Source organism: Lontra canadensis, unplaced genomic scaffold (genome assembly GCF_010015895.1).
Source record: "Lontra canadensis isolate GAN:19392208 unplaced genomic scaffold, GSC_riverotter_1.0 scaffold26, whole genome shotgun sequence".
Lineage (NCBI taxonomy): Eukaryota > Metazoa > Chordata > Mammalia > Carnivora > Mustelidae > Lontra > Lontra canadensis.
The window spans coordinates 18459917-18604095 of record NW_022631020.1 but is presented as its reverse complement, the minus strand read 5'-3'; the positions used below and the strand labels follow the sequence as shown (position 1 = coordinate 18604095).

Below are 144179 nucleotides of genomic sequence, written 5' to 3'. Positions count from 1 at the left end.
CATGAAATGATTACCACAGAAAATTTAATTAATATCTCTCATCTTATGTAGATACAAAAAAGAAAAAAAAAATTTTCCGGTGATGAGAACTTTTAGGATCTTCTTTCTTAACTTTTGTATATATCATACAACAAAGTTAACTGTGGTCAACATGTGGTACATTACATCTCTAGTACTTATTTCTCTTATAACTAGAAGTTTGTACATTTTGACCACCTTCCTCCAATCCCTGTTCTCCCCACTCTTTGCTTCTGGGAACCACAAATCTGATCTCTTGGAAAAAATCATGATTCTTAGCATGTTCTACCATTATGCTGTACTAAACTGTGCTACTGTGGTGTTTATATTCTAGTTCTTTGAGTGATGATAAGTTCAGGGAATACAGCAGGTTTAATAAGGAAACCAAAAGGGTGGTGTTCTAGAATCTTTGCATAATTATTACTCCACCTAAACCCCAATTTTAATCTCCAAAATCTCTCTCTAAGCCTGTTGTGATTGCTGTGATTTCTGGTACAACTGGCTATTACCATACCTGTTTCAAGCTGGTGGAACCTGAAAAGGTCTTGCTTCATTTGACAAGGCAGAGAGATGCAGGCCTCACTTCATATTTCAAATAAATATCGGGTAAGAAGCTTCCCCACTTACTGAGCTGTCTGTGGATCAGTAGATGGGCATCATTCAGGAACCTGTTAGAGATGCAGAATCTTGAACCCCACCTCAAATCAGCTGAACAGAATCTGCTCTATGACAATGTGCCCAGAGAAGCATTGAGGTGAAGAATATTTGACAGCATGTATTTCATTTACTATTTAGACATAGTTACACTGGGATGATGGATCTTACTCTGTTTCAATCAATTTGTTAAAAATTCCATGTTCCCTAATTCTGTCTTTTCTTCTATCCATTAGTCATGACCTTTGGTCTTGGCATAAGAAAGTAATGTAGGCAATCACAATTTAAATGTCTATACCCCATGTTTTGTTCCTCACTTTGGTGTAAATGTTCTTGAGCTAGAATAGTGGTGAAGCCCACAAACTCTGAGTTCAGAGAGACAGAGATTATTTCGTATCTGCCAGTTACCTCTATGAAAACTAGAGTAAATCATTTTTCTCATCTATAAAATGGGCATAAGAGTGATGGTTCTTTTCCCACTTAATTTCGTAGTGGTTCCCATAGCTTATAGGGTCAGAGAAGAGGCTTTGTATCCATGTCCATTTTCTTGGACATGTATGGAAAATGTATCCATGTATCTATGTATCTGTGTCCATTTTCTTGGGAACTTTGATTGGTTAGCTCAGATTAGCCAGTACATGAGTCAGAATACTTAGAATTTTTGCAATTTAAACTTTTCTTTTGATTTTATTTAGTTATTAGTGGTGATTTTGGTCTCAAGGTGAGGACACAGTTTTCATCCCCATTCCCCAAGACTAACTTACGTGCATCCAGGTAAGACTGAACTTCCTCCCTGTGTTCAGCACTATCCAGTGATGGGGATATCACACTGAGCAAGGCAAAGAAAGCTGCTTCTCTCGTCAGGCTTACATTCTAGTAATAACTGTACAAACTTTAAATGTGTTTACAATATCTTATTGCAGCATTTACTTTCCCTTTCTGTTTCAGACAAAATTTTTTTAGGGCACGACCTACTGCATTGCTAGAACTATTATTTGAGTATTGCAAATACAAAACCTAAAGATTATGAAAGTCAAAAAATGCTGCCATTATAATCATCATCTTCATTATCATCATTATTTTAATTCTAATAACCTATAGGATTTATGAGAGTTAAGTTTTGGAACCTAGGAATAAGTGAAAGACAGGTGTAATGTCACTTTTTCAGACTCATTATTATATGAAAAATTTAGAGGCACCAGGCAGCACTGAACTTATAAACCCTCAGATTTTAAGGACCGAGAAGATAGTAAGGACTAAATTTATACTCATTCTTCCTTGCAAATAAAGACCAAATATACACCAGCACTCAAAATACATATATTTTGATTTTACAAAGATAATTCAAATAAGTAAATTAGCATTTGTCACTTTGCTAGTCTAACAAAGGCTGGTTCTTGATAAACTGTAACACACACATAGACACATTACATGTATATATTTTAAAATCAGATATTACCTCACCAAATACTTTGAGTAAGTGTACTAGGACACATGATTTTTTTTTTTTTCTCCTCTCAGTAAGAATAACCCCTAAGTTTGAAGTATGGTTGTTGAGGCCAGTTACAAGTTCAAGCTGAAACATCATCATCTCAATATCAAGCTAATCCATATGTAAAATATGATTAAAAACAATTTTGGGGTAGCCCTTGGAAGATGAGGTTTCCCTCACTTGAAATTTTGCTCCATTTGAAAGTGGAAGTGAACAGCAGATAAAGGGTTAAAGACTAGGAACTCCAGAACGGTTTAGTGACACTTATTACCAATAACAAAAATCCCCAACATATTTTCTTTATGGAAGGATGGTGATGAAATGTGTGCACTCAGTTGCAATATTTCTCCTTCTTTGTTTTGTTTCTGAAAGCCATGACTTTCCTACTGGTGTCCTTAAAAAGGAAGCAGAAGTCAGAAACGGGTTGTAGTTTTCCTGTTAAAAATGACAGTGAAAAATGTCCTCCGTGTAACTGGGAAAGTAATTTCCTAAAATGAATTTAAATGGGCTTTGAATAATAGGCAAGTGTAGCCCAAAAACTCACTGCTTCACCATTGTTTTCTGCCTCCATGCGAGATGATAATTCTCTGAGTTTTCAGCTATAGATTTGGTCCTCAAAAGTGGGATTGAAGTATTGTGAAAAAAAAATCCAAACTGGAATATTTTGAAACCAGCTACTATTTGAAAGCCTTTCCCCCGTAAAGTTATAACAAAATACGATAATGAAATGAAAAGAATAGTGTTCATCATTTTATTTATTTATTTACTTTCTTGCTTTGTTTCCCTTAAATGCCCCAAAGTGAAATATGCCTGGGTATTTTATATGGAGACATGTCCAACTCAAAGGACTTTGTTCATTAAAAACAAAAACACAAACAAAAACAAAAAAAAACTTGGGATTTCACTATTATAGTCTCTTTTAGAACCTGGACACTATTGCCCCTTTTATTTTATTTTATTTTATTTTATTTTTTAAGATTTTATTTATTTATTTGACAGAGAGCACAAGTGGGCAGAGCAGCAGGCACAGGGAGAGAGAACTGAGTAGGGTGCCCAACATGGGGCTTGATCCTAGGACCCTGGGATCATGACCTGAACCAAATGAAGCCACTTTAACTGACTGAGTCACCCAGGTTCCCCTATTATTTGCCCCTTTTGAAGCCATGTGTGGCCCATAAATCTGATTTCCCTCTTCCTCATGAACCCACCACCTCCACTGAACACCTCTCTTTTGGAAAATACTCAGATTTCAAGGAGTCAAGCACATGTTTATGTTTGTTTCTGTCTTCTGCTGGACCTGAGATTTCCCTAAATTTAATAATTCTACAAATGTGGTGATATGCAGGTTTTAGCCTTAAGCTGGAACCATTTTTAGCTGGTAGGTTAATACAATCAAATCAGCTTATAGGCTTAATACAACCAAATTTTGACTTTATTATAACAGTAACTTTTTACAAGGAGGAATTGAATTAATATTTGGATTTCAGGTGTCAAGTGCTCCGTTTGAACTGGAGACATCATCATGATCATATTTGTGGTCATTCTTGAGCATCTGAGGCAGTAAGTGTCTTAAATAAAAGAGAACAATAATCAAAGCTGGCTACCATAGTAAGAGTTATTACTTTAAAAGAGAATTCATGTTGATACTCTAAACGAGGAAGAAAAGGCTCTGTGGTCATTCTGGGCCAGTGCTTTGGAAGTGATTCAGAGCCACTTAAAATTCCTTTTGGCGGGAGGCAGAGTATATATATAGTCAGATGATATTTTTAAGGCTTTTCTAGGATTTGATGATCTCACAGTTCAGGCTGGACAATTTCCCACAATGACAGGTTTATTAATCAGAGAATCTAGGTGTGACAACCAGTCAGAGATGCCTTTGTGCTTTTCTCAAAAAAGAAGGTACTGGACAGACCAGCAGGGAGGCACATGGATGCCCCATGAGCTTGTCCAACCCTGCCCTTTTGTGATCTCAAATATGTGGCCAGACACCTCAACTTCATACTCCTTGCCTGTTCTCCCTCAGATGATGATCAGGTGACACAGTAAAAGCATTACTTGGATTTCAGTCTGTTCCCTGATGTGTTTTTAAAGCTCGAGATAGAACTGTTGAGTTGTAAGCAATATCCTGGGTACTTCAAATTAGAAAAGGGAAGGTGGAGATAAAGTAAACCTGGATGAGAACTTTTCTTTGGCATGATTTTAAAGATACTTGGCAGTAGTCTTCAAAGGAGGGTATGTGTTTATCTTTTTTGGCATGGCTTTTGTTTTACTCATTCTGGAGCTCCACCTTTTATTTAGGGTAATATTTTATCTGATATCTTTGGCAGCTGTGCTGAGGCTGCTCACAGTTTCAAATTATCTGGTCAATTTAGGGAAAAACTCCAGTAATTTACATTTATGGCACCAATTAGAAAAATATTATCCAAACTATGGCTTTGCAGTTTGGAATGTTGGTTGTTGTGTGAAGACAGCCATAAATCAATCTGAACAATGCAAAATTTTGGCAACTCATTTATACAGAACGTGAGACTATCAAAATAAAATATCAATGAACATTTTACTTCACTCAAAAAAAAAATTATTTTAGTTCTCTTACCCATTATCAGCAGCTTCATTTTTTAATGAAATAAGTAATAAAGGCAACATTTTAGGATCTTCAACTATCACTTGACTGTAGACCCAAAATTTAAGATAGATGTTTTCAAGAAGAGTTCTTTTCTTTCTTTCTTTTCTTTTCTTTTTTTAGTTTTTGGGCTTTTAAATTTATTTGAGAGATGAGGGAGAGAGAGAGAGAGAGAGCAAAAGAGCATGAACAGAGGTGGGGGTTGGGCAGAGGGAGAGGGAGAAGCAGACTCCCCATTGAGCAAGGAGCCTGACTCTTTGATCCCAGGATACTGGGATCCTGAGTCAAAGGCAGACGCTTAACCCTCTGAGCCACCCAGGTGCCCCAAGAAGATTTAATTCTTACTGTGAAAATATAGGGGCCAAATGTGAGGATTTTGGAAACAAAACAAAACAAAACAAAACCTTGAGGTTGAAAACGGATTCTACCACTTACTAGCTGGGAGAACTCTGAGGTGAAAGACTCCATAAAATTAAGAAATTTTTCTTTCTTTTATGCCATTCTAAACATTTCATGTGTAGCTAATTGCCTGACATATAGTGAAAACTCAAATATATTTGGTGACTCCATGAGTGATAAGGGCTTTTTGTTTTTCTATGCATGATAATTCTTTTTCAGTAACTGTTTTTATATAAACATACTCCTCTTTTGCTCTTTCCTAAGATCATTTGGGTTCTGCAGGATCTTATATGCTTGAGAAGATGAAACATCATTCAGCAATTCTGACATTTCTTGCTTCCTGTTTCTATTCTGTTGCTCATTGTTGAGCATGCTAACAAAATTGTTTCTAAACCTACTTCCTTATTGATTGGTTAAATGAGATCAGAAACATATCCAATAATAAATGTTTCGTAACATTTATGTTTTAAAGTATTTAATAAATGAAGGACTACCCAGTCTTTGGGGCTAATAAAGGCACAAGTCATCAAAACTAAGGAAAAAGGATTACACTTTACTATTAAAACGTTCAGATGATTACCATCTTCTGTATTCTATGGCCAGAAATCACCAGCAAATTTTATCCGCACTTAAGTCTTATAACCATATAACACTTAAAGAACTGGGTCCTTAAATTCTCTCCACAATGGCAGGGTAATCCTGTGGAATATCAAATATGTGTATCTTCAGTATCTCAGATGGCTGCCTATCAACTCATTTAATTTCATGAACCTTACATGAGCAATGACTGTGGGACCCTCTGAGCCGGGCTGTGGTACATTTAAAAGCCAACATAGGTATTTCCTATCCAAAAATGATATGCTATAGTTTAGGATAGTGACATAAATACAAACAAAATATGGTCTGATAAAAGTAATAATAGAACATGGACAAAATAATGGCAGATTTCACAATAAGATGTATTCAGAGACTGATAATTACTTACCCAATATTAATTTGCCCCCTATTTCTTATAAAACCACTCCAATTTTATTCCATGTGGCAAGAGGTCCAGCTAAAGACTCTATTTTCTATCCTCCCTTGCAGGAGATTTAACCATAGGACTAAATTTCTGTTAATGTTATGCAAGTAGAAGTTTGGGATTGAACTTCTGAGTTCTTCTTAGAGGGGGGACAAATGGCTGGGGCTTGGGAGCTGGATTGTGGTTGTGATGGCTGGAGCTCCAGGAACAATACTGGAGGGTAATGTGACCTTAACGATGGAAGCAATTTAAAGGATGACAAGTGGGGCATCTGGGTGGCTCAGTCAATTAACTGTCTGACTTGATTTCAGGTCAGTTCATGATCTCAGGGGGTGGAGAGATTGAGCCCCATATTAGGCTCTGTGCTCAACATGGAGTCAACTTGGGATTCTCTCTTTATCCCTCTCTTTCTACCCACCCCCCGCCAACTCTCTCTATCTCTTAAAAAAAAAAAAAAAGGATGACAAGGAAGGAAGAGAGAAAGAGTCTAATCACTAATGACACAGCAGAGTGAAACGCGGATTGCCTCTCCTTCAGTTTTGGGGTGGAAATGCATTTCTGTCTTATTTACGCTACTTCTGTTTTCACTGTGTTACTAGAATCTGAATGCAATTTGGGCTGATATGGAATGTGTAGTGTTTTGTTGTGTTTCATTTTGAGACAAAGGTATTGGGGAAGGTAACATAGAGAAAGAAAATGCCATGGCAGGCTATTTTAAAGGATGGATAGGAGTTTACAGGTGATAGCTGATGAGGATTTCAGTAGAAGAATATTCATTGTCACTATTTATTTCATTAGATACCATTTTCCTAACATTGTGGTTGTTGGATTTGAAAATAATTTCAAGCTTACAAAAAAGTTGCAAGAACAAGAATAATACAAAGAATACCTGTATACTCTTTACTCAGATTTATCTGTGGTTAACATTTTACTTCATTTTCTTTCATTTGCTGCCTCCCTCTTTTTTGCATTGTATTATCAGTATTAAATTGTATACAACACGACCCTTTAACCCAGTACCACTTTTCTAAGTATTTCACTGTATATTTCCTCAGAATATTCTCTTTCATAAGCATAGTTCAGTCATCAACTTTAATAAATTTAACATTAGTGCAATAGTTTTATCTAAACAATTATCCTTTTTTAATTGCCCCAATAATGTTCTTTACAGCATTTTCCCCTCCACTTTAGAATCCAATCCAGGGTCAGATACTGCATTTAGTTGTCTTGCATCTTCAGCCTGGAACACATTAATAAAAGTTGTCTTGTGTCCTTAATCTTGAACAGTTCCACAACTGTTTCTTATGTTTTATGCCAATAATATTTTTGAAGACTATAATCTTACCTTCTTTTTAATAAAATATTCCTCATTGGCTTGATGTTTCCTCATAATTAGAGTCAGGTTACACATTCTCACCCACATACTTCATAGGTGATGTGTGTCTTTATCAAGGTGTCCCATCTGGAGGCACACAATGGCTGTCTGCTCCTCACTGGTGACATTAATATTAATCACCAGTGAAGGTGATACCCAGTTTCTCCCTGTACAATTAACTTTTTTTTTTTTCACTTGAAATTAATTGACAGTTTGTGATAAGGCACTTTAAGTCCAGTGCAAGTTTCTGGTTTCAGCAAAATTTTCTCTGGATTTAGTTATCATTCATTGATGATTCTTGCCTGATCTAGTCTTTATTCTAATGCTGCAAATGATTCAACTCTAGCACCCCCTCCACATTAACCAGCATCATTCAGCATTCTGCCTTAAAAGTACGAGACCTCCTCCCTGTCTCATTTATTTATTTACTTACATCAGTAGCATACATATTAGCTCATATTTTTCAGTGGTTTGTAAGTCATTCCTGTCCTTAATATTTTGGAGCTCATATTATCCCTAGTTTGACTTGACAATTGAAGGCCCTTTTCAAGTGGGTTCCTTGTTCTTGTTTTAAACCCCCATTGTTTTTTTGTTTGTTTATTTTTTTCTAAAGCACTTCTTCACTTTCTGGCATAACAATACATTCCTGGTTCATCTTGTACTATAAAGAATCTAACTTGTGGGTGATTAGTGAAGAGCACTTATATCTTTGAACCCTCAGCCCAATTGATATGGTAAGCATCTGTGCAGATAAATTTGGCTCAGGTATTTTGTTTTCAGTATTTAGCTCAACATATCTCCCTAAAGTACTGCCTTTTCCCCTTTCCTTTAGTTGGAATAGTATTAAAGGCCAAACTTTGGGATTAGGTTTGCTGCTTATGGTTACTTTGGTATGGTCTTTGCTTCTTCACCCTTTCGGTATACAAAGTTAGGAAGTATGTATGTATATGTATGCATATATACACACAAACATATAGATGCATAGGCATATAAACTTGCACAAACACATGCATATACACATTCCCATGTATTTTAGAAATTAAGAGCCCACATCAATATTTCCAATTCCAGTCCATTCCTGTGAGGATCCTTCTTGTCATTTATCATTGTGTATTTCTATGTCCCTTCTTCCTTAGTGGGAACTCTGCCTCTCAATAGCATAAACATATTTACTCATTGCTTAATCCTATAAAATATCTCAATTGTTTCAGAATCACTTCCTTCATGCCACTATAACAAGTACATCTACAAAAAAGACTTCAGAACTTGTTTGCAAATTCTCTATCCCCACTTTCTGCCCCATAAATAGTATTTTAATAGGAGAACAAATTTTAATGTCACCAATGTGAGACTTCCATCTACTATTGACTATACCTGAGACTATACAGTGTATGTGGAAATAGTCTTTACTCTAAAGTTCTGTGGTTCCTTCCTTGGCACATTCATATGTATGTAATGTAAATGTAATGTAATGTAAATCTGAAATGAGTGGGGTGTGCGTGTGTGTGTGTGTGTGTGTGCCCTGTGCATACTAAATATTGGTAGAACACTATGAGTATTTCTTTTCAAATTGTTTCTGTTTGCTTTATCCTTTTCTATTTTCATCACTCCCTGTAGAAAAACAGCAAGTTGCACCTAAATTCATTCTACTAAATGAAAGAAACCTGTTTGGAAAAAACTATATATTATATTCCAACTATATGTCACTTGGAAGAGGCAAATCTATAGAGATAAGAAAAGGATTAGTGGTTGCCAGGGATTGGAGAGGAAATAGGTGAAGCACAGGGAATCTTACTGGGACTTTGATAATAAAGTTAATAATAATCTATCAGTGTTGGCTCATTACAGAGTAAAATATGTATATACTGCCTGGAGCTTTCAAAGGACACCTATGTATCATTGTCATGTGTTGTTAATGGCACCTATTCCAGGAACAGACCATTAGACCATACTAATGCAAGAGATATAATAATAGAGGAAACTAGAAAGGTGGGATGGTCAAGGGGTATTTGGTATCTCTATACTTTCACCGAATTTTTCTGGAAACCTAAAACCTCTCCAATAAATAGTATATTAATTTAAAAAATAACAAATTTCAAATCTAGAAAAACTTAACTAGAGAAACAGAGAGCTTATATGTTACTGTGAGCTTCTAGAACACACAGCACAGTCATTAATTATCATCTAAGAAGCTGACCTAAATATTGGCAAAGACTTTTTGTTATTGTTGGTTTTGATCAGGTTTTTTTTTGCTTTTTAGGATTTATAATACATTTGGAAAAATTTAAAGGTTGCAAATAATTGTATTTTATTTGGCTTTCAGTGATCTTCAAGCCATCAATAAAATAAACTCTCAGAGATCTACTATGGCAAATCCTATTGGAATTACTTAGTTTCCTTCTACATTGTGCACCCCACCCCCCCCACGACAATTACAATGCTATGAAGACTTTCTGGACTGTTCTCAGTGGCCAACCCCCTGAATCTGAGTTTAGATCAGCAAACTCCTAAATTTTTCTTTCATGGTGATGCCTACTCTTTCTTGAGCCTCCTGGTTCTCTTACTGTGGGGGAGCAGCCATGCTCCTGGGCCTGACTTCTGGGAAGATATGCAGTTTTATTATCTTTCTGCAGGCATGGGAAACACAACTCAGGGAGCACTGACAGATGGGTCATGCTTTGTATCAGGGCCTGTATTAGTCAGGGCAAAGGATTCTCTTTCTTTGCATCTTTAGGATAGTAACTTTTGATCACCTGCATTAAATCAAAGTCCATTTGCTCTAAGATCCTCAGCAAAATTTTTGTGCCAGTTACTTATTACTTGGAAAATGGCTTCTTTCATTCTAAGCACAGCTACTTGGGACTCTGTGTCCTTGTTGCTTAGTTGCCTTGATGTTCTGCTCCATTGGTTTCTGTTGGCTTTGATGGAAGAGAGAGGAGCAGTCTGGAGCAGGCTGGCTTTGATGGGACATGTGGTTTTCAGATGGATTCCAATGTCACTCCTAGTCTTGTGATTCATGTCATTTCCCTGGTATTCATTTTGAGGAACAACACCATAATGTTTTCATGCCAGCCATTGGATAAATTTCATGGACATAAAGGAATTTTATTTAGCTATTAATAACAATAAGTGTGTTGGCTGTTGTCAGTATAATAAATAATTATATGTGATAAGCACCAAAAAGAAGCAAAATGCAGCTTTGGTGCATACATTTGTAGCATCATGTGAAATTTGATTTTATAGTCATGAGGTCAAAAGAAAATCTGGTGAGTTTGGAATTTAAAAATGTTTATCAGTTTCCTTCTTCTGTACTGATGCCAGGGTAGCTACACAAAAGTGATTCTGCAGAAGGTGTTAGTGTGTTCTAGGCTTTGCTGTACTCTCTTGTAAACTTGGAAACAAGGAGGAGTGACTATTAGGAATTCTGGCTTAGAGACTGTGTTAGTTAACTAGGGTGGCCATAACAAAGTACCAAAGATTGGGTGGCTTAATACCCACAGCTCTGTTACCTATCAAAGTTAAATATTTGTGTGAAGTTCCTTCTGTGATATTTGTCCAATTAATTAATCAATGTATCTATCCCTATACACCACTATATTAATTACTACAGCTTGATAACAAGTTTTTTCTTCTGGTGATACTAGTCCTGCACCCTACCACTGCCTTCTAATTCAGAAAGTTCTTGGGTATTCTCTCTCATTGATATAAGTTTCAGAATCAATGCATCAATTTCCATGAAAAGTTCTATTGATGTTTTGATTGGAACCTCATTACATCTGTAGATTATTTGGGGGAAAATTATATTCTTTATAATATTAAACCTTTCTATCCAAGAACACAAGATCTGTTTCCATTTTATTTAGGTATTATTTAATGTCCTTCTAGTCTGGTCTAGTCCCAAAGGGTCTTGATAACATCCCACAGACATTTGTATGACTTCTCTCTTCCCAGCATCCTCTTGTCTTTCAGTTTTTTTCTTCCTGGCCTCCAGGAAACTGGCCTATTATTTCATCTAGCCCTACCCATGAACAAGTCAGAGAGTCTTCCTTAGTGCAAAAACCAAAATAACAACAACAAGTATCCTTCAGTGCCCCACCCACTCAATGCTGGCATTCATGAGGGTCATGCCTAGTTCACAGATGATTCACAGGGCCATGACAATGGACTCCCACTGAGAATCAACAAGAGACTCAGCCCTTATCCAGGGTGACAGCTCAGCTCACGGGGGCAGTGTCCCTGATTCTCTCACTCCCCTCCAGTGGAGTAGTTTTATGTGTTGCAGGCCAGCAGAGTAAAAGCACCTTTTTCACCTGATATTGTATTCTGCCCAAAGTAAGCCAGAACCACACATCCAAAATAGAGAGAGAGTGACGTCAGTTTGGGCCTCGTAGGAACTCTTGAGATAAAACCATAGGGGCAGGGGGGCACCTGGGTGGCTCAGTGGGTTAAAGCCTCTGCCTTGGGCTCAGGTCATGATCTCAGGGTCCTGGGATCGAGCCCCACATGGGGCTCTCTGCTCAGCGGGGAGCCTGCTTCCCCCCTCTCTCTCTCTGCCTGCCTCTCTGCCTGCTTGTGATCTCTGTCTGTCAAATAAATAAATAAAATCTTTAAAAAAAAAAAAGAAGAAAACCATAGGGGCAGGAACCAAATTGCTCTTAAGCCTTTGACTTTTCCCATGATTGATGTGGCCTGTGAAAACACAGTTATGGTTAAAAGACATTAATATTGATCTGCACACATAGGGTTCTTTAAGTTTCAAAAAGAGCCCTCTGGAGGGCCTGTTCTGGGTCAGAGGCCTCTTCCCTCCTGGGATGAAAGGGGTACGAGAGTCCTCCTCCTTCCTGGGCTGTCAGAATGCACCAAGAACTTCAGGAGCTGTTTCACCAGAGCTCCTGGAGGGAAGGAGGGAAGAAAAGAGAGAAGTAGAAATCATATTTATGCAAAATGTCCTGTATGAGTTCCACTCTTTCCTTGGTTCATTACAAGAAATATTAGCTAGGCAAAGTTTTGTTTGTTATGATTTCTATGTTAAAATGTTAAAGAGATCAATAGCAGAAGAAGTCTACAGGAATTTTAATGTGAATGCAAATTTTTAGATAAAACAATGTAATATTGATTTCCTCTAAAGAAGCTGTAAATAAGCTTCTGCCCCTGGCCGAGGAACTTGCTCTTTATGCCACACCTCACGAGGAAGGTGCAGCTGCCAAATTCCTTGCACAATCCCTAAAGAATGTCTCTGCTTTTGAGAGCGTGTTTGCTCGGGCCTTGTCAGATTGGGCTTGAAGGGCGGGTGAGCCCACAGGGCGGGCTGCATACCTCCCCTGGGAGACCCAGGAGGCTACCCAGCCACTCATAACATAGGGCAGTGGGATCCTCAGGTGCAGCAGTAGAAGGTTTTTCTGTGGTTAGGCATTTGCCCAGAGGTATCTGAAATACTTCAATGAGGTCCTCTTGATTATCTTTTTTTTTCTTGTTGTTTTTTAATGACTTTGTTTACCTTCAGTAAATGACTTCGATGACATAATTTTTAACATTTCTTGATATGCTGCTGCCGTTGGGGTAAATCACAGTTATGTGGGCTTGTTGGCGTTCCTTCCTTCTAATCTGTGCAGGCGACTCAGGAAGCCTTGAAAGGAGCCCCACTCCTTTTCTCTGCTGTGGACTCTGCTGAGTGAGCGAAAGAGAGAGGAAGGTGTTTAATGCTTCTGCTTTATGATGTAACCCATTGCTTTTCTCTCTCAGTCTCGTCTTACTGTCTTACCGCCTTATCCAATTTGATCCAGATTCTTTTTTCTTACTGTTGGAGAAATAAAGATCTGGTGAAAAAGTAAAGGACCATAGACCTTATCAAGTAGCTTCATTAGAAACCCACTAGGAATTATTCTTGCTGTAAGACAGAGTTTGCTCTCTTTTAATTTTTTCATTTCAACCTATCTCTTTTTACAGAGGTAAAATGGGACTTGGTTAGGAAAGGAGAGCCAGAGAGGGAATATGTGTATACAAGTGTCAGGAATCTGAGGATAGTACTGTGTGTGTGTGTGTGTATGTGTGTGTGTGTGAATATATATATATATATATATATACACATACATATATATATGTATGTATGTGTATATATATATATACAGTTTATATAAGACCACAAAACTTCTTAAATGATTTTTTTTAAAAGATTTTTATTTATTTATTTGACAGAGATCACAAGTAGGCAGAGAGGCAGGCAGAGAGAGAGAGGAGGAAGCAGGCTCCCCGCTGAGCAGAGAGCCCGATGCGGGGCTCGATCCCAGGACCCGGAATCATGACCTGAGCCGAAGGCAGCGGCTTAACCCACTGAGCCACCCAGGTGCCCCAAGACCACAAAACTTCTTAAGTAAAGACAAGTAACAGTGGCTTACATCCATGCACTGGCTGTGTGAAGAATATTTGATTCTGTGACATGAGCACATCAACTTAGAAAACTTTTCTCTTCTGCTCATAGCTTGTCATTTAGCCTGCGATGGCTTTATCTTTTAACAGTGGAGGCTTTAGGTATGGCACACCAAACCTTTATAAGGAAATACATTTATTCAGAAAAGAAGTGGGCACTGAACATGTCTTTCCCCCTTCCTACATTTTCCACACCTACTTGTTTTACAGGGTTTAGGAGAAACAAAGCAGGGGAAGTGGGCAGATGCTAATGTGGGCAGTGTTAGGTGCTGGGAAGGCCCAACTTTCTAAAAGAGTCACACACTTAAGCTGTGAAATGAAAGTGAACTCCAGTCCAGTTTTCCTGGGGCCCTTCTCTGGACTCCCAGTGGCTATGGACACTGGAACTGCTCCAGGAGTCTAAGAGAGGGAGGGAGTCTGAAGTTGACTTCCTCATCAAGTCTCCTTGGGTTGGTTGTTGTGCAAGCAAAGATCAAACACTTCACATTTCCCAGCCTTTCTATATGGGGTTGGCCATGGGTGTGTGAAGTCAGGGTCCACTCCCCGTTTCTGTGTTGCAGAATTACAGTTAGACTGGATCAGCGAGTCAGGTTACAGGAGTGCTTTTGAGGGGGAGAAAACCCTAACCATGGCATCTTGGATCCGATGTGACAATGGGAAGTCTAGTGTTGGCTTTCCAGTGGACACAGAATAGTACACAGTAGAAAGTGGAGGGGTGGATGTATTGCAGCAGCAGCAGGGGCAGCTGCAGCAAGTAGTGGAGGGTGAAAAGCTCTGGCTCTTCTCTGGAGCATTTCCCTGCTGTGAAACCCTAGGTATATTGCTTAACCTCTCTGAATCTGTTTTTTCATTTGTGAAATGAAGATGGTACTTTAGAAAGAGGTTGTAAGGATGAACTCAGAGAAGGTTTAAGTGCTTTGAAGCTTACCTGAGAGAGTAAGTGGTCAAGGAATATTCCGTAATTTTGAATGGGCTCTGGTCTTACTTGCACACAAATGGAGTTGTTGAAGGTTTGGCAAGTCACCCAACCATTCAGAACTTCGGTATTCTTGTCTGGAAAATGAGGTTTGTAGTAGATGTTTATGATCTTTTTCTCACTAGTGTTCCCCCACCATGGGGAGGAGGAAAAGAAGGAGGCATGTTTTTCTCAGTAGGATTCAGTTAGCATGGACCAGAGAGAGGTTGGCCCAGCACTGTGAGCTCTTATTCCTGCAGACCCTTCTGCCCATGCTCAGTCCTTGATCAGATTGTGTCCAGCTGCTTTCTGGTAAAACAGCAGAGTTGAGTTTTAAGATATGACCCACAAGGCCTGAAATGAAGTATTTACTACCTGGCCCTTTAAGAAAAAGATTGCCAACCTCTGGCCATAGAACAAAGAACAAAAAAGAGGATTGATTCTAAGTTGCATCAATTATGTTAATAGTGAAAGCTATTACAACATTTGTATTCTGCTTGATACTTTCATAATGACCTTTGCCTCTATCTGTACTCAGAGCCAAGGTGTGTCACATTTTATTTGCTAATGAAAAATTCGTGAAAATTGATTCCGATGGTTTCTTGGAAATTTTCCATGATAGGGAAGGAATATTCTGAAAGATGCACTTTTGTAACTGTTGTGTTTTAAACATTGACTTTGGAATTGTGGGTCAGTATCATATGAATTTAATCAAGTCTTTAGGTTACTTTTTAGCTGCCTTGGGAATTTGATAGGTAGCGTTAAATTTCCTTACCTCTTTACTCTTCTTCTTTAGGTATTAATAGTAGAAATGGCAAAAGTCAAGATTTATTTTCATAGAAGACATTTGAATGTATAAACATGTACAGTTTTTTCTTCCTGAAAGAACTGAATATTCAGTAGAGAGAATGGAAAATAAAAAGCAAACCAATAGCAGAAAAAAAAAGAAAAATGAAAAACATCAAAAATGTAGAAAGAGCATGAGATGCATGACATAAAAAGCAAATTACCTCATAGTGTTCTCAATGATCTCAAGGCTTTTCTTTCTCTCCACACCACTTCTATCTCACACACCCCACTCCTAAATTATTGAGACCAACTACTTTTTAATAATTTTAAATGACTTGATGAGGAGAGGAACAGTTGTAAAATCAAAGCAAATAATAAGACATACCAATTCCAAAATACTTGCAGTTCCCTCTTTTCTAGAGACATTATTAAAATTTTTATAGATTTTTGTCTCAGCAAAGGATTATCCATTAATGTATGATAATGTTTGGAAATTAAAAAATTTCTAGAATTCTCTGTTCTTTTCTGAGAATTTATCCTTTGATTTTTTGAAGTAAAGGACATAGGAGGCAATCCAAAGATGAGTTGTGAGGAGAAACACAAGTGGGTGGAGGGAATAAAGTCCCAGGTGGAGAAGGTGAGTGGGAGGGGCTGAAGGTATAGGAAGTGGGGGCTTTTCAGATATTATGTGGGGGGGGCGGGAGCAAGGACACAATTTGGGAAAACCAAGTGGGCTTGAGAGATTCACTCAGAATGTGTAGGAGGTAGCAGCAAAAGATAGCGTGCGAAAATAGCAGTAAAAAACCAAGCATGAAGGTGAGGGACTGCTTGAACCCAGTTCTTTGGTCTAATCTTTTGAAGGCTGAGATATTGAGAAGGAAGACACAGAAGGAAGGGTCTGATGATTTCATTTTCTTGTCAGGTGACTTCTATTCGGTTTTCCCCTGTGCCACATGGTAATGCAAATGTATTCAAATAAATAATCACTGAGAACTGGCTAAGTCAGGCCTATTGTAGACATTATAGATTTGAGGGAATGTAAGCTTGAGCTATGCCCTGGAGATGCTTACTTCCTGATAGGGAAGACAAACACAGGTAGAGCTATTGACGTGTGTGTGTGTGTGTGTGTGTGTGTGTGTGTAGATGTTTAAATCTAATATATATGTGCTATATATGTATAAATCTAATATATAAGATATGTGTATAAATATAATATATGCAGGGGCTCTTGGATGGTTCAGTCAGTTAAGTGTCTGCCTTTGGCTCAGGTCATGATCCTGGGGTCCTGGGATGAGCCCCACGCCCCCACTCTCTGCTCAGCGGGGAGCCTGCTTCTCCCTCTCTCTTGCTGCTCCCCACCGCCTGTGCTCTCTCTTTCTCAAATAAATAAATAACATTAAAAATATATATGCATTATATAAGTGTAAATATGAACATACAGAGATATATATGGAGGTATATACATGTGTGTGCATGGCATAGATAGTATAGACAAGGTAGGTAAGTTTCTCCCCAAGTTCAGCTGGGAATAGATTTCACATGATCACTGCAAGCCATATTCGAACATCCAGTGACCATCTGGAAACATGCCTGTTAAGTTAATATTGTTTATATAACTCATGAGTGGAATGGAGAGAATGTTTTAAAAATTGCGTGTGTTTCTAACATTTGTTCACAAGATTTTTAAGTATAAAACTTTAGATACAACCCTAAGGATGTCAACTATTTTAAGAGTATAGATTTTTTCAATTTATTTACTAAATCAAAGAACTTCATGCATTTTGAACTTAATGAAATATTTAGATTTTTAAGTTGTAAAAATAGAGGAAACTAGAGAGAATGCCGAGAAATTGTAAACATGTGTTAGGTGCAGTAGACCAAATAATGTTTCCCCAAAGATGTCCACATCCTAATCCCCAGAACCTGGGGACATGTCACCTTGCTTGGCAAAAAGGACTTGGCAGATATGATCAAATTAAGGGTTTTGAGATAAGGAGATTATTCTGGATTATCTGGGTGGCTCCCATGTAATCACAAGTGTCCTTCTGACACAGAGACAGAGGATGGGTCAGAAGGAGGGAATATAATGACAGAGCAACAGGTTGGAATGAGGCAAGGATGGAGTCAGGAACCAAGGGAAGCAGGCAGCGTCGTCTATAATCTAAGAAAGGCAGAAATACATTTTTTTCCCTTTGAACCTTCAAACGGAGCCAACTTTGCCACCACATTGACTTTAGCCCAGTGAACTGACTCAGGCTGCTGATTTCCAGAACTGTAAGATAATGCGGTGTATTGCTTTAAGCCACCAAATTGGGGGTAATCTGTTACAGCAACAATAGGAAACTTATACAATAGTGAATTATTAGAGGAGAGAGAAAATAGATTTTGTTAAAAGATTTTATTTATTTATTTGACAGGCAGAGATCACAAGTAGGCAGAGAGGCAGGCAGAGAGAGAGGGGGAAGCAGGCTCCCCGCCAAGCAGAGAGCCTGATGCGGGGCTCGATCCCAGGACCCCGGGACCGCGACCCGAGCTGAAGGCAGAGGCCCCAACCCACTGAGCCACCCAGGTGCCCCGAGAAAATAGATTTTAAGAGAGAAATGAAACTCCACCATAGTGGTTGGATGTGGGAACACTGCAGCAGAAGAAAGAGATGGGGACTGAGAAGAAGAAGCGTCCAGCCAGTCATGAAGAGAGTGTGCATAATAACAAGCTGCAATTGAAGAGAAGGAATTGTGGGGCACGACGGTGAATACCGAACACACACGGGCACCTCTCATTCTGTTGTTCACAAATAATCGTTTCTGGCTCAAAAGACCAAAGTTTCCTGGATGACAAGCCCTTTATAAATCTATCAATAGTTTATCAATAAGCCCCAGGGACTGACTCTTGAAAAGATCATTATTCGCCTTCCAAAACCCATGTTTAGTGGTAGATAACTACTTAAACTTGCTCATTAGAGTTTGACCATTGGACACAGCCAATATGTCTAGATGAGTGGGGTCGTTAATTACACTTACACTCTTGTTCTTGTCTGATATATTTTATATGTAAATAAACAAAATGGATTAATATTTCACGAATAGCTTACTTTTAGGTAGCACCCTAAGTTCCAGGCCCCATGCTAAGGGCTTGTTGATAGGAACATAACTGATCACCATTATGATCCTATGTGGGAAGTATGATTTTATTATCCTCATTTCACAGATGTGGAAACTGAGACAAGAGTTTTGCAAGATTACACAATTCGTCACTGGCTGAGGCCACTGGGCCTCTTAAGTACTAGCTATATGGTCTCCACTATTAAAGTCCAGAATGTATGTGGTACACTGAGTACAGCTAGGTTACCAAATAACATAGCTAAGTGCTACAGTAGAGGCACATATAGAGTTTTCTTGGAGCAAAGAGAAAGGGGGGTTCCTGCCCATGTTTGGAGAGTGGAATGGTAGGAATATCTTCACAGAACAGGCTATGTGTTTGCCGGCATTTAAAGGTGAATAAGACATTGCCAAGTGCATAAGAGGCAAGGATATTTCAGGTCACAGGTGTTCCATAAGAACAAATAGTAAAGGCATAAACTGCACAGTAGTTTGGGCAACAGCAAGGATTTTGATGTTAATAGAGCTTAGGGTGCACAGGGTAAGTGGTGGGGGATGAGCCTGGAATAGCCAAAAGTGGCTTCAATAAGGCAGACCACCTTCCTGTTTATTTTATCTGCCCTGTCCAATATGGTATTCGAAAAGTGGCTAGTGTAGGGGCGCCTGGGTGGCTCAGTGGGTTAAAGCCTCTGCCTTCGGCTCAGGTCATGGTCCCAGTGTCCTGGGATCGAGCCCCGCATCTGGCTCTCTGTTCGGCGGGGAGCCTGCTTCCCCCTCTCTCTCTGCCTGCCTCTCTGCCTACTTGTGATCTCTCTCTGTCAAATAAATAAAAAAAAAATCTTAAAAAAAAAAAAGAAAGAAAAGTGGCTAGTGCAACTGAAGAGCTGAATTTTTTTAAAAGATTTTATTTATTTATTTGACACAGAGAGAGAGAGAGAGATAGCGAGAGAGGAAACACAAGCTGGGGGAGTGGGAGAGGGAGAAGCAGACTCCCTGGAGCAGGGAGCCCCATGCGGGACTCAATCCCAGGATCCCAGGATCATGACCTGAGCCGAAGACAGACGCTTAACGACTTAGTCACCCAGGTGCCCCGGAAGAGCTGAATTTTTAAATTTATCTAATTTTGGTTAATTTAAACTTGAATAGCCACAGATGGCTAGTAGCTGTCATATTGGGTAACATATTCCTATATGAATGTAAGGTGTTTGAATTTTATGGGACATGGGAATTTATGATATGTTTGAGGCTGGAGAATGATATGATTGCCTCTCTTTTGGAAAAAATAATATTAAAGGGGGATGTGTCTTTACTGGGGAGAAAGTAATAACTTGGTGTGTGCTATGCACTCGGCCCACTTCCGAGCAGTTGAGATGAACTGTGCTTTGAACCATGCAGCGCTGGTGTTGGTCACAGCTTAGTGAGATGGGGTAGGTGTCTGAGCAAAACCATCCTCTGTGGCTCACCAGAAGCCCAGGAGATGGACTGGTGCAGAGGCTGTCTCTGTAGAAACTCAGGCGACTACCAACCCCCCACCCCACCCAACTCAAAGCAGTTCTCTCTCAGAGGATTCAAACAGATACTTGCAGGAACTGTGATAAAATGGTAACATAGTAGAAAGAAGAAGGAAGAAGAGAATAAAAAGGCTGCTGACAATGTCTGTCAGCCTTTGGAATCTTCGTACTAAACCTCCTGTGCTATGAGGGTTAATTCCACCAAGCCTGGGATTCGCCTGAGTTACTCTACTACACTAAAAAAATAAGCATGCACAGCATTCATCTGAAATGTATTACTAGCATTACTTTGTAACCATGTGCCCTAAAAGTTTCAGCATGGTTTGTACCAGCTGGTCAGCATTGTTTCTTGTTAACAGTAAAACTGATGATTTGTGCCTGGTGAGACCCCAGAAGGCCTGGTCACATGGCAGGAATATGCCTTACATGACTAGGAAGGTATAAGAAATTCCAGCTGACACTCCATTTGGGTAATCCGCTCACAAGTCAGTGGTTCTCTGGGAGAAAGCAGATTTTGCAAAGACTCTTTCAGAGGGAGAACAACTGGAGCTTGCAAGAGGCTTCTCTGACCCTTTACTATGAAACAGGCTTTTCCTGTAATGCCTATCTTTATTTCAGTGCAGTTGCTACATTGAGTCTTTTTCCTGTATTAAGTTGTAGATTTCTGAGCATCATTATTTGAGGGTACTGTGGCTCTTCCCTGTTTAATTGCCACTGGTAGTGTGTTTCCGTTGACTGAGATTTCTGGAGTTTATCTCTGATCTTTACATCCTGAAAGAGCCTGAGTGACTCAGTAGGGGACAGGTCTGAACAGCAAAGAGGCCAGTTAGCAGGTGGTTGAAATGGTGTTCCCTCAGGATGTTGAAGTTCCCAACTCAAGCACAGGTGGTGGGAGTCAAGTAGAGGGGACAGGTTAGAGTGAAGCAGGTGATAGATTTGACAGTGATGGGTCAGGGACCATTTCATTAGCTGTGGATGTGGAGAGAGCAAGGGAGGAGACACAATGGTCGTGGAGGCTCCAACCTCAGGTAATAAGTTCAGTTATGATAATTACTGTTTGAGCAATCTCTATAAAATGCAGAGAAATCTTTTCCTGCTTTAAGAGAGCAGGGAGCATTACCGGTGAGTTGAAGAACTGAGGCTAGAATGTAGTTCTGCCTATTATAATTTATATAGTTCAGCCAGGGATAGAAAAATATCATAAGAAGATCAGACTTACAAGACAGATAAACCAGATTTTTGGTTTGGTGAATATCCCTTGTGTATGCCCACTTATTGCTTATGATCATTATTTCTTCATTCAGTCAACAATTAGTGAGTGCTATTATGAGTCAGGAACTGTGCTACACATTTAGAATAGAGACACATTTAAGCCCTGCTCCCTGATCTCAAGGGGCTTGTGATATAATACCATGAGGTAGTTGGCAATGGAGAGACTGATATAAAGTGGAAAGCACTGACTGTAAATTGAAAAAAACAGAGCTAAAAAAAAAAGAAAAAAGAAAAAAATCAGACCTGATGATCATGAAATTATGAAATAACAATCTAAAAGTAAAGACTTTAATTATAAAAGTTGATTTGCCAAAAAAAAATTTTTTTTTTAAAAAGCCGATTTGGCATTCTAGGTTTTTCAGTGGAAGGAAGAGCAACTCTTCCTTCTAATCCCTGCAGAATTGGTTATTTCATTCTGGAACAGGAGGCTTGCACTGTGTTTGTGGTGTAGCTTACATTTTCTATAGGAGATGATATGACTGGGAAAGTGTGGACAGACATATACCACTCTGAAGAACTGTTATTGTTGCTGCAGAAATGCTGCTTTGGATAGGTACAGGAATGAGCAGGAAAGCAGCAAAACTTCCAAGCAGGCTTTCTTGACTTTGGCACTATTGAGGAGAATCTGGCTGTAAGTCCTGTTTATCCAACTAGATCTCTGCTCCTACTTCCCTCATTAATTGGACCAGTCATGCCTCACATTGCCTCAGACTGCCAAATCCTGAACTACATTCATAAGCAGGAATCTGGAGACCTTAAGGAGCAAATCTAGGAAGGCAAAGTGGATGGATGGCTCTTCTCCCCTTCGACCATCTAATCAATGTTCATACAAACTTAGAAACTCAATATCAACATTAGCCCCCAGGCCCAGGTAGAATTCTTCAGTCTCTCTACCATGTAACTATGACCATAATATTTCTGTGTATTACTTTGTCCTGTGTATTACAGTTATTTAATTCAATGTCCATCTCTCCAACCATGGTGAATTCTTGGAGAGCAAGTACTGGGTCTCATTAATTTTCCTGTCCTTTGGATTGAAACAGTACTAGAAGCACTTACTTAATTAAGTGCTATTAAGCAGTACTTAATATTTGTTAAGTGAGCAAATGATTGAAGAAGACAAATGAGGGTAAGAGGGATAAATTGGTAAATCCATTACAGAGGATAATTTGCTAATATTTATCTACCAGTGTTAAAATGTATCAATTCTTGAATCTAGCACATCTATAAGCATTTATCCTACAGGTATATACACGCATATGCCAAATATTTATGTACAGTGTTACTGACTGCAGCATTGCTCATTAGCAGAATCTTCAAAATGACGGAAATGTCCATTAATAGTGGATTGATGAAGTAGATTATGGCATATCCATAGGATGAAAGGCCAAGCAGCCACAAAAAACACAGTGTAGAAAGATTGTCAGGATATGATGTTAAAGCAAAAAAAAAAAAAAAAAGGATTCAGAATAATGTAATATGCAAACATTTCAGAAAAAAATGGAGGAAATAACTGTATCTTACATTTGCTCATATATGTATAAATATCTATGGAAGAACCCAGAAGAAACTAAATAACTGCTCTTTTTTGGAGATCAAAGTTTGGGGGGAGTGGAAGACTGTTCATTGTACTCCTTTCTATACTTTTAATTTCTGAAAATGTAAGTAGATGGCTGGTTCAAAATATATTGTGTAAATATTTTTTTTAAATGAAAACTGCCTGTGGATGGTCATAGCAAGTTTGTTCATAAGTGCCAAAAGTTGGAAACAAATAAGATGTTTTTCATTGGGCAAATGGATAAATAAACTGTGGTATAGACAGTGGAATAGCTGAAAAGCCATGAGCTATCAAGCAGTGAAAAGACATGGAAGAACCTTAAATGCATATTACTGCGTGAAAGAGGCCAATCTGAAAAGTCTACATACTGTATGATTCCAACAGGATGACATTTGGCAAAGACAAAACTATGTAGACAGTAATAAGGTCAGTCATTGCCAGGAGTTGTGGGGAGGGTACGATGACTAGACAGAGCACAGAGGATCTTTAGGGCAGTGAGAAGATCTCTATGATACTATAATGGCAGATACATGTCATTATATATTCATCCGAATCCATAGAATGTACGGCACCAAGAGTGATGGTCTAATGTAAATTATGGACTTTTGAGTGACAATGACGTGTGAGTTTAGATTCATCCATTTTACAAATGTATGTGCCTGGTGGGGGTGGTTTATAATAGAGGAAGCTGTACATGTGGGGGAGGAGGTATATGGGATTTCACTGTACATGACTCTCTATTTTGCTATGAACCTAAAACTGCTCTAAAAATAGTCTTAAACAAGTAAATAAATATTCTTTAAATAAAGAGAAAAAGAAAACATTGATAAGTTAGATTTACACTGTCATTAAGGGACCCTGGATTATGAAGCCAGTCAAGGCCATTCTCTCGTCTAACATTGCAATCCAACACATGTGGGCTATGATGGTTTAAGATTTACATACATTTCCTGCTAAAAGCTGTTGTACTTTTCTGTCACTTACTAGTCAGGGCTCAGGCCTGCTATACATTTAGCTCATCATGTGGTCTAGCCACAGTCTCTTGGATCAAGTAGCACCCATGCTCCTTTTTGGCATTTTGGAGACATAGTGGAGCTTCATACCCAAGAATGTGGGATCTGCAGTCAGTGTACTTCAACTGGAATTCGGGATATTTCTCATTCCTAGCTGTGTTTGTCTTAGGCTTTTGTTTTCTTGTCTCTATCATGGATATAACAGCAGTTCCTATTGTGTAGGGTGTTTGTGAAGATCAAATGAAATAACACAGGTAAAGCACTTAGCGCTGATTGGCACATATTTAAATGGTTGATGTTGCTATTTTTGTTATTTTCATCATCATCATTATAATCACCATCAACCATGCCTAATCTCTGCTGTTTTCTTTGGGCAGGGGAATTCCTATTTGTAGCATGAAGAGTCAGAAAGGACTCAGAGCTGAGTCCTTCTGGTTCTTTCTCATGTTTTTTCTAGACCAAAGGTTTGGAGTCCTCGTTTAAAAAAACCTGACATCTTCATGGTGACCTTTCTGCAGTTGGTAAAGAGGTCTCATCAGTCTTGCTGCACCAAGAAAGACACGGGCATGAGGGTTAAGTGATTTGCCCATAGTGAAGAAAGGGGCTGCACAGAAAATGGCACTCGGGCTCCCGTGCGCCCTCCGCTGAGCTCTCCATTGACCCACATTACGCTGGCCCCATCAGAGTGTATGAAGCAATGCACCAGCTCTTGCAGCACTGGCAGTAATGCAGGAATTCTGACATCTGTCTACTCCCAGCCAAAGAGAAATTGGCTCTGTAATTATCATCCTAATGATATATCTTTGTATCTTTGTTTTAACGTGCACATAACATTTTTTCCATCTGGGAGGAAAAAGGGGGACTCTTTTTGAACCCCAGTGTGTCCTATATAATAGATTAGAGAAGTTTGAGATGCTTATTTATCCCATTTGCATTTTTTTTTTTTTTCATTTTCCACATCACTTTTGGAATCTCTCTGGGGTGAGGAGGTATCTTAGTCCCTTCAGGCTGCTACAACAAAATACCACAGACTAAGCAGTTTATAAACAACAGAAATTTAATTTTCACTGTTCTGGAGGCTGGGGGGCCTGAGATGAAGATGCCAGCATGGTTGGGGGCGGCTTCTCTCCCTGGTTCAAAGCCTGTGCCTTATCACTGTGGCCTCACCTGAAGGAAGAAGCTAGAAAATTCTGAGAGGTCTTTTTTGTAAGAATACAATCCCATTCAGGAGGGTTCCACCCTCATAACCTAGCACCTCCCAAAGGCCCCAACATCCCAACATTACCCTCTTTGGGGGTTAGGATTCCCATATATGAATTTCAGGGGGACACAAACATTCAGACCATTGCAGAAGGTGACAATCATTTAATAACAATTATTAAATTAATGTATGAAAAGTGCTTAGAACAATGCCTAACACATTAACAGTGCTATGTATTTTGTATTTTCATTATTATGTAGTAGTAAGGGCTCATTTTGGCTGATTGTTTCATTGGATATAATACATAGAAAAAGCACTGCTTCATTTAAAAAAAAAGGGAAAAACAGGAAAACCACTCTTCTATTTTAGGAGCTATATTCAGTATAAAATCCCCCCTCTGAGATGCATGGCAGATAATGTTAATTAAAATTATGGCACTCCTGAGTAAGTCAAAAGTTGCTTTACAAATCTCATCATATCCCTCCAGGCAGCCACTACCAAGCAATTGGCATTGGGCACCTGCAATAAAACATGCCAGCCTAGGAGCTCACATTCTAAAGAGACCTCAAGAACTCAGATACTCACAGTGAAATAAGCCGGTGGACCAAGTATTCCAAGCATGCTCAAGGCCTGAGTGAAACCAAGACCAAACCTATCTGGCCACTTCCACACCCAAACACATTGTTGACTGACCTCTTCAAACTTTGAGATTCTTAATTCTCAGCAGTCTTTTCACAGAATGTCTGCTCAGCCAGGAGGAGGTGTGAATTTTCCCCAAGTGTTTAGAATGAACCCCTTCTTGAGTCAAAGATTTGGTTCTAAATGAAAAGACACTGGTGTGGCTTAGTGGTATGGATTCCTGCTGGATGAGAGGAACCATCAATTACAGGAAGAAATAATTGCTTGGAAGCTCAAAAGCCTAAGATGTATCTTGGGCAGTATATTTTACTTCATTAAAATTTAAAAAACTTATTTTTCTGGTTCTATATTTTATGAGGACAAAAACATACATTTAAACATTCTGTAATGTAAGTTATTGCCTGTCCCTACAAGCTGGCTCTGAAACTGTTTTAGCCCTTCATTTGGCTAAATGAATGCTGAATCATGCTGAATATAACTTCTAATTTATTTTACTGAATGTTACTTCTTTATAATGCTGAATATAGCTTCTAATTTATTTTTTGAATTGAACAAACATGTTTTTTCAACTTTCTCATCTATAGTATTAATATCCAGCCTCAATCTAACCAACATTTACAGGCATCACAGAAGTTCAGTACATATTTCTAAAATTTTTTACATTTATAAAATTCTGTGGAAGGATGGATTATACATGTATATATATGTTACTTTTATTTTTTTAATTTTTAAAAGATTTTATTTGACAGACAGAGAGAAAGAGAGAGAGCACAGGCAGGGGGAGCAGCAGAGAAAGAGGGAATACGAGCAGGGGAAGTAGGAGAGGGAGAAGCAGGCTCTCTGTTGAGCAGAGAGCCCGATGTGGGGCTCGATTCCAGGACTCTGGGATCATGACCTGAGTCGAAGGTGGATGCTTAACCCACTAAGCCACCCAGGCACTCCTGTATGTTACTTTTTTTTTTTTTTTAAGATTTTATTTATTTATTTGACAGACCGAGATCACAAGTAGGCAGAGAGGCAGGCAGAGAACGAGAGAGAGAAGGAAGCAGAGGCTTAATCCACTGAGCCACCCGGGCGCCCCAGTATGTTACTTTTAAAGAAAATTTCCATTTTAGATTTTCAAATTCTTCAGCCCAGAAAAAGGGCCTATTAAGGAAGTGGTGTCCCAGAGTATAATGACTGCATACTACAATTGTCTGTGCCTTCCATTCTGAACATTTTTCTACTTGTTGTTATGGTCATTTCTGTGACTACAGCTCAGCTGGCCTGTAGTTTTCAGGAGCTGTCTTGAAATTGGGAGGATTTGGTTAATTGTTGGTATGACGAATGAATAAAGATGACCCAGGAAGTTCTAATGACTTGGCTTTGCTTGGCAACGTCCCAGGTTTGCTGAGCTTCTTGTAAAGTTTCCCTGGCTACGATGGAAGGTACATTTCAGACCCTATAATGGGAACCCCCACCAAGCATGGCTTTTCTATGTTGTTGCTTCCTCTGCGGAGCAGGGGTTGACACTAGAGTCTACTTCTGCCCTTAGATGTGAAAGACGTTCCAAGTGTCTCTTTCACGTTGTTATCTACGTTGGAATAATGAAAGGATCAGAATTCTTACATTTCATAATGCTTGTTTCCTCTGATGGTTTTATAAAAATATCCCATGTATAGAATTTGTGTCCTTTCTTAGTTTCTGATTTCAGAATTTCAAAGGCCTTCTCTCTCCTAAAGGATATGGTTCCCGTGAGCAGTGTGCCTCTTGTGTTGTGCCTCAGTGCCCCAGCCTTCCAGCCACTATGGGTAGATAGAGAAAACCTCTCCCTACCTTAAGTTTTTGTTTTGCTTTTTAAGATAATCCAAAATGGGGGGTGCCTGGGTGGCTCAGTGGGTTAACCTCTGCCTTCGGCTCAGGTCATGATCCCGGGGTCCTGGGATCGAGCCCCGCATCGGGCTTTCTGCTCCGCAGGGAGTCTGCTTCCCCCTCTCTCTCTGCCTGCCTCTCTGCCTACTTGTGATTTCTCTCTGTCAAATAAATAAATTAAAAAAAAAACTTAAAAAAAAAAAGAGAATCCAAAATGGATGGGGTACTATGCCTCCTTGTTCTGTGTATTGTTGATATCAATTAAAAGGGCGATAACAGGAGTACATTCTTTTTGGCATAACGAGGCCATAACTTAGAACAAGAATTCGCCAAACAGAGACAGTAGGTCCATGAGTGAGCCTGTTTTAATTGAATTGGTATTTATATAAGGTGACACCCTCTTTCACACCACCCACCTCCTCCCTGGGTGACTCAGCCACTGAGGGAGAAGCCGCAGAACTATTCATTAACACAGTCAAGTAGAGGTGGAAAGGACACTCATTTAACTCTGGGTACACATTAGTTTCAGCAGGATCCACCTGGGGAATCGCTGCAGACAGTTTAGACAAAAGGTCCTGGTTTTTGCCTGAAGAGAGGTAAGTTGAATGATATTTGCAAACATAAATTTATCTGCTTTCCTTGTATTACTTTCCCTGTGTTTTTTGCAAATGACTACAATGAAAACTTACTGTATTAACTTTGTCGTTTCTCCAGTTAAATTTCGACAGCTCCCAAGGGGCTGTTCTGCTTGTCAACAGCTCTGCTGCTTCTTGTGATTTGAGATGGCATTGCCTTTTAACTTCTCTGCAACTTAACACAATTATGGGTAGCAGAAAAATGAAAGCCTCTTTGAGTTTCCGTGTGGGAGCTGTCAGCTGGTGAATCCGATCACCCATAAGGGTAGTAACTTCTTCAAGGCAATTCTATTTCGCAAGTGACTATAAAAACATTTTTTAAGAGGACCTCCCTGTTTTCACAGATGATGCTTTTATAGTGTGCTCCATTATTTTACGGATTTGTTTTCCTTGACTGCTAAAAACATTGCAAGCACTGAGCTGTGAGGGGGAGATGACAAGCCCATACCCCCTCTACCTCTTCTTCTACCCCAAATAAGAAAAACCACATTTCTTGCACAGTGTACCAAGGAATAAAGCAGGGTGGTATGAGCTGGCAGCAGGTGGGGGGGGCACATAATGTCCTCCAGGCATTCATGTATATTTGGCCAACTTGTCTATGTTATATCCTGAGTTCTAACCCAAGAATTGGTTAATGTAGATGGGGGGCAATTTTCAACCTCTATTCATATTCTAGTCCTGAAAATTGGCTTTAGAAACTGATTCTTTGATAGGATTAGAAAAATTATTCTAACCAGGCTTTCCTTTATAATTGATAACAAAGCTGACTTGTCTGACTCATGTTTTTTTCTCCACTGTTTCCATTTATGACATAGAGCCTTGGGACTCAAACTCCTGGATACATGCAGTTTGCAAGTAGTAGCTCTGTGCCCACTAGAGGAGGGTCTCCTGCCCAAGAACCTTGAGGCTCTGCCTTAAGTTCTAGCCTTCTCATTGCTTCCCATTGCTGACCAGGTCATGTGTGTCTCAGAGGGGTTTAGAGCTCAATTCCCAAAGGTTTACTGAGGAATTTTATAACCTGGCTTTCAAACATTTATAGTAATCAGAAAGCTAAAGCACAGCATTTGTGTATTTTAAGTTTACTTTTCAGTAAAGGGGATCAAATTTAAAACCGGCTATCACTTCCACAGTTTATAAAGCAAATGTGGTCTTCCTGATATCTGTCGTACCCCAGGGCTTATTGGAACAATCAGTTTGACAAAACTGAGAAATGTTATCAATAAAAATTTTTAGAAAAGCATTGGGTTGATTTTAAATGTCAGGTTAGACAGAATGCAGATAAACAGGTCAGGGTTTTTATTTAAATTTTAGCTTCATGTAAATCTTTGATTCCGGCAACAGAAATTTCTGATAAGAATGGAGCAGAGCCTTTTTTTTAGATGCGTCTAATGTGTGAATTTTTTAGATGAGGAAGACGAAACATATCAGTGTCGAGAAACTTGCCAAGACATGGTTACCAGAATCAGAACGAGAAGCTTGATTTTTGTCTTACTGAACTTTTCAATGATTTTTCAAATTTCTTTCACATAAAATATGTAGGAGCAATAAATGAGCTTTCCTCTGGCTTTATAAAAAAGCTAAAATGATACGGAAACAAGAATTTCCTTATCTAGTAATACTTGTGCGTGTGGTATGGCTATTACATAATGAGATACATTTTTATTTGTGGTTTATGGGGTCCGTCCTGTTAAGCATTGTATTCCCAGGGTTTTAATCCAAGGAGCAGTCAGCCCCTCTGCAGGAAGGCAATGTGGTATGTGTTTGGAGGTTGTGGTGCTCCCCATCTGTGACATCCCTACCTCAGCTACCATTCTGTAGTTGCAATGTCTTTCCTAACCACTGGAGTTTTGACTGAAATACCTAAAAAACTAATTTTTCTGTCAACAAAACAGAAAGAATATGTTTTGAATGACTAAACTCAGACTGCGGTATCTAATTCACAGTATCTAAGCAGTCAACTTAAGTAAACATGATTTAACTGAGAGTATCCCTGTGATCCAGGCATTAACTTGAAGCATTCTTTATGAAAAAAGTGGTAAAATCCTTGGCCAAGAGGTCAAGGGAGATCTTTGTTGTCCCACACAGCGTATCTTGTGATATTATCTGCTTCCAGGCCATTGATTGATCAAATTTCCTTTTCTCTTGTTGAGCATTTTGGAATAGGATTTTATGTAAAATTTCTGTGTACTGTCATTAGTTTCTCAGGGTTTACTTTTTAATCACGAGTCTTCATCAGACATGTTTAAGTGTTTCTAGTTTATCGCTGTAAAAATCTGTGTGATTTTAGAATTTGGGAGAGGCCCTTCAAATGGACGCTTTCTCAAATGACAGCTGTATTTATTAGATTGCATTTTATGTCAGTTGCTAAACTTATTAAGGATACAAGTCATCCTTTTATTGTGATTATTAATTGGAAGAGCACCTTTTATGGCTCCCCATTAAATGACAACTAGCTTACTTCTAGACATGAGAACCAACAGTGCTGAATCCTCATCGTAATTGTATACTTGAGAACTCCAAGCATCTAAATAATTTATTCTGCATTTCTAGACCAAAGTTCCCCTGGCCTAAAATGTAATTCAGTCTCCTTTTATGGAACCTCCTGGGGGGGGAGGTAGTGAACTGTAGACCATACTTTTCAAACTGGAACATACACATCCCAGAGACTGGTGGTATTTGAGAAAATGCACAGATGCCACGTGGTACAAATGCACTAAGAGCTAATTTTACTTAAAAGGTTTTGCAGAAAAATGTCCTCCTAAACTCTGCCCGCTTTTGTCATTAGGTAAAAGTTTGAAAGGAATCCGTATAGAAAAAACTGTGAGGCTGGAATCCAGATAGACTTGGACTGAATTGTGATCCTACTTTGAACCAAGGGTAATTTGTATGATCATGCATGTCTCATAGCACCAGTAGATACAAAGAAAATTTAGAATTCATTTTAAAAATTTTTAAAAATCTTTTTTAAAAAATATTTTATTTGTTTGCAAGAGAGAGAGAGAGAGAGTAGTGTGCGTGCACAAGCAGGGGGAGCAGCAGGCAGAGGGAGAAGCAGATTTCCCTGCTGAGCAGGGAGCCCGATGTGGGGTTCGATCCCAGGACCCTGGAATCATGACCTGAGCTGAAGGCAGACCCTTAACTGACTGAGCCACCTAGGTGCCCCCCAAATTTAGAATTCTTATTGAAATATATATATATATAAAGAAATAAATATAAATAAATATATAAATATATTTTATATAAATATATAAAGAAGTAGTAAATATATATATTTACTATTTCTTTCACAATAGCACAAGATATGTGAAACATAAAGAAAAAATCTCCTTGAGAAAAATGTGGGACCCAATTTTAGAAAACCACAGAAATTTATTGTAAGACATGAAGAATTTCTTGAGTAAATGCTTCTTTGAGTACTGACCCTAGATGGACAGATTGAATATCATAAATGTCAACTCTTTTGAATTCATTTTATAGGATTCATGCAATTCTGATCAAAAGTTCCAATAAAATATTTATTTTGGAACTAGAGGAAATAATTTTAAAGTTTATATGAAAGAAATAAGTGGGTTAGAATAGTTGATAGAATTTACACAAAGGAAATTAATGAGGGGTGCTTGCATTGGTATTAAAATGCATTATAAAAAAGACAGTAATTAAAATGTTATTTCTGTTGCAAGAAACTAAAAACAACTTTCTGAAACAAGACAGTCATGAAGCATTCTAGAATATGTAAGAATTTTATATGTGACAAAGGAAAAATCACATATCAATAGGAAAGGGATTCACCATTACCAGACTAAATCCATATGTAATAGAGTTTCCATGTAACAATAAAATACTTTTTAAAAAATTTTAAGAAAGCACACATAAACATTTAATTAATCTCATTTGTCTAATAAATATCCCTCTAGAACTGATTATGTGCCAGATACTCTAATAAGTTTCTAGAAACACAACTGTAGAGAAAATGGTCTTGTTTATAGTTTTCAAGATTTAGTCTGTGTGTGTGTGTGTGTGTGTGTGTGTGTGAGCACACGTGCACATGTGTGCCCACGTGTACTCACTCTAGGGATAGAAGAATAGTCAGTCACACAAACAGACAGTCTGTTTGGTAAATGTTTTTACCAAGAGATACTCTTTGCTATTTGAACACTTAGTATGGCCCTTAACTCATCCTGGGGAGGTGGGGGCCAGGTTACAGTGCTGTCACTGAATGCTTCTGGGAGGTTATGTGACCTAAAGAATGAATAGAAGTCTTTTCTGAAAAGAGAGTTAAGGGGTGAGGAAAGGTTCAGAACAAAGACTGTTTGGGGCCTAGTGCATAGCATAAGCAACAGCCTAAGGGTGATAAAATGGATAAAGCCTTCAGGGAATTAGCGTGATTTAGTGTGGCTGAAACTAGAGCTTGAGTGAGGAATGGGGAGTGGGGAGAGATGAGACAGGAGGGTGTGTGGACTTGTAAGCCTTGTTGACAACTTGGCTTTTAGCCTGACGGAAATGGAGCACCACCGAAAAGTTTTAAGCAAGATGGTGACTCTCTGGCAGAGAATGGGTTAGAAGAGATTAAGTCTAGAGACCAGGAATATTTTGAGGAAGCTGTTAAAATAGTGAGCAGATTGCAGTAGCTTGAATTGGTAGCACGAATAGGGAAAGACATCCTGTAAGGGATATGTAGGAGCAGAGTTGTGGGTCTTGGTGATTGCTTGGATTTTGAAGTCAGAAACAAGTTTCATGCATGGTCTACAGGAATTTTTAAAGACTGAAAGAATTCATAAGGGGAAAGATAATTAGAAAAGTGAAAGCTGCTGATAAAAACAATCAGAATAAGCAGACAAATGAAAATTGGAAAAGTAAAAATTACTATTACTGATATATGATGAGAATAAGAGAGCAGTAAGAAACACGTAATATAAATCATTGGAGAATTCACAAAATAAATAAAACAATGGATACAATCATGAAAATATGCAATTGAGGTAAAGTGATTCCACTTTCATTTATTAAATTGTTAAAGGATTAATAAGTGACAATTATAAATGCTGGTGAATGTGTGGACATTTGTATACTGCTGGTGCATTATAAGCTGGTATAGGTTTTAAGGAAGGAGATTTGACAATAGGGATCAAAAAGGTTTTAGAAGTTATACCCCTTGGCAAGCAATTTCACTTCTAGGGATTCATCCAAAGAAAATAATCAGAGGTGTGGTCAAAGATTTTTGTATGGTTTTGTTGGAAACACCAGAGGAGTTATGTTATATTCATAGACACATAAGATGAAATATATTTTAGTTGCAGAAGAAATGATCATTTAATTATTTTTAATGACATTGAAAAAATGTCGATCGCTAGGAACTAATAGGCAAAGAAAACCCTGGAAGAAAATAATGATATAGATGAAAGGTGTCTCATTTTTTTTTCTTTGTGCTTTCTTTGACTTTTCACATCTTCTTTTGAGTATGTATTACTGGTATAATAAAAAAGATAGTACAGTGTAAGATTGTAATAAAGAATGACCTCATGACAGAGCCATTGTGAATATGAAACATGGTAAAGTACTTATGTTAACTAATGGGGTTTTGGCTCATAGTCCATGGTTAAGAATTTGGGTCTTCACTCATTTAACAAATGTTTTCAGCTAAAACTGAAAATAGCTTATGAAGGGCTCAGGTGACAGATAACTTTTATTCCATAGCATTTTTATTAATGAGTATTAAATCCATGTCTTTTTTTTTTTTTTTAAAGATTTCATGTATTTATTTGACAGAGACAGAGATAGCGAGAACAGGAGCACAAGCAGGGGGAGTGGGAGAGGGAGAAGCAGGCTTTCCACTGAGCAGGGGGCCGGATGTGGGGCTCAATCCCAGGACCTGGTATCGTGACCTGAGCCAAAGGCAGACACTCAATGACAATGACTGAGCCACCCAGGCAGCCCTAAATCAGTGTCTTCTATAGACTGAAACAGATCATTGTCCCAGAGAGTAGAACTCTTCATGCTAGAACTCGATGCTGTCATTCTGTGGAAAAGAGGTGGTGACGGGCTCACACTAAAAATAGAACAAACAGAAAATGTTATGGTGGGTACCAGAAAACCAGTGGCCTGTAGACCTCTGGCTGGCTGAAAGATTTCACTCGCATACGTTCAGAACTGTTTCACCACCAGTGAGCAAGTTTCTCAGTGCTAAGCTCAGATTGCGTGACTAAAGAAATAGCAAATTTCCAACCATTGCAGCAGGCTAAATGAGTCCTTACCAGCCTGGTAATTACTGGATTTGCTTCTACACTGCATGTGAAGGCTAAACACAATCCATTAATTTAAATGGACCTGTTAATGTTTGCACTTCACGAAGACCTGTTTGTTTTCTTCTTACATAATATTTCATGTTCTTTTGGGTGGTAATGGGTTGTTTGTTTTTATTTGTCTTCCAGAAGCTAAGGCTTGTGTTTATTGGTTTGTAATTACCAGCCTCCTCTTACTCTTCTACAGAAAACAATTCGATGGCATTTGTTCTTTGCCAGTTTCTATGGTTTTTTTTCCTGCTTACCAGTGATCTCTGGGAAACAGGGACTAGTGGGTATGGCACAATCATTGGGCTGTGAAACCACCCAGACTTTCATACACAAAGGTGAATGCCACCAGGGCGTGGACCTCTGCCAGTCTTTACCCATTTTTTGCTGTTTTTATTTCTTTTTTTTTTAAGATTTTTATTTATTTATTTGACAGACAGAGATCACAAGTAGGCAGAAAGGCAGGCAGAGAGAGAGGAGAAAGCAGGCTCCCTGCTGAGCAGAGAGCCTGATGCAGGGCTCGATCCCAGGACCCTGAGACCATAACCTGAGCCAAAGGCAGAGGCTTTAACCCACCGAGCCACCCAGGCGCCCCAGCTGTTTTTATTTCTTTATTTCACATTAGCTTTTAAATACTTTCCATCACTATAGTGATGTCCCCTAGGTGAGTGTTCACATTTGCTCTTTTTCGTAAAGACATCAGTTTGCCTAAGTATATTAGAAGCTTGGTAAATTGGAAGATTTTGGAGCAGTTAAAATAATCAATTATGGCTCAGTGCTGATCTTATTATACTTCAGTAAAATGATCCAAGAAAGCCTAGTCTGATCTCTTTCTCAGTTGAGGTCCATCAGGGATCCATGGTAGAGGAAATGTCATTCTTTTTTCCCTTTCTTTTAGCCTGTTACTTTCCACCTGCTAGCCTCTTTTTGTTTCCTGGGTTTCTAGGGACAGGAACTTTGTTGCCAGGTCAAATCCCAACTTGTGCACCGGCTATGCAGCCTTGGGCAAACTATTCATCCTAAAACCTCTTTCCAGAAACAAGTAATTTCACCCACTGCCCACATTTCCAACTCCTGCCCTACCTTCTGATTCCATTGAAATCATTCATCACACAGTTTCACTTAGGTGTAGAATGAAGATAATGATAGCATCAACCTTAAAGCCTTGAGTGTGTGGGTTTTAAATGAGATTATATATATATATATATATATATATATATATATATATATGTATTATATATAAATATAAAAACAGAGCTCCATGCTGCTGACGCTATCACATGACCCAAATACCAGCAGTCACATTGATTTTTCCTTTTTTTAACTCCTTTCTTCTCTTATCTATTTTATCAGCTTATTTTCCCCTTTTCTATCTCACTTTTCCTATTCCCTTTCCTCTATGCTATACCCCATTCCAGTTTCTCTGCTCACCCAGTCTTTCTGAAGAGAACATTAGCAGAGAGTAGTAAAGACCTTGTTACATAAGAGACATTTTGTCCTTGTGTAGGAAGGGAAGAGTGAGATACACAATATTTTGACAAGAAGACCCAGATGATGAAGGAAAAGACTGTAGCTCAGTTAGGAAGTGTCCAGGAAATTATTTTAGAGTTGGGACAGGAGGAGCTGGAACTGAGATTGGGCTTAACCTAATGGACCTAAAGGCTCTTGGGAAAGTGCTATTATTACAAATAGAAAACAGTGAAGGGAATTGAGAACAACCATAAGGAAATAAAGAGAAACTGAAAAGAGGATAATTTAGGAAATAGGAGATGTTTGATAGTTTCAGATACACCCAAAGAGAATGAAGAAACGTGATTGCTTTTGTGATTCAGAGCTTAAGAAGAGTGATCTCACCTAAAACCTAAAGACAGATGTCTTTGTGTGTAAACTGTAGGCATGGGGTAGAAACCAGCTCTTTCTGGGGTTTGGCCACAAAGAGGAAATGAAAGATGGGCCAGAGGTTGAGAAGTTTTTTCCTCTATCTTTATTGATTTGATGTCATGATTTCACATCAGAATTTTCAACTTATGCATTCGATGCTTTAAAGAGAAAGGCTTTTGTAGTGTCCAGTGTAATAGAGACAGACAGCTTTCCCAAATCTTTTCCCATAAAATTTCCACATTTAAAGTACAGTCATTGGTTATCTGCCATTGTTAGGCATATGCATTGGTAACAGATTTTTGAGAAGCTGACGTTAGAGTCTATCTTTCTCCTGAAAAGTTACAAACTTAATTGGAATGAAACTGAAGGGCAGCACTTAGAAATAAGTCAAATTGGCCAAACTGAGGCTACTAGGATGTCATTATTAGACACTTTATGGACATACAGACACAAAGGCGTCTGAGTAGGTTTGAAACTCAGGAAAACTTCAGTCCCTGAAATAAGTAATTTCTTTTAAAAATGCCGTAAAAATAAAATTTGGCTATAAGTATTCTTGACACTATCAGTTTAAGAGGTTTATTATCTCTGGTTCACTTGACAAAAGGATATTTAATTAATATTAATTATTAATAAGGGTTATTCACAAGGACATGTGTTGTTGATCCATTTTAATAACAGTACAAGAAATATTCATATATACAAAATACTGCTTTATATTCTGGGTAAGATGGAAAGAGTTCCACTGCAGTAAACTTTCCAAGGCATGAAAAATGGATGAAACAGGGTCTTACACCTTAGAGGTTTTAGATCGGAGCTTCTAGGAATGGTTCTGGGCCACCAAACAGGCTGATGTGGGGAAATGGTTAGGGCAACATGGCCGCTAAGTCCTAAGGAGGAAAAGGAGAAGGTGGGGCTGAGGGAGATATAAGAGAGGGAGGTATAAGAGAGACACATGCAGGGCACTGTGTGACTCAGTCAGTTGAGCAGCCAACTCTTGGTTTCTGCTCAGGTTGTGATTTTGGGGTCATGGCATCAAGCTGCACTCAGCATTGGGTCTGCTCGTCCCTCTCCCTCTGCTCCTTCCCCTGCTGTCAAGCACTCTTTCAAATAAATAAATAAATGAATAAATGAATAAATAAATAAATAAAATCTTACAAAAAGAGGAACACATGTAGATTTAATGAGAAAAATTTATTTTCTCATAATATTAGTCACTTTCATAAGGAAAAAAAAAAACTCTTGCATATTTATTAAACTACCATCACCTGAAAATGGAATATATTACATGTTCCTTTCTCATTTACTTTGTGTCAACGGACAGCCCGGGGCTAAAAAAGAGTATGAAGCACCATTAAGTCATCTAAAAGGGAGATAGATCCAGGCAAGGAGTCCGGTCAGGAATCCTGCCAGGCCACTCATGGCTTCAGTGTAGAGGCAAGAGTGAGGCTCGAGGCTGAGCTGTCCAGAGATGTTAGGGCAGCCCTTCATTGCTGCTGCTCCTCCCAGCTCCTCTTCCATTATCTTCCATTTTTCAGAACTCCAGGGCATTTCCTTGTGTCTGGTGTGGGTTATATCACATGGTACTTAGGGCGACAGGTAGTATCATGTACTCAAAAGAGCCTTGGTGTTGTGGTCATATGGACCTAATTATACTTCCTGGTTCTGCCACTTACTGTGTGACCTTGGGCAGGTTATTTAACCTCTCTGAGTTTGGGATTCCTATAATTAGAGCTAATAGTACTCATTTGGAAGGACTAAATAAAATAACATTCATAAGGCACGTGGCACAACCTGAAGCAATAGTAGGGACTCAACAAGTGATCCCTTCTGCTAGGAACACTGAACACATAGACATATTGCAAGAAAGAATGTTTTACTAATAAAAGAGTCACTGATCTCTTAAAAAAAAAAAGATTTTATTTATTTCTTTGAGAGAGAGCACAAGCAGTGGGCAGGGAGGAGGAAGAGAGAGAGGGAGAAGCAGACTCCTTACTGAACAGGGACCCTGAGATCATGACCTGAGCCAAAGGCAGATGCATAATGACTGAGCCACCCAGGTGCCCCAAGTGTTATGGATATCTTATATTTTGTAGACCACTGTGGGCTTTTTACATCTTACACCTTCTATTTGCTCCACAAGGACCTCATAACAGATAGGAAGAGCATTAATCTTATATAATAAAAATATGGAAAAGCAATCTTCTGAACAAACTAGGAGGTTTATTTTTTTCTTGCAAGGAGAAGTCAAGAGCTAGATCATCTAGGGCTACTGTGGCAGCTTTGTGATTCTATCAAGGCCCAGGCTCCTTCAGCTTCCTGCTCTGCTATGCTTAGTATGTAACTTTAGTATTCATGGTTGGTCCATGGTCCCATGATAGCTGCTTCTAACTTCTGCACACATTCTAGTTTGAGAGAAGAGAAGCATGAAGAACAAAAGGCTAACTTCTTCCTGGGGACTTTCATGGAAGAGGCAATGCGATAGAACCAGGTGTCCTAGAGGAAGCAAGTGGGTTTGTAGGAAACTTCCCTAGAAAGTATTACAGAGACTCTGGGGTGGAGTCAGAGAGGTGTTTACAGGACAGCTGAGGCCACTCATTGTCAGGGAGAATGAGGTAAAAGGCCATGAGCTTCATGCGTGCCTTATCTCACTTGATTCCACTTAACTAGGACTTCTGGAGAATGCTATGGGAGGCAAGAAAATGTCAGTCCCTCTAGCAGAATGTTGGATCTGATTAGAGCCATTCTCTAAATATAAGGTAAAGAGGAAATACCTGCTTTTCTCTGTACAACTTTGCAGGAAGTGCTGACGATGTGGGAGTCCCTGGTATAGAGGAAAAAATGATGAGCCTCCAGTTAGAAAGCCTCAGGTTGAGTCTCAGCTTTTCCACTCATTAGTTACTCGATCTGAGTCTTTGCTTCTGTCTCTGTGAGGTAGGAATTGTATCACTCTAATTTTTTTTTTTTTAACTGAGGTATAGTTGTCCTACAATGTGTTTCAGGTATAGAACGTAGTGATTTTGACAATTCTTTGTGTTAGTGCTCACCACTGTAAGTGCAGTCCCCATCTGTCGTCATACAGTGTTATTCTGTATTATGGGCTATATTCCCTATGCTCTACCTTTTACCTTAGTGACTTATTATTTATTTTACAGCTGGAAGTTTATAATTCTTAATCGCCTTCATCTATTTTGTCCACCCCACTATCCCCCTCCCTTCTGGCAATCACCAGTTTGTTCCCTGTATTTATTACTCTGTCTCTGTTTGTTTATTTGTCTGTTTGTATTAGATTCCACATATAAGTGAAATCATATCGTATTTGTCTTTCTTCTCTGACTTATTTCACTTAGCATAATGCCCTCTAAGTCCATCCGTGTTGTTGTGGAATTATATCACTCTTAAATGTTGTGGAAATCAAATGGGATAAATTATAAATTAATATAAAAGCATCTAAAGTATTATTCTTGTCTGAATGCTCCTCCTTAACCAGCAGAACTTAAAGGGACAGCAGAAGACTTGCTTGGGAGAGAATTGAGGTGAGATATGGTAGAACCTCAAAGAAAATCTAAAAAATAACATCCATTTAGAACCATACGCATGTGGTCTGTTATGTCTGGCTTCCCTCATGAGCATGTGTCAAGCTTCATTCATGTTATAGTATGTACCAAAACTTCATTTTTTGAAAAATTGCTGAGTAAAATGTATGAGTGTAGCACATTCCTGTTGTATACCACGTGCTCTTTGCCCATTCATCCATCCATGGGCGTTTATGCTGTTTCCACTTTTTGGCTGTTTTGCATGCTGTTATGATCATTCCTGTACATGTGTTTGCATAGACGTCTGTCCATAACCAAGAGACTATCAGAGAGCACCCAGAGAAGCCTGCTCTGTGAGGCCTTGTCTGCTGCAGACACTGTCCAGGTTCTCCTGCTGGGCACTGCGGGCAGAGCTCATAGCACTTCTGAAGCCTGAGATGTCAGGAGTCAGGTGGGGGCCGCTGGGGTCTCCCTTTCCTCTCACGCTGATGTCAGTGCACTGGTCCAGTCTTGCAGTCACTCCGTATGAGCCTTATTGCCAGTTTCTGTAGAAAGAGGTGGCTTTGGTTTAGAAGGCAGATTCTGCCTCTTCCCACCTTAGGTGTGTTACATCCTCTCCCTGAGCTTCAGATGTCCTGTCTGGGAGATGGAGATAATAGCTATCTCACAGAGTGTAGGATGAGGATGAGACAATGCCTGGGGAGTGCCCCATTCAGAACAGGTGCTATTATGGCCCCAGCAGTAGGACAGTTGATGACACAAAGGGCACAGGTCAGAGACAGTGTGACACAGAGCTCTTTGAATGACCTGTTTTAAGAATATTTAAATCACTTTTCCCGTAAGCACTCTATTTATTTGCTAGGTCTGCCATGACAAAAGCCCATAGACTATTGACTTAAACAACAGAAATGTATAGTTTCATAGTTCTAGAAGAGAACTAGAGGCTACAAGTCCAAGATCAGGGTGCTGTCAGGTTTGCTTTCTCTTGTGGTCTCTCTCCGTGGCTTGCAGATGGCCACTTTCCGTGTCCTCACATGGCCTTTTCTCTGTACACATACATCCCTGGCATCTCTCTGTGTGTGTCCAAAATTCCTCTCTTATACAGTCATGAGAAGGTTGGATGAGGACCTACTTAATGGCCTCATTATAACTTAATCATCTCTTTAAAGGCTCTGCCTCCAAACACAGTCATAACTTGAGGTACTGGGTACTGGGCTTCGACATATCAGCTTTGGGGGACACATATTCAGCCCATAACAAGCACCTGAGGAGCATCTACTCTGCCCCAGACCCAGGATATACAAAAGGGAAAGACTCACGTTTTACCCCTGGGACACTCAGTTTTTTGGTAGAGATAGGCCAATAGATAATTATGAAAATACCTCTTCTCCATTTACCTTGCCCTGTGACTTACACGTAATTTTCAGTCTTTGCAAATGTATCATCAAATATACATTCAGCATTTTGTCCACTGCAGAATCTCAGTTCAATCAGCTATGAGCTCTCTAGGTCTTTACAAGCTCAGAAAGAAAATTTATTGGAGTCCATTGAGAAGCAGAAGGTTAGCCAAGAGCCCAGATAAGCTGGGCCAGACTGAGGGGGAAATGAACAAATAGTTGAGATTGAAGTTTGTCCTCACATTGCCTCTTTCCCACCCTCTTCTGCCAAATTTTGGTGACCTTCAAACACAGCTAGCCAGAGGCTGCCCACACTCCCTGCATGCCCAGTGTCCCAAGTTTAAGGCTGTTCCTTCCCCTCTCTACACCCAAACACACCTGCCTTATGTCTTTGTTCTCTGCTTCCAAGATGATAGAGGCATGAGTTTAAAAACTGAGCATTTTGATGGGGTGCCTGGGCGGTTCAGTTGGTCAAGTGTCTGCCTTTGGCTCAGGTCATGATCCCGGAGGTCTGCGATCAAGTTCCATATTGGGAGGCTCCCTGCTCCGCAGGATGTCTGCTTCTCCCTCTCTGCCCAATCCCCTGCTCATGCTCTTTCTCAGATAAATAAATCTTTTAAAAAATTGAGTGCTTTCAGTGTGTTGGGCAATAATTAAACACTTTACAAATGTCATCCAATTTGATCTTCAAAACAGCTTTTTCACCTCGTTTGATAGATGAGGGAGCTGGACTATGACACACTCAAAGTAACAGTCAGCAAATAGCATCCTTTAAATGCAGATCTTTCTACCTTCTGGTAGTAGTGGTGGTGTTAGGTTGGGTTCCTAAAAGCAGTGCCTGAGAGGAATGTGGGTGCCTGTAACTTACTGAGGGTAATCTCTCAGGAGAGAGGAGAAAGGGAAGCAGGAAGTAGAGGCAGAGGAAGGGGCTGAGCAAGGATATGTTCTCTGTAAGTTTAGCTTCAGTCTGATCCCATAGTGAGCTCTGAAGCATAAATCACCTGCAGAAATTGGCTCTACCTTGGGGCACCAGATTCACATTTTACCCTAGGTCATTCAACCATTGGCTGTAAGTTGTAGTGTGTGGGGAGGGTGTGTAACCAGGTAACCCCACCAGCAATCATGAGTCCATAGTGCCAGACATGAGATAGGTAGACAGGACCTGGTCTGAGCACCAATACATTCCACTTCTCACCTACTCCAGGGTAGGGGTGTGGACATTCTAAGAGAAGGTCCCAAGAAAAATGATATGATCAGGTCCTATGGCAAGTTATTGTAGGAGATACTTTTGCATCAGAATGTGAGAGGGGCTTTTAGAACCCCTAAGTTATACCTATGAACAGCTTCCTGACAGTATGGTCTTAAATTGGACTAGCACTTAAAGTTTAATGATTGATGTTTGTGTACATTATTTTTAATCATCACAAACCTAAGATGGCAGGTTTCATTAACCCATTTTACAGGGAGATTATGTGGTTCAATTATAGAGCTTTTTAAAAAAGATTTTATTTATTTTTTTGAGACAGAGAGAAAGACTGCATGTGCACAAGCATGGGGAAGGGGTAGGAGGAGAGGGAGGAGGAGAGGGAGAGGAGGAGAGGGAGAAGCTGAGTAGGGAGGCCAACTCCAGGATCATGACTTGAGCTTTTGAGACAAAAGCAGGTGGTTAACCTACTGAGCCACCAGGCACCCCCCAATTACAGAACTTTGATGTGATAAAGCTCAGCCTATGACTTGCCTCGGACTTGAGATCTAATGTCCTTCTGTGATTTCATCCATTGTACAGTTGGACAGATTCTGCAAAAAACATACTACCCCACCTAGGGGACCAGCCATCCCCATTTGCTCAGGACTTTTTCAGTTTTAAAACTGAAAATCTCACATTCAGGGAAACCAGGACCAACTTAACCATTAAACAGAAAAAGCAGTGCCTAAGGCCTATGTTACTTTTGGGGGCCTACAAAAACGTTCTAATTTTAATTCCTTTTAACAAGAGAAGAAAAAAATGAATATTATAATAATGAAAGTCTGCTAAGTAAGCCAGCCTGAGTTATTTTTCATCTTTATACTAACAATCACAAAATATAATTTTTTAACTGTGTGGGCATGTGTGTGTGTATGTCTGTGTGTGTGCCTGTGTGTGTCTGTGTGTATCTGTGTTTGTGAAAGAAGAAGCCTATGAAAGCAAAAGTGCCTAGGACTCACAAAGTCGTAATGCAGCCCTGAGTTCACTTTGGCTTCCCCACAGGTACTCTGCATATTTTTCTGTGAATTCCATGTCTCTATCTCCCTATAGACTTGACCAGACATTTCTCGTATTCATCTTCTTGTCTCCAGCTCCTGGCTTAGGGTCAACCATACTCTAAGCACCCAATGCCTATTTATTGATTGAATAAATGAGTTAATTGATGGCCTCATTCAGCCGATTGCTTGTTATAATAACATAGGGGACATCAGCTGCTCTTGGCCTCAATTTCTACATCTGTAAAATAAATACATTGGAATAGAAGAACTCTCAGGTTCTTAGGGGACACTTGATGTCATGTATTCCTGATACCAGGTCATGGGACTTTCTTAATGTCCTTGGAAAATGTCATTACCAATGAAAAAATCACTTATAGATTCTTGAAGTCAGTGTATTTTTTCCCCTCCTTATTTTTTTTGTAGATCCTTACTGGAAGCCAGCATGTCCAGTTTTACCTCGCGAAAAATTTCTTCCACAGGAAATGGTAATGTAGATAATATTTTCCTTACTCAGAAAACTTAAAAATCTGAGAAAAACAACGTATAGCTCTTAATTCTTTTACATAGATATGGAATGCTTAAAAGCAACAGTCTAACTTAATTAGCATTGGTCAATGTAAGGCTTAGAGAAAAAGTAGGAGTGCTGTAACTTTTACTCATGTAATTGCAATGCAAAGATTTTTTTTTAATCAATAAAAATGTTCTTTTGTGTGTGGGACATTCTGTGCTTCTGACTACCCTGAGGTTAAAGAATTCAGTTACGGGGCGCCTGGGTGGCTCAGTGGGTTGAGCCTCTGCCTTTGGCTCAGGCCATGGTCTCGGGGTCCTGGGATTGAGCCCAGAATCGGGCTCTCATCTTGGCAGGGAGCCTTCTTCCCTCTCTTCCTCTGCCTGTGTCTCTGCCTACTTGTGATCTCTCTCATTCTGTCAAGTGAATAAATAAAATCTTAAAAAAAAAAAAAAAGAATTAAGTTACTTATAATCAAAAGCACCGGGACTTCTTGACTATCATTTACTAGGTACATTGTAAAAAAGCCTTGTGTGTACATTTTTTCCTTGTATATACTTCTGAAGCGCATATATATATATATATATATATATATATATATGTATATATATATATATTTTTTTTTTTTTTTGGAATGAAATCGCCAACCCACCAAACCGTGGCTTTGTTTATCCCACACCCATAGTTCTCTATTCCCGGGTGCAGCACAGGACATCATGAGCTGCCCTGGCAGTTTCACTTGGCACCTGAGCAATTTTATATGTTATCTCTGATGCTGGGGTGTGCTATTTGTCCTCTCCTACCAGAGCATCATATTTTGAAACAGTGCTGAACTTGTCAGCCTAGGAGATAGATGATGGCCAATCAGGCCTCTCAAGACACCCAGGTTAACAAACTCACACTTGACCCCATACAATTACATCTCTCTTTTTTTTTCATTTTTCTGTTGATAGATATGAAGAATACCTCTCAGGGGACAACATTGAGGCAACAGGGTTTTCATGACGTGAACAAAAGAAGGACTTTCTTACAGGACAACAGCTGGATAAAGAAACGTCCGGAAGAAGAGAAGTAAGAGAGTGTGGAGAGGAGGGGGTGGGTGGACAAGTAGAGCTGTTCTCCAGCTGGGAAGCTAGTGGCCATCTGGAAAGCAGGTTCTTTCCTTAAAACACTTTGTTGCATAGCCTAATGTTTGGTTTAATAGGCATACATTGGCTTTCAGATTTTCAGGAATATTTCTACCATTTTTATGATTTACATAACAAAGAGCATGTGAGTCATTAGGGAGAAAAAGCAGAGTTTCATTGTTACAACTAGCATGGGTGTTTGTGTCTATTTGACAATTGAAAAGAACATGACTTTCCAGTTTCCCAACAGGTACTATTTAATGCATGGCAGGGAGCCTCCTCATGTATATTCATCATGTCAGTTGAAATAAACAAATAATAGCATGATTCCTAATTTACAAATTTAATAATAATTTATCTAAAATTCCTATATGTGCAAGTGAAATCAATACATTTTAGTCCCAGGGGTCATATATCTCTAGATAGCGGTATTACTTTGCAAGGGAAAACATTTACCATCAAGAATGTTTTGTCTGTGTTGAGCATTGCTTCTACTAGCTCAGTGTTACAGATCTGAAAACAATTACAGGCGTATTGTCTCATTGTCAGCATAGATTTACAATAAACATTTGTCCAGCCCATATATATTTATTATAAATCACACATATACGTATGCATAGGTTTTAAGATGCCCTCTTACATATAGGTACATACTTTACATAAAAAGCATCTTTAAATCTCACAAATCACACAAGGTAGGTATTATTATGTCCTCTATTTTGTAGAAGAGGAATCTGAGGCTCAGAAGAGTTAAGTAACTTGTCCAATCCACACAGCTGTTAAGTGATGGAGTTGAGATTTTTATTTTTATTTTTTTAATTTTTTTTAAATTTATTTATTTGAAAGACAGAGATCAGAAGCAGGCAGAAAGGCAGGCAGAGAGAGAGGAAGGGAAGCAGGCTCCCCGCTGAGCAGAGAGCCTGATGCGGGGCACGATCCCTGGACCCTGGGATCATGACCTGAGCGGAAGGCAGAGGCTTTAACACACTGAGCGACCCAGGCGCCCCTGGAGTTGAGATTTTTAACATGACCCATTGTCTTTCTGTTACACCAGTGGTTCTCATCGAAGGACAGTTTTATCCCCAGGGGATGTTTGGTAAGAGCTGGAGACATTTCCAGTTATCAAAATTAGGGAGTACTCCTGACATCTAGTGGGTAGAGGCCATGGATACCACTAAACATCCCCCAATGCACAGGGCGCTCCCCACAACACAAAATTGTCACCCCATAGTGTCCTAGTGGTGAAGTTGAGAAGCTCAACATTACAGGATACTTACTCTAAACATTCTACTGAACTGCCCATATATGGTTATCTGAGGAACATACTTGTGACTGTTAAATGAAGATGTCTATTAATTCCTGTTACTAAATCTTATTATTTTAAGGGAATATAGAGGTATTTAGAGACTCACATTGACTTTCAGAGTTGACGTTCTTGGACAACAACCATTTCCTTTAGTAACACACATTTACTACTTCTGTCAAAGCCCAATACGGCACTTCTATTTTTCCATAGTGGCAGAGTGATGTCAAACGTGAATCATAAATTCTGTGTTGCAAATATTTGCACAGATGTGTGAGGATAGAAATGTCTAAGACAAATTATAATTGGTAGGAATGATGGTTTTATGCCAAGGATGCCTCATTTGTAAAGGGCCAGGGAAGCCAAGTTGGATGATATGGCAGCTGCTGAATGAAGGGAAAATGGGCTCTGATGCTTTCCCCACTCCTACTGGCCCAGGTCTGGGCTGTGTGTTATGATTCTTCTTCAGGTCAGAATGTGTCCCGTGTCTGCTACTCTCTCACAAGTTTAGGGAATGGATACCAAGAGAGATGGAAATGTTCTCTTGGGATTTTTGAGGGCGTAAATTTGCTGGAATTGTTTCAGTTTCACTGTTCATTTTTCTTTTTAATTATCTACCACAGTTTCTTGTATAGCTTTATTACAAATAGTTCCGGAGTGTTGAGTAACATTAGGGGAGCAGAACCAGGAGTAATGCGGTATTTCAGGTTTGGTTGGGTTAACATGAAAAAAGTTCAGGGCCAAAAGCTCTACTACATGTTTTGACATTTCCTAAAGTTGCCTGTACTTTCAGGTCTGCTGTACAAAGTAAGAAAGGGTTTGGGATTTTATGTATGAAGGTCTATGTATGTAGTAAGGGTTATATATAAAGGGTTAACTAGGAGAAAAAGCAAAGGTTTGAAATAGAAAGATCTGGGTCCTACATCGATGCCTTCACTTACGAACCTTTTGGTCTTAAGAAAACCACAAAATCTCTGAGCAGTTTTTTCTTCTGTGAATTGGGCATGACAGGGTCTTCTTTGCCTAATTCATAGGATTATTTTAAGGACCAAACAGTTCTCATGGTTCAAATGGGCCAAATCTGCTGTGAATGATTGGCCTCCTTAACCATAAATGTTGGTACTTATTTTCCTGCTTTTTGTCAAGGCAAACTATGAGGTCCATCAGATGAAAATATATAGGTATAAAGGACTTAATTAAATTTAAGACATGTTTGTGAAACCTTTTGCCTTCCTGCAGAAACTGACTCTTATAATGTACACAAAGTTGATGTCCACATACATGTTCCCACACTCCGATAGGAAAAAAAAAAACCCACTCATCCCATTGTTGAATCACATGGAAATCTCATGGGATATATAAGAATAATGATCATTTGCACTGACAAACTTGTTTCTTTTCACCATGCTCTTTCAAGGGGAGACTGGTAAAAACAAATGTATGGTTGTGTTCTTATGCCTGAAATAAAATGAATTAACCTTGCTCTAAATAGTGAGCTCTTTGCTGTCTCCCTTGTTTAGTGTGTACCAAATACTGTGGTAACTCTCCAGGTGACTTAGTTTTGTTCTTTCTTTACAGAGATGAAAATTATGGTAGGGTGGTGCTCAACCGACATAACTCCCATGATGCCTTGGACAGGTGGGTGTTTCAGACAAGTTACATCATTCGCAGAAACACAAAGACAATAGTTTTGAGAGAAGACTTGTTCAAGACAAGCTGAATATTTGTGGCTAGCCTCAGGCTTTCCCTGGCATTCTGGAAGTCTCTGTGATATCATTAGAGCAAAGTCGGTGCTTCTCCAACTCCATGCTTCCAGAACCACAGCTTGGGGGTATAGAATAACCAATCCATTGAGGTAGCCCTCTGGATGGGAAAAAGAAAGGGCTTCCACAGAAATGTGACCAGATAAGCGATCTCAGAATCTTAGGAAAAGGAACTTTAAAATACAGAAGTAACAGTCCCAGAGTTCACTTGCTTTATGAGCAGTATACTTCTTTTGAGAAACTCCCAGGTTCGTGGAAAACCATTAAATGATACTGAGTGGCAAAATTAGTGGAAAAATTTAGACAAAACTCATAATCATAATAATGCAAATAATCTAAGATTGATCAAATAAATAGATAATACTCTTGTTAAAACACATTTATGCTCACACACATGCAAGCAACCACACCCATCAGAAGAACCTGAGTATTTTTCAGACACAAGTTTTACTCTGTCTAGTAGCCTGTGTCTGTCACCAAACTGTATTTAGTAAAGGAGTATGATTGTCTTTCATGGCATAGACTTTATAAGTAGACACCTTGAGTATTTTAGAAACTTTTATTTATGTATTTTTTAAACCCTTTTAAACTTCTTCATAATTTTGACCTGTTCTAAGGGTACCAAGTTTAGAGCCCTCTACACAAAGTATCTGTTTGGTTTTCTGGTTCCCAGGCTTAGTTCATCTGACTCATTGTTCTGTGACTACCTTTGCCCTCTCCGTAGTCTTCATGATTTTGAAGATTACAGCCTTGTTCTCAGATAGTCTCATCTCATCTCAAAGGGAATCTGATCATTTCAGCCCAGCTCCTAGTGAAAATAGCTCCCTCCATTTTACTGGCCAACTCCCCTCCATATATACTGGCTAACACAGTATATTGAACTTTTATCTTTAGTAACAAAAGTATGTGAGCCCAGAATGTTCTCCCCATAACCCATAGATAGAGTCTCAAAACACACTTTCCTAGAAGGGTAGTGTGGGTGATTTTTCTCCTTGTACTTGGTCAAATGGGTGCCTGCTTAGCCCTTTTCTGCCCTTTCACATAGCCTGTACCCACTTTGGTGGACATGTCACCCCATTTTGGAGCATCTGTTATGTACTGCCATAGTACTAGGTACTGGGAATACAAAGATGCATAAAATACCACCCTTGACCTTAGGGAACCCTTACATGCTGGAAAAATATGGATCCATAGACTACAAGACTAAAATTTACCATGGAAGTGCTATTGTAGAAGTGTGTGACCGGGCCATGGGAGAAGAGATGAGAGAGCCTAACTCTGCCTGAATTAATCAGAGATGGCACCCAGAAAGCGGTCTTTGGTGTTGGCACTGCTGTTTGAAGGATGAGGAGGGGTTTCTGAGTCGGGAAGTAATGCTGGTGGGCGTGAAGCAAGAGAGAAATGCTTCTAGCAGAAGTAGCAATGTGTGCAAAAAGCTCCATGTGAGCAGAGACTGAAAAGACGAAAGGGAATGGAAGATAAACAATATATCGTCCTCACCTAGGTAACAGCTTTACAGTAGGCATGAACGAAGAACTTCCACTGTGTCCTTCTGCCAGATTGTTTAAATCTGTCAGACAAGCCTGGTAGCACAAATACTTGGAGAGAGGCCTCCTGTGAGCAGACACTGGCCTGAGGACTGGGAATAAAACAAAGTCCCTGCTTCCATAGAACCTGCATCCTAGCTGAAGGTGGAGGAGGGGAGAGACTGAAAATAAACAATATAATGTGCTGTGTGGCCATAAGTTCGAGAAAGATTAAAGTCAACTAATGAGACATAAAGTGATGTTGTCTGAGAAGGGGCTGTTTGACTGAAGGGAGTCAGATGGCCCTGCAGTGCCTGTTTGCATTCATGCCTTCAACACAATGATGGGCTAGACCAGGATTTCACTCTGAGGTTCCTTTAAAACTTAGGGAATCACATTAGGCAATTTTCTTTCCTTTTCTCTTGCATCAACAGACACTGTTCCCTCTGCTCCCATTTGAAAATGTTCACAGCTATTTATCCTCCAAGGCCCAGCTCAAACTGCACTTTACCCCTGAAGCTCTCTTTGATTCTCTTACCTAGAAATAAATGTTCTCGCCATAGAACTTCCTTGCACTTTTCCTGAACTACTTTTATGACACTGGCCACTGTCTGCCCTTGGGTGTACATATCTAATTTGTCTCTCTAGTTCTGTGTCAGTCAAGTCCATAATTTTTTACTCTTGGCTTCCTCGTAGTCATCAGCTACAGTAAATTGTATATTGTTTACCTTCAAGTATTTGCTTAATAAAAATACACTATATCAAGTTAAAAATTAAATTCTAACTGCATGTACTGTTTTAGTGCTTTTCTAGATTCTGTATCTTTGATCTATCAGCTTCAAATGATGCTTTGAAATGCAAACAGAGTAAATCATGGTATAATTCATCAAAGAGCTTGCTTTTCTTGTATCAGAGGGTTATATAAGGCATTAAACAAACTGTTTTTGTTGATTGATCAGTCTGATCAAGATATTCCCATTTGCTTTGATGATCTTGATTCCTGCTATTGAACCTCCTATCCTGTCTTCCCTTCTTTTCTTGTCTTCTTTCCTCTCCCCTTTGTTCTGCCTACCTGTCTTCCTCAACTTCTCCTTGTCTACTGTCTCTCTTCTCCCTACTTCTCCTCATCTCCCCTTTCTTCTCCTCTCCTCCCTCTACATCTCTCCTTTCTCTCTTCTCGTACTCTCTTGTCTTCATTTCTTCTAGCTTTTCCTGTTCCCTTCTTTTCCTTTCTTTCTCCCTCCAGTCAGCAAGGTTTTTTTCCCCTAGCCCTGTCCACGGTGCTGAACTTTAAATAAAGCTATTTGTATTCAACCTGTTGAGCTGGCTTATGGTACTACTAGAATTCTGCAAACAAAACATAGCTGATTTTTAAGGGATTGAGTTCTTATAATGTAAAAGCCAACAGTATTGCTAACAGTACGTATTAGTTATTAATCATTTTGCATGTTGTGTTCTTTGTTTTGCCTTTCCTTATCCCTAATTTGAATATGTTACATTGTAGTTAGAAATAATTGGACCTAAAGAAGAATTCCTTTATTAGCATGGGGAGTTGGGTTTGCCATAATTTATTCTATCCAGGTCAAAACCTTGGAAGATTTAGATACTCTGAATCTGTCTTTCCTTTGCAACATGTACATCTCTTACCCAATAGGCCAAAATTTTACCAAAAGCATGATAGATTTTATAATTTTTTTAATAATTTATTTGATCTTTCTGTAATTGCTTTTTGCTACAGGAAAGCAAATGAGAGAGATGAGCCAAAAGCTACAATTAGTCGGTACAAATCTGATGACACTTTAGACAGGTAAGGTGTTGTTGAACCATGTAAAGTAGAATGCAAAATGTCTATGAAATCCCATTTTTTATCACTCATGAGGTATTTAAATGTTTCCCAAAGTAAGTTTTGATCCATGATATCTTATCCCTAGGACAGAAGGGCTATTTGAATTGAATTATCATCTTCAAAATTCACAAAATCTTGACTCAACATGCTATTTTCTTAAAATCCTGCTGACAGTATATTGATAAAAACAATGCTGAAGAAACTGATTTGAGTATAAGCAGGGTGGACACTACATGGAATCCGTTCAGTTTAAAAGGAGAATTTAGTTATTTTCATGAATATGAGTCGTCAGTTCTTGTTCTAACTTTCCATCCCACTGGTAGAAAAACAGCTGTTTCTGTTTTTATAGAGCCTATACATTTCAATTATCAAGTAGCTTTGATCCACTGTAGTATAAAGGCTCTGTAGTGAGACTACCCTTGTGGGTGACACTAGAGTCACCAGATGGTATATAGAATGGGTCCATTATGTTGTGCCTATTGTTAGTTCCTTCCTACAAAGAGGAAAAAGGCTCATCTTTATGGAGAAAATTGAGAAACATCTATTTTTTTTTTAAGTAGGCTCCATACCCAGTGTGGAGCCCAATGCAGGGCTTGAACTCAACATTGAGATCAAGACCTGAGCCCAAATCTAGAGTTAGACACTTAATTGACTGAGCCACCCAGGTTCCCTGAGAAATATCTATTTAGACTGAAGGAGTGTAAATGCTACAAATCACATTTTTATCTTATATTTGGTAGAGATACTCAGTAAGCATATATAAAGTGCAAAGTTAACATTTTTAGTTGAAGTCTAGACAATGGTCACCTGAGGCTATTGACAGTTTAGGTCACTCCCTGTAGCTAAAGATATGCTGCTATTCTAGACAAAAATACCATCTTCTGCATTTTAAGCACACAAGCTGAAACTTATGGTGTCTAATATATTCTATATTCAGCATTTTTTGGCATTAATTCATGTAGGAAATGTACATACTTCTATACCATTCATAGGTTTTCAAGCCAGTCTCCCTTAATAGAGGATAATCCACACTGGTATTCCTAAGGAGTTAACTTCTCTCTTGTAATAGCCTCAAAACAAAAAACAAAACAAAACAAAACAAAACCCAAGTTTGTAGAAGTATCTGTACAAGATCTCATCTCTACAGAACTGAATGGAGAGAGGAGTCAAAATAACTGTCCATTCACATTGGCCTTGTGGGCTGTCCTGTTGAGCCATTAACTGAAGACAGAAACCCTTTTTTCTAGGAATGAATCTGAAAGATAATTATGCCTCAAGAAAGGTAAATATGTGGGAGACCTAAGCCTTTGTAGGCTGTGTATCTGAAGGTCTACATTGGGCCAGTCAAGACAGAACCCTGGAACGTTAACAATGAACTAGACCAGACCTCACAGGCTAACAAGATGAGTCATTCTCAGCCTCAGCTGCAAATTAGAATTACTAAGAGAGCTTTAAACTTTGCCGATAACTTGGTCCCACCACCTCTTGCCCTCAAAATTCTAATTTAATTAATCTGAGGTGGGACTTGGGCATTTTTAAAGCTTATGAAGTGATTCCATCGTGTAGCCGGAATTCAGAACCACCAATCTGGCCCAAATCCTTCATTTTGTACCCTAGAAAATGAGGCCAGAGATGACTTGCTTTATTTACACAGAGGTTTAGTGGTATGTTTGGTCAGTTCATTTCCATGGCAGTCCTGAGTCCCAGCAGTATGCTACATCTTTCTAAGGGTGGAAATAGATGTGAGGGAAGGAACTCAGGAAACAGTAAAGAAAGGCAAGTCCTATCAGTAGTCAGACTTTTCATAATGCTGGCCACTCCAGATGTGAGATAGGAAATAATTTTAGGAAGAAGATCACCAAATATATTCGGTGTACATGTGTGTATGTATTTCAATAATGCATTTATTTTATTTTTATATATTTTTTAAAATTTTATTTTTAAGTAATCTCTGCCCAATGTGGGGCTTGAACCCACAACCCCGAGATCAAGAGTGGAATGCTCCACCATGGTGGCCCATAATAATGCATTTATTTTTAAATGAATTTGAGGAAAGTACTGACTTTATATTTGGAATTCTCTTTTAAAAAATATATATGTAAGTAAAAGCATGAGATGTTCTAAAAGAATATGAGTAAATACTAATATATGTAGGGTGCAGTAAGGTCCAAATCCTCAAGGTGGTCTAATGACTATTCGGATAACCTAGGTTGTGGTGCCCTCTAGTGTTCCATCTTGGAAGTGTAACTTTTCCTTTGGTACTTCTGATCACACTGCTAAATGGCTATATTTGAGTATTTCCTGTCTCTAAGATTGACACTTATCAAAACAACCTATTTCATATCAAAAGTTGGCAGAAACTTAACTTTCAAGAGAAATACAAAGAATCTCCCTAAGTAATAAGAAATTGACGTATGTATTGGAATGGTGTGTTAGAGCTCTCTCCAATGTTACTCATAGACTGATCCCCCTAGTGTCATAGAAGAGATAGTGCTGGTGAAGAATAGCTCAGGAAGACATTTTGACCTAATAAAGGAGTGTTAAAACAATCACACTACAGGATCAGATGTATGACACTGGGCCCTCCTGGAAAGACTTTTATTCCAGAGATACCCTACTTCTTAGTTGGGTGGTGGAGAGAAAGTCATTCACCTTCTCTGAGACTCCATTTTTTCATCTATAAAATGAAAATAATTACACCTCCCTTGTAAGGATATTTTAAAGAGTAGAGGAAAATGTATACAAGAAACAGCAAAGAGTAGTGGCTGTTTTTATTATTATATCCAGTATTGCCCACATAGGCTTACACTGTAGAATTTTTATTAACTTTGTTTAATTTTAACATCAGAACTTACCTTGATATACATCTTGAGAATGTTTGATATTCAGGTTTTGTTTGTTTTAGACAGATTGTTGTTTTCAGTGAACCAGAGTAGCAATTTCCTAAGATTATTTTTAACTCATGTTAGGGCCTCATAGACAGCTATAAAGTATGAGTAGAGTTTCCAAGGAACATTTAAGATTTAAGATTTAGGGTCATCTGACCTCTTAAAGTACTCATGGTGGTTTACTGCAGAGCCCTTTAAATATAACCATCCCAGAGGCTCAGTAGCAGTTAGTGCCAGGGATACAGTTACAGTCCTTGGCCTGATGATCACTTTGGACATGAATTTTTTATACATGAATTCTAGGAGCATGTATAAGTTAATGCCTGGATTTTATTGAGAATATGGAGTTCTGGAAGATTTCAATCTCCCTTCCTTTTTGCATTTAAGAGTTCATCAGTTTGTGGCATTATGTACTATAAACAAAAATTTGTTTGGAGTTGATGCATAACATTTTAATGTATTAGAGTTATTTATCCAATATTTTAGTCACACATATCAAGATGACATTAGGAATTGAAACCATTTTAAACTTATGACAGTTAAGTCACATTTTTTCCCCACATTAATTTTTTTTGTTTGTTTGTTTGTTTGTTTGTTTGTTTTTTAGAGTGAGGAAAAGTTAGTTCCCATCTTTCCGGGAATAGTTTATGTAAAGCCATGTACTAAAGTCTATGGTAAAATTGACAGTTTAGAGAAAGTGATAGTAGACACATAGTATTGGAGCAACAGAAAAGTTTTGCTGACATTTTGTTTTCCTGAGCCTAATTTTGCTACATCCTAGTGTTGTGCATGTCTACAGAAGGCTCCAGGGAATAGTCCTATGACTTAGGAAGAACCTTCCTATCTGATATGAGGGAAGGAAGGGAAGGAGGCTCTGCAGTCATGAGAGCCCACCATTGGCATGGAGACCACAGGATTCCTAAGTTATCTTTTCTGACACAAGGGACAAATCACCTTTTCCAGATATGACCTCCTTGAGGAGACCTGAGATCTGAGGGATTAAAACCTCTGATGGCCATTAGAGGCTATTAACTAAATGTGTTAGTCAAAGTAAACTAATTCACCAGGGTAGAGTGACTCTTTTAACAAGTTCCTTCTCTTGTCCCCAAATCTATTGTGGTTTAGCACAATAGAAGATTACTGTTCACTCTCTTCAGGGTCCAGTGTGGTAGGCTGGGAGATAGGGGATGTCTCAGCTCCCTGAAGTGACTCAGGGACCTCAGTTCATGTTTTGATGCAGCCATCTTCAACCCACGTACAACAAAACCATAGTAGGAAGAGGAAGAAAGAACAAAGAGGATTACACAAGAGGTTTTAAGATGGGTCTGGAAGTAGCAAACAACATTTCTGCCCACATTCTTTAGTCTAGAATTCAACCACATGGTCCCAAGTTAATTGCAATGAAGAATGGGAAATGTGGTCTTCCTGTGTGCTCAGAAGGAAAAGAATATTAGTTTGGCAGACATATAGCATTGCCTATGCCACAAAATATCTTAAAAAAATATTTGTTTTCATTGATACCTTTTCCAGACTTGAGAAGTACTGTCACTGACTGGATATATCTGTTATCAACCCTGTTGATAACACAGGGTTCAGAGGTGCTGACCCCTATGCTGACCCCTTTCCAGACTTGAGAAGTATTGTCATTGACTGGATATACCTGTTATCAACCCTGTTGATAATACAGGATTTAGAGGTGCTGACCCCTATGCAATAAAAAACTGACATATAATTTTTGACTCCTCAAAATTAACTACTATAACCCACTATCGACTGGAAGCATTATCGATAAACAGAAGATTAACACATATTCTGTATGTTATACATAAATTAATTCTTATAATAAAGTAAATGTTATTAAGAAAATCATAAAGAAAAGAAAATACATTTACAATACCGTACTGTATTTGTCAAAAAAATCTGCATGTAAGTGAACACGTGCAGTTCAAATCCATTTGATTCAAGGGTCAACTGTATTATTAAATAGTAATGAAAATAAAATATTGGGTTAAATGCTCCATGAATCAGAGTCTAGTAGAAAGCATAAACCTTAAAAATTCCAAAATGTATCAAAATAGCCTCAAAAATAGATTTTGTCTTAAGTAGCTTTTTTTAAAATTGCAAAATATTTGAAAATATAATACCTGAAAACAAATCTCTTTACCAGCAAAAGATTTTATTGTGGAGTTATTCTTTCATGACAGAGGTATGAAAGGACTTTAATGATCTAAATGTTCACCCAAACTTGTGTCTTGTTTCTTTATAAAGGATCTCAGACAGAAATGATGCCACTAAAACATATAAGGCCAATACCTTGGATAACCGACTAACCAATAGGTACCGGTATCTATTGACTTTGGGAAAGACCCAAGTGCAATAATTTTCTAAGCATTACTTATCTACTTACAATTCTTCTGTCTTACTTGATTATCTTTCCATAAATTATTATCCTCTAGTTTTTAAACATAAAAATTCTGGAGTATATACCTTTATTCTTCTTCATGGTTAGAGAAATAGAAAATGTTTGTTGCCTTGCTTAATTTTTTTTTAAATTTTTTATTTTTTCAGCATAACAGTATTCATTATTTTTGCACCACACCCAGTGCTCCATGCAATCTGTGCTTGCTTAATTTTTTTTAAAGATTTTATTCACTTATTTGTCAGAGAGTGCCCAATCAGGGGGAGCAGCAGGTGGAAAGCAAGTTCCCTGCTGAGGAACTAGCCCAGTGCAGGACTCTATCCCAGGGCTCTGGGATCATGACCTGAGCTGAAGAAAGATGTTTAACCAACTGAGCCACCCAGGCGCCCCTGCTGCCTTGCTTAAATATTGAGAGTTCATTGCTTCAGGTCATCATTCTTACCGCATTCATGTATTTGTTTTAAATGAACCTGGTGGCAAGAGTATGAAATAATGTAAATGCCAATTTTACATTCTTTTTGCTAAAGAAAATTACTGAACTCAATAAATAAAAACATTGGGCTTAAATGATACTGAATTTTCTGAAATAAAATGATTTCCTTTAGAATCTAGTACAAGACAAAAAGATCATGAAATCACCTGATCAAATTTATTCAAATAGTGATGCTTTTCTTTCTCTTTCTCTCAAATAATGTATCCCTTTAAATAGAAACTCTAAGTTCATGGACAATTGCAAACTGGTGCAAGTATTCATTCTTCGTTGCTGCTCAAACTTTTGTCTTTCTTGTATTTTTCCCCAGAAACATGTCCACGTTTAGATCACCAGAAGCAGCAAAGACGTATGTATTTTTCTGATGGAAGTTACATTTTAAGAATAAACTGTATTTCTTTGTATGTGCTGAAGACAAACCAGGGTATATGCCCCTTGGGCCAAAGTTTCATTATAAGAAAGCCACATTCCTGTTGCTTAAGCAGAGTTTAGCAGAAATAAGAAAATGGTGCACGAACCTTTAAATATTTACCATCTGGATTTTTTAAAAAATATTTTATTTTTTTATTTGACAGGCAGAGATCACAAGTAGTCAGAGAGGCAGGCAGAGAGGAGGAAGAAGTCTCCCCACGGAGCAGAGATCCCGATGCGGGGCTCGATCCCAGGACCCCGGGACCATGACCCGAGCCAAAGGCAGAGGCTTTAACCCACTGAGCCACCCAGGTGCCCCATACCAACTGGATTTTAACAGAAAAAATTTACCAACCTCTGTTTTTTTTTTAAATATATATATAATTTTTATTTATTTATTTATTTATTTTTAATTTTTATTTTTTAATAAATTTTATTTTTTTAAACATATATTTTTATCCCCAGGGGTACAGTTCTGTGAATCGCCAGGTTTACACACTTCACAGCACTCACCATAGCACATACCCTCCCCAATGTCCATAACCCCACCACCCTCTCCCTGCCCGTCTCCCCCGTACCAACCTCTGTTTTAACCAAACATCTTAATCTAAGTCATTCTTTTCTTCTTTTCTTTTTTTGTCTTACTTTTTCCCCTTTCCTTTTTATTTATTTTTTCTTTCTTCAAATCTTTATTTAACTTCTAATTAGTTAGGATACAGTGTAATATTGATTTCAGGAGTAGAATTTAGTGATTTGTCACTTACATACAACACCCAGTGCTTATTGTAACAAATGCTCTCCTTAATGCCCATCACTCATTTGATCTTTAATATTTTTCTCCCACAGATCTTTATTTTTCTCTGTTCTTATGGCCACTAACTTTCTTCTCCTACGTTTCCCTTGTCTTTCAAAACACCCATCACATTACAATTCAACTGAGTCATGAAATCATATGTTTGTTAGTAATCGATTTAGGTGAAGTACATTTTCTCAGAAACGTACTACTAGTAATTATAAACAGCCAAATTAGGTGGGTTTTTGAAAACAGAATTGGCTTTTAAATTTTTATTTACAAATAAAGTAATTTTCACCTTGGACCATACCTCTCAGTCGTTGAAACAGGTCTGGGTTCCTTCTTTTTTTTTTTTTTTAAGGTCTATGTATATTAATAAATGCTAAATAGAGATTTAAAATGGTGTGATTTTCAGGGGCTCCTGGGTTGCTCAGAGGTTGAAGCCTCTGCCTTCGGCTCGGGTCGTGATCCCAGGGTCCTGGGATCGAGCCTCACATCGGGCTCTCTGCTCAGCAGGGAGCCTGCTTCTCTCTCTCTCTCTCTCTCTCTCTCTCTGCCTGCCTCTCTGCCTACTTGTGATCTTTGTCAAATAAATAAATAAAATCTTTAAAAAATAAAATAAAATAAAATGGTGTGATTTTTAAATGTTGTCTTAAACAATCTAATGTTATTAACTGCAAAAAAGATGCAGTGTAATTCTGCTAGTCACAGTATATACAGGATTTTATTTATATATAATATGAATCTGGAGCATATCAGAATTCATTGGTCCGGATTTCAGACACACAATGTCATATAATGAATGGTTTCATTCAGTTTCTTCAGTTCTGGTTACTTGGATGAAGGCCAGATGATTTATAAAATGGCTAAACTAAGGAAGAACTTGTTTTCTGTTCTTCTTTTGTCCTTTGAAACATTTTATGGTGGGTAAAGAGCAGGTGGGAATATGAGTAGAGGATAAGACCTTTCAAAGGTGGGATGGCATATAAAAGTTTCAAGAATGTGATTTGTGGTTGTGATTGAACAGGCAACCTAGAGTTTCGTTCAGTGCCAACACTGCCAGCACCCCGGCTCCCACCGCTGTGACAACTCCTGTAAAGAAAAAGAGGTACGACAGGCTGGTTGCATCTGCTTCTTGCTGATGTTCTGTACAGGATTGTCCTTTATTAATTTCTGAACCAAACCATCCATCAAGATGCCCTGAGGCATTCAGAAGTTGGTCTCTCGTCCCTGTTCCTTCCTCCCTTTCCAGGGATCCAGTTCCACTGGATTCTGCTGCCTTTAAACTTTGTTCCTTTTCCTCCTCTTTTCTGTTTCAAACATGCAGTTTTGGGGCACCTGGGTGGCTCAGTGGGTTAAGCGTCTGACGGTTAAGCGTCTGACTCTTGATTTTGGCTCAGGTCATGATCTCAGGGTTGTGAGATCCACCCCAGGTGGGACCTCTGTGCTCGCTCATTGTAGAGTCTGCTTATGGATTCTTGCTCCCTCTACCTCTGCCCCTCCCCCTGCTCACACTCTAAATAAAAGAATAAATATGATCTTAAACAAACAAACAAATATATAGTCTTTTCTTTAGGTCCCTTGGGGTCTTGAATATCTAGGTAATGCTTTTGATGACAGGGTTCAGCAAAGGATAAGCTACTTCAGGTAACACCTTTAGTAGAGTCCTACTGCCAGGAAAGACTTACCCTGAAATAATTATGACTGTGGGATGGCCAAATGTTGCCATGCTCCTGAAATCTGCCTGCATCGCTGGGATCTCCTCTGCTCTGTAGACTAGGTTGGTCCTACTTCCAAGTACAGAGTCAAAGGCCCCGTCTTGAGACTTCTATTTATGTAGTAGGCACAGAGGAGCAGCTAGACCTGTGGTGGCAGAGTACTCTTCATGAGAAAGAATGTGATGTTCAAAGCATTTTTTGCTTGTTGGAGAGAACACAATGCTAGTGAATCATCATCAGATGGAAAACAAGCATTCACAAACCGCAGTGTTTTAAAAATGTTTTTATTTTCTTTGCCTGCGCCTAGAACTGTGCTTAGTTTGGGTAGGTGCCAATGTTTGTGGAATGACTGGCTGATTGCCAAAACACTCCTGCAGTCAGAATTCTGGCTGTGTCTGCGGAGTCTCAGGAAACGTGATCACCTTTGTCACTTGGACCCAAATTTCACATCTCCTATCCACTGCAAGAATCTTTTCTCTGACAGATTAAGCATAATTCAGGATCACTGAAGCCAGCAATAAGACTCTACTTTTATGATATATATTGGACTAGTTCTTGTGAGTAGCATTGATGACTTACATTGAGTTGAAATCTACTTTGATTTATGCCCATCTCTTCTTAGGCACCTGTGGTGCCTCAGAGAACAGACCTGCTTCAAGAATTTAAAGCCAGTTCTCCCGTCCTCCTAATCCTTTCCCTCTCTGGGCTTTCCTCTGACATGTCACTCTCCTCTACATATCTTCATTTTTGGTCCATATCTAAATCTTTCTGACAGAGCCCTAAGCTATCTCTATCAATTAAAATTAAGTCCCAGTAATGTGAAGACATCTTTCTAATTGGATATATACGTGATTGTATATATGCATATATGTACATACGTATGTATACATAATTGAGGTTAGCATTAGTGGGGTGTTCACTTATGTTTTCAATACTCTTACTTTTAGATTTTTTTAAATCACACAACTTTTTAAAAATTGTAGAATAGAGCATATGACTGGTTTTGATTATAAAATGTTTCAGATATGCAGAAACTAGAAAAAGAGGTATATTGATGATAAACACCCATGAACCCACCAGCTACATTTAACAAATATTATTTCCCAGATTCTCCTCATATTTCTCTTTAAGGAAATCTCCACATTTTAGTGTCAAGAAAATGGGGGAAAGGAGCTTACTTGGGGAGCAGAGAACATAGATTGTGGTATAGTCATTTCCTTTTAAGTTTATGAAATAGTTTTCATTTTATTTCCAAGACCTGTAGAAAAGTCATCTCAGTACCTTTTAAGTGTCAAATTATTTTCAGCTTTTCCTGGAGGACATGTGGGTGGGATCAAGTCTTCAAGCACCACGTTTATAACTGATGTCATTTCCTAACAGACAGTCCTGGTTTCCGCCTCCTCCTCCAGGTTACAGTTCCACCCCGAGCACGGGAACAACCAGAAGGTAAGGGAAAGGTGTCAGATGTAATTGCTATGTAACTTAATGGAAGAATGCATTGGGTATTGACAGTGTATAATAGAAGGAGCTTTGGAATAAATTGGAAGAGATCTTGTAAATTCTGATCACTGAACAAGACAGTGCTGGGTGGGAGTGAGGTCAGGCTACCAGTGCCTCTGGTAGGAAATCTGACGAGGTGTGAGGAGTCAATGGTTGTATGAGTTTACTAAGGGCTGCCATAACAAAATCCTGTAAACTGGGGAGAGGTGGGGGAGAGTAACAAAAATGTTTCTCGCAGTTCCAAAGGCTAGAAGTCCAAGATCAATGTGTTGGCAGGGTTGGTTCCCTCTGAGGGCTGGTAGGGAGAATCTGTTTCACACTTTCTGCTGGTTTCTGGTTGTTTCCAAGAACCCTTTGGCATCCCTCAGTCTGTATAAGCATCATCCAGATCTCTCCCTTCATCTTGGCATGATGTTCTCCCTGAGTGCATGTCTGTTTCCACATTTGCTCTTCTTAAGAGGACACCAGTCATATTGGATATGCAGCCTATCCTCCTCTAACATATCTAATTACATCTGTAATGACCCTCTTTCCAGGTAGGGTCACATTCTGAGGCCCTGTGGGTTAGGGCTTCAACATATGAATTTTTGGGGTGCACAGTTCAACCCACAAGTGGCAGAAGAGAGAATGGAATGAACAGCAGACAGGACTCCACTGTGGGCTCCTGGTACACCAACCGCTTCCAGGCAGCCATGAACCCAGACAACTAGATGGGGATGTGAGTTGCAAGCTCTTTGTAAACTTTAAGAGATAAATGGGTGTTTTCTACTTTTATTTTTTTGTTGTTGAGATCAATAATTATAACTAAAATAATAGACTATGTGGAGGGTACTTTGTTCTACAAAATCCATGTTAGGAATGTCAACAAGCATTTGATTTCATACATGATTATTGAATGCCAGATATTTTTCTAATATCTTGGGATGTATCAGAGAGCAAAACATGGAGCCTACCCTCTGATCTTCAGAGAAGCAGACATTTGTGCAGAACTCCTATATTCTATGCCATCTCTAACACACAAAGAAAAATAAGTCTCTGATTTGGTTTTGCTTTAGGGTATCCAACATTGTTTTTATGTCTTCAACCCCCAGAGTATATTTAGTGAACATTTCCATGTTCCAGTGGGACTTATTTTCCCAATGCAACCATTGGAAAAAGAGTTATTAAACAGTATGCTTGTTTAGCATTAGATTGTTTTTTTCCCTAAAATTGTCATCTGTTGTGTAGGCTTTTGATGTCTCTTTTATTTCCAAATAATAGATATATTTGGAAACCAGTGTCCTTTATTACAATTTAGGTTGGTTCTACAAGGATGTCAATAAACTTTTTCACACATGTTGCACCTATATATATATTTATATATATTACATATTAGTTTTACATGTATAATTATTAAACTTGTTGAACAATCACAACTTAGAATTGTATCTCCCTTCTATTAAAATATTTTCTTTTTAAAGAAAAAGAAAGTCATCTATAGGTGACTTCCAATTATATGAACTGCCAAGGATGGATTATGTTTCTAGTTTAAAACCTTCTTTCCCCTCAGGCAGGTTTTAGGTATGTCTCTATGAGTGACACCTTTCATGGAGATACCTGAATGGGGAAAATAATAACTAGGAGTTTTGCTAGTTACTGTTGTTTCCTGAGTATTTTAAGATCCATCCAATTTTGTCTTAATAGATGATAACTGGTAGTTGGGAATATTTATTACTTATTTCTAAAATCTTATGTTCATCTTCTATTTATTTTTTTGATATTAATGTAAATTGTCACTATAATAAGCAACTGGTTGTATAGCTGTGTAAGAATACAGAAGGATTATTCGTGAGTTAGTATCTCATGCTTTCAATGCCCATTGAGCTTGTGGATCTCTGTTTTCACAGAACTGGTAGTGCTTGGCTATATGCCCTTACAATTTAAGCATTGCTGGATATAATTTACGTGGAAGATAAAACGAGTCACAGTGCTCCTATTTCTGGTTCCTGGATCAGATCCATAGTACCAAAACTAAAGGAAAGAGAAGATTTTTGGAGTAGGTTGATCAGTTTAGATATCCTTTCCTTTTTTAGAGGCACAGATTATTATTACAATGGCTAAACTGAAAGACTCCTCTTTGAGGATCCAAGCTAATGTCATGCCAGGCTTTCAGGGAAAGGAGGGAATAATAACAATATAGCAATGCCTTTGATTTCTAAAGTGCTTTTCTTTGGAAGAGCTCAGAGTACAGCTTCTGTTTCTCACCTTTAATGCCAGTCCATTCCTAGGGCTGAAAAAGAGCCTTTTTAGTTAAGAAAGCTGAAAAAATAGAAGCAATTATTAAATGATAAAAAAGAACCAAAGACTCGAAAAAGAGATCTTTGTCTCCAGAAGAACACAAAGAAAATGAAAATAGGTCAAAAAAATGAAAATGGAGGACTATGATTTTTAATATTAGCTAATAGCTTGATGCTAAACATATTTCCCTCATCTTTCACTTACACATTGGTCCCCTTCTCTCTTTTCCCATTCTCACGTCTCCTGCAAGAGAATCTCCCCTTACTACTGGCACTCTTGCTGTCCTTCCTATTCTTCATTTTGTGAACCTTCATTTCTCCCATCACCGGATGGTTCCCAGAGATTTCATTTTCTCTCACACACCCCTGTCTGTGCTGCACATTTGAAACGACCACCAGACTTGCCAGCCATTGTTGGAATGAGTCCTTTTCTTCAACTTTTCTCCCCCTTGACCTCTCCATGGCCTTCGACACCATGGATCACGTCATCCCTCACTTGTTCCTTTCTCATAGAATATGGAAAAGTCAAACTTAGTTGTTTTTGGGTTGAAAACCTGTGTGGATGTCATGTTTGGATTAAAATCTGTTACAGGCATGATGTAGGTGGACTTACAAAGTGTCTCAAGCTCTTTTACCAGCGGAGGAACCCATGCTATCATAGCTTTATCTCTATTTACATGTATATGTATACTTATACCTGTGACTACATAGGACTGTGTTTACATCTATGTGTCTTTCTGTATCTATACCTATAACTATATCTACATCTAAGTCTGGGTACAATTAACATAAGACTGGTGAGTTCAACTAGATATTAAATGAGAACTCTAAAATAACCATATATTATATCTAAATAAAAAAAGCAATTTCTTAAAACAGGTATCCTTTTATGTATGATATACATTAGTCTTATGATGAGAGGTTGAGATCTGGGTGATCAAACAGAATTTTGGAGTTAAGAGTTAAATATCTTTGAAAACCTCTTGACTTTTTTTTTTTAATAAAACAAGGTTAAGGAGAGAAGCTGTGATTCATGATAACAAGACATATAGCATTTAAAGTTTGAAACTTAAAAAAAACCTTTTCTTGGTTTCTAAGGCAGCTCCTTGGTCATTGGGATGGAAATATTTTCTGACCTCCTCTTCCTTTTCTTGCTGAGAAGGGAAAAATCTAGCATCATATTTGAATGACCCCCTACGTCAACAAGGTTATTTATTCTGAAATATTCTTATCAAATGCCCCAGAACTTATAATTTCTTTTCATTTTAATTAAGACTGAATCAAGATTTAACTTTTATAATTGCTGTTCCGTGTTACTGTCATCAGTCTTTCCTCCTACCTCTGTGATCAAATCCTTGCTTCACTGGTTTCCCTCCCTTCTATATTCAAACCCCTTTCATCTTAAAAAATAGCTTCTAAGAAATTGATATCCTAGGGGGGTCTGGGTGGTTCAGTTGACGGTGTCAGACTCTTGATTTTGGCTGGGGTCATGTTCTCAGAATTGTGAGATCCAGCCTTGGGTAGGTTCTGCACTGAGTTTGAAGCCTGCATAACATTCTCGCTCTTGCTCTCCCTCTGCCCCCCTCCTCCCCATGCACAAGTACTCTCTCTCTCTCTCAGAAAAAAAATAAATAAATAAAAATAAAAGAATAGCCTAAGGGCTCCTGGGTCGCTCAACTGTTTAAGCATCTGACTCCTGATTCTGAGTTCAAGCCCCACCTTGGGTTACCGACTGGTCATGGAGCCTACTTAAAAATAATAATAATAATAATAATAATAATAATAGCCGAATTACACAAATCAATTCGACTGGCACCTCTCTCCACTTCAACCAAGGTTTTCAGAAAAGTTGATGATACTTGCCAACTTTATTCTCTGGTTCCTACCACCATAAATTCATAGAAGCAGCTCTCCTCAACATCACAAATGACCTGGCTGATAAATTCTTGTTGACATTCAGTCCCTGTGATTACTTGACCCTTCAAAGGGCATTACTGGCTATTCGTGCCTTTAGGAAATCTCTCTCCTTCTCTTTTGAGAAACCCCCCTATTCCACACCCCAAACATACTCCTGGGTTTCCTTCCTCTAACCATTCTTTCTCAGTCTCCTTTGCCACCTCATTATCCTATGCCAGCCATTTGTTGTTCATGCTCCTGAAGCTTCAAAGTTCCTCCCTTCTTCTCGTTCTGTATTCTGCCCCTCCACAGGTTATCCATGCCCAGGACTCAATGACCACGTGTGTGCTCTTGACTCCACTTATAGCCACTCCACACCTCTTTTCTGAGTGACTTTGGACAGCTATTTGCTCAACATCTTCCCTTATATTTCTCAAAAGTCTTGTAAACCTCACATGTTCAGAATGAAATTCCTAATTTTCCACACTAACCTGGTGCTCTGTCTCAACTAAAAACACCATCTTTCAGCCCATTGACCCTTGAAAACTTAAAGTTATTTTTTACACTTTTTTCCCTTAATCACCAATATCCAATATCCAATCCATTTAGTAAATCCTATCAATTTATGTGCAAGATACCTCTTGAATCCATATGCCTCCATCCATTTCTATTATCATATCTTTTCTGGGCTACAGTAGTAGCTACCTAGGTGTTCTCCCCTCATCCATCCTGATACCCACTCCCCTAATCTCTTCTCTACACAGCTGCCTGAGCGATATTTATAAAAGGATAATTGGAACATATCACCCTCCTAAATAAAAATATGACTTTTCTTTTTTCCTAGAATAAAGACCCAAATCTTTAGCACTGACTACTGCCCTTACCTGGCTTCTATCCCTCATAACTCCCCTTTGCTATCTATTCTGGTCACATAATCTGTTTTAAATGCACCATATCCCACCTTCTATAGACTCTTAGCATATAAGTTCCTCTCTGCTTAGAATCCTGTCTTTTCCCCCATTTGGAGGCATTTACATTCTTGTTGCCATGTTTTCACCTGTCTTCTCTTCAAAATATCACTTCTGTCTGTTCTATCCTCTCTGCTTCATACTCACTCAGGTATAGAAGATGGCAGCTTTCCCCCCTTGATTTGCCCACATACCACCTGCATAAGATTTCAATAAAGACGTGGGATGGCAAAAGTGCCAGCAATACATTGTAGAAGCCCAGCCCAAACAAGGTCAAATGTAATGTTAGAAATTCCTGTTTGGTAGTTCTTTGGCCACACCTGTTATGGGTTATTTCTTCTTGGTTGAGATTTCTCTGCAGCCTGATCTTGTTGTATTTTGCTCAACAGCCCCTCACTCCTTCTTTCCTCCATCTTTCTTTTTCTCTCCCCGTACCCCCTCCTTCTCCTCTCCCCTCTTCCTTCCACCCCTCAAATTTCTATTAATTATTTATGCGTGCAGTTCAGTTCTCTCTTTGCTGTGCCGGGCTCTTCTCAGAGAATCTCATCCCCATAACCAAACATGATGATATATTCTCTCTTTGGGAAACATTCTATGCTACTTTTAAAAATAAAATGATTTTCTTGTGTCACAATAATATAAACATCCAGTCACCCACACTTAAAACATCAAAACTGTCATTGATCTATCTCCTTTTTCTTTGTCAATAGTCACTGTTGTGAAGGTGAGGGATTTGGGTGCCATTCAAGAAAAAGGATATGACCACGGCGGGAGGGGTGGGTAGTTGCATACTCTGAGCCTTATTTGAATGGCACTTTGATAGATTTGTCTGGGGAGGAAGTCACTCCCACATAAGACTTTCCTAAAGCTACTGCACAGGAGCCACCACCCAGAAGGGGAAGAGGGCAAGGGAACTTGTGAACAAAAGGAAGATTCATAGAGGGGGCTTTCATATCTAGATGATGCCACTCAGCAGAATGGAAGGCAGTCCTGGGTCAGAGAACTCTGAGAGGCAGCAGCAGTTCGAGGTCTTTTATGGCTCCCAGAGTTGCATAGCATGGACACAGAAGAAATCACAACACAAGATCAGCTGTGGGATCATGAGAAAAGCATCAACATTCTCTGGGAACTCTGATGTTGTAAAGAAAGTTACAGGATTCAGGGAAGAGGTCCTGAAAGAGGTGTGGCATTTGGGGGGAAGAGAGGAATTACATAATACACAGGGTGATTTTAAGCCCAGTGATGCCACCAGTCAGTATAGGAATAAACAGGAGTAGAATGGGGAATACACAGTTGGTTTTAAGAGGCTGAGCTTTGATTGGAACAGGTAGAGTCTATTTGTAGAGGTAAGTACCAAACAGTGGGAGATGGGGGAGGTGCTCAGACAAGACATTTGTGCCACAGACCCAGGTTTGGAAATGATACCAGAGATTTAAATAAGGTATCTTCAGAAATGGAGAAAATATTAAATGAGAAGAGAATGAAAGTTGAACCTTGATGTGTGTCTACACATCAGGTGGTGAAAGAGGAACCAGAAAACGAGGCTCTCTTACAATTGCATGGTAAAGGTGAAGTATAATATGAGATCAGTAGCAGGGAGGCAGAGTGAGTGGATGCTGTCTAAATCCCAAACCAGCCCAACTTTCAAAGTCTAGAATGAATCTCACTTCCACCACAGCTTTCTCAGTCCAAGGGGTTATTTTTGTCATCTGAACTCAAAAAGCTTATTTCTCTACAATCCTCACTTGGCAATTAATTGCCCATTACCTTAGAACATTACTTATTTTCATGGTATACTCATTAACCAGATGGCATCATCTTATAATTCTATGAGTCATCCATACAATTTTATCCATAGTAATTTGTTAATAAGCACATATTAATATCAATTTATCAATGAATTGTAGAGTGAGTCCTTAAGGGTATAATAAACACAAAGATTGCAATAGCCACAAAATATGTGGAGACATGGAGGGGGAGCCAGTGGAGGTTGTGTTTGAGGTACAGTAGGATAGGCAAGAGAAGCCAAGTACAGAGATAAGGGGGGGATGGAGCCGTTCCAAGAAGAAAGGATTGCAGGACAAAGGTTCTAATGCCAGAGAGTGTGGTATGTGTATGTGTGTGTGTGTGTGTGTATGCATGTGTGCACACATACCCATGTATCTGTTCACGTATGTGAAACTATGGGACTTCTATCCAAGAGGCATTATCTGCATTCATCCTCTATCAGTTATGTTTAGTGGTAGCAGGAAATCTAGTAATTGCAAATTCAATGTCATAGGAAAAAATGTCTAGATCCATGTGTAGATATTCTGTGATAAGTTTAAGTATCTTTTCAGAATATCATATTTCTTTTTTAAGAGTTAGTGGTTTGCTGTTATGTGATTTGAGCTCTGAGTGTATGCTAGAGATTATAAAATATATAATGGAAAGTGCAAATGTCATCACTATGGGTAATTGTTTGGTAAGAGCCAGTGAAGTCTGCCTTTCCCACTTCTTTTGCTTTAGGATGTGTCAGAAAGCTTGACACAAAACTAATTGTCACCAATCATTTGGATATGTCTTCAGTTTTCAAGTTCTTATACTTTTCCTCATTTTTGAGTCTTTCAAAAGAGTGATTGCATTGTGCTGGGACATGGATAATAGTCACCATTCGTGAGAAATATTCAATCACAGCACAATGAAATGTGGACACAGAATTTCTAGGAAGTTGATGTTAAAGTTGCTTCTGATTCCAGTACTGACCATTAAATGTATTCTCTTTATGATACATTTAAGGGCATCTATGTGTTAAAGTGACTTAGAGATTCAGTGGTTAAATGGCATGTGGAGCTCATTTAAGAACTCACTGAAGCTGACTTAAGGTAGTTGCTTAACAGACAATATGAATGTTTATGATGTTACCCATTATGGTGATTCAAGAGCAGCAATTAAGCCACTGCCAGCACTATCACTACCAAAACACCAATGTGTTTTTTTTCTGGAATCATTTGCAAAGATAGAGAATAAAACACATAGCTTCTGATAAAGTTAAAATAGTGGAAACTCACCTAACAAATTTGTCTAGGAAATTACCATATATTTAAAGGCTTGCTATGTACTTTTATAATTTCTCATCCATATTTGTTTCAATCTCTTCTTCTTCACTGGATTTCACTTTCAGTTAGCTGGTTGGTGGAGTTGAAGGAGGAAAGAAAATCCTGATTGAGATGTGAGTTGCCATGGCAACTTTGCACTAGTTATATTTTTCTGTCTGTAACTATAAATGGTAAAATGTAACCTTTCTAATTATACTGCTACATTTTTAACTCTATTGGTACCAAACATTCTGCAAAGTTTGTTGTCATGGTATTAAATCAATATATTTTATTTTTATCTCAACCAAATTCTTATATTAACTGGAATCTGTTTCATAAAAATTAAGATTCTAAGACCATTAGTAAAATGTCAAAGTACAGTGAGTTTAAAATATTATCTGAATGCCTAGAAATACCCATTGTAGGGACACCTAGATGGCTCTCAGTTAAGCGTCCTGATTCTTGATTTTGGTTTAGGTCATGATCTCAGGATTGTGAGATCCAGCCCCTCCTTGGCTCCAGGCTGGATGGGAAGACTTCTTAGGATTCTCTGTCTCCCTCTGCCCCTTCCCTTCCTGCTCACACGTATACTCAAGTACTCTCTCTGTCTGAAAGAAAGAAAGAAAGAAAGAAAGAAAGAAAGAAAGAAAGAAAAGAAATACCCATTCTAGACATTCAAAATAATTAAAACATTAACCTGAAATAAGGTTTTGAAAAGCTTTATTTTTGAATAGTATTATTTGAATAGAATGAGGAGAAAGCTAATTCAAAATGTGTCAGTGAAGGGCTTAACCTTTAGCATTGAGTTAGTTGCTTTTTTTCAGTCCTATGAGGTCAACATAATTTCTGGTTTCATAACACTGGCTTTAAGTAACTCATACATTCAAACAACAACTAACAAAGTCATCCTTGCTTTCCCCCAGTCCAGATTCCACCAGCCCTGATCCCTAAGAGCCCCTGTTGCTTCTCCTGCTGCTGGGGAAGCCCCTCGAAGTATGATGAAGTGGGGGATATTCAGGTTCCGAAGCAGGGCAAAGAAGAAGCTGTGAGAATCAGGATACCTAGGGACAAGCTCCCTGCCAAGTTACAGCTCCCTCTGCACCAACCATAAAAAGCAAACAGTTTGATTAAATATATATATATATATATATTTCACCCTTTAGTAGTATTGTTTGAAGATCTATCAACTAGAGATTATAAATCTCACCTCCAAGAAAAGCATGAAAATTCTAAGAGGTTAAAGGGGCTGTCTCTGGTCATCCAAACCTTAGTGTTAATGACCTAAATCATGTTTCTTTCCTGTTAGAACTGGGCAGAATTGGGACATGCTGAAGTATGGTGACCTGAATTTTATGAACAGGGCATGGCTTTGGAGCAAGAAGACAGGGCATCCTGGGTATGGCGCAGTGTGCATGACAGGAGCATACTGTGATGTAGGAACTGGGCTTCCAAGTGCCTAGGAGGAGGGCAGTGGGAAAAGTGGGTTGGAGGGGGTGCGAGGACCCCATTTTACTTAGGACTGTCTGCACATGTGGTGGCACTTCTTTGTCTTCTGATCTTTCTTCTTCCTCTGTCAGGAATATACAGAATATTAAATACATATGTATTTAATGTATATGTAGCCTTTTCTATCTTGTTTCTCTCACTTAGCGTAATGCATGTGGATTTCATCCATGCTGTTGTATGCATTGGCTGTTTATTCCTTTTCATTGCTGAGTATTATATGGAGCTACGCAGTTATTTATCCATTCACCTGGTAAAGGACATTTGGGTTGTTTTGGGGGGGGCTTCAAATGTTCTCATACAGGTTTTAGTGTATAGATGTTTCTTGGCATGATCATTTCTCTTGAATAAATGCCTACAAGTGGGATTGCTCAGTCATATGGTAAGCATATGTTTAACTTTATAGAAACTGCCAGCTTGAAAAGTGGCTGTACCATTTTGCACCCCACCAGCAATGCATGAGATTTCAAGTTGTCTCACTTCTTTAATATCACTTAGTATTGTCAGCTTTTTTAAAATTAAAATATAATGTATTATTTGCTTCAGGGGTACAGCCTGTGAACCGTCATTCTTACACAATTCACAGCACTCACCATAGCACATACCCTCCCCAATGTCCATAACACCCCTACCTCCTACCAGCAACCCTCAGTTTGTTTCCTGAGATTAAGTCTCTTATGGTTTGTCTCCCTCCTGATCCCATCTTGTTTCATTTTTTCCCTTCCTTCCTCCCATGACCCCCCCAACCCTGCCTCTCAAATTCTTCATATCAGAGAGATCATATAACTGTCTTTCTCAGATTGACTTATTTCTCTTAGCATAATACCCTCTAGTTCCATCCATGTAGTTGCAAATGGCAAAGTTTCAGGTTTTTTGATGGCTGCATAAGTATTGTCAGCTTTTAAAAGAATTATTTTAGCCATTCTAATAGGTGTGTAGTGTAGCTCATCCTAGTTTTAAATTGGATTTCCCTAGAGACTAACAATGTCAAGCATCTTCTCACATGCTACTTACCATTTGTACATCTTCTCTGGTGAAGTATCTATTCAAATCATTGGCCTATATTATTCACTTGGTAGTTTGTTTACTTACTGTTGACTTTTGAGTTTTAAAAGTTTTATATACTGCTTTCAAGTCCTTTGTCAGATATGTGATTTGCAAATATTTTTCTCCCAATGTGGCTTATATTTCCATTCTCTTAATAATGTATTTTCCAGGGCTGCCTGGGTGGCTCAGTGGGTTAAGCCTCTGCCTTTAGCTCAGGTCATAATCTCAGGGTCCTGGGATCGAGTCCCACATCAGGCTCTCTGCTAGGCAGGGAGCCTGCTTCCTCCTCTCTCTCTCTCTACTTGTGATCTCTCTCTGTCAAATAAATAAAATCTTTAAAAAAATTTTAAAAAAATTTTCCAGAGCAAAAGTTTTTAATTTAATGAGGTCTAACTTATCAAATTATTATTTTTTTAATGAATTGTACTGCTGGTGTCATATCTGAGAACGCTCTTCCTAACCCATGTTACAAAGATTTTTCTTCTAAAAGTTTTATACTTGTATGTTTTATATGTGTTTACGATTTTTTACTTCACCTGATAATAATTGCACTGTTCTTTTTTTTAATGTCTTTGAGAAAATATCTAAGGACCAAAAGCTTCTATGAATTCAGCAATACTTAAAATTTTGTGACACTTTATGTCTATTTACCGGAAAATATCGACATATTTTCTTATAAAGCTGAGATGAGTTATGCTAATTAAAATTGTGTTAACCACAATTGCATCTACGTACATTTGAAGGTGCTTAGTCTACAGCAAGTGCTCGGGGCTCTGTGAGCTGAAGATGCCTTGCAATGACCCTGCTTTCCCACAGTTACGTGGGACAGATCAGAACCTATCTTCTCCTTTAATAAAGAAGCAGAGGTTGAGAGAATCAGCTCTCTTACTAGGGTCAAACTGAGTTAGTGGCAAAGCTAGTCTACAAGCTAGGTCTCTGGAATTTAAGTCCAGTACATGCTCTATTGCTGGGTTATGGTTTATTGAAATGGCCCCTGGCCACCAGGAAATGAGACTTCATTGCAGTAATCATTCTTTTGAACATATGCCGCACATTCAATAAGCCCTTGGGAGCAGGGACTGTCCCTTTTCTAGTTTTTAAATTTTGTTCTGTGTTGCTATGTGTCCTAACATTATACCTGGGGCATCTGTGGTATAAACCCTCATTAACAATGCCATCCTTGGGCAAGGAAGCAATGCAGGACAATCTATCATTATTAGATTTTCCCTGGGAATATCGAAAAGAGTATTGGTTTAATGCAGTACATTACAGAGAAGCACATGAGATTCAACATTAGAAAAACTAAGTTGAAACCCTGGCTGAGTTACTTACTAGCACCATGATGCAAGGAAAATTACTCAACTTTTTTGACTCATTATAAAAAAACATTTTCCAGGGCATCGATGTATGATTGGACTAAAATAATGTTTGTGAGAGCTTGGAAAAGTTAGCATGGCACTAAAATTCAAAAAAATATAGGTTCCATCTCCTTTGTCCTTGTTAAAAATTCTGTGTGTGGGAAACAAAGACTAAGCATAATGGGAAGTAAAAACAAAACTCAGAGTTAAATATTACAGTCATTTATTCTTGTTTCAAACCTGGGTGTGTGCTGCAGTAATGAAATGCTCTTCACATAGGCAGACAAACAGAAGTCACAGAGCCAGGCATGTTGTGCAAAAAAGCCATAATGGAAAGAAGTGATCTTTGTAGCAGCATGTGAAAATGAAGTAACATAAACTGCTTCACAGGGTTATTTCTATTAGTTCTGGCCTTTGGGCTATTATCTACAAATTTTCCCATTTCTTGTGAAAGCTGCCTTTTTATTCCTGGAAGTTATTCTTAACAATAATAGCCACTAATGTGGTGGTGTCAACCCTGCAAAGGGTCTTGGGGGCCTGAGGGAAAGACAGAGCGTAGAGCCAAGGGTCAACTTATCCAAGCTTAAAACATTGCATCTCAAAGCAGTATTCAAACAGGATCATTCCACATCCATGTCTCTTGTTTGCTTCTCTTCAAAACATTCCGGGCCACAGCTTCCTGCCTGGCTCTTGCATTTTAATCCCCCTGCTTGGCATCCCATCAAGCTCCTGGCATGGCATGAATGACTTCTCTCATTGCCCCTAAGGGTTTGGGTTCTGTCATCTGTGGCTGTCATTGCAGAGACGCAAATGAAAGCTCCTTTGAGGTGAACGGAAGTCAATGTGGCATTGCCTAGCCCTGGCCCAGCGGGGGTCTGAATGCAGCACCCTCGGAAATAAATGTGCTCCTCTGCTTCCTTGGCCTTCACAACTGCTTGCCCACATTTTCTTTCTGGGTCATCCCCAAACCCTATCTGCACCATGTCCCCAGATCTACTTCTCTCCCCCTGTCTGTTTCCTGGATACACCCAGTCACTATTTACCCACCTCTCTGAGGACTTAGCCATTGTAACATGGAAGAAATGTAGCTTTTTATCAATGTGATTCTGGCATAAATGAAGTTTGGCACCATCCTTTTTCTCCTTTTTGCCATCCTCCTTTCCATCATTTTACCTCTCTCCTGCCTGTTCACAGATATCCAGTGTCCTGTGCAGATTTACTAGCCAGGACTGACCACGTTCTTACCCCTTTCCTCTGCCCCTGGAGGAAAAGCATATAATCAGCTAATCCACCCAGATACACAAAAGACACATTATCACTTGTGATATCCCATTATTCCCAACACAGGGATATTTTTTGAGAAGAGGAGATAATGGTAGTTCAAATAAAATAATATCTAATTGTAAAATCTAGCACTAAACCAGAACAGGGAACTGTTTTTTTATAAATTGTTTTTGCTAAATTTGAACAGATTTTAGAAGTTTCAAGTGCCTCTTCACTACTCATTTCCTTCCTTACCAAATAGAAATCCAGCCAATCACTCCCTCTTTCAACACCATCTTTAATTTTTATTATTTTTTTAAATTTCTTTTCAGTGTTCCAGAATTTATTGTTTGTGCACCACACCCAGTGCTCCATGCAATACGTGCCCTCCTTAATACCCACCACCAGGCTCACCCAACCCTTCCACCTCCCTCTCCTCCAAAACCCTCAGATTGTTTCTCAGAGTCCATAGTCTCTCCATGGTTCATCTCCCCCTCCAACACCATCTTTATTGGGGACCAAAATCATACACAGTCCTAGTACTTGGGATATAACTATCCTTCTAGGAACTTTCAGCCCAGTATAGAGACAGAAAATTATTTGTAATCAAAAACAGTGAGATATAGGCCATAAAGAGGATGTACTATGGGGAGACATAAGGATATATCCAGCACAGATTTGGTACCACCAGACTCAGTAATGTCTAAGCCAAGTCTGAAGGGCAGGAAGGAAGTATCCAGGGGAAAGGAAGAAGCATGTAGGCCAGAGAGCAGAGAGCACATGGTGGTGGGGTCGTTAGGAGTGCAAGCGTTTTGGCAGTTAAGTATTGGGTTCACATGGGGTAACAACAACCACAACACAACACATAGAGTGAGCACTTAGTGTGAGCCAGGAAGAGCTTAAATGCTCTTTCGGCCCTTCTCCAGGCTTCAGTGCCACTGTCCACACAAGAGCAAGGAGACCCACCGTGCTCTGCACTCTGCTGCTCCACTGCCCATCACCCAGACAATCATTCCCACGCTCTGCTGAGAAAGATTTAGAACTAATTGCATCATGTCCTCCATCCCTATGGCTACGGATTCCCCAGGAGAAGCCCAGTCTGATCATTGCTTGTCACCAGGACTAGCCCCACAGAGCTCTGTCCATCACGGAGCCTGACCTGACCTAACAGTAGCCTAACCACTCAAACCTTCCATAGTACCACCCTGGATGTGTCCGCTATTCTCATCACAACTGGTTGCTCTGCAGTCTCATCTTTGGCTCAATGGCACTCTGCTCTGTTGGGCTCTCCCAGAGGACTCTGCTTCCACAGGATCCAGAGGAAGAGGAGAGGTCTTGTTTGCTCCTCGTTGCTACTGCTTATCAATTTTAGCTTTCTCTTCCTTAGAACTGCTCCATCTTCTTGAAATTGTGGCACCAGGAGCTTCTCTTCCTCATTGCAGTCATCTGTAGGTCTCAGAGTCACTCACCCACACTCTTTGAAGATGCTGGCACCAGGTTCATTGTCTGTCTCACATGTGTCTCCTGTCATAATGCTTGGTGATTTCCAAATCCATGCGGAGGATCCTTCCCCACTTTGACCTCTCACTTTTTTGATCTTCTTTCCAATAATCTTGTCCTTTGCCCTACCTTAGCCACCCATAGATCTTGCCCTTCTGAATAACCATACAAATTTCAAAATCTTCCCATTCTGCTTCCACTTTCTATCTACTCCATTCAGCTCATTCTCACCAGTCCTCTGATTCCAGAAGTTTCTCAGCCTTGTCCCCACCAACCACCAATCCACTGACTTTTCACATTTCCTCTCCCCTCATATCCTCTGTTCCCTCCATGTCCATCTCAGATCCCATGGTCCTTCCTTATCATCACTTCCTCGCATCCCCCTTCCTTATCCTCCTTCACCATCATTCTCTTTGTTGCCCTCACTTGGCTGAATTATAAACTTAGTTAAATCCACCTCTCAGTTTCCTCTGTTTCTGCCACCTATGCTGCTGAATGTGTCAACAGAAAAACAATGGCAGCTAGCTTTAATTCCGTGACCATGAACCATGACCACAAACCAGCTGAGCTACTGATACTGCCTAAGGATTCCTGGCAAAATTTGGCGGGGTTGAGGGGAGGTGGTGCTTATGGAGCCAGATTATCCACTTTTTAGAGTACCTGTATGTAGAAAGCTGCCAATAAATGTTCGTTAAATAAGAGCATGGTCTAATTTAGTCCTGACAACATTCAGCAATCCTCTGAGAAAGGTTATTACAAATGAAGAGATGGAATCAGGTTGACCCATTATCACATAGCTCTGACAGTTCAGACAGCTGAACTCCAGATCATATGTGCTCACTTAGCATGTGGCAGAAGCCAGAGGGCTACCTGGAGTCGAGATCACAAATGTACTTTAACTAGGTATGGAATTTAATAGGGAGCCACTAGGGTGGTAGTGGTGGGGGTGGGGGGGTGACATGACCCGGGTAAGGTACTGACTCCATCCAAATGATGGACATAATTGCCTGTCTGCAGTTCCTAGGTTATCAAATCGCACTGGCTCAGAGTCTGTCTTGGCTCTTGGTTGGAAAGTTTAGGCTGACAGTATATACTTGCTTTGCTAGCAGCAAACTGGCCTGTGCTGCCAATATTTAAGTCAGATTTAGTTAAGAGCTCCAAATCAACTTTATCTTGTGGTCTGTAAAACTGAAAACCTTTCTTGCTGTTTCCATAGCAGCCTGATGGTTGACATAATTCTTAAAGAAGATTATATGTTAATGCCCAAGAACCATTTACTACACTCACGCGCTGCTGACCCAAAATGCCACAGCTTGAGCTAGATAGTCTAGCAAAATATTAAGCTTTTAAAAGGACACGTTATATTTCAAACTATAGTGAGAGGGGATGGGGTTTCCAAAAATCTGATTAAATGAACTTTGAAAATACCCATAATTTAAATATTTGACTCCTCTTAAGTTTAGTGCTGTATAGACTCTAGCCTTTTAGCTACCTTGTGCAAGGCGGGGGGCGGGGTGTGGAAGATGCATGAGTTATTTCCATATAGGCCATAAGTACATTTGGTTAATAGATGCTAAAATTTGCCATGTCTCCATGGAGAAATGAACTGCTGTTTTTTGTTTTAAAGGGAACCAACTGTTCACCCTCCAATACCTCCAAAGCCCAGTTCTCCTGTTTCATCTCCTAACCAGCTGAGACAGGAGAATAGGTGAGACCTGGCATTCCAGAATCTCTTGCTCAAACGAAGAAATTAAAGAAATGAAAGCAAATGAATTGTGACCTGTTTTGTGCAAAGCGTGGGTATGTTTTGTGCATACATTCACAGAAGAAGCACTTGTAAAGCTTTTCTAATTGCCAACACAAGTGCGTATTTATGTTTGCCTTTGAATACTTATAGCCACATCCTGTCTTATGGATACACCTTCAAGATAGAAGCTGAACAGTATTCATGTCCAGAAAATGTTTATCCTCTGGTTTCTTCTAATTTATGTATGAGGAAGCATTATATAAGGAATCTCTTTCTTTCTGTCCCTATGTATATACACACATAGATATATATGTATACATATGTAGTATTTGACATAGATAATCTAGATAGAAACTATGTGTGTGTGTGTGTGTGTGTGTGTGTGTAGACACTTAAGTTTCCCATTAAAAGCTATATTTTCTAAAAAAAAAGCTATATTTTCTGATGAAAGATGCTCTTAAAACTTTGTGTTACTGCTCAAACCCTCCTTATTTTAGAAATACTTCTAGGTAGGTTTTTAGTATTGTTTTAGCTAAGGAATTTGCAATTTATTTCAAAACTATTACAATTAAAAAATGTTCTCTGAATCAAGGGAAAAAAGACAGACTTGTTTTTTCATTTTGAATCTCTGACACTCTATAATTTAGAAACTTAGAAACAAATTCAAAGATCTGAAAAATGTCCCACGTGTTTCTGTTAAACTGTTTAGTAATCTTGAGCTGTTTTTCGAGACGTATGTTGCACATTTCCATTATCATTGTGAGATTTTAAAAATATCTCATTGAAGACTGAATACATTAGATCCGCTTGATTGCCTGCCTTTGATTCTTTTGTATTTTTACATTTTGATGGTGATTTTTGTTGACAACGTGAAGGAAAATTCCAGAACTATTCTTCGGGAAAAGGGTAACTTCAGCTAGGAAATGCTGACTGGGCAGCAGAACTCTGTAGCATTAGGTGTTAAGCCTATTGAGTTAAAAACCCAGGTCTGAATATCTATTCAGTGACACTTTGCAGAATCTTTGAAATTTTGTCCTTAGGGTGAGAAGATATTACTTTTCCTTTTAATGAGCCAAGAAAATACTTCTTCATTGAATTAATGAAAGATGTAGACCAAATTTATAACTTTTTATTTGTGCAATGATTATAATTATACTCTTAAAATAACTGGAGTTTTTTAATCTTATATTATTTTTCCTTTTGTAGTATTGAGCAATTAAATTTTAATTTGAATAGGAATTTTTAGGGGATCTTAAATACATTGGCTTTAGTACTATTGAAATTCTAGTCTAAAATCAGCAACTCCAGAGCAGTAAGCTTGTGTAAATTTTAAAAAAAGCTAAATTTCATGGGAATTGGTCTAATCCATTTTTATTACTTTAATTTCTTTCTTCTACCAGTGATCTTAAAAATAAAATTAGGACAACTTGCATGTTTTAAACTCTGTGATTACTTTAATCACAGCAAGATGATTTTAATGAAAGAATATGAAAGGGAAGGGTTTCCTATGTAATTAACAAATGTCCTCAGGAGGACAAAAAATAGTTGAATATAGGTTTTTGAGAACAAGTAAGAATATATAAGTAGGTCAATCAGATACTTAGGAAAATAACAGATAAAAACCTCATATCATAAATTGTGACAGAACCTAATATCATAAACTTGTTCTATTAACTTTGTGTATTAGAAACTTAAGATATTTCTCATCTTATCTAAGCAAATGTATTTTTGGATTGTATTCAAATAGATTAAGTCTTTAAGAAAAAAATCATTCATTTGATGCCCAATAACAAAAAAGAGCCTTAAGAGAGAAGTATGAAAATGCTTTATTGATGATTGGAGACTAAAATAAGATGAACATAAACACATATAAGACAGATATTTCTAGATATATCTAGTGGTTGAAAATATATTAAAAGAGATAAGCTAAATTACAAATTACAATAGAGTTCAGAAATTTCAACTAAGAAATGGCTGAGTTCTAGCCAACCAAAAGAGCTAAAGTGAGGTTTGTTATCTCAAGCAGTGCTATTGATCCAACACTCTGTGATCTTTTTGAACATGAATGTTTCCTTAAAAATTTATATTTAGCAGAGAAGTGTTTTTATTACCTAACAGATATTATCTTTAACTTTGAAAATATAGGCAAATATGTCCACCTAAACCAGATGTAAATACAGAAACCAACAGATCTGCTGAAAGAAATATAAGGTAAAATGATCTCTATTTATATCTATGTAATTGTTGAAATGATAATGTTTGTCTTATTAGAATACTTAAAAATACAAGACAATTAATAATAGACAAAATCAGTCCTCCAGCTGGCTTCAATATAGCGGGTAATTAATATTTTTATATGTACCTACAGAATTTTGTTCCTTTTATTTCTATTCTTAGCTTTACATTAAGAAAGCAACCAAAATTGTCTGAACATGATAACAGAATAAAATAAACCCCTTAAGAAGGGAAAATTCCCAGCATTTGGGAATCAGGTCCCAAGGTCTGTGATACTGTTGTGCTGATGTTTAAATGAATAGGTGTAAATATAGTCATTTTATTGAACTTGTTCTACAAAAGCTTTGCTAGAATTGGCTGTATAATAAGGCCATATCCAGCTCTACCCACATCATCAGAAAAAGGCTCGCAAATAGTATTGATCTTTGGGTAAGCTTTCCCCATAACAGTCCTGATTTATGCCCATTGTCTTACTCATCCCATCTGGTTCAGCATAGACTTTGGTTATATCCTGATTTTATTATTTTTTTATTTTTTAGAAAAAACCCCTATTTTTATGTTTTATTTTTTTAAAAAGATTGTATTTATTTATTTGACAGAGAGACAGTGAGAGAACACAAGTAGACAGAGCCACAGGCAGAGGTAAAGAAACAAGCAGGCTCTCTGCTGAGCAAGGAGCCCTATGTGGGGCTTGATCCCAGGACTCTGGGATCATGACCTGAGCCAAAGGCAGCCACTTAACCGACTGAACCACCCAGGTGCCCCCCAAAAAACCCTATTTTAAAAATTAGTTTTAAATAATGCTATTCTATAGGTTTATCAGTATGATAAACCAGTTTTTAATTATTATGGTAAAAATATAACATGAAATTTACCATCTTATCCATTTTAACCAATGATTTTTCAAAGTTCAAAACTTCTGTACTTTTGGGTTTTTTTTTTTTTTTTTTTTTTTGTTATCTCCCCTGATTCTCAGAAAAGTCTGAGTTTGAAACATACATCACATGGATACCTTACCTTTGGGGAGAATAATGTTTACCTTGTAACTTCAAGTACAACTACATCTCAGCATTTCCCAAGCTGTGTCGCATGTGCCCCAAGATGTCAATGCATGTTCTGTGAAAGAAGGATTTCATGGTCGACCCATTTAGGAGACACAACAAAGTAGAGTTCTCTACCACAGGACTTCTTCAGAACCTTCAATGTGCTTGTATACATTCTGAATCTCCAAAAGTTGGTTATATTTCCCAAATTTACTTGACTGCAAAATTCTTTCTTCATGGAACCCTATTAACCTTCTATGAGACATTGTTTGTGAAACAGTTCTTTTTTTAAATTTTTATTTGTTTTTTTAAATTTCTTTTCAGTGTTCCAGAATTCATTGTTTATGCACCACACCCAGTGCTCCATGCAATATGTGCCCTCCATAATACCCACCACCAGGCTCTCCCAACCTCCCACCCCTCTCCCCTCCAAAACCCTCAGTTTGTTTCTCAGAGTCCACAGTCTCTGATGGTAGGTCTCCTCCTCCGATTTCCCCCAACCGTCTTCTCCTCTCCACCTCCCCATGTCCTCCGTGTTATTCGTTATGCTCCACAAATAAGCAAAAATATATGATAATAGGCTCTCTCTCTGCTTGACTTATCTCATTCAGCATAATCTCTTCCAGCCCCATCCATGTTGATACAAAAGTTGGGTATTCATCCTTTCTGATGGAGGCATAATACTCCATAGTACATATGGACCACATCTTCCTTATCCATTCGTCCGTTGAAGGTCATTTTGGTTCTTTCCACAGTTTGGCAACTATGGCCATTGCTGTTATGAACATTGGGGTACAGATGGCCCTTCTTTTCACTACATCTGTATCTTTGGGGTAAATACCCAGTAGTGCAATTGCAGGGTCATAGGGAAGCTCTATTTTTAATTTCTTAAGGAACCTCCACACTGTTTTCCAAAGTGGCTGCACCAACTTGCATTCCCACCAACAATGTAAGACGGCTCCCCTTTCCAACATACGTTGTTTACTGTCTTATTGATTTTGGCCATTTTAACTGGTGTAAGCTGGTATCTCAGTGTGGTTTTGATTTGAATCTCCCTGATGGCTAGTGATGACGAACATTTTTTCATGTGTCTGTTAGCCATTTGTATGTCTTCATTGGAGAAGTGTCTGTTCATGTCTTCTGCCCATTTTTTGACATGATTATCTGTTTTGTGTGTGTTGAGTTTGAGGAGTTCTTTATAGATCCTAGATATCAGCCCTTTGTAGGGTCATTTGCGAGTATCTTCTCCCATTCTGTGGGTTGCCTCTTTGTTTTGTTGACTGTTTCCTTTGCTGTGAAACACAGTTCCTAATTACAGGAACATCAATGAGGATGTTCCCAATTATTCCTTTCCATGATCACTAGGGAAATTCATGTGGATTCAACCACTCTGTGTCAGGTGCTTCCAAATACCCTGTAGTTTAAAATGTACTTTCCCTTTGGAAGCTTAAGAAGACAGACACTTTCACCACATGTGAGGGATGAATTAATCATCTGGACATGTTGCTTAATGCTCTTTGGCTCTGGTCAAAAAAATCTCTGAACACACTTCTGTGTTTACTTGAGTAGTTAACTCTGCTTTCTTTTCCATATCCTCTAAGTATAGAACTAGAGAGAAGCCAATGTGTTCAGGAGAAACTGTAGTTATTTCAGTGAGCACTAGATGGCAGAGCCAATGCCCAGTTAAATGACTACTGTGGGGCGGGGTGTTGGGTGTAGGGGGGGGAGTGTGCACCTGCATGTGTGCACACCCACACCTGCAAACCCCATGAGCTGATATGATAGAACAATTTCATATGCACTTAAACTCAATAATTCCTGAACACATGGACTATTGTTTTCTTTACTGAAAACATAAATTTCAGACAACCTCAAAAATAGCTGTACCAACACTGACTTGTGTTTCCTTTTCATCCTTTGAAGGGGTCAGGATCTCGAGAATATCATCAAAGTGGCCACTTCACTTCAGAAAACTAACAAGGGGTAAGAGCTCAGGGCCTTTGAGCTTATGTTTTTCCTTTCTTTATGTTTCAAAAAAGCTTAACCAGTACCTTTAGAAGTTCCAGATATAAACAAGATCCCCATGCTGTTTACCAAATATAACTTAAAGGAAGAAAGAATCAGTCTCTTTAGATAAGTGTCCCTGAAAAGTGGGTCAGATGGACATTTACCAATACTCTTCTTCCTCTGCTTTGTCTTTTGGTGATTATACTCATCTCCTTCACCTCAGCTGTTTTTGGTTTTGACCTTGTTGCAAGTCCTTGTCCTGTATTTATGTTGCTGGCTCAGATTTCAACTTATCTGTCTTCCCAGAACCCTCACCAGAATGTCCTAGGCCGTATTTACCTTCCTTCCCAAGTGCGCTATTTCCTAACTTCTTTCTGTTCTCTCCTTCAGCCAAGCTCACCTTTCTGGAATCATTCTTGATTCTTCCATGTCTTTCCCCTCAATGTAGAATCAGGCATATATGCATAAAAAGCCCAAGATTCTCCTCCTGCCCACATGACCTCACCCCAGTTCAAATCTGCATCAACTCCATCATAGATTATTAGACTAGCTATCCAGATTTACTTACGTTCCCTCAGTCTTTCCTCTCCTAAACCATTTTTTTAAAAGATATGTATTTATTTATTTATTTGACAGAGAGAGAGAGAGAGATCACAAGTAGGCAGAGCCACAGGCAGAGAGAGAGGGGGAAGCAGGCTCCCCGCTGAGGAGAGAGCTAATGCAATGCCAGGCGAAAGCAGAGGCTTAGCCCACTGAGCCATCCAGGTGCTCCTCCTAAGCCATTTTAAATTAATCATTTCCTCCCCTAAGCCATCACTGCCAGAGTTTTCTTCCTAAAATTCTACTAGAACAACTGTTTCGCCGGCTCCCCATTGCCCATTTAATTACATTTAACCTTTGTTAACTTGGCTCCTTCCAACCTAACATTCCAGAGTTATTTCTGACTTCGCCTTTACATTTACCCCGCATGCAATGCCAAATTAAACCACTTTCTTCCTACGGTTTCCAGATACCTTGCCTTTGTTTATGCCATTCTGCCCATATGGCCGTTTTTCCTAGCCTCAAGGCCACTGTGTCAATCCATTCAAGCCCTACCTATTTTTCAAGATCTGGATCAGATATCACTTCCTCTGTTGAGTCTTCCCAGAATGATTCAGGGAGATGTGACTTCTGTTTCTCTAAGTTATTAGAGCCCCACTATTTATGTGTTAAAACAACTAATCATATTTGTTGTTATTTCATGGTATCTATGTAAATACTTCATCTTCTCTATCATCTCTTTAATCTCTTTGGGCAAATATTTTGTCCTATTGACCATAAGTCATTTGCGAAGTCTGACACAATGCTTTAGGCAAAGTAGGTGCTTATATAATAGATTACGGTAAAGAATGATGAACAGCAGGAAACCTGGAGTATAAACATTCCATAATTTAAATCACATTCCTACAAAAATCCGCCTCATTCAGTGGAATTCAGCAATGCTAAGTGTGATTAGGTAGTGCAGTCTCAGCCAAAAGACCTGAGAAAAGAAACAGAAGCAACAGGTAGTTCTTCTGTGTAAATGAAACTAATTGGAGCTCTGAATCCAGGAGGGGACTCCAGAAAGTATCCTGAATGTTTCATTTCCATTTTTCTTGTCTAAGAGCCTGGATCTCTTATTTTATCTATTTACACTAAGTGAGGTAATATTTTGTTTTTAAGAGGGATTGAACAGTTTTTTGGTGAGTGATGGGGGTGTTTGAAAGAGAGACATATGAGTGATGCTGAAGAGAAATTACTATTTGGCACAAAGCCAACAAAAACAAGAACTACAGTTAGATCTGTCGCTTCTGTGGGGGCACAATAAACTAATTCCACAGCAAGATGCGTTCTTCACAGGGAAAGTTTACTGCTCTGACAACGGCCCGGGAAAGTGTCTGTTAGATCGACACAACCAACTACCATCACTGTGGGCCATCTGTGGGGACTAGAAATAACTTTTAATCCCCTGAGCTGCTCTTGGTGATATTTCTGTGTGAAGTAGACTCCTATCTGATTAAGAACATTTAACTTACTGCACATGAGATGGTGAAATTTAATATCCAAAGCTTTCCTCGATACAAGGTCATTTTAAAAGTCCAACTTCCTAGTGAGAATATTGTCTCCATTTTGTTTAATTTACCACAGAGTGTCTTCTCATGATTTATGCCCATTCATTTGTGATAAACATGAGCAACCCCAAATTCTGATCATCTCTTCACTGTGACTCATACTAGTCAGAAAGGTCTGAGACTACCATTTTACAGGATTCTTAGGTTTGCTCTTTTCCTTGGAGACATGGACAGATTCATACTCTCAGAGCTGGACAGTGGAATTTCAAGCAAGAAACAATGCTGAGGCATTGTGTCAAGGGACTAGCTAGTATGTTAATCTATTTTTTGACAGGGTCAGCAGCATTTGTATTTCAGTATTTTTTTCCTCAGCCTTTGATCCTACCACCGAATATGTAACATTTCTTGAAAGGATTCACCTATGTGAATTTAACATGTTTTTAGGGTCTCTAAGCTTTTATGGCAATATATTGTGCCAGACATCTTCAGGCCCATATATGACTCAGCAACTATACCTGTCTAGCCAGCCAAAGTCTTGATGTCTCTAAAGGCAGTTTAAAAAATAAATATAGCAAGCATTTATTAAATAATAATTTTAGTAGACTGGGAACTATTTTCTATAATGGCCAAAATTAATTGAGAGTTTAGGACTTGCCAGACATCATGCTACACACTTTATACTCATTAGCATATTGATTCTCTTCTCAGGTGGGTACAATTAGTATTCTTTTTGGACAGATGGAAAAACTGAGAGGGCAAGGGGTTAGGTTACTCACCCAGAGTCACCAGCTAATAAGTGGTGGATCCTGGGTAGGGATCTATGTATCCCTGACCTGAGACCCTGAATATGTAACTACTCATAGCCTCCTGGTCAGTACCAGGGATGACTCAGAACAAAGAGGAAGGAACATTGAGAAAGTGTGGAAAATGTGCAATTTAGAGCAGGAAGAAGGGAAAACCATGATGTGGGATCTAAAAACTGGACTAGGAAGGCAAGAGAAATGGGAGCAAAGGGATGACAAATGTTAGAGAGAGACAATGCTATCAGGGGCAAACAGGAACCAGAAACCCACTAAAACTGCCTTCTTGGGAGAGAGACCTGTACTCAGATGATGCTAAGGGATATTCTAGAACACAGGGCTTTAGCCTAAATAGGTTGCTCCCCAGGAAGCAACCAGAAAGTTGCAGTTCTCAAATATAGACAAAAGATCACAAATTTAGTGGACTTGGAATGAAGTAGGATCACAATTTAAAAAAACAGCCAGACTTACTGATGAACAGGTATTCTCCTATAGCTACTTTGTGTAGGTACATTGTATAAAGATAGAATCTATAATTAGTCAATGTGCCTATATATGTTGATTCAAATAAAAACCTGTATTAAATATTTACTGTTTAAAATATATGGTATTAAAGACTGAAGAAAATCCAATGTAAAACACAGTTGTAAATCTTAAGTGGTGTGTGTGTGTGTGTGTGTGTGTGTGTGTGTGTGTGAAAGAGATGTAGGAGCAGAGACATTAACATGAGAGAAGTATGCAGCTGCTACATCACAAAATATAGTAGTATTAGTGCCATAAAGGAGATGCAAAAAAACCCAACAACAACAACAACAACAACAACAAAACAAAATGCAGCAAGGTTTCCAAAAATTTAGAGGACTGTATTCCGTTGAAGGACTGGGGAATATGTGTTGGAGGAAGAGGCATCTGAAGAGAGCCTTGAAGGATAAACAAAATTTTGGTGGCATGTATTGTATTCCAGGAACCCAGAAACAGTGGTTTAAGGTGGACCTGCTCTTTGACTCAGGGCTGGCTTTTACTGATGTGAGATTTTGTTTGTTTGTTTGTTTGTTTATTCCAAAAGTGAAGAATTGGATAATCTCATCAAAATGAACAAAAGCTTGAATAGGTAAGATTTGAAAAAATCCATTTTTCCCTTTATTTTTGAGTTGCATTTTATGGCTTCTTATATCTTTTTAGTATTTGAGTATGAGGACCCACATAAGTTAAAAAATAGCCTACAAGTCTTGAATAAAAAGCTTGCAGGAATTATCATTTCATCACTGCTGTAAATGGTTATTACAATCTAAAGATACTAATATTAAAGTATCTTTGATGTTCACACTCTATTTAGTAAGGCAGTTACATAGAAAACCACAGTTCTCTTCCTGAAATATTAATATATAAGTATGTGGGCAGAGTTTAGTTTGGTCACTGAATGTTCTCAGGTTTATACTTTACAAAAGCCACTTACAGTTTAGTTAAACTTACCTCCTTAATTTTGAATCAGTTAGAGTTGCACACTTTAAAGATTATAATAATTGAGGTCTGTGTTGGAAGTGTGTGCAGTTTTTGTGATCTCTCTGTTACTCTGCCTAACATACTAAATGGGTAAGGACTAGAAAGACAGAGAAACAAGTTAAGTGTCAAATGAGCTCATTGCTCGGAGCATCCAAAGGTGTGGTGTTCATACCCTGTCCGACAACAGTGATCTTACTGTGACTTACTGTCAACAACTCATTTAAATGTGCTGCTTTTTCAATTTCTTCATCTATAAAGACAGAGGGTCAACATTGGCTCACATTAAAAACAAAACACTCTGTGAAATCCATACAATGCATCATGGACCTATTGGCTGTGTGTGGATCCCCAGTTTGTATTTTCTATCTTATTTTTTCTGAGGTCCACTGCAATTTAGTGTCTATGAAAATACCTATTGGAAGTAAAGCAATTTTAAGAATTATTGCTCATCTTTTCTACCCAGCTTCTATTTCCTATCTATCTATAGAAATATAAACTGGTCTATATTTCTAGAGTTATGTATCTGCTGTTACCATTGATGAGATTTTTTTTGTTCAATGCTTTTAAAGAAATCAAGGTCTTGATGGTCTCTTCAGAGCAAATCCTAAGGCAGAGCAAACAGAGAAAAGGTAAGTGCATCTGTCCCTAACCTGAAAATATGATCTCCCAGATTGCTTGTTTTATACTTTCAGATGGTTGCTGGAAAGGAGTTGTATCCTCTGGCATGGAAATGTACGAGCAGATGGAGTAGTGCTCTCAGAATTGTACATTTAGTTCAGACATAATTGCCCAAAAGGATTTCTGCTCTTCCATTCAATAAGAGTAAATGAGCAATTCATGAAGAATGTTTATTGTATCTAACCTCTCAAGATACCACCTAATTTTATTTCAATATGTAGTCTTTTATTTGAATTTCTTTGTGTTTACAGAGCCAAAAGCCTTGAAAATCTAATTTTTATGAATACTCGAACAGACAAAGACAGCAAAGGGTAAGCTGTGACTCTTACAGGCCCCTTTGATTGAGTCCTAGACTATATGCCATTTCCTAGGTTTGACCTCCTGCTCAGGACAAGGGGCAGGCAGGCTGGTGGAACAGGAGATGGGTGGAAATCTTGGTAACGGGTTCTGCCTCCCACATCTATCTGGATGACCCTGGGCAAGTCACTTAACCTCTCCAGACCTTTGTTCTCATCCCATAAAATGAAGAGCATGACCCAGATGATCTCCAAGTTCCCTTTTGTATTTAAAAATGAAGCAACTCTAGTTGGCTGTTACAAGTAGTGGACAATATGCTGGTTTATGAGCTAATTATATTTACTCTAAGACATTTTGATGCTGGACGCTAGTCTCTCTTCACTGAAGTCCTTTTTTTTTTTCTTTAAGATTTTATTTATTTATTTGACAGACAGAGATCACAAGTAGGCAGAGAGGCAGGCAGAGAGAGAAGAAGGGGGAAGCAGGCTCCCTGCCGAGCACAGAGCCCGATGCAGGGCTCTATCCCAGTACGCTGAGATCATGACCTGAGCCGAAGGCAGAGGCTTTAACCCACTGAGCCACCCAGGAGCCCCATTCACTGAAGTCTTTATAATGCTCTAAGGTACTTCTCAGTTAGAATCTCAGTAGAGTCACTTCATATGTATATCTTATATATATTTGTAAGTATCTCAGGGTCAAGAGTCATGCCTTTACTTATTCTATATCATAAAAAGGGTTAGTGAATGATTAATAACTAAACTGATAGCATTTAAGAGGTTGACTTATAGTTCTAGACATACTGAAGTCCTAGAAAGTTGAGTTACGTGACTGCTTTTATTTTTTATATGGAAAGAAATCAAATTCCTGACAGTTTTGCTAAAGAAAATCTCAGAAAAGGAACACCTGGGTGGCTCAGTCAATTAAGCGTCTGCCCTTGACTCAGGTTGTGATCTCAGGGTCATGCCCCGGTTGGGCTCCTTATGCAGCGGGAAGCCTGCTTCTCCCTCTGCTTGTTGATCCCCTTGCTTGTGCTCTCTCTCTCTTTCTCTCTCTGACAAATAAATAAAGTCTTAAAAAAAAAAAAAGAAAGAAAAGAAAATCCCAGAATGGTAAAGAATGACAAAGTGAAAAGATTTAGGAAACCACTACTGTTTTTCCCCCAGATTGGCTGTTTACCTTGTACTTGGTTAGTCATTAGATTTGCCTTCCTAATGTGATAATTATTTCTATTGTCTTGATTATCTTTTAAAGCCATTCATCTGTGCCAGTCTGTGCCCAGAATGGTATTCTAGCTTTCCAAATCAATCTTGGCAGATGCATTCTCAACTGTCTCTGATATAGAGCACTTAAAGTCTATGTGATCATAATGTGAAAATAATTGGCAATAATAATTTCACAGATACTGAATCTTTATTAAGAATATATTATTACAATGTCAAGCTGCAAGTATTATTACAGGTAAAAATTTTTCTTCTCATGGAGAACTGATGAAGTGGGAAAACAGTCAGTTCTCTCTGAGTGGTTCTATGAGCTTTATAGGGAAAGATGAGATTTCAGATATTTAAAAAATGAAATTGGGAAGGATCCATCAAAATGGTAGAAAGCAGAAAAATTAGGATGAGTATCTGAAGCAAATCATTCCTGGACTGGCAAGGAGAAAAGAGATGTGGTTTGTAATGTGTGATAAACAGGCTTTCTGTTGCAGGAATGATTGAACTCACTGACATGGTAGGGTCAGTCTGTAGTCCCTGGTCCTTCTTTCAGCCTACCCTCTTTGTCTTCTTTTTTTATATTGCAAGAAACTAAGATGTCAATAGTCTTATCACCGTGAAATCAGAGACAGATGAAAATGATAAAGCTACACCTGGGCAATTGGGTGACTTAGAGGGATTAACTCCAATGTTCCCTAATAGCTTTAAACCATTTGCATGGAAAAGGTTTATTGTCTGTAGTCAGTTTATATAAAGCACTGGAACCATCTTAGGGTTATTTCTACCTTCCCAAGGGTACTTCAGAACCTTGAACTTTTTGCTAAAAATGACATGTCTAAATCTCCAAAAGGTTGGGACACCTGCTCAGTTGGTTGAGCATCTGCCTTAAGCTTGGGTCATGATCTCAGTGTCCTGGAATAGAGCCCACAGTTGGGCTCCCTGCTCAGCAGGGAGTCTGCTTCTCCCTCTCCCTCTGTGCTCCCCTCTCTCGTGCTCTCACTCTCTCCTCACTCTCTCTCAAGTAAATAAATAAAATCCTTTAAAAAAAAAATCTCCGAAGCATTCAGATTTAAAATATTGACCATCTGATTTCCACCCCTAATATGAATGATTTTCATGTTTAAAGAATGCAGTCTATCAACAGATGTATTAAAGTTAGCTTCCCACCAACTGTCCCTGAAAGGACAAAGAAGGCACAGATTGATACCTGAAGGGAACTTTTACTTTTAAAATGGTTTAATGATAAAGAAAATGTGATGTTGTATTTATATCCACAAACACATACCCCCACAATTGAATATTACTTAGCCATAAAAAAGAATGAGATCTTGTTATTTGTGACAACATGGATGGACCTAGAGGGAGTTATGCTAAGTGAAATAAGTCAGACAGAGAAAGACAAATACCCTATGATTTCACTTATATATAAAACCTAAAAAAACAAACAAACAAAAAAACCCCCCACACACACACAAAGAAAAAGCAGAAATAGGCACACAAATACAGAGAACCAACTGATGGTGGCCAGAGGGGAGGATGGTATAGGGATGGACAAAATGTGTGTAGGGAAGTGGAAAACAGGCTTCCAGTTATGGAATGAGTAAGTCAGGAGGATAAAAGATACACTGTAGGAAATATAGTCAATGGAATTAAAATTAAAATAGTATTATATGGTGATAGATGGTAGCTACACTTGTGGTGAACATTGTATCACATATAGAGTTGTTGAAACACTATGTTGTATACTTGCAACTAATGTGACTATTGTGTGTCAACTTTATTTCAAAGATTTTATTTATTTGACAGAGAGAACACAAGAAAGGGGAGTGGCAGGCAGAAGGAGAGGGAAAGACAGACTCGCCGCTGAGTGGGGAGTCCAATGTGGGGCTCATTCTAGAACCCTGGGATCATGACCTGAGCCAAAGGCAGATACTTAACCAGCTGAGCCACTCACATGCCCCTCAACTCTATTTCAATTAAAAACATTAAATTTACTAGGGCACCTGGGTGTCTCAGTTGGTTGACTGTGGGACTCTTGGTTTCAGCTCATGTCATGATCTCAGGTTCATTAGGTGGAGCCCCACATTGGATCCCACGGTCAGCAAGGAGTCTGCTTGAGATTCTCTCCTTTTCACTCTGCCCCTCCCCCAACTTTTGCTTGTGCACACTCTCTCACCCCCCCCCCAAATAAATAAATAGTGCTTAAAATAAAACCATTAAATTTACTTTAAAAAATAAAAAAAGAGTTTGCAATAATTTGGCGTCAATCTATAGGTCAGTCTCATGGACCATTAGGTCTTCTGAGAATATGAAGGATAAAATATCAGAGTAATAAATGACCCTAAGATAGCATAGTCTAATCCCCTTATAGTGAGGAAAACGGTGCATGATGTGAAAGAACATGGTCACAAACCATGTTAAAATCAGAACTAAGATTTGAATCCAGTTCTCCTTATACTGATACTGAGCTCTGGTGCTATGATGCATGGTAATAAAAGTAACCTGAAGATTATAACATTGTATAAGCTGTCAATACAACAACTCAGTTCTAAATAGCAGGAATGTTTATTATTTTATTAAAGATTATTCCATTAAAATGATTGAATCATAACTGAGCAATGACTGAGACTTTATCATTAGAATAGTTGGCATCTATTCAGCATTTTGCACAAAGAGTCACTTGTATTAAACATTTCTAAAGACTTCTGAGGCTTTAGGTACTGCTAACATCTTACTCCTGGGGTGAGAAATCTGCTGTTGCCATAAGACATTAAATTACTCTCTTTCCTCTCTTTTGTGGCTCTTCCATCCTCCTTGCTCCCATGTTATGAAGAAACCAAGGCCTTGGAAGTCTTATTAAAGTTAATCAAAGGATGGACAAAAATGAGGAAGGGTAAGGTCCTACCTTGCTGGGGCTCTCTTTTTTCTAGTTAGTTTTTCACACCTTGTTAGAAATGGGAGTGTAATGCTTTCCTCGATCATAGATGAACTGTTGTACTTTATAGGCCTATCAGAGAGTAAGCAAAGGAGTATGATGTATGCTGTTTCCACAGGACCACATGTTTGAGTTACATTGAAGTGAGTGTAGGAAATCTGCTACATAATCTCTTATTCTGTATTTTCTTAAACAATGTAAACATGAGCCAAGTCTCATATTTAATCAAGAAATATAAAGGACAAAATTGCAAAGTGAGAGGTACACTGGGAAGTTCTCAACTGATTTAAACCAAGTACTGCTGGGGAAATTAACAGCTCCAAGTTTTTCTGGCCATTTGGCCTGGAAACCTATGATATCCTTTCCAGGACATTCTTGTTTATACAGATTTCAGAGACAACTGAATGTAACCTAAGTAACACAAGGTTTTCGTTTCTGTTTTTTTCCAAAGAAGCCAAGATCTCAAAACAATTATCAAAGTGAATGCCAGGACAGATAAAACTAGGAGAGGGTGAGAACTGTTTTGATGTTTCTGAATCTTGGTTGTATTCTCCCAGATTTCACTGTGTGATCTTCTTAGTGACATTGAGAGGGTCACATCTTTGAGTTTCCTTTCTGTCTTCTGTGTCTGATTCCTACCACCCTGATTTTCACTTTGGAGGCTCTACAATGAATTCTATCTAAATTTACCTTTGGTTGATATAAAATCCCAGAGATTAATTTAACCGTGTTATTGATAGGTAATTTTTATAATAAAATTAATATAATTCACGTATAATAATTTTCTCCAAAAGCTTTCAATTAATCATCAATAATATGGAATATCTATTTAGGTATAATACTGTGAGAATACTTAGAAAGTGAACTAAACTTTTTTTTTAAGAGGTAAAGACCTTGATAATCTTATCAAAGCAAAGCCCAAAGGAAGTAAAAAGGCCACTGGGTTAAGAATTATTAGTGTCAAAAAAAAAAAAAAGAATTATTAGTGTCTTTAAGTCTGATCTCTGTAGGTAACAATCAATAAGATAAAATGATTCAGCATTTTAACTTCATAACCATATTTTATTAGCATGGAGATAATAATAGTGGGCCACATGATCTTCCCTTCTTGTTCATAATAAAATCGCTTATTTTTTTTGAAGAACTGTCCTAGCGTTTGATAGTAAGTTGCCTTTTATCCTAGATTTTAGACTTGGATTTGTTTTACACATGAGTTACTGAAATGAGTTTCTTTGTATCTAAAGAATGCATGGTCTTGACTACATTTTCAAGGTGGATCTCTAAATTAGCAAAATATCCAAAAGCGAGGCTTGACTAAAACTCTTCTAAGTCGGCTTCTCTAAGGATGATGGTTTCAGAAGGCAGCCCAAGAGAGAGGCTGGGCAGGTATACCCTCTGGGAGGAAGGAAATTCCACCATTTTTTCTCCTCTTCACGGCTCTGTCAACACAATAGCAGCAAGAAGTCACAATACTTCTGCCAACCCCTAGAGTATTCTCTTTTCTGGGTTCAGATGATCTCCTTTTGATATTACTCAGTGCATTTTAATGAGGGTGACATGTGTCTTCCCAAGAAATGAGTCAATTTTCTTACTATGCAAGGTGTTTTTTTCTTGCTCTTTGTAATTTGTCATAACCTAATTATATTTTTAAAAAGTGTGGGTTAGGGAAATTGTTGACTTTATATGAAAACATATATTCTTATTTTAAAAATATTATTATCATTATTATTTTTATTGACATTGTTCATATTATTTAAAAATGGAATAGGCAATTATATCTGATTTCTTGAGTAGAAATTTATATTCTGTCTGGATCCAGTACAGAACTTTGACTTACATTACTTCTCCAATCATCATTCACTTGATTCGTGTTTTAATTAATAGCATTCATTAAAACTCATTTCTTTATTCAAAGGAAACAAGACCTTGATGGATTTATTAAAGTGAATCCTGAAGCAAATAAAAATATCAAGAGGTAAGACATTTAAAGCTTTCCCCCTTCCCTTTGGCATTCATAAGCACATTGGAACCCTGAGTGTTTGTATTCAGGAGAGTAAATTGAAATTCAAACCAAGTTCTCTTTCCCCCCCAAACATATCATATTAAGCAGTTTTATACAAATGATGCTTAGAAGTGATCTTTTGCATTTTTATTTTTTGAGTGATCTTTACTATCAGGTAGACTTTGAGAAATTAAATGGGAATTTCAGTTTCTCTATTGAGTTAAATGGTTTCTCGTGTGTGTGTGTGTGTGTGTGTGTGTAAGTAGTTTGTGTCTGTATAAATGTATTTCTGTATATATAAATAGTGCGTATGTATAAGGGTTTGGGTATAAGAGTATGTACATGTTCTGATCAGGGTTTTCCATAAAAACTGAAACAATAGGATAAGTATATATATAGGGAGAAAAAGAGATTTATTCTAAGGAATTGGCTCAAGATCTTATAGAAACTGAGAAGTCCCAAGATTTGTAGTTTGCAAGCTGGATATCTAGGAGAGCCAGTAATAAAGTTTCTATTCAAATCCAAATGCCTAAGGATCAGGAGATGTAGTTTAAGATGGAGATGTCTTAAATCAAGCAGTCAGTCAGGCAAACTCCCTTCTGACTTGGTCTTTTTGCTCTATCCCATCCTCAACTGATTGGTTGTGGCCCACTATGTTTGGGAGGACCATCTGCTTTACTCTGTCTATACATTTAAATGTTAATCTCACCCCAAACACCCTCCCAGACATACCCAGAATAATGTTTGACCAAATGTAGGCACTCTGTAGCCCAGTCAAGTTAACATATGAAATTACCATCAAAATGTATATATATGTGTGTATATATATATACTGTGGATGTGGATGTATACACAGTATAAATATATATAAGTGTATGTATGTGGATGTGTAAGTAGTGTGTGTGGATATATGTGGATGTGTTCATGTGTGAATGATGTGTGCATGTCTAGTGTATTTGTGTGTAGCATATGTATGTCTACATGGTATATATTTAAAGATGAAGAGCTTAACAGAGTGTACTTCATTAAAAGAGTTCCGCTACCCATGAACTGTCAAGTAAATCTGGAAAGCTTATGTCCTCCTGCTTTTTATTTTTTAAAAAGCAGATGGAATATATTTAAAACTGAGCTTGTTGGTACGTTGCTGAAAACAGTACGCCAAATAATTCCATGTGGTTTCCTTTGAACTTCTCTCCATTCCGTTAACTCCATACATGATATTATTAGTTGATTCTAAAATGTGTCACTTATGCCTGCAGGCCCAGTCAGCAGAGCAGGGGCTCAGCTAGCTGAAAAGCTGGCGTGCACACTGTCAGGCTGTCCTGTTCCAGCAGCATGACATGGTCGAAGGCCCAGCAATCCAGCAAGTTAGACACTTGTATATGCCCCAATAGACTCAGAAGAAAGCATAGATTTCCTTGGCTACCTGGGTGGTCTGGGATGGTAACTGTGGAGCAGGGAGTCTAAATTCTGGGTTCAAATTTTGGCTTGGTCACTTGCTAGCTGTGTCCTCGTGCTTCAGTTGACTCATCCACAAAATAGAGATCATCACACGGTCATGCCTGGCACAGAATAATTACAAGTAATTGTTAGCAATAATGAAGACTTAGATGAATTATGTTCTGTTAATGATTTAGATACTGTTCAAATATTTAATTTACTTTGATTCTCCAATAAAAATCCTTGTTTTCTTAATTTTTGTTTATGAGTAGTTTAAATCATCTCATTGTTTTTCATACATGGGGGTGTGTGTGTGTGTGCATGTCTATGTGTGCCCCTGTGTATACATGAAAATAAATGCTTTGTGTGTGTGTACTTGTGTTTGCGAGAATGTGTGTATATGTATAGGTGTGCCTTTGTGTGTGTCAGTGCACATGCATATGGGTGTGTTCATGTCTTCGCAAATGTCCTGTGTGTGGTTGCATGAAAGTGCTCATGCTTGTGTGTACATGGATACACATATATCTCCATGTTTTTGTGTGTATATGAGTTTATATGTACATGGATGTCTATGTGGTCTATGTGTGTGCATCCATGTCCATGTCTTTCGGAGTATGCCCAGTGTGTGTGCGTGTGTGTGTGTGTGCATGCGCCTTGTGAGAACTTTTAGGGACAGTGGTTGTCTTTTTCTTTCACTACAGGTAATTAAGTCCTGTCGATCTTTTAAAACAAAACTAAATCACACTCCCTCTCTTATTAAAAAATTACAGGGCTTTTCCATTTCAGGTAGAATACAATTCTAACCCTCAGTAATGGTTGCATACTTGTTCCATACAGTATGGCCAAATTAATCTTTTTTTCTATTCCTGATTTCATTCCTGCTTTATGAGTTCTCTATATTTTTTTCACACTTTGGGACTACTTTACCCCCAACTTGTCATTTCTGACCATTGACTATAATTGTCACCACCCCTTCCTCCAATCCCAGCACCACAGGCACCAGGCACTCCTTCTTTTCTTCAGAGTATATATTGTTATCTGGAATTGTGACATTTGTTTGTATGTTTGATTGTATGCTTCCTGCCTCTAACCAAGTTAGAGTGGAAGCCTCATGAGGGCTAAGCCTAAGTCTGTATTATTCATAGGTTTCCATAACTATTTGTGGATTGAAAGAATGATCGAATATAAGGGTATATGCATTATGAGGCATTGATTCACAGTTTAGCTCAAAATATTATTTTAAATGACTACATTAATTAGCACATTCTGCTTTATTGATTTTATTTACTTTGAGATTTAAATAATCTTCCACTTATATGTGCTTTATTTAATATGTGTAAAGAGATCAAGTTCTTGACAATATAATCAAAGCAAACGCCAGAATCAACACAAACATTACAAGGGAGGGGTTACAATGCTTTTGTGTGTTATTTTTTTTTTTAAAGTATTCAAATCTGGAAATAGAATTCTGGGAATTTTTTTTCTCAGACTCTGGCATTCAAATCTCATGTACTTCATGTAGGCAAAAATTAACAAGAGGTAAAAAACATCAAGGGGTAGTCTGGGACAGAATAGTTGCTTCTGTTGGGTTAATTGTTTCATTTTGCATAGAAAATGTCTGCATTTTTTTCTCTTGCTGCTTTTAGCCTGGGTATATACAGTCTCGGATATCTGAATACAAGTCAAAACTTGGGTCAACATCTGATTGCATCCAAATATCCCCATCTTTGATGTTGTATAGATGCAACCTCAGAGACTTTGTGATACAGTCTTAGTAGGACCACAGGGCATGGAAAAACAGGGATTACCTTCTGTGGAGGTTCTTTACCCATGTGGCATCCTCTGTAGATCGGAGGGGCATTTGCTTGTGCTGTGTATGAGGAAAACACATAGGAACAATAAGAAAAGTAAACTTCCATTAAGATCATAAACAGAAATATTAAAGGATAACAATAAAATACTGACAGTTTTTAGTGACTACATGGAGTTTTTATTATAGTAAACATAGCTTACATTTCAGAGCTCCATAGATTTTAATCTTCCTACTATTTGTTGCCAACAGAACTAGTCAAAATTTGTAGTTTGAACACATAGCTGTAAGCATCAGATGCAGATACCAGGTTGTATAACATGGACCTCAACAAATTGGTATATTAATCTTAATCCAGTGTTATGAATAGAAAACCTGCTAATGAATGCCAATTTTACAAAATATAGATTCTCCAAAGTTGATTTTAAATTCCCACAGCATGTTGGAGGTTGATATTAAGAGGATGTACTTTCTGGAATGTTCCATGAGATGCATATATAGACTATTACAAAATGTTCAGTGCACCTAGCGAAGGTTAAGAGCATAGCATTAAATGAGTCATATTTGAAACAGAGTCCCAGTACAGTGTTTGTGACTGGCCTAAAGCCTCTAAGATTAAAATATTGTCCCATTGAGTCTCAGAGATGTACAAATCCCTACATTCTTCTATATAGTTACTTTTAACAATCTTCCATTCTTTGGCGTGATCTCAGTGTTTATCCTGTTTCTGAGCTGTAATAAATGGCTTTATTCATTTGGTGTTAATCTCTCATTAACCTCATCATTTTTCTTCAATGTTTTAAAGGGGCCAGAGCCTTGACAATCTCGTCAAAGTGACTCCTGAAGTAAACAGCAGTAACACAGGGTGAAGATTACTTATTATCTTTCTTCCATCCCCGCCTGCATCAATTTGTGGCACTCATCAGAGAAGCTGTGTGGAAAAAATCTCTGGGTTGGAATCAGAAAGTCTGAAACCCATCACTTCCCAGTGGGATGCCTTTGAGCAAGTCCCTTGAACACCCTAAGCTGAGGCTTCTTCAGTTATAAAATGAGGATCATTTATAACTATCTGGTCTACCTCTATTACTTGGTTGTTGTCAGGATCAAGCAAAATAATGGATATAAAATCCCTTTAAAACAAGAAAGCACTGTAAATGGAAATGATTAACAAAATCCAGTTTAGTAACAGCTACAGTGTTAGATGGAATACTTGTGGGGGGCAGGTGAAAGTTTTTGGCAAATCATTACATAGTTGCTGATTGATTCTTTAAAAAACTCAATACTGCCTGAATGTTATGGTTTTATTTTGAGGGTAAATAGGAATTGAGCCATATATTGATGGTTTGTATGGACATCAAAATTTGTATCTTTCAAATTAAGAACAAAGACTGGTATTGATTTTTCTCAAAACCTAATAGTAAAATTAATCTTGAGCACATATATCTTCTAAATAAATACTTAACTGATTTAGTTCCATTTTTACTTATCATTTTTGCTTTTTGTTTTTAAGTTCCAAAAATCTTGATAAGCTCCTCAAGGTGGTTCCAAGAACAGGAAAAAGTATGCAAGGGTAAGATTTAATATGCCTCTGATTTTTTTGTTTCATACTAATGCTTAAAAACATAACTAAATTAACAATTGTAACAGACTGACACTGAACTCAATTAATAGTTCAAGAAAAGTCATGCTGATCTTCATGACCTCATATCTGAAATGTTGAACATTTTGGCCAACTAATTCTTAATAAAATGGAGACAACCTTTGAATAATTACATGAACAGTTGATTTCCAAGAATGGATAAGACACTTATGTTCTTTGATTTGTTTATTCTTCTTATACAAAGGATGGCACAGAAGTGGGATGGGAGATGGGAGACCATTGATGTGGGTCTAGGTCTTGGCTCTGCCCTCACTAACTGTGCAAAATGAGATTGGCCACTTCCCCTGTTTCAGTTTCCTTGTCCTCACAGTAAGGAAACTGGACCAGGTGCTGTGTAGTCACTTCAATGCTAACACAATTACTCAGTGCCAGTACGATGGTTGGTATCATGGACAGAGCCAAGAGCTCTTGAGTTAGATTACTTTGTTTTCACTTAATCTTTCTGTGTCTCAGTTTTTCCCTTTGAGAAAATGGGGTGATAATACTTCCTATATTGAGGGGCGCCTGGGTGGCTCAGTGGGTTAGGGCCTCTGCCTTCGGCTTAGGTCATGATCCCAGGGTCCTGGGATTGAGCCCTACATCGGGATCTCTGCTCAGCAGGGAGTCTGCTTCCCCCTCTCTCTCTGCCTGCTTCTCTGCCTACTTCTGATTTCTGTCTGTCAAATAAATAAATAAAATCTTTAAAAAAAATACTTCTATATCGAATGATTGATGTGATATCTTGTTCATTACAACCTCCCAAAATATCCTAAATGCAAAATATGATTTGGAAAATAAAGAGCTTAAGAGCAATTTAAATTTTAGGTTGTCTTGTAAAAAACAAGAATAAATGTGAGGATTCACTTATATATATATCATATAAATCACTTGAACACTGCCTGGCACATCATGAATTTTCTAAAGCCATTGGTTATTGTTTATTATTTCTATGCAGCAGTAATTAGGTCCAAATATATATATATATACACATATATATATATGTGTATATATACATATATACACATATATATATGTGTATATATGTATATATATACATATATATTTTCATAGCACTGGAAATCTCCAATCCTTTGAGATGATCTCTGTATTCATAAATATTATATAACAAAATTTTTTATAACAAAAAATGTTTCTTGGTTTTAATATTTGCAACCACATGATGGAAGTCAACCACTGACCTAATCATTTCTTCCACATTTTAAAGGGGCCAAAGTCTTGACAGCCTTATCAGAGTGTCTCCTGAAACAAACAGAATTAACCAAAGGTGAGGTTCATGGAATTCTTCTGTCTGTTTTTTTTCTATTTAACCTTAAAAAAAATGTAATTTACTGTTCTACCATTGAGGCAACCAGTGATGGGATCCAGGATCAACACCTTTGTGTCATAAACCTAGTGTTCGTGTCCTTGCTCAGGCCTCCCAGACTGTGGGCTTCAATGGAGGATAAAGAATTTCTTAAAATATCTCTTATCAGTATGCGATTTGTGTTCCATGCTTGGGATTTCAACATCATTCTATTTCAGCATAATAGTTCAACATAATAATTTACATGAAAGGATATGTGCATGATAAAATTAGTTTACAAGTTAATTCTAAAGATTCCTTAAGTGATACAAACCTTTTTGGCCTTTTTACTCTTCAGGATGTATGACTTAGTGTCCAATAATAATGCATATCCAGTTAGGCAACTTGTTTAGGCCTTTGGGGTTGGCGTTGGTATGAAAGCCCATTGTGATAATAGGAAAGTCTCTTTACAGGTATGATTGCCTTTAAAGGGTGCTTAGAATAAAAGTAATTTATGTAATCCAAAAGTCTTCTTGTTCTGGTTTAGCCTTGCATGAAGTACAGTTCTGAAGTGATTTAATTATTATCCTAGCGTAGCCTCAGTGTTACACATTCACATCATATATATTACCTGCATGCTTCGGAATTAGGAAATAACTATTTTTTTAGAAGTCCCAAGTTTTATTGTTTTGTTTGCTTGTTTGCTCGTTTTTGTTATTTTTTTAAAATATTTTATTTATTTATTTGACAGAGAGATCACACATAGACAGAGAGGCAGGCAGGGGCAGCAGGCTCCCTGCCGAGCAGAGAGCCCAATATGGGGCTTGATCCCAGGACACTGAGATCATGACCTGAGCTGAAGGCAGAGGCTTGACCCACTGAGCCACCCGGGCACCCCTGTTTTTGTTATTTTTTAGAGAGGGAAGCGAGGAGTGCATATAAATGATAAACAATTTTGTATTTTTCTCTTGTTCGTTACAACATATCAAAATATGATATGGAAAATAAGAAGCTTAAGAGCAATTTAAATTTGGGGTTATCTTGAAAGAAACAAGAATAAAACTAAATTAAATTTTCATATATACATAATGGTATAAGATATGAATTCATAGCCACCCGCTTTTACATAGAGCTAAAAGGAATTCAAGTAATGAAGAAGGTTGTTTGTTTTTTTTTTTAAGATTTTGTTTATTTATTTGTCAGAGAGAGAGATTGAGCACAAGCAAGGGGAGCGGCAGGCAGTGGGAGAAGCAGACTCTCCACTGAGCAAGGAGCCCAATGCAGGATTCAGTGCCAGGACTGTGGGATCAAGATCTAAGCCGAAGGCAGACGCTTAACCAACTGAGCCACCGAGACACCCCTGATGAAGTTTTAAGTTAGCAATAATTTCTCTTAATGTAATATTAAAGTTGAAAAGAATGTATAGATAATTAGTGATTTTGAATTATTTTACCGGATGTTGCAACTTGCATCATTTTTTTAGGATTCAAACATGTTACCTCAGCAAACACAAGGTAGATATATAAAGATTGTTGAAGACTCCTGAGCAAGTCTCCAATTTCTCCCAAAAAAATAAGGTCAATCATTTGACTAAGACATTCTGAAAGGGGACATGAAAAAAATGAGAACAAATTGATTTGTTGATGTGTAGTGATGCTGGATGGACTTTTCTTTTTTCATTGTTTCAATTTATTTCATTACAATATTAAAGTGAATGCTGTATAATCACTACTTAAGAAATCCACTTTGACACAATCATAGCATTACTGTAAATTTATAGTTAATAAATCATTTGTTCATAAAACTGAGTAAGCCAAAGAATATTGACTTTCTCCTCTCCACAAACCCAAGAATTAGTTTTTAAATGACTCAAGAAAATTGGTGACATGACATTCTTATACTTGACCATGATATTTTCACATGACATTGACTATATTTCTGTCTTCTTGAGGAGTTAAAACTCATTGTATCTGGGGTCAAAGGTCAAAAAAGCATGACAGAGTAACTCCAAGGTACCTCTCTCAGGATTACTATGATTACGGTGCAAAACATGGTGCAGATATAAGGAATTACTGTGAGCATAGAAGGAAGATGTTAGTGGAAAGGTGTGTGAGGGTTGGGGTCCAGTTGCTATGTTTCCAAACCTGGTTGATCATCTCTTACTTCTTCCTACTTACCCCCAAAGAGCCTAAAATTCCACGAAGCTCAATTTCTTATTTGTAAGGGGAGGATGATAATATCTACCTCAGTAGGTTTTTTGAGGACTTTTAAAAACTTCGTAAAGTAGAAACTTGGCAAGCATTACTTTTTATCTAGGATCCCATTGTATAATCCACATGTATCAAAAGAAAAAAAATGTCAGTCATAAAATTTGCAGATTTCTAGCTGAATTTGAACTTTTATTTTGTTTTAGCAGGAAAGAAGGTCTTGATGAACTTATCAATGTAAGCCCCAAAGCTGTCAAAAACATGGCTGGGTAAGAGAAAGATGTTATTTATTTGTTTGTTTGTTTGTTTTGGCTTTTTTTTCTTCTTTAAGTACGAATGTAAGTGGTTTATAGACATTCTGTGCACAAACTGCATATAGGTCTTAAAAAGCCATCACAATTTTTATATGTTCCTGGAAATAAATATCTATTTGTTACTAGCAAGAAAGAGCGATAGCTGGAGAAAATAATATGGTGGTGACTTCCCTTCTTTGGCTCTGGAACTGATGAAAATGTATTAATAATAGTTCATATTTAAAAAGACCTAGAACATTTTATGAGATTCATCATCAGCAATACCATGCACTTCATTTTTAGGGAGTGTTCTCTGGTAGTCAGCAGAAATTTTATGAGCCGTATTGTTTCTTAGATCATTTGATGCTTCCAGCCAAGTTATGGACCTAAAATTTGTTATTTCTTTAGGTGGTATCTATAAGATGATAAAACTCATGTTTTCTCTGGTTACATGAGGATTTTTAATACTGTTTCACACTAAAGGAGTATATAAATAATATACACAATATATAAGATTATATATTATATATGTCATGTATAATATATATACATATATACACATGTCACTTAAGAATGTTCTCATGATTTCCCTTATTGAGTTTAGCTGGTACATATAAAATTGTAAAATTTTAGAGATGAAGGAAGGAAGCTGAGAGAACTCCCAGCCCTGTTAGTTTGAATAGTTTTGAAAAATGCTGTTCCAGTCAAATCTATTCCATTTCCGGAAGAGGAAGCAGAATCACAAAGGCTAAGTGATCTGACCAGGATCACAGAGAAAACTGGTGGAAGACTGGTAGTAGTTCTGTGACATGCTAGGCGGAGAATAATTACTGAGCACCTACTGGGTTTGAAGCTTACAACTAGGTATCATTAGTTGCACATTAGGTATAATTATAGGCCATGGATGCCAAAAAGAGAATTCAGTAGACATACTCAATCTTATTAACAGCAGGCAATTATCATAGATTAAAGCTAATTATGTACTGGGGGCACAGAGATGTTACTCCAAGAGAATAATAGGTTGTCAATTTAATATATTACATTTTGGAACACTCATATTCTGCTTGCTGAATATAGAATGCATTGTCAGGACATTGCATTTAAAAAGAAAAGGTGACATTGACTAGCTAGTTTTGTAAACATGACAGGCAGTCAACTTCATATTCATAGATTCCTAGGAGTAGATGTTGGGATGGGTGGATTCTTAGAAATGGTCCAATCTGCTTATTTTAACAGATGAGAATAGTGAGGCCAGGAACAAAAATCTCGTAGTCTCCTGTGTGTTCTTCTCACTCCCAGACCAACTCCTGGTCTCAAAATCATAGACACGATCTTTGATCTTAAAATAAATCAAAGTTAATTAAGCACCTATGGAAATAGAGACTTATAAAGCTAGGATTGTTGCTCTTGCCATGGGATAGCCCAGAAATGTCCTTTACTTCTCTTCAGAGTCTCTTGAAATATGACTTCATACATGACAATGGCACAAATGTGCAAATGACTGCAAAACTTTACAATTCTTCAACTACATGGAGGTAATCATGGCTAAATATTCGGATGTATCTCTTTACTACATCCTTGAAGCAAAACAAATGAAAGCAGTCACTTGAGTAGGAAGAATGTTACATTTCCTGGATAAACTTTAGATATAAAATTTCTTTGTGTGCAGGGATCCAGGGCCTTAAAAAAAAAAATAAGGTCTATACATTTGTTATTTTTAGTTCATTGAGATAAACCACATGATGCTATCAATCAAGGCAATTCAGAACTGACACCAAGATCTTTATTTTGCTAAAAACACTGTGCTGTCTTTTTAGGAGTAGTGGTAAAACATAGCGTCTATTTCTATATTTTCTAAGCTAGGATTTCTCAAACTGTAGGTCAAAACCCATTAAAGGGTCTTGTAATTAATGTAGTAAATGGGAATCAGCTTTTTTTTTCAATTAAATTAATTAAATAGAGGGGAGAATATGAGTGTTCCTATGTAGTAAAGGTGTTATTTAATGAAATTTGTATTTGCTTCTGTATGTCTGTCGGTCTGAAAAGAGAGTAGTATTGGGTTGTGATGCAAAATGTATTTCTTAATGGGCTTTATGAAACAGTAATTTAAATATCACTGTCCAGACTGTTAGATAAATCAGATTTTCTGTGCTCATCAGAACAGTGAAAATGGAAGTTCTCATGGTTGTGTGTGCAGCTTATTCTAATTTTGCTGGTACACGAATATTACAAGCAGTTATACTAAGAAATATTATGATTAATTTATATGTTAAAAGACGTGGCCTTTGAATACTTTTTCTTCTAATATATGAAATTAACCTCACTTTATTTTATTTTAATTCCAGTGTAGTTAACATACAATGTTACTTTAGTTAGAGGTATACAATAACCTCACTTCAGAGGTTATTGTCTTTTAGGCACAGTTGAGCTTTATAAGATTTGCAGTCAGTTCATGCAAGGAAATTGTATTTTGGATAGCTGTCATATGTTATCATTCCTTTAATAGTATTTGTAGACACCAACTGCTTATCTTTAATTGCAAATACTATTATTGGAGATAATTCAAAACAGTAAATATTCAATTAGCGGCTTTCTGTCTACCATGAAAATCTGAGAAGAAACTGAGTGAAGCCAGGAGCTGGGAAGCACATTCTATGGAAACATTAGGGCTGATGGAGGGAAATGCAGAACTTTCCTTAGAATTTTTTGGTGATGAAGCTCTAAATGCCTCCCTTCAGTTCTTAACTTTGTTTCAATCTTTTTGATGGGTAAAATGTCTCATTTTTCTATAAGGAAAAAGGGCTGCTGAGGGAATGGAAAAGGGGAGACAGGCAGGTTGTTGTCCAAGAAGGTACGGAAAAGCCAGTGTTCTCAGTCCTGCAATTTCTTGCCAAAACAGGCTCTCTTATTTCTCGGAATAAATATTAAAAAGGGGTTTAAGGGAACACTTTGAAAAATCATCACTTAAAACAAGGTATTCTATACTGAGGCAGTGAATGGCAGTAAACTATGTAGGAAGAAATACCGTTCATGACTGAGAAAAGGAGCTGGTGGGGCTTACAGTAGGAAGTGGACAGTCTTCAGAGTCTGTAAGTCATTTGATCATGAACAGCTGCATTTAATTTGGCTTTTTAGTTATTGTAAAGGAAAAAAAGTCACCAATTTAATGGATTGCTGGGATTCTCCATGCCAAGCCTTAGGCTAAGTATAATCCCAATTTTAGAGCTTATTAAAAAAATAACTTTAGTTGGTGAATATGATCTTAAAAATAACAAGGAAAAAGACATGAAAATCAGCATGTATCTTCATAATGCTAAAACATTGCAGAGTGCTAAGTTGTTAATCACCAGATGTTTGCTGTGAATGCCTGCCAGCGTGGCCCCTGTGGATGTGCTCTGGCTATGAAGTATGTAAAGTCAGAGCAGCTTCTCTTCCTATCCAGCATAATTTGTCCCACTAAATTAGCTAGAAAACTTATTTCAAGGCTGTTCTATGCCAAACCAGTATGTATCATACTAAACGATAAGATAGCTAACCTTTTCTTCTAATTCCAGCCAATTTGAACCTGCATTTTCTCTAACACAAACTTCTTTAAATTTTTTTCTACTTAAAGAAATCAACATCTTGATAAGCTCATCAGAGTGAATCCTGAAACTCTCACCAACAACCGGAGGTAACAGATCTATATTCATTTTTGTACTTTGGTCAGGAAGAATGTTTTGTTTCATTGTTATTTCAAACAGATTTGTAACCTGAATGCTCCTGCCAAAAGAACTTTATCATTAACCTGCTCGCCTTTTATTTTTCTATTTAAAGAAACCAGGATCTGGATAACCTCATCAAAGTGAATCCTGCAGTGACCAGAAGTAGTCAGAGGTAATCAGATAAAAGCAGTCATTTCATGTTTTCATCTGTCTGTTGCCCCTGGGTGGAGTGGATTTATAATGTTGCTTTATTGATCTAGCCCAACCAAAAACCTATCCCTAATCTGAACTTTTTTTTTTTTTTCTCTTTCAAACAGTGAAGGCTTGGACAATCTTATTAAAGTGAAATCTTCAGCTCTCAGAAACCCTGAACGGTAAATGACTTTGCCTAAGTATCTTGATAGGTCTCAACATTCTGGTTAGGAATTTTGTTTCCTTCTCTCCCGAAAAAGAGAGTTTTTCTTTTCTTTTTCTTTAGTGTTCAAGTGAAGACACAATTATAACTCATGTTTCTCCTGTCAGCAAGGAAACATGTTGCATTCTTCTGGAATCAACAATCAAACCACTCTTGATTCAGTTCTAACTTTTTATTTGCAGTAAGACAACTTAGTGTTCCTTGTCTGTAGCAAACAGAGTGTTAAATCAGGAGAAAAAGTATTTTGAGGAATTGAACCAAACTGGTGGCTCATATGGATGACCGTAGAGCATCAGAAAGGATATTTAGGGTCCTCAAAATCACAGGTTCACAGTCTGTGTGGGCTCACAAAATATTATAGCAGATTTTGTCTGTGAACTTCCAGTTTGAATTCTACAAATATCTTACAATTTACTATCTTTATATGACATCTTTCACCTAAAGTCCTTTATTAATAAACAATAAGATAAGCTAATAAGATAATATTAGCTAATGCTCCAGAGTACATTATATTAGAAATTCAAATTGTCCACAATGTTATCATGATAAACACAGAGCTGAGAACTATAGTCTCAATATTCTAGGCTCAGAAAGCAAGTTAACCTAGGGAAAAGTGCTGCAGACCCGCTGGGAGAAAGAAGACCCTGTAATACACACTCATTGGCCCAGCTCTTCTATCTCCTAGTTTGTTGTCTACATTCATGCATGATTTTGCCATTTCTGTTTGTATGTTTTTATCACTGTGCTGCTGGGGTCTTTGGAGTAGGCTGGCATAAAGAGGTTTGAAGAGCCATCCCTACTGAGAGTAGCATTTATTGAGCACCTCTCGTGTGACGGGCAATTTCTATACATTTAATTCTTACAACTACCCAAGAGAAATTTATTCACACACCTGTTTTATAGAAGAGGAAACTGTAGCTCAAAGACATTAAATGACCTTATTAAGAAAGAAAACACATCCCAGATCTAAACATCTAAACTCACACCTTTCTGATGTCACTGTCTAGAAGAAGAACAAAAAAATCTGTGGCCAAAACAGTTCAGACCCCCTTTTTCTGTCCACCCTTCATATTCCCCACAGTCTCTTCCCTTCTAAGTCCCCACCTCCCACTCTGCAGCCAAAGGACTACAATTAGAAACATTTATTCTAGAAAGTTATCATGAAAGTGACAGGAGAGAAAGTAGTCTCCTAGAGGTTTCCTGATAGCTGAAATGACAGCAGACTTCTGCTGACCCTGCCACTGAGAATTGTATGGAAATATCTTTGTGAAGTAAAACCATTTCTTCATAGTGGTTTTGGTGGGGACAGATTTTTCTTTTCATTAGTAACAGTATGAGGAGGTTCCCCACCATGTTGGAAGTGGTTAGGTTTACTAACCGCATGCAGAATCACTAACAGTGATTACTGTAGCCAACTCTTCCCTCAGATTCCACAAAATGTATTACTGTCTCTGACACACACACACACATATACACACACACTTTCCCCTTTATCTCACTTTCCCTTCCTTCCCTCCCTACCTCTGGCAAATGTGCTTTGTTGACAGACAATGGCAACTTTCTCATAAGCGTATCATTGCCTATTGTTTATTAGAAGACACTAATTTCTAAAAAGGTAGTTCATATTTCAGCAACTTCTAGAACAATTTCTATAGAAAGAATTTTCCTTATATGGATGAGATTCCTAAGAAAAGGAAATTTAAAAATATTGGCCATCATGTTGCTTTCAGAAGGCAGCCATGAATCCATGAATGTAACCTAAGCAAAGTCTCACTGTTCTTTAGGAGTGACACCAGATTTAATGATGACCAGCCAGGTTGTTCAAGAATTAGAGCAGAACAAATGAACAGGAAAGCTGCATATTTGAAAAAAGTGTCTTCATTCAGTTGGCACAGCCACCTGCAACTATAATGTATCTATCATACCCACTTGATTTTAACAGGCCTGGGGGAGGATGGGGTGAGGGGGTGGGAGAGGGGAATTTTAAAGGGTGTCCCAGAGGAATAACAGCCACAGGCATTTTTACATCCAATTCAATGTGACAAGAGCACCGATTATTTAATTGTAGAACAGCAGTGAATCAGAGTCCTTTTTATGTGACTTTGCTGACATTTCCAGCAGCTGTATATTTAATTCACAGTTAGAGGCAGAATAAACTTTGGTCATCGATCTGAATGTAAGTAGATATCCCTGAGCTCCTTCTAGGAACATAACAACTTGAACAAATGCAGATGTGCACAGAATTTTCATTTATTCAGGGAGAAACTACAAAGCTTTTAGCAGGGACAGTTTCACATTTTCATGAACCAACATAAAAGGAAGACATTCAATTATCTGTAGCTTATAAACTGCTGCTCCCAAATGAAGATCGAAAAGCAGCTAGTGTCACTTAGGCTTTTACAGTTAGAAAAGGCGTCCTTCATCTGAAGTGGAAAAATATTCTGAAGTATTTGTATTATTGCACTTCCATATTTTAAGGGCTTCCTATTGGCTTAAACATACACCTCCAAGTTTTAGTATTCCATCAAGAGAAGAGGTTCTTGCTATCTTCCTAATGCAGATTTCTCATATATCTGCTCAAGAAAGAAAGCTGGGGCGGGGAGGGATAACCTCAACTCTTTCCAGTGCTTCATTCCCCACATAATCAGTAGGCTATTTTGGGATGTTTCTATCTCAGGAACTAAGACACTTGATCATCCCTGATACTACCATAACCGTATTGTAAATCAGTATCCTAATTGGCCCCTCTGCTGTCAGTTTTGCCTCCTGATCTTCAATCCATTGGCAACAGTATAGAGTGACCTTCCTAAAACACAAATCTGATCATGTCATTCTGATCAAATCCAGGGGCTTTCCATTACCATTGGACAATGACCATACTCCTTAACATGGTTTCCAGTCTACCTTATCTTGCCTCCACAGGTTTTCCCACGCCTACCTCCCATCATGCTCCAGCAAACCCCACCCATCCTTCATCTGTATTGCACTAACTTCTACTTATCCCTTAGGTCTCAAAATAGGTGTCTCTTACTTAGCTCTGGGAGGTCCCCTGGACCCACCACACCTGTCTCAGGTGCTTCTTTTAGAAATTCTCAAGCTCTCTGAACTTCCTGTCCCATGGCTTTTGTCTCATAGAGGGAATTATTATTTAATCATCTCCAAGAATTGGGTCCGTCTTACTCCCTTCTTTATTTGCAATGCAGAATATAATGCTTGCTCCCAATTAGGCGCTTAACAAATACTTTGTGAATCAAAGGCCAAAATCTCAAACTAATAGAGGACCTTTGATCATCCAGCTACTAAAGCTTATTGCTTTCCAGGTCTAACATTCTGAGCCCCCCAGAAGTGAAATCAGATTGAAGGAATCTGATATCTTATGATTGGTCTGCTTGCTTAAGCCAATGACTATCTCTTGCTCATGACATAATCTCAATCAACCGTGGTGAATTAGAGTCACTAAAATTCTTGGTTACATCTTATATTTAACATACCTATGTTGTCCAATTTCTCTATGGACATGTTAATTTCTTAAATATAAAATATTAAAGCCTCTCTCATTGAAAGGAAATATATATAAATTGAGCCCATTTTGCTGTGTCAACAGAACTGAAGAATTATACCAGTTATCTCACTGTATTCTATACTCCTTTCAGAGAGCCAAATATTCCCTTTGAACTAAAGCTTAATGCCTAAGATTTAGTTCTTGGCACAAAAGAACCGCCATAGTAAATTTTTTATATGGAGGCTCTTAATTTTGCAAATGTGTTTGGTACTCTACAAAAGCAATTTAAGTAAGCTGTAGAGAGAGAAACATATTGCAGCTTTTAATAAATACCTCCCACACCCTCATGAGAGAGGAAGAGCAGTGGTGAGTGAGCTGTTAACTTTCTCTCAGGCAGAGCTTATCTCAAGAGAAGTTGTATAATACCAGACATAGTAATACCTATTTTTTTCTTAATCTGATCTGTAAGGGACGTGTCATCTTCCTTAATGAGACAGTGGAAAACAAATTACATTACTATAGCAAGGATAAATGGCTTATATTCAAAAGTTGTGCTGTGACACTACATAACAGATGACTCATTTCCCATCCCCCAAATTTTCAAATCTACATTAAAAAAAATCTTTTTAGTTGCAAAGGTTAAAATTTCTTTTTAGCATTTCTCACTGTGTCCACAGAGAACTTTCTTTGGAGCTAATTCCAGCTGCTCATAAATGTACACAGGTCTTCCTTCCACTGCAACTGCCATGGAAGGGTTCACAATCAAGCTTTTGCTCCACCCTGCTGCCTGGCTCTGGGCTTCTATAAAAATCCTCTTGTCACACTTTGGCTCACAGTGTTTCATTTTCTGCCATAGTGTAAAAGACAGGATGCAGTAGATATGTTCTTAATTAAAGAGTGAAAATTTATTTTTATATCCTTCAACTTGAGCAGTTTATGGGCAATTTGAACTTCTTTTATTGGATCTTCAGATCTAGCTGATGACATCAGTCAAGGTGAACAACCACAGCAAATACACATTCTGTGCTTTTCATAATCTGGAACTTTTCATCTTGCTTTAAATATTGGTATAGATTATTCAGAATAAAATCTTATAATTCACTCTATCAAAGTTGATATGTGATGCTGTTTAATAAAAACACCAAAAATTCTATGAAACCACTAATAATATGGCCTACTCAATGGTTCATAATTACATCAATTTGGGAGCATGTTTCTTTGAAGATGTGCATAGGTTCCAATTTTGAGTTACCTACTTGTACTTATTAGATCTGCTAACTTCTTATTCTTCCTCAGGCCTAAACTCATTCCTGCTCTCCCTCATGATAGCTGGGATCCAAAAATGCTTAGGTCCTGAGGCAAGGGTGGGAGGATACACAGAGATCCAGTATCTGCAGCAGCCAGGAACAAATGGAAAGTACCAGCAAAAGTGAGGATGTCCAGGATCAGACTAACAAACTAAATGTAATTGTGTTGTGAGGTCAGAAGCAGATCTGCATTGGTTTTCTAGGGTTGTCATAACACATTCCACAGACAGAATGGCTTAAAATAGAAATTTTCTCACAGTGCTAGAGGCTGGAAGTCCAAGAATAAGATGTCTGTAGGATTGGGTCCTTCTGAAGATTGAGAAAGAAGACTATGTTTTTCTCCTTGGCTTCTTGAGGATTACTTTTATCCTGTATCTTCACGTTGTCTTTCATCTGTGTGTGTCTTCAACCAGATTTCCTCTTCTTGTAAAGACACCAGTTCAACTGGATTAAGGCCCACTCCAATGACCTCATTTGAACTTGATGACCTGTGTGAAGACCCTATCTCTAAAGAAGGTCACTTTCTGACCATACTAGCATTAGGACTTCAACATACGAATTTGGTGGGAGAACACAATTTGACCTGTAACAACATCCTAAAACAAGGAAACAAAGCCAGAGTTGAGAGCTCTATATAAAAAAGAAATATATGTAATTCGGGGGTGAGGTAAGGCAAGTTCTGAGTGACTGACACCAATGGAGATGAAATATCCATCACTGCCTTTACTGATCTTTTTCTACAAGGTCATGGTGCACAATGTGTCTAGATGTGGGTAGAGCTGACTGCCTTAAAGGTTCAGAGTCTAATGTCTTCCCCTTGGGGCCCTTTTAATATCTATTCCCAGAGCTAGGTAAGGTAGCTAAAGATTTCCCCTGGGGAAGTAGAAAAAGAGAATTTAAGCTTAATTTCCTATTTCAGTATGTTTGGAGAATCTTCCATGTACAAGGCCATGTAAGGCCATGGTAATGAGACTCTACTCCCAAGTTGTAGTGAAAACCACCAGTGTCCTTAAAAAATGGCACTCAGTTCATCCTAGGTTAGTAGTGGAAGGAGAATCATTTGCTGGGACAACATTCTAATTCCTCCAAGATTCACAGTTCTGGTGATCTCACTATTTACTACTGCCAACCATCCCAGTTGGCACTCCTAAGAGAGTGGATTATATAACATTATGGTTCATTTTTTCATTTTCTTTCATTATCCCCCAAGTATTAGGTAAAGTATTATTTTAAAATGATAAAAGGAGGACCATTTAATGCCAGGTTATTAAAATAGTACAGTGGTCCCTGGGGCCAAGGAGGTAGCTCTAATAATTTGGGGCCAAGGACCATCAGGGTGTCAACAAAAGCCTTCTGTCTCCATTTCCAAATTTGAACGATGTGATCTGGGAGGTTTCCTTACATGGTTCTAGCAGTTATGTTGAGGGAGTAAGTTCTGAATTTTACATCATTCAGACTGCAGCATCAAAGGATTGCGACACTTCTGAGCTACTTCTGAAATCTTGCGCTTTTGACATGTATTAATTAGCATGTTTTCCTAACTATAATTTGCATGAAAAAATAATCTAACTAATTTCTACATTTTCAAAATTATGCAGCTAGTATTTTAAATGTGAACTTTAAGTTTGGCTATGGAATGCTGCTTAATTTACAGATTGATCAATTATTGATGGTTTGGATGTTATGTAAAAAGAGCATTACATCTTGTTAAACTGCAAGAACTTTTTATAATATTTTTCATCCTTATCAATATTAATTTCAGGAGTGATAATCCATACTCTGATTCCATGTATAATAATCTTATTTAAATCTACTATTCATAATCATGAGAAGGGAGATTTATGAAAACTAATGCTAATTAAAAAGTTGAAAAAAAATTAGAGCGGAAGTAAAAATGGAAAGGTAGTCCGTCAAAATATTGGAATCAATGGTGCCTACTGCTGTGTCACCAAACTTCTAGTAATTATTTACTTAGGCTTATTCAGTTCATCCATGACTGGGGCATTGTGCCATGACTCTTATTTACATTAGCTCATTCATTCTCACCACAACCTGATGAAATTAGGTATGATTAGTCTAGTTTACAAAAAGAAGATTAGGAAGGTTGATTAACAAGGAAATAGGGAAAGAGATGACTTCATTGTTTTGACTCCTAAAAGCCTCCTAATCAATTGGGTTCAGGACAAAGGCTTTTCCAAACTCATGGGGGAAAAAAAATCAAGAACCACCAGTGTTGAAACCAAATATATGAATAACTAATGTATAAATAACATACTAGAGGATATTGATATGGTGAAAGTATATCAGATCATTACTGTAGCTCAAGATTCAAGAATCTAATTGTCCCATTTATCCTCCGCATTATGAATTGTTTACTAAAATTTTAGGTTTCATGTTTCTGTGATCTACAAAGCTGGAATGAAGTCTCTAATTAAATATCCAAGAATTGATTTCAGATGGGCAGGTGGCTTGGCCTCAAATCTTGACTCTTTTACAAATTAGTTAATTGACCTTGGAAAATTCACTTAGCCTTCCTGAGCCCCAGATGCTGTCCTGCAGGATTTTGTGAGAGCTGAATGAAATCATCCATGTGAAAATACATACTTAGTACTTTGTGACACAAAGTTATTAATCATTAAATGTTAACTTAATGGGACTATAAATTGGTTGTCTATTTTCATACCAGATTTCTTAAAACTACTAAAACATTAGTTCTTTATTTCTCTATCACACATAATCAGCACTTTTATAAATGAGTTGTATGATCAATTAACTCAATGTCAGATTTCCAATGTCCCATATGATATACATATTTTGTATTTATATGTATATATATCATACATGTTAATTATATTTTTCTCCTATAGAGACCAAGACCTGAAAAATGTAATTGAAGTAAATTCTAATGTGCCTAAAAACAAAAATGGAAGGTAAGAGTTATTTTAATTTACTTTTTTGTTATCAATCCCATATAAGTCTACATAAATTATATAATCTTAAATCTTAGAAGATTTGCTGAGGAGTCATATTATGGTATTTAGTTATAAATGCTACTGAAATACAAAAATTAATATACAGAGTACTTAATAGTTGATATGGAAAAAAGTTAACAGAATTCAAATTCTGTTGGAATTTCTGTCAAAGAGCCTTCTATTCAATTCCTTCATGTAAAAGACATCATGGAAATTCAAAGCTCTGCACTTGGGCTGTGAAGATTTATTTTTATTTTTTGTTGCTTGGTAGTTTTTCAGTGGCGCAGAAAGCACTATGGGACTCTCTTCCTTGGATACCTAGTGCTAAAAGAATGCACAAATTCATCACAGCTACAAGACAGGACCTAGTTTTGAAATTTCTTTACACCACAGAGTATAATGGCATTAAAACTGTTGCACTTTTTTTTTTAAAGGGAAAGTATAGCTTATAGAAGTTATACTTCATTGTTGTTACAGACTGTTTAAGAAAGAATTAAAATTTTTTTCCATGTTTTGTAATCCTCCCACACACATATAGGAGACCCAAAACCTATAGGTTCTTATTTTTTACCTTTGTAAGGTGCAGTTGTCTTTTCTAGTAAAACATTTTTATGCAAAGAAATGATATTGTCAATATTGTGTGGAGAGTGGAAAAGCAAAAAAGATCTGGGTCACTTTTTCCCCATAATGTCTACAAAAGACTGCATCTAATGGGTAGTTTCCTTCTTTCCCTTAATTCCCTACATCATCTTCTGCCTTCTCTTCTTGTGATCACAAAAAAGCCTTTGATAAAATGAGGGAGGGTAAATTTTCAGTAGGATCTGTTTATCTTAGAAAAACATCCATTATTTTGAGAATAGGATTGGGCTTACAATTAACCAGTTTTCCAGATAATTTGACTATTATAAGGAAGTGATCAAGGTAAAAAAAAATTACAAGTAAATGATCATGTATGCTTAAGGAATGTCTCGTTTAATATGATTTGAAAGATGGTCCAATTTCAGTGTGGTTTTTCACAAAATGGGTTTTATTGGAAGGATTAATGAAGAAATGAAATTGTATGGAACTTTAAGAGCAGGAATGGTAACATGCCCAGGTCTCATAGAGACCTGAACTGGAAGATTGTTCCTTCTTGGCCAGAGAACATTCCATCAGGAATCCGTGAACACTAACCCTAGTTTCTTATCATTACTGTAACTCAGCTACTCCCTGAATTTTGGCTCATCCCAGTTTTCCTCCCAGTCTTCCTTCTGCCTCTTGGCTTCCTTATTCTCTACTCGGTATCTATTCGATAACTAAGATTCTTTGCTGCCTCCCAGTTTTTGCCTCCTCATACCTGGAGCTTACTTTAGCTTTCTGTGGTCTGTTTGGCCTCCTAAAGGCAGTATGGGTTTGGTCATCTGCATTAAAGATGGTGCGTAGATGGAAAACACCATGGTTGAAAATAAGGTGCACAGTCTCCTTTCCTTTCTAGCAATTTCATCTGTGTCTCCTGCCTTCCATAATCCAATGATGACAGAAACATTTGCAAACACACCCACTCTTTCCCCAGGGAGACGGGAATCAGCTCAATCGGTGTCCACATCCAGATGCATTAACACCACCATTACAAGACATTTGTTGATCCCTGAATTCTGTTTTCAGGTGGTGTTTATTCTCCTTCAATTCTATCACTATCCTGTATGTGTACAATTTCTCATGGTTCTGCTATCTAAAAATTAAATGGAAAATGTCAACCCCACCCTGGCACTGACACAACCATCATAATAAAAATTTTCACCCAGAAAAGAGTGGAAAGAAGAAATCTCTAGGCCCAACTTTTGTACCCATGGAATGGATTCTGGCTGCAAAAAGGACTGTCAAAATGGGTGAATGGGTAAATCTTGAATAGAAAAAAATTTGAGAAAATTCACAGAGAGTAAAAGACTTGACTAAGTGTGGAAGGTTACTAAGTCAGAGAGGTAGGATGGATCCAAGTGTTATGGCAGCAAATCCTCTCTTACAATTTTTACAATAGAGTACTTTTTAAAAAAATATTTAAAATTTGAAATTTTTACAAGAGCTTAAGACCTTGACATTTTGTAGAAGTAAACCCTAACACATATGATACAAAATAGTGGGCTTTTAATAAGAATTTTATTCTTTATGCAAAAGAGATTTATAAAGTTTGTAGGGGCTTAGATATTTATCCGTTGAAATTGTTTTATGGTATTTAACGTCAGGCTGCCAAGTTTAATCTAGTAAGACGATGGAAATCTAAATAAGAGTCTTGGGCCAATGCACTAAACAGACTTGATTCACTTTAGGAATGCATTCACTTTGTATAGTAATTGAATGTCCGAGTAAATATATGTTCCTAATCAGTATATGCATGCAGGTGTGCAACCATCACCACAATCATTTTAGAACATATTTGTCACCAAAAAGAGACCCCATATCGTTAGCGGTCACACATCATTTTCTCCCCAACCTTTCATCCTAGGTGACTGCTAATCTACTTTCTGTCTCTGTGAATTGCCTATACTGAACACTTCATATAAATGGAATCATACAATATGTGGTCCTTTATGACTGGCTTCTTTTACTTTTTGTAATGTTTTCAAGATTCATCCATATTATAACATATATCAGTACTTCATTTTTTATTTCCAAATGGTACTTATTCCATTGTATGGCTAAACAGCATTTTGTTCCTTCATCAATTGATGAGCATTTGAATTGTTTTTGACTTTGGGGTTGTATTTAACTATTGTGAACAATGCTGTATACATAGCTTTTTTTGGGGGGGGTATCTTTTCATTTCTCTTGGGTATATATTTAGGAGTGGAATTGCTAGATTGTATAGTAAATCTGTGTTTAACTATCTTAGGAACCGCCAGACTGTTTTTCAGATCAGCTGTACAATTTTATACTCTCATTGGTAATGCATGAGGGTTCCAGATAGGTAAATTTTCAGGGTGAATTTCCACTGCAGGAAACATTTTCTCAAGAGCAATTTCATTAAGAATTCTGTAAGATCCTACACAGTGTTTGAGTTTATATTTTGTAGAGTTGTTATTTAATTGAGACAAAACTATGACCATTAATTGGAAGTTATAATTCAACAATTTTTTTCAATGAAGAATAGATTCTTAATCATAAAACTGTTTTTTAACAACAAACATTGTGAGTCATGAGTTCTCCTTTATGAGGATTATTCAAGGCATCTGAGACAAATACTTGATTTGTACCGGTTCCCAAACTTTAGTGCGTGTCACAACCACCTGCTGACCCAGGGATCACACTTTGAGAACCAGTGCTCTTTTTGTTAAGATGTTGGGCTGTCCAACCTCTAAGGTGTTAATTTTCAACATTCACTTGCATGTGAGACTCACCAGAGAGGCTTAAAAGAATCCCAGTACCTAAGCTGCAATTCAAGCTAATTAAACCAGAATATCTGGTGGTAAGACCCAGTAGCATTAATAAAAGCACTACAGGGGGCACCTGGGTGGCACAGTGGTTAAATCCTCTGCCTTCGGCTCAGGTCATGATCTCAGGGTCCTGGGATCGAGCCCCACATCGGGCTCTCTGCCCAGCAGGGAGCCTGCTTCCTTTCCTCTCTCTCTGCCTGCCTCTCTGCCTACTTGTGATCTCTGTCTGTCAAATAAATAAATAAAATCTTAAAAACAATAAAAAAATAAAAGCACTACAGGTGATTTCACTGGTTGCCAAAGTATTTTCTAACAATTTCTATGGTTCTAAATAATAATACAAAAAAAATAGATCACCACTTATTGGCATCAAGATAGAATTTCCTGTGTAACATCTATCACCATCTCACGAAGAGCAAAGAAAGACTTGGCAACAATCACAGACCCTAGAACACTAGAGAGACATGATGATTTGGTGAAAGATATATCCTGGTTCTGATTCTGGAACTGAGAAAGGACATCAGTGGAAAAATGGATGAAATACAAGTGAAGTCTATAGTTTAATTAACAATATCGTACTGATGTTGATTCCTTAGTTTTGACAAATGTACCATGGTTATGTATGATATTAGTATTAGGAGAAGCTAGGTGAAGGGGTGACACGGCTTGGCCACATCGTCTTTGCACTTTTTCCACACATTCAAAGTTACTTGAGAATAAAAGATCTCTCTCTTTTTTTAATTAATCTGTCATCTTCCAAACCTAGTGGCAGAGCAAAATCCATCAAAGAGTTTGTTTTTCCACATTTCAAATTGGTTTACTAGTGTTTGGGTTTTACTCACAAATGATAAAAATTAAATCTTCACGAAGGCATTGTTATTAATCTCATAAACACAACTAGGAAATGCTACTCATATTATCACTCTGTCTGGGCTGCCATAATAAAAATACCACAGACCAAGTGGCTTAAACAACAGAAATTTATTTTCTCACAACTCTGGAGGCTGGAAGTCCAAGGTCAAGGTGTTGTCAGGTTTGGCTTCTCCTGAGGCCTTTCTCCTTGGCGTGCAGATGGCCACGTTCTCACAGCCTTGCATGGCCTCTCCTCTGTATTTGTACAAACACACGCAGATCTCTCCTGTCACATCCTCTGCTTAAAAGGACACAAGTCCTATGGCCCCACCCATGACCTCACTTAACCTTTTTTACCTTCTTGTAGGTTCTGTCTGCAAATCACATTAAGCGTTAGGGTTCCAACATATGAATTTTGGGGGGAGACAAATCAGTCCATAACAATACTGTTTGCAAATTACTTCCCTTCCTTATTTGCTGATTTTGCTAACTGGTGATACTTGATTTTATCCTGCCGAGGATGGTACAAACACATTTCAAACTCACGGACAACCTTTATTCTTTGAAGCAGTTTATCTATTAAAATTGGGTTTTGTTTTGTATATGATATGATTTGAATATTTCCAAACAACTGCTAGTTAGGTTAATAATTCCTGGAATGACATATTCTAATAATCAGGTTAGAAAATCTTCTAATGTAAATTCTACTTTCTCATTACTTAGTAGCATTTTAGTGTAGCTGTATGATTTGTGAAACATCCAGCCTAAAACTTGAAGATGATCTTCTGTATGCCAGAGATAATATGCGAACAAATGTTTTCCTCTTCTTTAAGAGCTATCTGGGAATGGAAGGAACAGCATGTTTAAAAATGATAAGGCTTGATTAGGATCAAAACTATCCTCTTGGTTTTCACATCTCTTCTATATCAGAGTTTACTGAACTGCAGGGAGAAAAGTGGCTAAAATTCTAAAGCTATTTCTGCTTTAAAATTTTCCTCTGTTCCAGAGAAAAAAGAAAATATGCCTACACTTTGTTAAGCTTAGTAACATATTTTAGTTAACTGAAATCTAGGTCAGGGTTCTGTAATCCTCAAAATATTGCTTTCCATTAAAAACAAGATGGAAACTGTAATTTCCAAAAGCAATCCCTGGACAATTTTCATCAAGTTGATAAGCTCAAGATATACAAGAGAAGCTTTCTACAGTGGCACTGCTGGTGTGACAATGTTACTGGAACCAATTTCAGATGGTTTTTGCCCTTGGTGAAAAGGTATTCTGTCCTAGTGTTAGAAAATATGACACATGCCTGAGGATTATTCTTAAAGGTAAGACAGTGGTTGCTGTGGAAAGTAATTCTATTCGTGTATCTGCACAGAAATCAGAAAAATATAATGAGGTTCACTGTATGTAAAGAATGTTAATTGAACAAATTTAAAAAAAACAAAAAACTTCTAAGTGGCCTTCGAAATGCCAAATATTCATGTTTGCTTTCCCAGGCTAGATGGCCAAGTCAATGGATCCACGGATGCTTTGAACAACCGGCTCACTGGCACTCCTGCCCATTCGTATGAAGCCAGGAAGAATCTCAGGTACTGTAGCCAATTATAAAACAAATGACAGGACTACTCTCCTGTTTTTAAAAATCGTCTTATATATAACCTGACCCCTCCTTTGAAATGTGTAAGTTTCTAATTTTATCAGTGGCTGTATGTAAACCGCTTCACACAAAGGCATTAAGTCAGAAACTTAGTCATTGGGAAGTTTTGATATCTGGATAGGAAAATGCAAATGTGGTTTTTCCCTGAAATTTTTACTTTTTTTTTTTTTTTTGAAGAGCCTCTTTGTGACAGTAGTGTTGAGATTCTCTAGATAGATTTAAAGTTTTCATTAAAATGGATGTTATCATGTTAGTTTATTAAGGTCAACTTTTTGAGGTTTGTGGGGAAAGAGATGGTGAATGATGATGAATGAGATACCAGGGAAACAAACACCAAAATGTATGATACAGATACTCTGAATAATCTTCATGCTCTACAGCAGATATTCTGAGTGACCAATTTTCATAACATTCTGGAAGTAGGCCAAGACAGTGGAAGCTAAGAATAAAATAGGAGATATGCAGATATTTTGCAGAAGTGGGTTAATAAATACCCTTTTAACAATTACATTTCAAAAGTTATAATTTAAAAGGAATATATAAGCACTATTTGTTTGCACTGAATTGGATGACAGCCTAATTATTTTCATTATCCTTGTAACTAAACTTTAAACATTAAATAAATGGTTCATATTGCAGTTTCAATGCTGAAACCAGGCATGCAGTACCAAAGGATACCTTTGTGTATACAAGGACATATGTGGAGAACAGGTACTGGAAATTTATTTAAAATGTTTTGCTCCATTTATTCCAATTTTGAAATAATCTGTGTGTAAGAAGAGATGCTATTATTTTGGAGTAAGCTTGTTTTTTTTCAAATAGAAGACCATTTAAGAGTATATTAAGTTCTAGGCATATAATTCTTTATAATAGCTCCAATGTTAAGTTTTTGGCAAATAATCATAAATAGTCATTGGTTGAGCCAAATACTTGAATTTAACAACTGTATACATAATAGGATAACCATTTGTCAGTTCTCACATAATGATGTATGTGTACATCATTATGTGATGTGTACATCACATAATGATGTAAATGTAACTATTTGTCTATAACAAGCTTTATAAAATCATGCAATACAAAATGACTCCATTATTTCTATGGTAATTTTAAGTCCCACTTTAATTAAATAACTCTAGTTCTATCTCCTCTTGTTTACTTCCAATCTGAAATAGGGGGTATTACTTTTAGTAGATACACTCTGGCTCAAATTACAGAGAATTGGTATCTCTAAAAATCTGCTGCTTGGGGTGATGAATGTTGAGGAAAACATCAAACAAGGTCATTAATTCATAACTCATTCCATTTCAGGGAGTTTAAAAATAAGAATTAGCCTAACTGTGGGGTAATATACTGATGGGGACTACAAATATGATCTATGTGACATACGTGTTAACCAGAGCCCATTTCAAAGAAGGGCGGGCATCTGTGGAGAGGGGTCCCTGAAAGGACTCAAGGAACTTCATTATATGTCAGAAAGTGGACAATTTTCCAAAAACAGTTTTTCAAACCACACATAAGTTACCTTTTAAAATGTAGCTTCAAGTTTGATTTTTCTGTCGAATCTAATTCTCCCTAAATTGTACACTGATGTTGCAGTATAGTGTGGAAATCCTGGCATCAGATTTGGGATTGAATCTCTGTCATTTACTAACCATGTAGTCTTGGCAAAATATACTTGATTTCTTCACATCTCAGTTTCCTCATCAATAAAATGGGAGTAATAATATATGTATGTATCTTACACAAATGTGTGCAAACTCTTACTTAGCATTGTGGGTTATGTATTCTGACAAGTCTGCCTGCCTGTGGGCAGTTTGAAGGGAGAGAGAGATTTCTTGTTTACAAATCCCAGGGGAAGGTTGTAGAATTAACCACTCACTGTATGAAGTAATAGCAATGTATTGCTTCCAGCCGTAATATACTCCAGGTAGCATAAGTACTGGGAAGCAATTATGAGCGGCCAGCTGGTTAGTGCATTGCCAGATTCCGTTTGTCTCCCGGAAAGACTGACATTTACAAACTGGGGCAGTCTGAGAAATGGAACAAAGAGGACTTAAAATTACTTTTTTTTTTTTTTTTTGCTTTCATTCTGGACCATTCTTTTTTGGGTGTTTTCAAGTAAAAACAGCATTTCTACCTAAGAGTCTCTGCTTCCCTACCTGAATGGTGATGTTTGTAGGTGCTTACACTGGTTCACGCTTTGTGTATCTCCTTTTCTCTGTTAGATTACATGTGGCTTTCTTTTCGTAAATGAATAAGGGAGGGGCAAGTATAAATTTCACAAGAAACAGGAACTTCGTATCCCATTCACCCTTGTCCCTGTGCTCTTGCCCTATTCTCTGTTTACTTCAGTAAGTATGTCAACTTACGTCATCTTAGAGGTGGCTTGTGTGTTAGATCTTCTCTGTATATAAAAAAAAAAAAAGACATTAGTACATGATGTTGTTAACATCACAGAGAAGAAAAATAAGGCTGCATGAGGAGGTGTGTGTGCTTTGTCACCTGCATATCGGTGTGTACAAAAAGACTATGGAAATAGCCCAATTCTCACATGTCCATGTGTGTTTGTTTCTAGTAAATCACTGAAGGATGGATATCAGGAGAATATCTCTGGAAAATACATACAAACTGTTTATTCGACTTCAGACAGGTGAGTTTGTCTGTATTTCCACACCTAAAAGTATGTATACACACATACTTACACGGACGTATGTACACTTATGTAGACATATATGTGTGTATATACACTTTTAGGGGTAATATATATTTTATTTATTTTACTGTATATGTATATATGTATGTATGCATACATATATGTTCATATATAATATTTTACATTCACATTTGATATATTTTTATTTTATATATATATATATATATATATATATATATATACTATTGAAATATGTGATTCTTGTTGTCCATTGTACTTAGAGATGGCACTCCTGACAGTTACTGTTACATACGTGTACGAATGGAACAATGTACAACAACCTCTGCATCCAGGAATTAATTCTTTGACTTCCTGGCTATTGCTGCTCTTTGATTTTGATGTACTTGATGTACTTGATTCCAACAGAGCTTTGCACACCTTGCAGCTTCTTCACAGACCAGCCCCTAGGCTGTTGCTGATTCCCAGGAATCCCTGTTAATGCCACATTTTTAGTGTCTAGGCTTCATTGCGTCACTTGACTATGCCCTCAACCTCACTTCTTCTGGTTTTCAAAACCCAGCTTACTTACCCACCGCTGCGTGGATATGCTGCTATGACCCACTCTGGGCCCACTCTCAGTTCTCAAGACAGGGATTACAGTGCATATCAAGTTAGTTCTGGGAAAGAAACGCCAGGCTTTTGCTGTTGGTGATCCTTTTTTACCGTTTAAAGTTCAGTGGGGCACATAGGTGATGCTCATGAGAATATAGCCTGCAGATTTCCAGTGGACAAAAATGAAAATAATTAGCATTTCAACCCAACCACTGGAAACCAGCTATAGTGCAAATGTACAACATTCTATGGATGGTATTCCTTTATAGCAGAGGCTGGGCATATGACTTATGAGGGTGAGGGCTTGTCTTATTTTTATGCACAGCCTCAGCCTGTAATTCAGTGTTTGGCACCTAGCAGGTACTCAGTAAATGTTTTCAGAAAAAGAAAACTAATGCGCTGTTTGCTACAAAAAACATAGATAGGCCAGCCATCAAAATTATATCCTTTTTGTCTCTTTATAAGATCTTATAGTACCAGTGATCTTTCTAGCATCTTGCCTTTAAGTCACACTGCCTTGAGGAATAAAGTCATCCCTGCAAGCATTAGAACTACAAATACTGTCTAGATAACTAAAAACCACAACAAATTAAAAAAAAAAAAACAAGGTTTGGGTTTTTTTTTTTTTTTTTCATAATGCTTTGAAAAAGGTCTTTGACTAACAGTATGATCTTAATAAGGACAATACCAACATCGGGGCTTTCTCTTGGCTCATATTGTTATTACTAACTTAAGGAAGGAAAAATTCTTCACAAAAGCATTGCTCTTAATGTGAAGAATTTCAGTTCTGTTACTCAAGTGGTCCTTGAAATTTTTCTTAGTCCTCAGAGCAAAAGTCAATTCTCTGTAAGACCAGCCAAGCAACTTTTTTTGTTGATTATTGTGTGAAATTAGGTGAATCCCCAGAGTTCTTATCTAAGCATTTCAATCCCACTTAAAGTGGCTTCCCCCTTTACAGGATAAAGACTAATTCCTTTGCACAATTATTTAAGGGCCTTCAGAACTTGCTCCTTCTGAATATTAACTGATGATTAATGACTCCAGATACCCTCTTGGGTATATCCTGTTCACTCTGTTGAATTCCTCTCTCCTGTCCCTCTACACCTCGCCGAACTCACCTTGAAGGCCCCTCTGTCTTCAAGCTTTAACTCATGTGGCACTTTTTCCAGCAAGACCTCCCTGACTCCACGCTGGGGAATAGTTGCTTCGTGGGCCATGGTCTCCTAATTCCATGTATCCATAATACGCTGTGATCATTGAATCATACACTTGGCCGCCCTCATGAAAAGAAGGAAACCATCTCACTCTTCTTTATATTCCCAGCTCCTCCCTCAATGCCTCTGGAATGGAAGTAGAGTAGAGAGTGCCTGTTTTCTACTCTTCAAGAACTTGCTGTCTTACAGGGGAAATTTAAGTGTGTGTGTGCATATGTATGGATGTATATGAGTTATACATAGGAAAGTGCTTGCCAGGAATATATACCCAAGTACCTTTAGAGTTAATTGAAAGAGGAAAATATTTATTGATATACATAAGGACTAGGAAGACATGGCTTAGAATGACCCAAAGTATAAAATTAGACTTGAATCTTCTTCTACTTGAATCTTCTCTCCTATCTCCTCCTTCCATCCATTTTCCCTCCTCTCTGCTTCTGGTCCTGGGCTTGATCCTAGGATCAAGGCTCCTGGGCATGACTAGTTCACTTTTCCACAGGGAGTCTGATAGTCTTCGTGGGCAGGCCTAGGTAGCACAGGGACTCTGGGGCCACACTGCCTTCACTCAAATCCTGCTGCTGCCACTCAACTAGCTGCACGACTGGAACAAATTTCTTACCCTTCTATGCTTTAGTTTCTTCTTCTGTAAGTTGATGTAAAAATAGTAGTACCTGCTTTTCAAGACATGTGGTGAAAAATAAATGAGTTTAAGTGAGCCAAGTGCGTGGAAAGCACACTGCCTGCATAAAGCAGATTAGCACTCTATAAGTATTGGTTATTTAAAAAAATATATTTATTTTAGAGAGAGAGCACGCATGAAAAAGGGGAAGGGTGGAAGGGAGGGGCGGAGGGAGTCAAGCAGGCTCCATGTTGAGAATGGAGCCCAAAGTGGGGCTCCGTCTCATGACCCTGAGATCATGACATGGGTCAACACCAAGAGTCAGATGCTTAACTGCCTGAGCCCCCCAGGTACCCAGTATTGGATATTTTTATTTTATCACCCCTTTGTGTATTCTACTGTGGAAATTTCAGGCCTGCCTGCTAACACCCTGAAACTAGTAAACTTTGCAAGGTGCTACGTAAGACAGTTCTAGTACCTTCCCAAAGGAAAAGAATTGCAGAGCTGTTGGCCTTTTGTAAGGTGCTGACCCGAGGTCTTTGGGACTTGCTGATCGTATTTGTGGTTCATGTTATTGGCCACTATTTTTTGAAAATAAATAACAAAACTTTTTTCCTCATCAAATTTGTGGGTCATTTCTTATTGGAGAACATAAATTTGGTCATGAAAGCTAGCCCTGTATTCTGAGTCTTAAAAGACACCAAGAGATTATAGGCAGTTGTAGGGGAGCATTTTGGGGACTCTAGACCCTGGAGTCTGGGGTAATACGGACCCATCATTTGTGAATTTACCAAAATATTTTTGAGTGAATTTGTATTTTTGTCCTATTGAATGTTTCGAGACCTAAAATTTTATATTAATCTACTGTATAATTTTTTCTATGATATATGCAAATTAATAATTCAAAACCTCTTCTAGCTTCAAGGGGTACTCATGACCTAGTTCAATTAGGAAACTGTGAACATCTTTGCCCTGCCCAGATGCACCCTTGATTGCTAATGAATTAATAATTTGAGACTTTCCTTCATGTTAATTCTTTGATATCATTTTGAGGTAACTAGAAGAATCAATTCTATCAATAGAATAAGTAAGTCCCAAACTTTCCTTGATTTTCACACAGTTTCCTAACGTATCAACAAAATTAACATATCATTTCTACATGACTTTATGGGGAAAACATCCATCTCTTGCATGATGACAAATTTATTTGTAATTCCTTACATCCCTATAGGTCTATCATTGAAAGAGATATGTGTACTTATTGCCGGAAACCTTTGGGCACAAAAACAAAAATGATTTTAGATGAATTACAAATTTGCTGCCATTCCACTTGCTTCAAGGTAAGGACATGTTTATTGTAGTTAATGAAATATAAAACTGCATAATGATGGCTGGAATAAAAATAATTATTTAATGAAATACATGAGATGAAGTTAAGGCCTTCGGAAACACTCTCATCCACATTAATAATGCACTACTTAAATATTTCTCAGAGTTCTGCAGCCTGAACCTCAAAGGTTTATAATTACTATCTTGGCTTTAGGCTTAGAGTTGATTACTGACACATTTATTACTCTTACCCTAGAGATTTAAATCTGTAAAAATATAAACACTTGTCCTCTTTATAAAAGCTTTTGCAACATTTTAATGAATCATACATTGCATAAAAAAGTCACAAAATCCAAAAAGAAAAAGAAATTGTTGAGAAGAAACCTAGCAACTTTTTATATGAGGCATGTGGTTAGGACTGATAGGCTTAATAGTTGAAACTCAGTCTGCTTTTGAGAACATGGTTAGTTATAACTAATTGTGGCTTAGTGTAATAAAAATAAAACTTATGTAGAAGAATGCTTCAGTTTGTGCTCATATGCCATTTCTTTTGCTTCTCACAATAATATTGGGTAGGTCAACATGACAGTTGTTGGTATAACTGGATGAGCACTGGATTGGGAGTCTGAAGGCCTGAGGACAAGTTCTCACTTCCACAAGCTGTGACTGTCATTTTGGACCAGCCCCTAATTAGCTTGACTTCAGTTTCCCTTTCTGTTAAATGAGGTAGCTGACTAGACTAGTGGTTCTCAACTTGGCTGTACATTATAATCACCTAGGGGCAGTTAGGAGAAAAATAGACTGCTTAGGACCAGCCCCAGTTAAATAAAAAACTCTCAAAGATTCCTGGGCATTGGTATTTTTAAAAGCTCCTTGGATAGATCCAAGGGCAACCAATTTAAGAATCATTTGCCTAAATCCAAGTGTCCTTTCTGTGCTGACCTTCTGTTGTTGTTATAAATTACCTAATGTGGTCAAGCACCTGTAATTCTTTAGACAACTGATTGCTTCTCCTTCAATTTGCTTTTAGACAGTGACACATAGCAATCAGATATATGATGCTTCATTTTGAGAAGAAAAGTCAAATTTTAGGCCACAATTTATAGAATTCCATATAAAGTAAAATGTGAAATTTGCACAGTTAATTATGGGAAAATGAAATTTCCTTTTAGTTATGAAAATTTACTCAATAAAACAAAAGTTAGTCCACAGATCTTTATTGAAAGTTATTATGCAGAAAACTTTAAAATAAAATAATTCTCCCATTTATTTTTTGTAAATAACAATAATTTCCATTTATTGTATTTTTTTAAAAGATTTTATTTATTTATTTGACAGAGAGAGAGATCACAAGTAGGCAGAGAAGCAGGCAGAGAGAGAGGGGGAAGCAGGCTGCCCGCTGAGCAGATAGCCCGATGTGGGCCTCGATCCCAGGACCCTGAGATCATGACCTGAGCTGAAAGCAGAAGCTTAACCCACTGAGCCACCCAGGCGCCCCATTTATTGTATTTTGGATGATTTATTTCCATTTTTTGTTTAATTATAAAATACTACTGAGAATAAAAATGTTGCCACACTCCTCGGAAAAGAGGTATTACTCTTATAACCATGATAATAGAGAACCACCTGGACTTATTTAAGCATGTTGAATTGATCAATGACAATTTGCTGCAGTGAACTCACCTCTGAAAGCCATCCAATCAGTAACAGCCTCATGCCTGAAAGTCAGCCATCCAGCAGTGAACTTGTTTCCAAAGAACACAGGTCAACATTTTTCTGCCTCCATAACCAACACAATGCAAAACAAACTGTTCCCTAAAGCCTATTTAAGATCACAGGTCTGTTTTGTCCAGTGAGACTCTAAGCAGACAACATAATTCGTCCTTAGCAAGCAAGCAATACGCTTTGTGCTTTTGTCTGAGATATTGAGTGGTGATCTTGTTGTTGGCATTAAACCATTTTTGAAAAATTTTATCTACTCTGTTGTGAGTTAAATAGAAGTTCTGGTGCTAATATTTTCAGCGTAGCAAGATGTTGTGAGAGTTTGTTTGAAAAGTTCAATGTTTGGATCCTGGACAAGTACATTCTCACAATCCCTGTGGGTTCTCTTTCATCTGAGCATTACTGTGTAGGACGGTACTGAATGAAGTGAAAGGGCTTTTCTAGCCTGTTGCACTAAGAATCTAGACGCCATGTATAATACATGTTAACTTCATATATCTTTTTTTTTTAAAGTGTGAAATATGCCAACAGCCTTTGGAAAACCTACAAGCAGGTGACAGTATTTGGATTTATAGACGGACAATACACTGTGAACCTTGCTACTCTAAAGTTATGGGTAAGTGTTAAGCACTTTAAGAAATGATCACGCTTACAAATAATAATGAGCACTTGATGTTGTTGAAATGAAGATTTTCATTTCAATAAATGTAAAGTAAATAAAGTAAAAAATATTTAAATAAATAAAGTAATAAAGTAAAAAATATTTTATTAATTATACTTAGTTAAGAATTCAGCAGAAGGTAGTTATACTATCATAGTGTTTTAAAGTATAAAATCAGTCAACATGTATTATTGTTGCCTGATATCAGACCAGGCATAATACAACTAAATAATGAAGCCACTTAATTCGGGAAGTTTTTTTTATTTTTTCCAAACAAAAATAAAGATCTTCTTTGTTCAAATAATTGCTTGACTTGAAGTCCATTTCTGTGAATGACCTATTATTTTTGCACTGAAATATAATTTTGTACCTAATTTGGTGATTACACAAATCCTTTAATGTTATTTTTAAATGCAAGGTTTAGAGCTAGTTCTATATAATTTTATATTAATATAGCATCTAAGTATTTTTTAAGGTGCTCTTAATTGTCATAAATGATATGAGAAGAAAACACTAAGGACTGGCATTTTTAACTCATTTTCTTTAAACAGTGTGAAAACTTTAAAAGTTGATCTTAAAGCTATGTACAATGTACACTAAGATAGTAAAATAAAATCCTATGAAACTTGAGTAGTTTTTAATAACCAGTGTCAGCATTTTATTTTTTAATTCAATGGTACATAGAATAACTGAGGTGATATTGGATACCAGGTCAACAGCCCTACATGGGGGCAAGTTCCTTGACATCTTACTGGTGTGGTGAATAAAAGAGGAGCATGTGGGATTCTTCCATGGGATCCAAAATATGGAATTTAATGACAAATGTGTGACATTAATGAGGTACTGGGAGGCTGCATCTGGAAAATGTTCTGAGAAATACTCAGAAACCCACGTTCCATCAGGCTGCAGTATCAATTATAAGAACAAACCTAATTATATTACACTTTGCTTTCTATTTCCTGCTTTCCCCAGCCAGTTCCCATATTCTGTTTTCTTCCTAATTTAGCAGACTTATTATGATCCAGTATTGTATCAAAGGCCTTGGTGTGCATGGTGACAATCTGAAACTTTCAGTCTTCTAGAAATCCATGACATGGATTGGGAGATATGATTACCAGAATACTCAGAAATCTTTGTATCTTCCTCCCTGTCTAGGTGCACTCCACAGGCATTGCCTTTTTTATAGTACGTATCAGTTGTCAAGACACAACTCTCAAGACATCTCATAAGTACAAGTACCAGGCATTGGTAACTTTGTGTTTATGGTGTCTGACCAAAAGCCATAGTAATGAATGCAGTAGAAAGAAAACATTAAATGCTTAACCCACCACTACCCCGCCAATGATAGTTATTTAACATTTTTTAATTATAGACTTATGTTTGTACTGAAGTTGTATTTCTAACTGTTATTTTCTTTCAAATTTTCAGCAAAGTGGATTCAATAATTCTGGCACATGGAAATCAAGAGAAAAGCGTACATTAAGAAGTTACACTTTTATTTTAAGAATATGTCATCTAGAAAAGCATTTACACTGAAGACTGACTCTTGTGTCTAACAATTCTGCTATTGCACAAATAATCTAATTGCTTTCAATAAGGTCATATACAAAAAGGAAACCATCTGGTGTCTGGCTAGATTTAGTCATGAAAAATTCAAGAGGTTCCAGCTACCAATGTCCAAGGAATGATCGTTCTGAGGGCAGTGAGCTGTGTCAACCCTAACTAGGTCCATGTCTGTCCCCTATGGGTGTGTGGACATTGTGGTTGCCATTATATAAGAGTTTCCTTTTTCTCATCTTTGTTTCCCTAAGGATTTGGATTTACAGACATTATTGACATCCTGACAAACTGTCAAAAAAGCAAAATATGTTTCTTTTATGCTCAAAAGAAATGTTGATAGAAATTTTTTATGAAGTTTGGCAGAAAGATGTTTTATATAAAGTTGTATGAACCTCAGAGAATCACTTGACCCTTCCAGACAAAATGATTTCTAAGGTCCCTTTCTCTTCCCCAGATTATCTGATTCTAAAGCAAGTGTTGTTTTCTTCTCAAAACTACATTTGAATATGTGTTTGTTAAGTATATTGAACTAAATAGTACATTCTAAACAATTTGATGTTATCCTTCAATTTGCCACAGATACAATTTTTATAGAATGTTTGAAAAATAGACATGATTTATGGGTAATGGGAAAAAAACACATGATGTGGATAGTTTACATATTATAAATTGTTCAATTTTCTTTGCATGTATTTCAAAATCCAGGTATATGAATAATCTCTGAGAAATAATGGTTGTGGATTACAAAGACATGTTCTTCTGCTTGTTGCATATCTATTCATACTACATAGCACTTTACAGTTACAGACAGCATATAAATAAAAATAAAATGAACTACCAGTTACACAGAATCTTTTTGTGGAATGTCTATAAATATTCACTGACATTGATGTCATCAGTTACAGAGATCACAATTTATTATATTCTATGCCATACTGGTTAACTTAATTCTTTAACTACTTGAACTATAGTTTTTATTTTATTATTATTATTATTTTTTTTTTTTTTTTGAGAGAGAGAGAGAGAGAGAGAGAGAAAAGTGCAGTGGGGGAGGGGCAGAGGAAGAGAGAAAATCCCGAGCAGGCTCCATGGCCTGTGCCAATCCTGACACAGAGCTCCATCTCAAGACCCTGAGATCATGATCTGTGCTGAAATCAAGAGTGGGGATGCTTAACTGACTGAGCCACCCAGGCACCCCACAGCATTTATTTTTCAAGAGCTTTTTCTTGAGGAATTGAAAATTCAATAATCCTATATGAGGAACTAGTATATTTGTGAGAAATTGTTCGTATAAACTATTTTATGTGCACATAGGACTGCTTTCTCAAAGGAAGGCATACAGAACATTGACGAGAGGGTGGAAATTTAGGGAAGCCTAAGGTAGTTGTGAAAAACTGACATCAATTAGGGAGATTAAATGATCATCATATATTTTCCAAATGTCGATAAATTTAAAGAATTATTCTTCTGTGTAATGATATCAGCATCTGTTCCTTTTAGAGACTGGTCTGCAAAGTGTTAAATACAAAACCCTTATCAAAACACAGCAATGTATAATTGTCCTATAGAGAGGAAGCCAGAAGAAACAATTAATAATAATTTGATATTCATTAATTCATGCTTGATGAGAAGCAGTGGTAATTGGGCCATATGTTTTATTGTTCTTTTATTACATGCTATCAGAGTGGATCAAAAGAAATAATTTTCTTAGGGTTGGAATTTGTGGCAGAAAAGGACGGATGGAAGTGTATCCCTCCCTTTTATATAAAGTCTATTAACATCTCAATGCCTTTGTAGTAATTAAAAATCATTTGAATATCATTTTAGAAGTATTCTAATTTTTAATGCTTCATTTAAAAAAACTTAAAGAAACATATTTCTCACTTTTCTGTAGCTGTTTAATGGACCCTTCCTTCTATAATAATGTATTAAATTAAACCAAAAACTGTTATAAAAATGGAAAGAATACAGAGTGGAGAGAGCAAGGCTTCCAATTCACTAAGACCACATCATTATGTCTGGATTTATTTGCACCATCAGAATACAGATTTCTAAGACGATTTGGAAGGTTATAGTTTTTTTGTTTTTTGGGGTTTTTTTTGCAGCCAATTAATTATGTTATAACTGCCATACTTTTCCTGGGCACAATTGCCTAAATCTCAAATACCAGGTCCTGAATTCTATTGCTAATTAAGAGATACTTCTGAAAAGAATGGCTGCAACATGACAATATCCTTCTAAAAAAGCAAAATGGAAGAAATATAATAATCTCAGAAATAGGATTTGTTAAGATAGTGTTCTTTCTTTTAATAAAATAAAAACATAGTCAGGAAGTAATTTGTATACCCTAATTGTTTGATTGCAACCACTCCTGTCCTTAAATATGAGTGATGAATTATGGTCCAGCGCTCACTGTCAGTGTGGTCTCTGACTTGTTTACTACCATAGAAAATCATGAGTGTTTGGAACATTTTCCTACGCGGCTTGATTCAGAGTTCTACCAAAACAAGTGACTGTTTGGTCTATATTATGGCAAACTGACAATGCCGATGTTGATTTTTATTTGTGTGTGTGTGTCCTACTGAATTTACTGGTTATTTTGTAACAATGTAAATAAGTTAGTTTTAGAGTTCTACCTATTCTTCAGTACTCAGCATTTCCCAGGGGCACCCCTAAATGTCTCTTGGGGCATACTTTTCCCCCTGTGGGCCTAATCACTACTTAAAATGTGAGATTCATGGGTGCCTGGCTGGCCCAGTTAGTAGATAATGCGATTCTTGATCTTGGGGTTGCAAGTTCAAGCCCTATGTTGGGCATAGAGTTCACTTAATTAAAAAAAAAAAGTTTTAAATAAAAATAAAATGTGAGATTTAGAAGACTTAGAACATGTACCCTACCAGCTCCAACATTGCATGGATCTGTGAACCTGCTGCTTACCTCATTCTGAGATGATCTCTTTCATTAGATGCCTAGGGGTTGTTGAATGTTTTATATTTTTATTTTTTATGTCTATGGACTTGGTGGTGGTGGTGGTTTTTGGTTTTGCTTTTTTGTTGTTTTTTTTTTTGTTAGATTTTATTTATTTATTTGAGAGAGAAAGCGCAGGTGAGAGGAAGAGGGAGAGAGAATCTGAAGCACACTTTGCACTGAACACAGAGCCAATGTGGAGCTTGATCCCGCAACTGCGAGATCATGACCTGAGCCAAAACCAAGAATTGGATGCTTAACCAACTGAGCTACCCAGGTACCCCTTGTTTTTGTTTCTTAAGATTCCACATATAAGAGAGATCATTTTGTGTTTGTTGTTCTCTGACTTACTTCACTTAGCACTGACCTTAAGATCCATCTGTATTGTTGCAAATTGCAATTTCATTTTCTTTGAATACACACCAAGAAGTGGAATTGCTGGATTATGGGGCAGTTTGATTTATGTATTTATGTATTTATTTATTATTTGAGAGACAGGGTGAGTAAAGGAGGGGTAAAGGGAGAGGGGGAGAGAGAGAGAGAGAGAATCTCCAGCAGACTCCCCCCTGAGCACAGAGCCTGATGCAGAGCTCAATCTCATGACCCTGAGAACATGACCTAAGCTGAAACCAAGAGTTGGATGCTTAACAGACTGAGCCACTCAAGGGCCCCTATAAGGTAGTTCTTTTTTTATTTTTTAGATTTTATTTATTTGAGAGAGAGAAAGAAAGAAGGTGGTGGGAGAGAGACAGAGGGAGAGGGGGAGAGAAACTCAAGCAGACTCCTTGCTGAGTGTGGAGCCTGCCACAGGGCTTGATCTCATTGCTGAGATCACAACCTGAGCGGAAACAAGAGTTGGACGCTTAACCAACTGCACCACCCAGGTGCTCCTATTTCTTAATTTTTTGAGGAAACTCCATACTGTTTTCCACAGTGACTGCCCCAGTTTATGTTTCCACCAACAGGGATTTCCTTTTCTCTGCAGGCTCATCCATAGTCGTTATTTCTTTTCTTCCTGATAATAGTCATTCTACCAGGTGTGAGGTGATATCTCATTGTGGTTATCTGGTATCTAGGAATGCAAAAGATTTTTGTGTATCAATTCTGTATCCTGCAACTTTACTGAATGAGATTATTAGTTCTAACAGGATTTTGGGAGGTATTTTTTTGTTTGTTTTTTGTTTTTAGTTCTAACAGTTTTTTGATGGAGTCTCTATGGTTTTCTGTGTATAATATGTCATCTGCAAATAGTTGTTGTTCTCTAGAAAGACGTTTACTTCTTTCTAGTTTGGATGCATGTTATTTCTTTTTCTTGTCCAATTGCTTTGGCCAGGACTTCCATTACTATGTAGAATGAAATAGGTGAGCTGGGCATCCTTGTCCTTTTCCTTATCTTAGAGGAAAAGCTCTCAGCTTTTACCATTGAGTATGATACTAGCTGTGCACTTAACCATATACAGTCTTTATTACATTCTCTCTATAGCCACTTTGTGGAGAGTTTTTATCATAAATGGATGTTGAATGTGTCAAATGCTTTCCTCCATCTATTGAAATGATCATATGATTTTTATCTTTAATTTGGTTAAGATGATATATCCCATCAATTTGTGGATGTTGGACCATCCTTGTGTCCCTGGAATAAATCCCACATGATCATGTATGATCCTTTTAATCTATTGTTGAATTCAGTTTGCTAATATTTTGTTGAGGATTTTTGCATCTATCATCAGCAGAGATATTGGCATATAAGTTTTGGCTCCTTGTCTGGTTTAGTATTAGGATAATAATGGCCTCATAAATGAGTTTGAAAGAGTTCTAGAAGGATTGGTATTAATTTTTCTTCAAATGTTTGGTAGAATTCACCAGTGAAGTCATCTGGTCCTGGACTTTTGTTTGTTAGAGGGTTTTTGATTACTGATTCAATCTTACTACTAATCAGTCTATTCATATTTTTTTTATTTCATCATGATTCAGTCTTTTTTTAATAAAGATTTTATTTATTTGACAGAGAGAGTGAGAGAGCACAAGCAGGGTGAGCAGCAGAGAGAGAGGGCTCCCTACTGAATTCAGTCTTATTAGGTTGTATGTTTCTAGGATTTATCCATTTCTTCTAGGTTGTGTAATTTGTGGATGTATTATTTTTCATAGTAGTCTCTTATGATTCTTTGTATTCCCACGGTATCAGTGCAACATCTCCTCTTTCATTTCTGATTTAATTTATTTGAGTCCTCTTTCTTGGTGAGTCTAGCTAAAGGCTTGCCAATTTTTTCAAACAATTTTTCTTTATTCTCCACAAAGAATCAGCTCTTCATTTTATTCAATTTTTTTTATTGTCTTTTTAGTCCCATTTCATTTACTTCTGCTCTAATCTCTGTTATTTCTTTTCTTCTACTAATTTTTGACTTTGTTCTTTTTTCTATTTCCTTAAGCTGTAATGTTAGATTGTTTATTTGAGACTTTTCTTATTTCTTAATGTAGGCATTTGTCATTATGGACCTCCCTTTTAGAACTTTTTTGTTGCATCCCACAAACTTTGGTATACTATATTTCTATTTTTGTTTGTCTCAAAGTGTTTTTTAATTTCTTTTGATTTCTCTTTGACCAATTAGTAGTTCAGTAGCATGTTGCTTCATCTCCACATATTTGTGAATTTTTCTTTGGGTAATTAGTTTTTAGTTTCATAGCATTGTGCTTGGAAAAGATGGTTGATATGATTTTCATCCTCTCAAACTTATTAAGGCTTGTTTTGTTGCCTAATATACAATCTCTACTTGAATATGTTCCATGTCCACTTAAAAAGAATGGGTATTCTTTAAAAAAAAAGATTTTATTCATTTATTTATTTGAGAGAGAGCAAGTGAATGAGAGAAAGAGAGAGAGAGAGAGAGAGAGAGCACACAAGCCAGGGGGAGAAGCTGAGGGAGAAACAGACTCCTCTCTGAGCAGTAAGCCTAATGCAGGGCTCGATCCCAGGACCCTGGGACCACGACCTGAGCTGAAGGCAGAGGCTTAATCCAACTGAGCCACCCAGGCACCCCAAGAATGGGTATTCCATTGTTTTTGAATGAAATGTTCTGTATATTTCTGTTAAGTCCTTCTGGCCTAACATACCATTTAGGGCAGATGTTTCTTATTGATTTTCTGTCTGGATGATCTATCCATTGATGTAAGTGGGCTATTATAGTCCCCTGTCGTTATTGAATTGCTGTCTATTTCTCACTGTAGGTCTGTTCATATTTGCTTTATATATCCTGGTGCTCCTATGTTGGTTGCATGAATATTTACATGTTATATCTTCTTGTACTTTAGAATTGTGTGTTAGTTTTATCACAGTACAAATGTTTGGTACCATCTAAACTTTATTTTTTTTTTACTTTCTTTTTTTAATGTTATGTTAGTCACCATACAGTATATCATTAGTTTTTGATGTAATGCTCCGAGATTCATTGTTTGTGTATAACAGCCAGTGCTCCATGTAATACAAGCCCTCCTTAATACCCATCACTGGGCTCACCCCCCCCCCCATTCTCCCTCCCCTCTAAAACCCTCAGTTTGTTTCTTGGAGTCCACAGTCTCTCATACTCCATCTTCCTCTGCAATTTCCCTCCCTTCACTTTTCCCTTCCTTTTCCTGAGGTCCTCCATGCTATTCCTTTGGTTCCACAAGTAAGTGAAGCCATATGATAATTGACTTCCTCTGCTTGACTTATTTCACTCAACATAATCTCCTCTAGTCCCATCCATGTTGATGCAAATGTTGGGTATTCATCCTTTCTGATGGATGAATAATATTCCACTGTATATATGGTCCACATCTTCTTTATACATTTGTCTGTTGAAGGGCATCCCGGCTCTTTCCATAGTTTGGGTATTGTGGATATTTATACTCTGAACATTGAGGTGCTTGTGCCCCTTCTTTTCACTACATCTGTATCTTTGGGGTAAATACCCAGTAGTGCAATTGCAGGGACATAGGGTAGCTCTATTTTTAATTTTTTGAGTCCACACTGTTTTCCAAAGTGGCTGCACCAACTTGCATTCCCACCAACAGTGTAAGAGGGTTCCCCTTTCTCCACATCCTATGCAACATTTGTTGTTTCTTGCCTTGTTAATTTTGGCCATTCTAACTGGTGTAAGGTGGTATCTCCTTGTAGTTTTGATTTGAATCTCCCTGATGGCTAGTGATGATGAATATATTTTCATGTGTCTGTTAGCCATTTGTATGTCTTTACTGGAGAAGTCTATTCATGTCTTCTGCCCATTTTTTGACTTGATTATCTGTTTTTTGTGTGTTGAGTTTGAGGAGTTCTTATAGATCTTGGATATCAGCCCTTTGTAATGTCATTTGTGAATATCTTCTCCCATTCTGTGGGGGGGGGGCTTCTTTGTTTTTTGACTGTTCCCTTTGCTGTGCAGAAGTTTTATCTTGATGAAGTCCCAAAAGTTCATTTTCGCTTTTGTTTCCCTTGCACTAACAATGAAACTGTAGGGGTGGCTGGGTGGCTCGGTTGTTAAGCGTCTGCCTTCAGCTTGGGTCATGATTCCAGAGTCCTGGAATTGAGCCCCACATCTAGCTCTCTGCTCAGTGGGAAGCCTGCTTCTCCCTCTTCCTCTGCTGCTCCTGCTTGTGTTCTCTCTCTCTCTGTATCTCTCTCTTTCAAATAAATAAATAAATATTTTTAAAAAATTGAAGAAGTCACAAAAAGATGGAAGAACATTCCATGCTCATGGATTGGAAGAATAAACATTGTTAAAATGTTTGTGCTGCCGAAAGCAATCTATACTTTCAGTGCCATCCTGATTAAAATACCATTAGCATTTTTCAAAGTGTTGGAACAAGCAATCCTAAAATTTCTATGGAACCAGAAAAAAACCCAAATCACCAAGGAAATGTTGAAAAAGAAAAAGCTGGGAGCATCACGTTGCCTGATTTCAAGCTTTATTACAAAGCTGTGATCACCAAGACAGCATGGTACTGGCACAAAAACAGATACGTAGACCAATGGAACAAAGTGGACAGCCCAGATATGGACCCTCAGCTGTATGGTCAAATAATCTTCGACAAAGCAGGAAAAAATATCCAGTGGAAAAAAGATAGTCTCTTTAATAAATGGTGTTGGGAAAATTGGACAGCTATATGTAGAAGAATGAAATTCAACCATTCTCTTACACCATCCACAAAGATAAACTCAGAATGGAAGAAAAACTTCAATGTGAGAAAGGAATCCATCAAAATCCTAGAGGAGAACATAGGCAGTAACTTCATCATGAGCCACAGCAACTTCTTTCAAGACACATCTCCATCTGAACTTTATTTACTGTATCTTTGTCCTGTCATTTGAAAAGTATGGCTCTCATTACGGGAAAGTTCAAAGACATGAGTCAGATAGTGGTTTCAGTTCTTCACTAGAAGAGAGGAAACTAAACATTATGATTGCCTTATGAATGATAAGAGAAGGATGTTTTAACATCATTGCCTCTGTAGTTTCTTTAATACATTCTTCTCCTTATAACATTGAATTGCTGAACTGTTCTAGGTGCTATATAAAAAAATGCATGGCTTATAATCTACTATTATTCAGTCAGTCTTTTGTTCTGTTATTCAATAAACTTAAAAATCTTCATTTTAATCATATGTTCCAGATCTTAGAGATGACCAATACCACCAAGTTTCCTGGCCTCATGAGATTTATATGCTAAAGGAGCAGCTTGAAAGACAGAAAATAAACACAGTAATCTCTGAAACCAATAAGACCCATGAAGGAAATAAAACACAGTGACCAGGTCTTAGAATTGGCCAAAGTCAGAGCATTTTCCCCTTTAAAACATAATAAGGTAGAAGTTCAAAGATGCCAGGAGGCAAAGATCAACCAAAATTTTTAAGCTTCCTCTGGTCTTCATCCAAAACAATATCCAAATATTACTCAGATAGTTTTCAAAAAGGGGTGGATTACACCAAATGGCTCTGGAAATCCTGGTCCTCAGGCTGAAGTGCTCACTCGGAGAAAGGAGCCAAAGGGCATGTTCTGGTGACTCTGCCGAAGGTGGTGATGGGCAAGAGGGAAGTCTGAACAAGCCCTCAAATGGATTGGAAACCATGGGCTGGGTTTGACCTTTCCTCACTTCATTTGAGGCACTAAGGATTAAGTCACTTTCTGTTTTCCAAGTGGAAACATGAAACAGCCAGCATCATTTCTGATCTGGGAGAGACTTCTCCTAGGAATTTTATAAACATTACATGTTCTTTTGCCTTCTTGCGATATGAATAATGTATCTAGTGGAAAGAAACATTCATATCTTGGTATAACTTTCTTGGCAATCACAGTTTGTTAATTTTACCTCCTTTTTCAAGAGAAAAGGGATTCATGAGCTTGAAGGGCCCTTCAGGCTCATAAAACAAGAAACTATCAAATTTGCAGAAACATGGATCCTTCTTAAATGTTCTTATATTGGTAAATGAACAATGTCAGTCTGACAGAGGCTCCATGCCATATGATTCCACCTATACAACATTCTGGAAAAGACAAAACCATAGAAACTGTAAGCAAATCAGTGAATGCTGGAGGTTAAGGGAGACTGGGTCTGGGAAGCTGGAGAGTTGAGTAAGTGAAGCACAGGGAATTTTTTAGAGCAGACTAGTCTATGTGACAGTGTACTGGTGAATAAATGACACTATGCTTTTGTCAAAACCCATAGAACTTCACAGTACAAAGAAGGAACCTTATTATAAGCAGATTTAGAATCTTATTTAGGTGGTCAGGGACAGGAGATCTCAGGATAGAATGCAGAATGTACCAAAAGTATCTAACTATATTAAAAATGTATAACACCATCTCACTGAAGGGGCTGAGTGGAAAAATGCTGACCTAAGTAACTTTGGAAATGAGTGGCTTCTACAAGATTAATGACAAAAGTATCTGTATATGAACACCGTACTCTAGCTGATAAAGTTGTTTTCTGAGGGGTCCAGGTTAACAATTTTTCAACCACTATAACTGTATGCTGGAATTGAACAATTAAGTAAATAGTGGATAGAGGGGGTCAGATATCTCATAGTTGGAATGGGAAATTACAGATACGCAAAGGGAGGAGGCTAGAATGATCTATGTGATCGTGAGTACATCATTTGGATTCAGGTTTAGTTTAACATGGATACAAATGATCAAATAAAGAAGTATTTCCAGATATGTACATATACATGGATTGCTGTACATGCATATATTGTTCTGTCAACTGAGAGGGCCTATAAGCAATGAAACTCTAATAGCAATGAGTGTAGCTGGTGTCTAGATTTGACTTCTGATGCCATTCTCCAGTATAAGGGACTAAGGCTTCTTGGAGAAATGGCTGGTTCTAGGACTGGAGCGGGATGTATGTAAGATGAATCTGGAGCATCTTATAGTGCTAGAAAATAAGGAAGTGTTCAAATATACATGTATAAATACACACACACACACACACACACACACACACCCCTCAATGTGGATATGCTAAAGGCATATAGGATTCAACTGAAAGAATTTCCAATGCCCAAGGCTGGAACAATTTGAGTAACTAAATAAATAATGTAGTACTGAATTATAACCCCACGTATAAAGTGAACATTTGCAAGTCGATGCTGGTTTAAATTAATGATTAAGTAAATAAATTCAATAAATGCAGGAGACACAAACCTCCATGCAGAAGAGTTACAAATAATTTCTATAACTGCTCTGTCTTCAAGGAGGTAGAGCGTACTTGTCCCCTTCTTACGTGTGGGCTGCACATAGTGACTGCCTTCCACAGTACAGTGTAGGATGAGAGAAAAGAGTGACTTGACAGTAGAGAGACCCGATAAGCACTTGCTCAGACAGGTTACCAAGATTAAAGTCAATGACAAGAAATCATCGTGCTAACAGGCATCCATGATAAAATGTGATAAGCATGACACAATTGCTCTCTGATTTTCTTCCCTAAAAACCTGTAACCCTAATCTAATCATGAGGAACACATGAGACACATCTTTTTTTTTAAGATTTTATTTGTTTATAAATAACCCACTGAGACACCCAGGCGCCCCCACATGAGACGCATCTTAATTGAAGAGCCAACATGACTCAAAACAGTCAGTCATTGGGGCACCTGGGTGGCTCAGTGGGTTAAAGCCTCTTCCTTTCGCTCAGGTCATGATCTCAGGGTCCTGGGATTGAGCCCCACGTAGAGCTCTCTACTCGGCAGGAAACCCGTTTCCCCCTTTCTCTCTGCCTGCTTCTCTGCCTACTTGTGATCGTGATCTCTGTCTGTCAAATAAATAAATAAAATCTTTAAAAAAAAATGGCCAGTCATCAAATACGATAAAGTCTGAGAAATCATCACAGCCAAGAAGAGCCCAGGAGAATTGGTGTCTAAATGTAATGCAGTTCATGGATGAGATACTGGGGGGGGGGGGGGGGGGGGGGAGAGAACTTAGGTTAAAACTGAAGAGTTCTGAATAAAATCTAGGGTTTAGTTTTAGTTTCTGTCTTCTGAATTTTTTTTTATCCCTTCCCCAAGAATCACAGGCTCCCTAGCTAAGGTAAGTGAGAACTTTGCCAGATGGTGGGCCCTGGTGTAACGAGGGTTCCGGGATTCCTGGCCTGCAGGATGTCGTTCCTCACACATCCCTCCTGCACGAGCGATTAGCTAACGCCACACGTTTTAGGCTTTTGTTTGAGAGTGTACTCGTTCTAGCCCCAGTTTCTAAACAAGTG

General features: G+C 37.9%; 1 protein-coding gene across 5 annotated transcripts; it reads left to right on the top strand.

The window, feature by feature from the left end:
• The first annotated feature begins 28307 nt into the window (after window positions 1–28307).
• SCEL (sciellin) lies at window positions 28308–133335 on the top strand. Of its 5 annotated transcripts, none has more exons than XM_032864190.1 (32): window positions 28308–28491; window positions 44296–44357; window positions 45334–45451; window positions 48389–48448; window positions 51838–51906; window positions 57102–57170; window positions 58053–58091; window positions 59974–60054; window positions 62045–62110; window positions 78680–78760; window positions 80945–81010; window positions 84001–84060; window positions 88041–88085; window positions 89047–89106; window positions 89407–89466; window positions 93497–93556; window positions 94050–94109; window positions 95514–95573; window positions 99656–99715; window positions 100361–100420; window positions 101715–101774; window positions 104209–104268; window positions 107906–107965; window positions 108109–108168; window positions 108314–108370; window positions 116088–116150; window positions 121951–122043; window positions 122751–122822; window positions 124690–124764; window positions 128444–128552; window positions 130777–130879; window positions 132353–133335. In XM_032864190.1, exons 2-32 carry the CDS (start codon window positions 44315–44317, stop codon window positions 132367–132369), a joined length of 2046 nt encoding a protein of 681 aa, XP_032720081.1. In that variant the 5' UTR covers window positions 28308–28491; window positions 44296–44314; the 3' UTR covers window positions 132370–133335. The 5 variants fall into 5 exon arrangements, with proteins under 5 accessions (XP_032720081.1, XP_032720080.1, XP_032720082.1 ...); XM_032864189.1 differs by having other exon boundaries at window positions 28309–28491; window positions 104206–104268; XM_032864191.1 differs by lacking the exon at window positions 94050–94109 and having other exon boundaries at window positions 28309–28491; window positions 104206–104268.
• Window positions 133336–144179: the final 10844 nt, after the last annotated feature.

What these genes read in the sequence shown, in the direction of transcription:
- SCEL (XM_032864189.1), top strand. Translation starts at nt 44,315, where the DNA reads ATGTCCAGTTTTACCTCGCGAAAAATTTCTTCCACAGGAAATG. An exon ending in GTGACCAGAAGTAGTCAGAG is followed by an intron (nt 108,169 to 108,313) that starts GTAATCAGATAA and finishes TCTTTCAAACAG; the next exon opens with TGAAGGCTTGGACAATCTTA. An exon ending in GTTTATTCGACTTCAGACAG is followed by an intron (nt 124,765 to 128,443) that starts GTGAGTTTGTCT and finishes ACATCCCTATAG; the next exon opens with GTCTATCATTGAAAGAGATA.